Raw genomic sequence first — 118,774 nt, forward strand, 5'->3', positions numbered from 1 at the left:
ATCTAAAATATATATCAACCATAATGCTGAAAATTTCATCAAAATCTGATAAAAATACCTGTTATTTATTGAATTTTAAAGCCATATTTTGTGGAAAACCATTATTTACACGTCATAAATATTTGTTAGGTGGGCTGATGATGTCACAACCCAACTTTCCCATTTCTAATGTTTTATGAAATCATACTCAGTTAATGTTTTCTTTACATGACTTGTGTATGATATGTCTAGTATACAAAATGAGTTACAGCAATTATTATCTTATGCTAGTGCCATTCTTTTTTTTTTAGATCTTGGAGGACCAAATTTCAGAAAACCACAATTTTAAAGGCTCACTCATGCTTTTTTTTGCAATAAAAAATTCATATGGGAGGCTTTTATTCTCTCACATACACCGAAAGATGTCACCTTGGACAACAGTGTTGTTTAAATTCATGAAAATTTGTTTACTTAATGGTCCAACTATCCTGTTTTGCAGCCAAACCAGGGGTAGTAAACAAAAATTGAGATTCGTATACATAGGTCTTCGACTGTCATTACCAAACTTGATAGGAATTCCTGTCCACTTAACGCTTCGTGTGGGCAGGGGCGTCGATCCATTTTTCAGATTAGGGGGGCAAAATCATTAACGTTCCATAGGCGCTGGATCGTACAAGACACTCACACATACACACGCACACACACACACACACACATATATATGTATAATATATATGTACACACACGCACACCCTCACACACACACACACACACACACATATATATATATATATATATATATATATATATATATATATATATATATATATATATATATATATATATGACTTATGAGACACAGTCACGTACCTCACCAATAAATTAATGCGAGCGCGAAGCGCGAGCTGATTTTTTTTTACTATACTGGCAGGAAAAGTGTGCCTGTTTAGAACTGTTTGTAGTAACTCATGATGAGGATACATCACTACACAGATAGTACGAGTGCCGAGAGTGAGCTAACAAAAAATTATATTCTGACCTGAAAGCTTGATATTCTAAGCATTTTTGGTACCAATGATTAAAATTTGTATCTAAAAGAAGAATAGATGCGAGCGCGCAGCGCGAGCTGAAAATTTTTATTTTTCAATCTGAAAAAAAATGACAGTTTACTGGACGTTTTTTTTTATAAAGAACAAGATATATCCAAGAAAACATGATTGAAAATCGAAGCAGGAGGTCTTTTGAGGCTTTAAAGTGAAAATAGGACATTTGCATTCACCTATTTTATCATGAAAAGTATAGGTTTTTGTTACATAAATGATGCGAGCGCGAAGCGCGAGCTGAAAATTTTTATATTTCAATCAGAAAAGTGGGAATTTTGAGCACGATTTTAAATAAAGAACGAGTTGTTTATCTCATTCTCGCTTGCTGAACATTACAATCTTGGTTTTTTTGCCATATCCGGAATTATTGGGGGGGGCAAAATGATATGTTTGCCCCCCCAATATTTTCATTGGAGGGGCGATCGCCCCCCCTGCCCCCCAGGATCGACGCCTCTGCGTGTGGGTTCGTTCCAAATTTTGAATTCAGAGAAAATCACGTATACCCCCCCCCCCACTGCACTGCTGTAGGACCGAATTTGTTCTGTCCCCTTCTATGAGAATATACAGTGCGTCCCAGAATAAACGAAACCGAGATTTAGCGATGATTTATCATAACTTAATCATTAATAAAATAGACAAGTGACCAACCAATTTAAAGCTTAGAATCTCATCTTTCATCTGATATTACTTACATTATTTTTTATTCACGCATGAGTGAGCAAATACAATTTGAAGAAAGGATATCAAAAACTCATTTGGCGGGGGTATCTGGGTTTCAAAATGAAAACCATATTTTTGAAAAGTTCAATATCTCCTCTTTAATTTGATACATAAATTACAGAAAATGGTCAAGAAATAACAAAGTTCTGGTCATTTGAAATAAGGCTTGAATTTCAATAATTTTATAAAATGGAGAGGTTCTCCAGGCTGGCTTTCAAACTCACTCAACACTCCGTTTTGTTGACGATCAGCCATGCATTAGACCTTTTGTTCACCATGCGAAAGCTTCAGTGGGAAACCTTTGAAAAAAACGTTTATCTCATGAAATTATGGAAATACAAGCCTCATTTCAAATGACCAGAACTTTTTCAATTCTTGACCATTTTCTGTAATTGAGGTATCAAATTAAAGAGAAGATATTGAAATTTTTAGAAATGTGGTTTTCTTTTTGAAACCCAGATACCCCCCCCCGCCAAATGAGTTTTTGGTATCCTTTCCTCAAATTGTTGGTGCTCACTCATGCGTGAATAAGAAATAACCTAAGTTATATCAGATAAAAGAGGAGATTCTAAGCTTTAAATTGGTAGGTCATTTGTCTATTCTATTCATGATTAAGTTATGATAAATGATCGCTAAATCTCGGTTTCGTTTATTCTGGGACGCACTGTATACATATTTCTATCATGTCTATATGTATTTGTTTTTAATTATGTCCCATTAAAAAAAATGAAATTTTATGGAAATGGGGAGCCGTTTTCACGTATAACTTCAAATTGAAAATTGTAAACATTCATAACTCTCTTATTCGATCTTGGAGGGATTTTTATCAAACATTTACCATTATTTTTTTCCCTATTTTTTCTGCAGCTAAAACCCATCGTGAGGTGCACAGCCCTCAAAAGGTGGCGATGAACAAGGTTGATTCATTTCCTCGATCGATATACCACCATAGGGAGCCTTCTGTACAAAAAGCGTAAGAATGACCATAGTATTGTGATTATTGCATGGTCAGCCCCCCCCTTTGAAAACCATTCCACGGCCCCTGTTCTGTCCCTTGTTTTTGTTTCAGCAAGTTTTTATGCTTTAAGCATGCAGGAAAAAGAAAAAAAAGATCACCACCGTTACGATGGGAACGGGTAAAAGGAGTAGCTAGAATATTCAGGAGGGAAAATAAGTGCAATATATATATTCTTTACATTGACAGACTGAACGTGTTGAACAATTACTATATCAGAAGTAAATTCAGATGAGGGGGTATACTTGAGAGGTGAAAAAGGGGTACATTGTCTCCCATATTCCATTCAAATTAAAAATTCGGTTGCCTCGCCCTGGACCTGGGAGTGATTTTTGAAGTGGAGGTGCTGATGTAAATTTGAAAATGAAAAAAAAAATGAAACTGGTCCCGAGAATTTTGAAAAGCAATAAGGCTTAAAAAGAGAGGATTCACTACAAAATGAAGGTCATTTTAGTTACATTTTTCATTTTTCCAGAATACTTAGGGGTGCTGCCTATATGGAGAATAATGCACGCAGTATATCACCAAGGAACTTTTTTTTGGTGCACCCCCGCTTCCCAGGGCCATTTGCTGATGAGTGATGGATGGGATGGATGCGGGGCCGGGTGTGCATCCGGCCTGTAATACCCGTCAATGTCGCACCATATTGTCAGATTTTGTCAGAAAAAGTTTTAAGTGCATCCCCGAAAATCCTGGATAGGTCCCTGATATCCGGCTGGCTGATATATCACACCCATCACCCCCCCCCCCCCCCTCCACGCCGCCCGCCCGCGCCCCACGATCGAATTCGGGCTGATTATTTGTTTTTGCTGGATAAATTTCCGGATACCGTACCGTATCGGTACCGTTGAACTTGCGCTTGTCGGGGATTTTTATTGCAACTCCAGAATTCATTCAATTCAGGAAGAAGTCATCAAAAGACGACCAAAATGTTTTCAAGATTACCGAAAAATCTGGTAAGTAGAATCAAGTTTGAATGGTCGTTTTCTAATCTCCGGAACACATTGCAAGTGTTAAAAAAAATCAGAGTGCGGCCTGCGGTACTGTATACGCCGACGGCCGGGTTGCAACCGCACTCCGCCCAGTTCTCCGGGGTAACCCAACTGCGTCTCTCGCTATCGCTCTCATGGCGCACTGGCACCTAGCCAGGCCAGGCGGCTTCTAGTAAAAAGCATTTACTGACGTAAGGTTACTCTCAATGAAGCCAGGTATCCCTATCCATTCACGTACGTGTAGGCCGGCAAAACCTGAAACTTTCGCCCCCGAGATTTCTACTTTCTAAAAGATCTAGCCCTAAATCATGATGTACATGGGATGCAACTTCATTTTTGACATTTCTGCGCCATCGATTTTATTTTCAAACACGAATTCATACAAAAAATGAGAAAAATATCATGACAAGACGGAAGAGACTTGCCCGATGTTTACGCCGCCATCTTGTTTCATATTGTTCTTCGCAAACGTTACAGACGCGTGCGTCGGGTGACGTTGCGAAGAACAATATGAAACAAGATGGCGGCGTAAAACATCGGGCAAGTCGAAGTCTCTTCCGTCTTGTCATGATATTTTTCTCATTTTTTGTATGAATTCGTGTTTGAAAATAAAAGCGATGGCGCAGAAATGTCAAAAATGAAGTTGCATCCCATGTACATTTTTTTAGGGCTAAGGACAGGTCCTAGATCTTTTGGAAGGAAAGTAGTTAGTAGAAATGTCGGGGGCGAAAGTTTCAGGTTTTGCCGGCCTACACACACATGAATGGATAGGGATACCTGGCTTCATTGAGAGTAACCTTACGTCAGTAAATGAATTTTACTCTCTAGAAGCCGCCTGGCTACTGGCACCGGCGATTATTAGTCTGCAGCTGCAAAAAATAACAATTTGCGGAGTAGGCCTAGATCTAGAGACTAGAGTAACCATCCTTCCTGTTTTGTCTTGTCTTGTCTTGTAAAATACTGCACTTGATCGCCTCAAGTCAAAGTCAAAGAGGCCAGAGCAGAGGTTAAACTAGACAGATATGGCAGCTGTCTGTTTCGATGAGTTTTTAAACATTTTTTATTTTAATTTCTCGTACACAGACGGCTCGCTATCGTGCAGCCACCATTAGGGGACTTGCAGTGCAAAATCCCCCCGTCGGGGCTCTTCAATTTTTGTCTTTAATGAATAAGAAAATTGACAATTATTGTGACCAAAATGCAAATTAATATTCCCTCTTGGCATTAATTGTCAAAAAACTGAGAAAAAACAAGTTAAAAGGAACAAAAATAGTGACTTACCGGGGACTTACCTCGGCTGTCACGCAAATTCACTTCCCCGTTTTGTCCGATCTTAAGTACATAAACATATGGCCATTGAGTCCCCTGTACAGATCGCGCTAGAACTTCGGTCTATGTATTTGGTGAGTGAAGCCATCGGAGTCAAGTTCAGCTGAACAACCAACATAACAGAGACCAAGACTTTTGGTCTAAGGCTAAACATGCATAACGTTCTTAATCAATGCTAACGACTTTTAATTTGTTTTAACGACAACGTACCGTATTTATTACTGACGGTTACGTAAGCCGTTTCTTAAATGCAGCTCTCTGCTCTGCATTTGTGCATGTGTTGAACTTGAACAATTGAGGTTGGTTTGAAATAAGCCCCGTCTTAACACTAACAGTCACTTTTTATTGCCCTTCCGGCCGCCCAGACAAAGGCAGGGACAGGTGAAAAAAAATTGTCCCTTCCTAGTATTAAGAGTAATAAGATGCTCCCACAGAGACCCAGAGTCCCAGTGAAGCAGGACCGACTGTGTCGGGAAAGATTTTTCAAAATTTTTGGCCTGGCCTGCCCAACTTACAGGGTGGAAGTGGGGTAGAAAAACAACAACACCTGGACGCATCTTCTGTTATTGTTAAGACGCTTTCGGAGTGCAGTTTTTCTGAAAAGTTATTCCCTCTCTATTCCTTTCTCCTTTTCTTTCCCTTCTCTCTTGACAACATTTTCTTTCCTTGTGTCTCTATTTCTCCCCTTCATTTTCCATCCTCTCTCTTTATCTAATTTCCGTTAGGCCTACTTTTCCTTTTCATTTTCTTATCTCTCCTTTCTCTTCCTCTCTTTTTTTCATTTCCCCTCTTCCTTCCCTTCATTGTTTTTTTTCTCCTTTCCTTTTCCCATAGACTTAGTCCCTTGTTGTTTCTCTTCTCTTCCATTTTCTCTCCCACATTTTCTTTGTCTTTCTATTTCTCCCCTTTCTTTTCACAACCCTTTTTTTTTCCTTTTCATCTATCCCTCCCTTTTTGTTGGCCCTCCTTCCCCCTTTCTTTCTTTTCTCTCCCCTCTCCTTTTCTCATTTCCACTTTCTTCCCTTCTACTTTTCTCTCCTTTTCATTCATTTCTGTCCCTTCTCCCTGCACCATTCTTTTTTCTTTCCCCTCACTTTCTTTTTCTTCTCTTTCTCTTTTTTCCTTCTTTTCTTTTCCCTCTCCCTCTTCTTTTCCTTCTCCTTTTTTCTCTCTCTTCCCCTCCCATCTTTCTCTCTTTTCCCCACTTTTCTTTTCCCTCTCCCTCTCCTTTTTTCCTCCCTTAAATTCACTCTTTCCCCTCTTTTTCTTTACCCTTCCTTTATTTTCCTTAACCTTACCTATCTCTTTCCTCTTCTCTTCTTTATTTTCTTTCACCTGTTTTCTTTCATTAGCTTCTCCCTCTGTTTGTCTTTTTTTTTTTGGGGGGGGGGTGTAGTGTGCACCCATACTATGGAAACCTTACCAGGGTAAGATTTCATTGAGTGTCAGCAAGGCTCCATATTAACTTTTATTGGTGTTGGCCCGTTCAGGCCACCAAAACCTTTGTATATCTTTTTGGTGGCCCGAAAAATATAAAGAAAAACTTATGATTAAAAGAACCTTCTGAAATATTAATTCTGCAGCCACTACCACTAAGTATCTTTCACTTTGTATATCTTGTATGTAAACCTTGTTTACTTTGCAAATTGATTTGTGGTATAATAAAAATTGTTCCAGCATTGTAAATATGGAATGATTGAAAGAGAATAAATTAATTGTATTTTTCCCAGGTTGTATGGACTTTTTTTAATCTCCATATAGACACACACAATTGTAAAGTAAATAAATTATGCATAACAAACTCAGAGAGATGTAAAAAACAATGATTTTCCTTTCTTTCTCCTTGAATCCTAAAACCTAGATTGTGCAGGCCCCAAATCCAGTTTATCTCTCTTTTGCAGCATATTTTAGCAGGGCAAAGTCACAGAAAATATGAGTACTGCAAAATTAGAACAATGCATAAAAGGGGGTAAACGAAAAATGATTTTCAAAGAGTACATGTATATTACAAGAAGAACACAAAATGATAAAAGAAAGAAGTGAAATAAAACAAAAGAAAAAAGATGAAGAAATAAAAAAACAAAGAACAGGAAAAACAATACAAAAAATGAAAAGAACAAAATTAGAGAAAAAACAACAAAAGAACATGAAAGAAAATGAATAAAAGAAAATTAATATAAAAATGGGGAAAAGGGGAAAAACTTAAGAAGCCATCATGAATATTTTTTAACAGCTGTGGCAACAGTCTATTCTGACTGGCATATAATTAAAAGCCAAGCAAATAATTTTCACTTACCTCATGGGAATGATGCATTTCTATTTTTATATCCTTTAGTTTGTATTATTTTTTTTTCAGTAGAAGCATTCTTTAATCAGGAATTTTCAATGGGAAGGGGTAAAATAATTTCACTGTCAAAAAAATTTAAAGGAAAAAATGATAAGAAAACGACAAAAGTCATATCTGGAAATAAAGTGTGAGAAAATTCCATCCCTATATTTGCCAAATGTTGAAAAATTCACATTTCATGCCTTCCCAAAGTATTTACTTTCTCAAGAGTGGTTTAAGAAGTCATATATAAACAAGAATGAAAGAAACTGCCTGTTTATTTTTGGCTAGAAAAGACATGGCTTCGAAAGAAACCAGGTATCAACACACATGCACACGTGGGACTGTGATGTACCCACCTATGTATTTTTATGTGTATTCATTTATAAATCAGTCTTTTTGAGTCAACATAAGGTCCTAATTCCTCTATTTAATGCTTGCAAACAATCAGGGTATACCAGATTTTAGCAATATGGACTGTAGAAGGGCATATCATTGGTGTAAAATGTGACTTTGACTTACATGTAGCATTTCAAAGTTCTGTGGAAGATTTCTTAGCAGCAACATTTCGTATGGCAGCTCCCTGGGTCTGAATAGGCTGCTAGCGCAGCGCACAGCTAGATGCAATGGCTTCAATTCAAGCAAAGCTCATGATCAGCTTACCAGTTTCTTGTTTGATTTAAGATCCAATAATTGAATTCAAAGAGCTGGTGTACGGTTCCAACGATCGATTGTTGTTTATTTTGCAGCTTGAGCATACAAATGCACCAGCCAATCATGCTCTTGTAATTGAAACTTTGATCAACAAGTGGGTCTCCAAACAAAGTCTAGCACCTTAGCGAGAGGGCCTCCAGTACACAAGGCATTAGTAGTAGACTGCACATTCAGAACCATAACTTGAGTAAAGGGTTTGCACGGCAGACTACTATCGCCCCCTCACCCCCCCCCCCAAAAAAAAAAAAGAAAGTAAAACTAAGAAAATTTAATAAAAGTTCTTGGTTTGACTTTACTTTGACAACCTGAAAGCTTATCAGAAGTGATTTGATAGACATTGCAGTAAGTAGTTCTGCAAACATGCATGTAATTTCAATTATTACAGTTTATTTTTTCTAATAAATCAAATTTGAGTATTCACAGTGATCATTAATATAGAGATAGGTCTTTGAATATTTATAAGGTTGAGGATACCATATTTTGATTGACTTAACTTAGGTCCTTATGTTGATAGGAAGACCCCCTCTACTGCTTGAATGTCAAGCTTATTTTGCAAATCACTGAGAAATTTAACATTTCCCACCAGAATCAGTTCGCACAAATGAATGATTTTGGTTTCGCCTGCATAGCAGAACAAGACTTGTCCAATAGAGAAAGCGGCGACGGCTCACCATCAATATTGAATTTTTTAAAGTTTTTAAAGTTTTTTTTAAAGTTTTTTAAATGCCATCAATTATAGCTCTGAAATGTAAGGACTTATTTTGTAAAACTTGAAAATAAGGGTAATCAAGAATCAGTGTTCTCTTGGCATGACTTTCAGGTTACATGATCCTGGTCAATGGTCATTTGGGGTCAATTTTGGGCCTATTAATATGGCAAGAAATAATAAGGAATTGTGAATCAGAACAACTTTGAAAAGCCAGTAACATCAACACAGATGCATGTTTATAATCCGTTTTCCTGCTCAACAATTTATAATATAATGCTTGAGCTTTGTATTATCGAATACTGAATTTTGTATTTATTGCACTGGCTTTTAATTAATTAGTATTTTCTTTTGAGTGATTTGTGGCAAATAATGATTAATCTATTTACTACTTTCAACAGAAACAATGTATGATTAATTAAACAAACGACTCTCTTCAATTTATTAAACTTTAATCGCCTTTTCTATTTATCTGATCTAGATCGATATTGACCCAACATTGTTATTACATCAACAAATTTTCTTAAGTCTACGAGGTCTATAAATACATGTATTATTTTGAATTTGTATTTTCTTTTATATATATGTGAACCATTTGTATACACATTTTTTTTTCAGCCATTGGCTGCCAAATGTGTCTTGTTTTTGGAATAAATAGACCATGAATAATATCTTTTCCAAGTGTTTTCATGCATGGAAGATTATACACATTTTATTTTTTCTAACTTAACAATGGATCTCTGTAATAATTTCCTGATTTAGATGGAGGGGATGCATTTCAATCCATATTTGCAGATAAGTAATGGTATAAGATATTTCTAGTACAAGAATATTACATACAACCTTTTTTCTGTACTATATACATTTTTCTCTTCTGAAGCTTAAATGTCAGGTGACCTTCACACGTGATCCTGGCTATTGTCATGTGACCTGCTTTTAGCACACATTGGCTCAAAGCCAAGGCTCAGAAACAAAACGTCAACAATGCACTATTCAAGGGCAAAGTTCCCATTTCCCTTAAGAGCTATAAAAGTTTGCATTAGAGTTCTACTTCACATTTGTCATGGGATAAGTGGCCGAGATATCTGCTGGCTCAGTCATTTGGAGTTGGGAATTGATAAGTTAGATTTTGTTTGGTGACCTCTGATCTTAATTATGTTGGTCATTTTTATGGAGTTTCTGGGTGGGTGTACATGTACATGTAGATTTGACTGAATTGAGAGCACGAGAAGTATTAGTTGATACTTTATTCCTTGCTAAAAACTTGCAGTGAATGAACCATATTATTTGAACAGTGAAAGGTAAGGGTATGTCTGTTATGTGTGGAATTTATCTGAGAATTTTTGTACGATTTTCTACATTGCTATTGAGAGGAATATCTTGTCTCTAAGGTGCTGGTATTTGAGAATATATGTGTAGCCGTAGGCCTATACCGTATGATGAACTGGTCATAATATCTAATGCTATGTATACTTCTGGCAGATTTTCTGTTCAGTATAATTATTAAATAATATATTTTGTTATTAATTGTGTCTAAATATATGGTAATACTAATACTTGAATAATCATTTCCCCAAATGAAAAAAAGCACTCAACACAGAGAATTATGAGTGTTTTGCCTTGTTGTTGTAATGTTTATTATTATTATTGCTGCTGTAATTTATTTGTTTATTTATTATTATAATCATTTATTATTATTATCAATAATATTGGTATAATTATTATGATCATTATTATTATTATTATTATCATTAATACTATTATTATTATAAGCAGAAGAAGTAATAGCAGTAGTACATGTATGATTTATAATTAACATTGTTATTTTTACCATTCTCAATAAACCATTATCTCTTTCTCTCTGTCTTCCACTCATCAGCTGCAGCGAGTAATGGGCGTAACCGGTAAAGATGGCGCACATCTACCTGCCCGACTGGGTCCTAGCAATGTCCATGCCGGGAGGATGTTTGCTCACCAGGACTCCCTTGCCAGGCTACCTGTTCCTCCGTTGCAGCAGACACTGTATAAGTACCTGATGGCAGTCAAACCTATCATCAGTCCAGAAGACTATGAAGTCACTAAGAAGGTAACATCCTCTTTTGACTGAAAATCACCACTTGGTCTATTTCCACCTGATCCAATGCATATTTGGCGTCATCATCTATTATCTAATAAGGAAAGGATGTTGGTGGGTAGGCCTATCCAATTCCCTGTTTGTCTGAAGCCCATTTGATTTGATATCGAAAAATTTGATTGAATTTTTTCTGCAAGTTCATCTAATGATCATTTGGACTAATTTTCAGATATCCTTTAGTTTTGCCGTTCAGCTAATTTCTATCATGTCCACTTTAATCCAGGTAGTACTCAATTTTTCCATAAATTTTGTCTCATATAATAAACTGGGGAAAAGGCAGTTCATCATTGGACCAAATGGCAAACAACTGTGATCAAAATATGCCTTTATTTCTGATCATTAGGCAAAATCACATTTAGCCCAAGTGGGTATTGGACACAGTTATGATTTGACCAAATGGCAACAAATCAGCTGAGTTGGCTTTAGGTCGTATAATCTATTACAACAAACATCTAGGCTATTTGACCAAGTGGCCTGTTTATAAAGCACTATAAAATATAGCTTTAAAGTGATTGAGCCATGGTTATGTATGTCTCAGGTTCCCGAATCAATACTAAGTTGATGTGTTAAACATGAATTAGTCGTTACTGATCAGATCCATGTTACCAGATAGTAGACAAATAGCGAATAGGCATAAGTGCGATGGTGTGAGATTTTGCATTTTTCGCTGAAAGAAAGAGAAGCTCTTTTCCCTATAGTTTTTCCCTGCAGTAAGCTATGAAAAGGGACCAAAAATACTGAAAGTGAAAAGCAAAATCCCACAAGTGCACATGATCTATCTTTGGCAGCATTGCACAATTAGCCAGCAGGCTATCGCATATTGCACCTTAATTTTTACTGAGCGGAACAAATTAAATCGTATTGTGATGTCACCTCCAAAAGCTGTGCAATGGTACATTTTGGATGGTATGTCTTGTGTGCAGTGGTAGGAATGTTTGACATTCAGCCTCCCATTTGCTCGCGTACAACAAGCTATGTTCTATTGGTTAGAGCATTGAACTCCTGATCATAAGGTTGTGAGTTCGAATCCCTGCTCTGCCACTGTCTTTAATTTGATAGAAATGCCAGTCACTCAGAGTAATTTCTGTTGTCTATAAAGTCAGCAATTGTGCCTGATTATGTATGTAAAATGTTTCCTATATCATTGCTTATAAACCAGCTTGGCATTTTACTACACCACTTAACCAGCAAAAAGCTGTCCTGCCAAGTTCCTACAGGAGACACCATCCAAAAAAAGAAACAGAAACAGATCCCTAGGAGAGGAAGTACAGCAGTTTGTTAAATGATAGATTACTTACATATTAAACAAGCAAATCATCATACTCTCAGATAAACAATTATTTGTGTTGACTGTTCGACACTTGAAGTAAATCTTGGCAGAGTGTCAGTGATGGCAAGAGTCTGATTATGTATGTATCATCTCTTGCATACTTGAATTGATATCAATCTCAAGTACAGTATCCATTGATTAAAGATCAATCATTGATTAAATATTAAAGAACTAGGGGAGTGTTTCACAAAGATTTTAGTATGACTTATAGTCGCACTTTAATTGCCAACGCATACTACATGATATGCAACGCGCAATCTTATTGATTGATACACAGTAGTGGGGGTCCTCTTAGCATGACCAATGCGGTCATGCCTTTTATAACCTAGATTATGCAAAGTTCTAGGCATTGAAGTGTGACTCCAAGTTATACATAAATCTTTGTGAAACTTCCTCAAGTTTAAGTTGCTTTTTTCATAGCAGTCAATCATGAAAGTCTTTGTGCATCAGCATTTGTTCATTTGTTCACGTAGGACACAATATGTTATGACATGTATAATTAGAGTTATTGAGGTTCATTTTCTTTTACCTGACTTTTGACCAAATGGTTTTATTATTAAACAGTCCAGTATATGTGCCTACTGTTTTTTGTTGATTTAGAGTAAATGAGAAAAAAGGACTAAATATAATATTTTATTTAATGTGCATATTCAATTCCTTCTCTGTTGACCTATTGAAGATGCATAATACTGTACTATGCTTGTAAGTTTCTCAAATAGGGATCTATATTATTGCATGATGTCATATGAACAGCCTGTCTCCCCTGTATTACTATAATTTTTTTCTCAATTTTTTCTTTTATTGATAGATTGTAGACGACTTTGGGAAGCCAGGCGGGTTGGGTCAAGATCTTCAGATGGGTCTGATAAACAGAGCTAAGAAAATGGAGAATTGGGTGAGTACTGGTACAATACATGAATACTGATGTATTGGATGGTGATAAATGATCTTAGGATCAATTCAAATGAAGTGGTGTTTTGTAATAAAGCGTAAAATAATACTAATTACACACCTGTATGTATTGTAAGTAAGGAAATAATTTCAATACATAGAAAAGTCATATACTACCTATTATGCAGGGCTCGACACTAGCGGCGGTCCGACGGTCCCAGACCGGTAAAAATCGCCGTCGGGCCAGTAGATTTTCAAAAATAGGAAGATTTACTGGTCCGACATGACCAGTAAAAAATATCATTGTCGGGCCAGTAATTTTTCAAAAAAACAGCAAGATCTTAAGGGTCCGACATGACCAGTAATAAAAACCATTGCAGGGCTCGAATTAAGAATTTAAAGGGGCAAGGCCATTTTTTAAAAGGGCACTTAAGGGAAAGGGCAGGCAGTTTTCACTTTATGGGACATCCAAGGCCACCAAAAAAAGGGCATCAATAATAAATGCACTTTTCAATGGGGCACATGCACTGGATTACCGCAGGGCACCAAGGCCACAGCAAAAAAGGGCAGTTATTTTGGCCTTAAGTCTACAAATATTTGAAAGGGCATCAAGGCCATTTCTGAGGGCATCTAAGGCCATGGCCTTGGATGGCCTTGGATTAATTCGAGCCCTGCCATTGTTGGGCCAATTAACTTTTCCAGAAATGGTCAAATTCACTGCATGAACATTTCCCCCGATAAATTCTGCCATTCACACACAGAATACACACAGAATGAATCGCATGTACATGTAAGTGTTACTAGAGTAGATCAGTGTACATGTAGCCAGCCACGGCCCATACGTACACAACCCACATGGTAAATTCTCTACTGGCTGCGCGAACGAAGCTTGGCTAAACTCTGGCAGAAATCTCTCACAGAACTGTCAAAATTCACGGTTCATACTCATGAAAGGCTCTTATAATGTCCATATTTCCTAAAAATTGGAGTAACTCTGTCATCTGTAAGCAGTAAAAGGGTAAATTTTCACTTCTGTTTGGTTCAAACAGATCGGGTTTCTGGTGGTATCGTCTGAATACATATTAGCCCCACATATGCATTTATGTGTGTGTTGATACACTTGGTTTCTGACTTTCTTTCGTAGCTATTTTAATTGAGCCAAAAAAGAAACATAAATTATTTATGATAATAGTTTTAGCTATCTTCCTCTGTTTTCTTCCTGTTTTCTTTCCTTCTTTCTTTTCAATCTTTCTTTTAATTTTTTTTTCTCTATTTCTTTCTTTCCTTCCTTCTTTTCTCTCTTCTTTCCTCTCTTCTTTCCTCCCTTTCCTCCTCCCTTTCCTCCCTTCCTTCTTTCCTTCCTTCTTTCCTTCCTTCCTTCTTTCTTTCCTTCCTTCCTTCTTTCCTTCCTTCTTTCCTTCTTTCTTACTTTCTTTCCTTCCTTCCTTCTTTCCTTACTTCTTTCCTTCCTTCTTTCTTTATTTCTTTCTTTCTTTCTTCGTTTCTGTCTTGCTTTCTTTCTTTCTTACTTTCTTCGTTTCTGTCTTGCTTTCTTTCTTTCTTACTTTCTTCGTTTCTGTCTTGCTTTCTTTTTTGTCCTTCATTCCTTCGTTTTACGGGGGGGGGGGGGGTCACAAAAGGCTAGAAAAATAAACTTGCGCCTTTTTTTTAATGTTTTCTTTATTTTTTGGGACCAGTAGATTTTAGGTTCGGACCAGTAAAAATTTGAAAAACTGGGTATCTACTGGTCCGACATGAATAGGTTGGACCAGTAGAAAAAATGGGTTAGTGTGGAGCCCTGTATTATGCAAATGCGTTGTTTTGAAATTATTAAAACAGCATCCATAGAATCAATTGTTATTAATGAAATTTGAAGAAAAAATCATAGTTTTTGTCTCACCTGCGAAGCAAAGTGAGACTATAGGCGCCGCTTTTCCGACGGCGACGGCGGCGGCGGCGGTGGCGGCGGCGGCGGCGTCAACATCAAATCTTAACCTGAGGTTAAGTTTTTGAAATGACGTCATAACTTAGAAAGTATATGGACCTAGTTAATAAAACTTGGCCATAAGGTTAATCAAGTATTACTGAACATCCTATTAGAGTTTCATGTCACATGACCAAGGTCAAAGGTCATTTAGGGTCAATGAACTTAGACCATGTTGGAGGATTCAACATCGAAATCTTAACCTGAGGTTAAGTTTTTGAAATGTCATCATAACTTAGAAAATATATGGACCTAGTTCATGAAACTTGGACATAAGGTTAATCAAGTATCACTGAACATCCTGCATGAGTTTCACGTCACATGACCAAGGTCAAAGGTCATTTAGGGTCAATGAACTTTGGCCGAATTGGGGATATCTGTTGAATTCCCATCATAACTTTGAAAGTTTATGGATCTGATTCATGAAACTTAGACATAATAGTAATCAAGCATCACTGAAAATTTTGTGCAAGTTTCAGGTCTCATGATTAAGGTCAAAGGTCATTTAGGGTCAATGAACTTTGGCCGAATCGGGGGTATCTGTTGAATTACCATCATAACTTTGAAAGTTTATTGGTCTAGTTCGTTAAACTTGGACATTAGAGTAATCAAGTATCACTGAACATCCTGTGCGCGTTTCAGGTCACATGACCAAGGTCAAAGGTCAATGAACTATGGCCGAATTGGGTGTATCTGTTGAATTACCATCATAACTTTAAAAGTTTATGGATCTGATTCATGAAACTTGTACATAAGAGTAATCAAGTATCACTGAACATCCTGTTCGAGTTTCAGGTCACGTGATCAAGGTCAAAGGTCATTTAGGGTCAATGAACTTTGGCCGAATCGGGGGTATCTGTTGAATTACCATCATAACTTTGAAAGTTTATTGGTCTAGTTCGTTAAACTTGGACATTAGAGTAATCAAGTATCACTGAACATCCTGTGCGCATTTCAGGTCACATGACCAAGGTCAAAGGTCAATGAACTTTGGCCGAATTGGGTGTATCTGTTGAATAACCATCATATCTCTGTAAGTTTATTGGTCTAGTTCATAAAAAGTGGACATAAGAGTAACCATGTATCACTGAACATCTTGTGCGAGTTAGAGTAGTATTCAAAGTCAGCACTGCTGCTATATTGAACTGCGTGATGCAGGTGAGACGGCCAGAGGCATTCCCCTTGTTATAAATTATAATTCTTTTATCCATGTGTTTGTATTTTTTCTTTGCTGATGTCATTGTCGAGTTCATAATACATTCAAGATGTAGAAATATAGAATAACTGGAATATTTCTTAATGAATTGATTTGTATTCTGCAGTTCTGTGTAAAGATTTTTTTCAAACAACAAGACATAATGAACGAAGACATTTGGATGCCAAATGACATTATTCAACAAATAAAGTAAGATGAAGATATATTAATGTTATGTATATCACTTCAACATTGCATGTATAAATGATGAGCTATGTGTGATGTTTAAAGTTTCCTTCTTTTCTTGTAAATGTAAAATGAATCTTTAGTTATCAGACTGGTGGTTGAAAGTTGCTTACCTGGATTACAGGTCACCGGTCATCGTCAACGTCTCACCCGGGGTCGTCTTTCCCGAGATGTCGGAGTTCAAAGGTCGTGAGGGGCAACTCAAGCAAGCAGCCACGCTTATAAATAGTGTCATGGATTTCAAGTACTTAATTGACACGTAAGATCAAATTTGTCTTGTATTTGACCACACCCTTGTTGTTTTGTGATTACCACATCATTTCTCTCTCTGTCTCGCATCTTTCCTTCTCCACCACCTTTCTTTCTTTCTTTGATCTTCTCCCACTTCCTTGTCTCTGGCTCTTTTTTTTCTTTCTTTCACTGACCAAGCTCCTGTATACTGAATCAGTAATAATTTGCATAACCCGCTAAACAGTCAGGAGGTTAGCTACCATCATTTCTAGTTAAGATTTTATGCAATTTAGCAATTTTTACAACAAACTGCAATTAATTACAAGAATAAACGATTCTTGTCATTGTTTATGAACATTTGAGAACAGATTTTTGTGCAGATATAAACTCACTCTATATTATTGTCACCAAATCGAAGTGCAGCCTTTAAAATCAGTCCCATTTCATATATTGTGCAAATTTGATACTGAAACAATGACAAGCTTCAGCTTGATAAACCCCTATAAAATCAACATGGCACATGTGGTTACAGTGTGTGCACTATGGCTACAAGCACATACATATGTAGCCCATGCACAGGAAAGGATACTGCCAGGTTTTTGACATAGGAGTTTTAAAATTTGGGGATGATATTGATAGTGTCGGTGGATATTGATAATTTTTCATGTAGCAGGGCGTGTAGTCTGCAGGCACAGACCCTTTGGTTTTCGCGAATCGCATACTGCATAATACAGAGTCTGAAGCAGTGAGACTAGATTCACTATGTACTGTGGCTGGCTCAAGACATGGGCCCGTATTCTGAAGTCAGGTTTAACTTAGACCATGGTCTAACTCTGCTAAAATTATGGGCAGCCAAAAGTGTCAAATTTTTTATTGAATTGTATGTTTCTTATGATTACTCTGCTCTTTCCTGGTTCTGTGATTGTGAAGACAATAATCTATTCATAATTCCGAAGCAATTGAGAATGATTTGAGAGTCAAATGAGCTGAAATATTATATCTCTGCTGTTAGTGATTTATGTCACAATTGGCTTTCCATACTTAAACCACAACTTTAAACCTGAGTTTAAATTAAACCCGAGTTCAGAATACGGGCCAGTGTCTTTGGATCTAGTCTTCACCTTTTATTGTTTGAAGTATCAAATATTAGTTTGTGCTTGTAGACTACAGGGCACCCTTTCTACCTGTTACAAAGTCAAGAATGACAATAATCTTTACCCTATATTTTCGTCTTTTTTTTTTGTCAATATTGTTTTTTTTTATTCATGTCCATCTTTCATTCTATTTTTTAGTCAATCTGTTCCAGTGGATAAGATGGCTGGACAGCCTCTGTGCATGGATCAGTACTATAAAATTCTAGCATCGTGTAGGATACCAGGTCCAAAGAGAGATGAAGTTAAAATCTTCCCACCCACCTTGTCTAATGCTCCAAAGCACATCATCATCGCCTACAATAATCAGGTATGTCATTAAAGCCAAATTCTTGTGAAGTGACAGAGAGCTATAGAAAAGAGGACAAACTGCTATAGAAAAGAGGACAAACCTACTGACAGAATGATCTTTTTTACTTTGCTAATTTTGCTAAGTTTCTTGTTTTTCTAAGAATATTTTAGCACAAGTTTAAGTTATTCACACAAGGTGATTGTTACTCTATTATGTTCAAGCTTGTCATTGCTGATCTTTTAAATGGAGGGGTCTCTCCTATCATTTTTGCATCTTGTGGAATATATATATATATTTTTTTTATGAGAAAACATGAAAAATTTGAAGCCAATAAAAGTAGATGATGGGTAATATTAGGGATGTACCTATTGGCTAAGTTTTCTTATTCATGGCTTCCAATTATTGCAGGCACACAGATGTTCCTTACACCTGACCCTTTTAAGATTTTTTTTTACAATTTTACTCTCAACCAATCAAAAAGCAGAATTTCAGTAGCTTAGAACAGTAGCTTGTCATTGATATTGTTATGAAACATTGCCTAGTATATTATGGTTTGGTTTATCATTTTGGTTTGTATCTGCTATCTGTAGTTCTATAGTGTGGATGTACTGAGGCCTGATGGGAAACCTTACAGTCTAAATGACATCTACGCCCAGTTGAAATACATCGTCATGGCAACCCCAGTGCCTGCTGTACCGGTCGGCATACTCACAGCTGAGCACAGGAATACATGGGGAAAGATCTACAAGAAAATGAAGAAAGGTGATTTTAGAGGGTAGTTGCAAATTAAATGATTGTGCCAATGCAATTTATTTGTTTATTTTTATTAAATGAGATTAAAAAAGACTGTAGTTCTGGTAAAGAACAATGTTGATTATTCCATGTCGAGGAGCTGGCCAGTGACCCCTGTGATCACTGAAATACATGAAAATGAAACTCTAATATAATGGGTTATGTGCTTACTGTTTACCAAACTTATTTCTTTATCTTATTTTGTAATTTGAATCCAGAAATAAAATCAATGTAGGTGATATTATATTCATGATAAAATGACTAAACAGAGGCCGATATAGCAAAGAGTTGCGATTGATCCAATCAACATGCAACTATGGAAAAACCAGCAAAGCCAACATATAAAATGCATGTTCGTTCAAATAAAAAATTCTAGATATGAATGTATATCCATAAATTCATTGATTTCTTGACAATTTGGTGTGTTCTCCTTTGTATAAAAAGGACATTTTACAAATTTCCTGTAGAAAAAATTATGACACTGATGGATTTCCATAGAGTTACAATTAATTGGATCAATTGTAATCCTTTGTAAGACGGGGCCCAGATTATACATGTAATTAAGATATTCCTAGTGATGTATACAGTATGCCTGAGCTCTCCATTTATCAAAACTTTTCTCTAGATCATGTGAACAAGGATTCCTTTGAGAAGATCAAACGTAGTCTCTTTCTCGTTGCTCTGGATCAAGATGAGAGGCCGGGTGAAGATGCGAGCGATATCGTCATGAGAGGACGCCAGTCACTCTATGGTGGTGGCAGTATGATCAGCAGTGGGAACAGGTGGTTTGATAAAACATTACAAGTGAGTTCATGGTCATTTGGGACCTTAGTATCTCTGCCTCTAAAATCAATTTCAAACTGAATGTTTCCAGTACCACTGTATTGTATTGACCCTAAAACTAGGCCCTGTAACACATAAGATACAATCAAATTTACAAGTAACTGTAATTCTGAAAAAGAAAAAACACATGTAAATAGTTACACTTGTAAATATCAGTGTATCTCTTTTAATTCCCGAGAGTCAGGAAATGTTACTTCAGTAGGTTTTGGGAAAGTGATACTTTATTGTGTTTTGGGAAAAGGAAATGGAATTTCGCATGTGACAATCGGCAACCCAATTCTTTTTTTTTTTAATATCTCCTGAATTTCTAATTTGTTCTCATTAAACTGTTTGCCAATGTAATGGTATTTTAAAATTATCATTTGATATGTAATTGGTCTTGGGTTAATCCTGTGACAAAGTGTATTATTGCAACATTTTCAAATTTACACATTAAATATTTGTAATTTCATCAGCTGTCAATTATATACAATTATGTTGCATCTTACTATATTATGTCATTGAGTAGATTTTGTGGATATAGTAAAGAATTTGATAGTTTGCTGTCTAAAAAAATGCTCATCCCAATTTTGATGCCAAGCATTATTGTGTACAGTAGAAAAAAAGAAGTTGATTGCTCTCTATAAAATAATAATAGTCAGTTCTTGTATAGCGCATAAACACATTATGAATGACGTCTCTATGCGCTTCCAAAGGATTTGGATATTATTACCCTGGCTGTAGCTCAAGCAGCTCAAATTATACCTAATGTGAAAGAATGAGCAAGGGATATTTCAGAAATACTTGCAATTATGTTGTTACGATACTGCAACAAATAACAATAAATATTGAGTGTTGAAGTTGAATTTCCTTCTCTTTTATTACAGGAAATTGATTATACATTAACAAACATAAATAAAACATAAATAAATATTGATCTTACGTCTCTTGAGATTGGTTCTGGCATTTATTCCAAATGATAGTATCCAGATAAAGTCCAAGTTGGCTGGCAAAAATTCCTTAAGTTCACAATGATGGCAATGATGAAACTGATGTTGAAGCACGATGAATAACAAGAGTCACTGTAATGAGTTGAAATGTCCGTGAAGACGATGTTGATGATGATTAACAGTCAATTTCAGCAATCCATGGGTTTAAAAGCGTTCATTAAAACAGGTTGATGAGAACTGAGAATTCCTCTCTCAAAATAACTGCAAACAGTTCATTGATGGTGTGCAAGTAATTCCACAGAAGATAAATATTCCAGGTGGAAATAAAGTCTGCTGTGACATAAAGTCTGGCGTGAGTTCTGATCTGATATGATGAAGTGATCTGGTATGATGATGTTGAAGAAACTGCAACCTATACATACAAATTTCAACTATTCTAGAAGTTTCTAGTATTCACCATTCTGGAATTTTCTGGTATTGTCTTTAAAAGAACATTCTCCTTTCAGGAGCAGTCAAATTTAGAAGACTCTTGAATGAACTCAGTGAAATGAACATGTCAACAAAATAGCTAAGCCTATTTTTTATTTCCACTACCAATACAAGTCTATTGTAAAGCAATCTCTATTGTTTAGCAGTCTGTATTGTCTCTCTTGGGACATACCAGAGATAACAAAGATTATTCAAAGATTACTCATGTGTAACAAAGCTGTACTATAGAGCCTTCTGGAACATTCTTAATCATTCCATGCTATAAATATCCTTAAAGGGGAAATAACTAAATAAATGAATGTAATTGCTCTTACAATTTTACTTATATATAACAATGTCAACCTTTTTGTTTTGTTATAGTAACTGCCATGGCAATCTTGATTGTGATTGGCTACCGAGCCCTGTTGCCATGCTAGTTACCATGAAAAGAGCCCCTTCATTTACAAACAACATAGTTATAAATATTTTCATTTTGTTTTTCTTTCTGTTTGATTTGCAGTTCTGGGTAGGTACCTCAGGCTGCATGGGTCTAACCTATGAACACTGTACCGCAGAGGGCCCTCCTATAGTAGCTCTGGCTGATCATAGCCTAAGCAAAATGTAAGTCAGGCAGGAGAATAAATTCATAGAAAATTGATGTTCAACCATCTCCATGCAAGCTTTCAAAATTTGACGTTCATTCAGTTTAATGTAACCAGTTTGATGGTTGCGTTTTCATACCTATGGAGCACAGAAGCTCACAAATGTCTGAAGTGAATGATGTCTACATGGTATTTACTAATCCTGATACAGTAGGTATTATAGAGATATTGCCTACGTAGAATTTGAATATAACTTTTCCTCGCATCTATGGTCACGTGATGTCGTATTGACCTATCACTGATTCAAATCTACATAACCTCCGGAATTTAAAATTATATTTATTTCATTCAATGCAGATTACAAGTTATAAGAATAAGGTTCTCGAGGCTGTTTTATTTTAATGACTAGAATATGTCCCTGGATGCTAAATGAACAAGACCCTGAATGAAATAATTCAATTCACATTATATGTTGAAATGTGATCTGGTAAATTAACTTCTTGTTGCAAACTAGACTTTTAGTGTAAAATTATTTATTATTTAGTATTTGATAAATCTTGCAGGTATTTCAGTCCCAGTTTGTTAAAACATCAGGGCAAAATTGTTGTCTCTCATTTATCAGAAGAACATGTTCCAGATGTGTGCTGGTTTATGGGTAACCTATGAAGAGCTTTAAACAATATTCCTTGGAGTGAAATATTTTCAGTGTATTTCATTGACAGTCAATATGTATGTATGTTCACTCTTTTGTCATTTGTGCTGTAGGAATAATCTCGTAACAGACTTTGGTTCAGACACATCCAATCCACCTAAACCAGAACGTCTTGATTTCAACATCAGCCCTGATATTGTAGAAGCAATAGAAGAAGCTAAACACAGCGTCGATGTGTAAGTACATATAACAGGATATTTCATGAAGAGATATTTTCAGTCATTTTCACTGACTTGTTGTTTTCAGCCAATTAGATGCAAGCATTTTCATTAGCTTTTAACATCTGTCAGTGAAAAAAATCCCTTTTTTTAATTTTCTGCTGAATTACTTTCTAGGTTATGTGATGGAATTTCATTTTGTTAATCATATTTGTGAATAAACTTTTTCTGAGAAGTCCAAACATGATGATGGCAATGATGATGTTGCTGGTGGTTGTGGTGATGAGTGTGATGATGAATGTGATGATGATAATGTTGATGATATTGATTATTATGATTATGATGATAATGCTTATATGATGGTGATGTTTATTACTGTAATCATCCTCATAAACTTATTTTTTTGAATACTTTTTAGTGTACTAAAACCAATTTCATTGGATACACGTTGTGTTTATAAGAACCTGTCAATAGCAACCGCCTGCCCCTAAAGGCTGCATTTGTCTTTCCCTCGGGTGGTCACTATAGACTTATTTTCCCCAAAAGATATTGAAAATCATTACCTCAGCACAAAAACATTAGAAAAATATTCAGTCCCATTTCTTTCTCATCTCTCTTGTTTCCATGTTTTCAGGGCTCATACAGATCTTCAAGTAAGTCTTTTCCAGTTTAAAGAATTTGGTAAGAATTTTCCCAAGTCACAGCGTCTCAGTCCAGATTCCTTCATCCAGAACGCACTGCAGTATACATTCTTCAAGTAAGATCATCTGTAAATTCTATCAAAGTGCTACTTTATGATTACATTATGTCTAGTTTTACAGGGTTTTTTTTTTCATGGGAAGTATCATTATCATACAAGTCTTGATATTCTGAATATTTTTATATGACAGAAGAAAGGGATTAACAATTCATTAATAAAGATATTTTTGGCATCTAAGAGACAATAAGTTATTTGCACTCTATAAGTTTGCTTTCTGCGATCACGCCTCTCCTCCCACTGTCTGTCTTGTCTCAAGTCACTCGGATAAAAAATGATCTAATATTTATATAATATTGACTGGCTCTTCTTTCGGGGAACATCAAATATATTGCCAGCAAAAGAATCATATTGGCCCGAGTCTTTAGACGAGAGCAATATGGGTCTTTTAAGGGCAATATATTTGATGTTCCCCGAAAGAAGAGCCAGTCAATATTTTTATTATCATCCAAATCAGATCTAGAGCAAAAATCGTGATAATGGTGATATTCCTTTTTAAAATAGTTCTATTATGTCTTGTTAATATAAGGGTCTAGGCTCTGCACTTTACCATTATGACGTACTTGCAAGCGCTTGGATCCAGTGATGTCTTTATTATGACATATATTGTTGGTGCGCACATCCTTATGAAGCGTATCTTATACGCATCTTTAAATGCCCGGATGTGAGACCAGGGAAAATACAAGGGTATATTTTGCGTCGTCTCTGCATGCAAAGTAAATATGCGCATTGAGACCGAGGAAAATACAAATGATATACCTATCCCTTCACGATATTTATGAATCTAGGGCAATACGTTTTTGTAAATGACCAGCTCAGATGTCTGATACGGGTGATAATAAAGGTTAACAACTGCTTTTTTAGATGAATACATTATAAAAGAATTTAAATGAAAAGCATCAGGAAAGTAAGAATAATGCATTTTTTCTTTCACTTTATGTCTTCTTTTTTCCTCCACAGATTGTATGGCTACTCTACAGCTACCTATGAGAGTGGTTCGTTACGCAAATACAAGTTTGGTAGGACGGACACGATCAGATCAGCAACCATCGAGTCGGATCAGTTTGTGCGAGGAATGTGTGACCCTAGTAAAACAGTAAGTTTACTCAAGCTTTCTTGTGGACTGTCCTTTTTCAAGTGTATTGATCTTTAATTCTTTATGTACACCTCGTTGTGTTTGGATGGTTTGGCAAATACAATTTTTCTGTTGTCTTAAGTTTTTGTCTCACCTGCATAGCAGAGTGAGACTATAGGCGCCGCTTTTCCGACGGTGGCGGCATCAACACCAAATCTTAACCAAAGGTTAAGTTTTTCAAATGACAGTATAAATAAAAAAGTTTATGGACCTAGTTCATGAAACTTGGCCATAAGGTTAATCAAGTTTTACGGAACATCCTGCACGAGTTTCAAGTCACATGACCAAGGTCAAAGGTCAATGAACTTTGGCCATAATGGGTGTATCTGTTGAATTACCATCATAACTTTGAAAGTATATGGATCTGATACATGAAACTTGGACATCAGAGTAATCAAGTATCACTGTATATCCTGTGCAAGTTTCAGGCCACAGGATCAGGGTCAATGAACTTTGGCCATGTTGGGGGTATTTGTTGAAATACCATCATGAACTTTGGCCATAATGGGGATCATCAAGTATCACTGAACATCTCATGCGAGTTTCAGGTCACATGACCAAATTCATATAGATATAGTGTATAAAATGTGGATATAGGGGTGATCAAGTATCACTGACAAGTTTTAGGTCACATCATCAAGGTCAAATGTCAATGATCGTAGTTTTGTGTCATATGAATGGTGTTTTTTTTTTTTATAATCATTCAATAGTAGTTTTAGGAAGTCAGCACTGCTTCTATATTCAATCGCTCGATGCAGGTGAGACTGCCAGAGGCGCTCCACTTGTTAAGATTTATTGTGATCAATTTGTTTGTGCAAGTTAAGTGCATAGGCTAACATTGATTTGACTTTTAAGAGTCTGTGCTGCGATTATAATGATACATTATTAACAAGACATGATTACTTTTGTCAATGATATGAAATATATATATATTTTTTTCATCCACACAGCCAAGCGAGAAGGTGATGTTACTAAGGAATGCCATTGCAGCACACAAGCAATATACAAACGATGTAAGTTTCCTTGTCAGTTAATATGTTATGAAGGGGGAGGGGCTACGTCCTGAATTTGAGCTTTATGGGCATGAATTCCTTTAAAATTCCACAAAAGTTTAAGTTGATATTGTTTCTTATATTTTCAAGACAAGTCATGCTCAAAATCATATAATGATTAGAGCAATATATATAAATTGAAGGGCGTACAGGAGTGAAATTCATTGCTATTGTCCCTGAGGCATGGAAGCCTGCACAGGAAGCTATTGAAATATTGCACAATCCCATTAGATTATTGAAGGAAAAACTTTTTTTTTAATTATTACAAAATTTAAGAATAGTCAACAATCTGCACATCTCTATGGAGTCTCAAAGTTACTAACTAGTAAATGAATGTGGAGATTTGAATTGCAAAATGTAGCAATTATTCAAAACATGAAAGATCTGAATGGTTGTATAATATTTGTAATAATTTTATTTTTTCAATTTTCTATGTGTCTTTTTACTTAATCATCCTCCAGTTTTGTTTTGAATTGTTTAAACAGGTTATCAATGGTGATGGGATAGATAGACACTTACTAGGCCTGAAGCTGATAGCCATAGAGAATGGTGCCAATGTTCCAGATATCTTCATGGACACAGCCTTCACATCATGCACCCATTTTAGGTTATCTACCAGTCAGGTCAGTTTAGATACCGTCTCACATGAACAACTCTCCCATTTGTACACAGGAAATGTACCCCTAGCATTTCTTTTTGCTCACTCTTACCTAATCCAATTGTCATTTGACAGAGCGCCTTTTCCTTCCAGTTATAAATTCTTGTGCACATACACTACTCCATGTTTGGGCCACAAAAGCCCAGCACACGATATGTGATCCAATGCGATACAATTTTGTGATAGATCACATTTAACATTAATTGTGAAGGTTCCAAGAAGTAAAATTATTGTATTTTAAATTCCATTATGTAAGGAATAATAAAATCATAATTTTGCTTCGCAGCAAGCCCTGTGGTCGGAGTAACGTTCAAATTGGCGGAAAGTTGCAGCAGTTGATTCAATTCAATGTTTTATTCAATTCCAATAAAAATCAATCTATACAATGTACAATAATAAGACAAGAAAATGTAAAGTACATGTGAAACAAGAAAAATAAACGGGTACAAATGTATTTGAGACGTCGTTGCGATTTGAAATCAAATTTGCTTTTATTCCTACAGGGAGGCTTGATATCGGCTGAATTTTGAGTTCAGTTGGTCCTAACACTAGTCTGAACTTTGATCGCTAAGATTTTATCGGCTGGAATGTTCATCTCAAATGTTATTCCAATTTCTTTGAAATTCTGATTGCAATTTATCACATAGTGTGTGCCAGGCTTAAAAACAATAATTCAACACTGTAGAATGATACTACAAAGTCTTTTTCCAAGAGAAACCACTATAACACGCCCTCCCATTAAAAGGAATGCAGATCTACTGATTGACTTGATAAAAGTGAGAATTTCAGTAAAATGTTACAATAGTAAGGGGAAGGTAGTTGACAGCAAATGAGAGCTCAACATTCAAGTGTTCATAACTTTCTTATTGTTTGTCCAAACTTTCATTGGTTTGGTTCTTCAATTTTCCTGTTTTTACAAAAGGGCAATTCCGTAAAATCAACCTTTTTGTACATCCGACCTCCATTTTTCTCAAGTTTTACTTAACTTCATACTCTGACCAAGTCATGATCATTTGACAGCATCACAGACTGTCATCAGGACCAGAAATCAGAGACAGAAAATTTCATGAAGGTTTCACATATGGGGTTGAACGTACATATTTTATGGAATTGCCCAAAAGCTATCTTGTTCCGAGGGTTTCATTTTCCTTTAATGTTTTGAATTGAATGTTTATGCTATTGGTATTCACATATCGATATATTCCTATCCATGTTCCAATTGTTTCTCTCAATGCTATTTCAGGTTCCTGCCAAGCATGACCTTACCATGTTGTTTGGGCCGGTTGTTCCTGATGGGTACGGTATCTGCTACAACCCTCAGGAGCACCACTTCAACTTCTCGGTGACTGCCTTCAACACCAGCCCGGAAACGGACTCGGACAGGTTTGCAGACGTCCTCCAAGAGAGCTTGATTGAAATGTGCCATATTCTTGTCACAGCCCCTCCTGCTGCTAAACTATAGATTTATAATTCAAGAAAAAAAATCTGTATCAACCCCTGGGACCGTTTCACCGAGTTGTTTGTAAGTTATGCATGACTTTGTGCACGACTCGCGATTGCTTCATGTGCCAAATGAGACTCAAATTTTCCAGGTGCCCACTTCCTACACCTGGGTCCAGTGAAGCACAAAGTGGTAAATTTCTTGCCGAAGAAATTAAACGCAATGGCTGGGTTTTGAACCCATGGCATTGTTATTGAAACTGAGGTGACAGTCAGAACCACTAGATCCTTATGCTTCTAAATCAATAAATATTGATTTTGTGACTTGCTGGATAAAAAAGTAAGAAGATTAGCATGGACATTACATGTCTCAAAATGAAAACAGTGGGAAAAGTTTGTGCAAGGAACTATATTCCTGTTTATTGTATATGAACTATATAAAAGTTTGTGTTCAGAACTGAAATAGTCCCTGCTATCCTCTTGAGATCTCTGAAGTTGATTTTATGAATCAAAAGAAGAGAATTAGACAGAACACCAAGGTTTGTATTCTCTTTACATTTGTTGTACTACTTTAACCCTAACTTAATTTAGACCACACTCTCATGGGGTGCTAACATGCACAAAGGAAAGAGAATGTATGGTGGCAAAATTATTTGTTTTCTTTTGTTTAGTTGACAGGGGTAGAATGGTTTGTATGATTCAACATATTCAACAAATTCTGTGATAAATTAATAACGTAATGAATATTGAATGAGAAATTGAAACCCCCATGTGGCATTCCATAGAAGTGTGCACTGAAACTCTTGTTAAAGGCCTGGTCACACCGCCCGAGTGTTGTTGGAGGGGTCGTGGAGCGGTAGGGAAAGAGGGTCGAATTTCGCTCTCAAAATTGGGGGAAAAATTGAAAATAAAAATCGAAAACAAAAAAAAAACAATCGAAATAAAAAATGGTAAACGGTAGCAAGCGGTGATGATTTATTTTCTCTCCGCTCCACGACCGCTCCAACAACGCTCGGGTGGTGTGACCATGCCTTAAGTCTAGACTTCATTCATCTGATATCAACTCCTAGAGAATGCAATCCCGAGTGATTTGAATGTGATAAGAATGGAGAGGAAGCAGGTGACCGGGGCCTTGTTTCATATAACTATTATCAATAACAAATTTGCTCTCGGCCAATCACATGGCACCATTTCAGTTTTTTTTTTTTTCAGCAATTGATTACAGTTTTTATGAAACAGGGCCCATAGCCTATGTTTTTTATGTTTGTCTTGCATGATGTATTGATAAGGGTGTTTGAAGCGATGAAATCCAATATATATGTTTCTATGATAAATAATAATATGCAATATTAATATATTTCATACAAATGTTTTTAAGCACTGCATACTATTACCCCACGGATTTGAGCGGATAATTAATAGGGCATGATTATTGGGGGGGGGGTCATATTTCAGATTGAAAATAGAAATTATTGTGCAATTATTTTTAGTTTAGTTTTATTCAAAGGGTCATGATTAATACAAATAGATGTTTTAGGAGTACCGGGTAAGTATTATGGAGCCTCCTTATTTTTAACTTTTGAATAGGATGCAATCATGCAACACAGAGCATGACACTCAAGTCACGTAGCTCAACCTTTCATAAATCAATTATCAAAGTTGGGCTTTGCAAATTATCAGACCACCTAATGCAAGAAATATCTATCTACATATTCCAAGTCAAACAGGTTTTTCTGGTCTCCAGAGATTCACTGTATGCAATTACCTGTATTCTCATTTTTTTTTATATAATTCAGAGTTATTAAGCCAACTGATATGTGTAATTGTCTTAAGATTACTAGGACAACATTAATAGTAATGCAGAAGGGGTGTTTTTTAATAATAACTGGATTTTGGTAGCCCTTTTTGCTTGATACATAGCTCTTGCCTTTATTACCCCGACTTTAGCTTGAGCTCCATCACCGGTGCTCAGTGCATGCAAGGAATTAATCCTGTCTGGTACCCATTCACCTCATGTGGGTTGATTGCAGCAGAGTGCAGATAAATTGTTTGCAAAAGGTAAACGCGCCATTGCTAGGAATCGAACCTACAACCCTCTGTTTGAAAGGCGAGAGTCATTACCAATAGACCACTAATGCATTAAGTTTATAATTAAAAAAATCTGTGCAATAAACTTTGATTAGTGTTTAGTAATTATCTATAGTTTGATTTATTGATGCATATTCATAGTTGCCACAGTTTGTAGATATGGTATACCCAGTGTGTGAAAAAGGAAAATGAAACATGTTTATTCTGCTAATTTGTACTGTTTAATATTTGAAAATTATTAACCTTTTGTCAAATTCATTATCAAAGTCAGTTTATCAATTTGTTTATAGATATCCTCATTCCCCTTTTGTTCATTTTTTAAAATACATTTTTCAGAGTAATTTGTGACATCAAAATAAAGACTGTTTCTAAAGTTAGATACCATTTCATACTTGATATCTAGACCGAATACAAAAGTTTCACATGTAAGGTCGTAACTAGGACTGGTACAGAATACTGACAAAAAATGCTTGCAGTTATGGTGTTTTAAGAGAGGAAGGAATGAAATTATAGTTTGATGACTTGTTCTTTTAATGGCAAGTAAATTTTAATTAACAAGTATCATGTGTGTTGCATGAAATAATGTTCTATTGATCAGGTTATCCTTTTTTGTAAATAAGAGAAATAAAATTATTTACAAACTGTACATTTACCATTCAATGTTTTATTGTATTTTTCATTTTTTATCAAACTCATACAAATAAAGTTATGTAATACATGAATATAATTTTGTTTAGCATTTTTATTGACTTTAAACTTGTCCTTTTCTTATTATCAATTAAGGGATCATTGTACATGTATATGTAAGCCACATCTTGGTATTTTGATCGCAAAGTTATAAATGCCATTTCTCAAAAATATGAATTACAGTCAAGTAATATATGACATTTTAAATGATTTTATTTCGAGCGACACAGGAACATTTCATGAAATATGTTTTCAGTGATTTTCGCGAACAAATTTGTTCTTAGCCAATCAGATGCAAGCATTTCACTAGCTTATAACAGTTTTCAGTTATTTTTCACTGACTCATTTGTTCTTAGCCAATCAGATGCAAGGATTTCAGTAGCTTATAACAGTTTTCAGTGATTTTCACTGACAAATTTGTTATTAACCAATCAGATGCAAGCATTTCAGTAGCTTATAACAGTTTTCAGTTATTTTCACTGACTCATTTGTTCTCGGCCAATCAGATGCAAGGAATTCAGTAGCTTATAACAGTTTTCAGTTATTTTCATTGACAAATTTGTTCTCGGCCAATCAGATGCAAGCATTTCAGTAGCTTATAACAGTTTTCAGTGATTTTCACTGACAAATTTGTTCTTAGCCAATGATATGCAAGTATTTCAATAGCTTATAACAGTTTTCAGTGAAAATCACATATTGTTTCATGAAATAGTCCCCAGAATACAAACTTTGTTCCAGGCATGTTGGTAAATTATTATATGTTGCCTTTTTCCTGGTCAGTACCATTCCCTAAAGGTTTGTTCAGATATATACTGAACAAACTGTTCAGATGTGGCATAACAAAAGCACGTCACCTATGATAATGAACATTGATAAATACATAATTCTCTCCCCACAATAAAATATCGTTCCCAATGGTATAAGCAAACTTGTGACTTAACATTTTGCAGAAACTTTCTTCAGTATTTGCTTGGTCATCAGTATTTTTATCGGCCAATCAGATGCAAGGAATTCAGTAGCTTATAACAGTTTTCAGTTATTTTCATTGACAAATTTGTTCTCGGCCAATCAGATGCAAGCATTTCAGTAGCTTATAACAGTTTTCAGTGATTTTCACTGACAAATTTGTTCTTAGCCAATGATATGCAAGTATTTCAATAGCTTATAACAGTTTTCAGTGAAAATCACATATTGTTTCATGAAATAGTCCCCAGAATACAAACTTTGTTCCAGGCATGTTGGTAAATTATTATATGTTGCCTTTTTCCTGGTCAGTACCATTCCCTAAAGGTTTGTTCAGATATATACTGAACAAACTGTTCAGATGTGGCATAACAAAAGCACGTCACCTATGATAATGAACATTGATAAATACATAATTCTCTCCCCACAATAAAATATCGTTCCCAATTGTATAAGCAAACTTGTGACTTAACACTTTGCAGAAACTTTCTTCAGTATTTGCTTGGTCATCAGTATTTTTACCTGGACAATAAAAGATGTCCTTGCATCTTCACTTTTTTTTGTGCCTTTCACACAAACATTGTTGAGATTTGCTGCACAATTTTGCAAGATGTCTGAATGATCCTTGATTATTAAAAAAAAACTGTATACTACACCATTTGAGCTTTTTCTAAAAAATGAAAAATAAAAGAAAACTCAAAATAAACTAGAATACATTTTGCTCTTAAGTTTAAAAAAGAAATATATATCATGATTTTCTGCTGAAGGGTAATTCAGACACTTTTGCAAATCAATTTTAAAGGAATTATTAAAATTATAAAGAGATATTAACAAGCTATCTCTAGTAAAATCTGTAGTTTTAACTTTTATTCTCATAATAAGGAAAGCAAATTTTGCCATAACAATCTTCCATCTCCTGATCTTCCATCTCTTTTTGCAAAATAAAACTAGCTCTTACTTTGTAAGTATTCTTTTATTAAAAAGATATGTGGTTAAGTACTTCAGCATCATTAGAGACCATTTTAAACTTTCTTCCCTTTGATATGAAAAAAATGTCATGTTTCATTAGTTTTATCAAAAACTTGTTACAATCTATTTAAATCACCCCATTTGATTAGTTAGTAGTTGATTCTAGGATTTTTCTTGATAAGTCATGAGCAGGTCATAGATCTTTGTCACTTCTGAGAAATAAATGTTAATTTTTAATTCTACAATCTTGTAGAAGTGATCTGGAGGTCTTGTAGATTGTCCACCTTGCCTTTGGTAACTGCAAGGCGGGGCTGCAGGTGATCCACCTCATCCTGCGGATCAGGAGGTGAGGACCGATCAATTCCGAGGTCGGAGCCATCAATGTCGCTAGCCTCCATCCAGAGCATCTGCTGCATTGCTTGGATGTGCTCGTGGACCTTCCTCCTGGTGCTCCTGCGATGTATAACTGGCGAAGGCACTTCAGCAGCAACCACATTGCTTCTTCCATGCACCAATTGTGGTAGCACTTCAGGAGCTTTCACAATGTTGCTTCTTTGGTAAACCACTGGTGGTTGCACTACAGGAACTTCTGCAACGTTGCTCTGGCGCTGCAGCTTCCGCTTCAGGGAAAGCCGTGGAGAAGCCACTGGCTTGTTGGGTAGTCGCTGAATGGATTTTATGATGCTTTGATCACAAGTGCCTGTTGATGGATTATCCTCTATGGATGGAGCCTGGGTGTTGACACGTCCTTGTTGATTGAGGTTGAGTTGTTCCTGTGGATCAGATCTGGAGTTATCACTCCTGGAGGGTTGATAGAGTTGGTGAATCTGGTGCTGAGTCACCTGTGGACCTTCTGTGTCCCAGACTCTCTCATGGTATGTGGACTTCACATGGATTCCTATTGCATAGGCTGATCTTTGGTTTGGTATTGGGTGTATCTTCTCCTCTATGGGTAATCCTGGATGTGTCTTCCGGTCTGCAGACACTTCTCGTTGCTGATGGGCAAGTAAATGATAGTCTTCCGTATCTGTTCCGCCACTTTGAACAGCTTCAATATTCTGGCCGATATTGGTGTCACCTATCTCACTACCAAAGTGCCTTACAGGTTTCTGGTGGGGCATCCTATTCTCCTGGTGTTGTATTGGTACCAATGGGAGACCATCTAGGTCCACACAGTGATTGGCATCTTGGTTAGGGTTGATTGGATTAGGCCTTACCTGATCATAGCTCGGATGAGGAGCACACTGGCGATGGGGAGAACTTTGCCTATTGCATTTCCTCTTGACCGGTACTGGTTTCAGAACGATTTGACCACTTGTCATATCTTGGTGTGATGTCTGCAGCGGTGTTGCTTCATTAACAGAACTACCAAACGGCTGGTCTGTGTGGCCTTTAGCAGATGCTACGATGTGGAAGGTACTGTGCTGCTCACCAATGAATCCATGTTCATTAACATCTCCTAAGTTCTCCTGTAAGACATCTGGCAGAGGATGGTGCTCCATGATGAAGTTTCCTCCTCCTTCTGTGTTGTCCTTCCGTTGGCCTCCAGGACTAGTAAGTCTATAGGTACCTGGATGCTGCCTTCCACGATTGCTTCCTCTCTTTGAAGATCTTCGAAGACTGTACTTCCTGGGGATGGGATAATGCTCCAGGCTCTTGGCTGTAGAAGGGTGTTGCTCAACCGGAACAGTTTCCTTGACCTGTTTCGGTGGGGTAGGCCCAAGACCTAGAGCCGAGGATTGTATGGGAGGAAGGGGTGGTGGAACTGGAGAAGGCGATGAACGAGTCTGGTATCGATGGACCTTGAAGGTGCTGTTATGCTGAAGCTCTTCGACAACATCCTGCAGGAAGATACAGTAAAACTTATCTAATTAAACATAAACGAAACTTTCTAGCAATATCATTTTCTCTTTAAGAATTCAGATATGACTCTATGAAATCTTGTTTTCACTTTTCAACTTTATTTTACTTACTCATGAAGTATCAATATGTTGCATCAGACGAAACATGATCTAAGCTAGTTACATGAACATACTTCATTTATCAGTAATTTTTGTGTTTAATAAGTCATGATCTCAGGGTACTTTTATGGGATGCAATATGAATTGATATAAAATCATTCGAATAGTATGTCGTATGGTGCAATAATTACCTTCTTTAGTTGTGTTTCTCTATTCTTTGGAAATGCCCTGGTTGGAGTCGCAGTCAGTGAATGGATGCTCTGTGAATCGTAGATCCAGGAAGACTCTGGCAATTTGTTTTTGTTCTCTTTGCTTTTCATTTTGCCTTTGTGGCTTTTCACCTTGCCCTCATGTTCCTTGGGTGAAGGTTTATTCTAATTGATGAAAAGAAAGATAAAATGAATATGTGTCATCAATCATCATCTTTAATTCATACAAAATATCTTCATTTTAATATCTTGTATCTAACCCCTTTCCAGCTGATGATTGTTCTGCATCATTTTATTACATTTTATAATCATATTATATGTTATATATTATATGTTGTAGCTTGTTACATTATATTTGTTATGGTAGGCCTATATTGCATGAAATTATCATCATATTTAATCATTATTGCTATTGCTTACATCATAATATTCATCATCATCATCGTTTTGTTGCTTTTATCATTACAAGTTTTAGATTTAGATCTAAACCTGGTGGAATTTAAGTTAGCGCTAAAAGATTCTGGCAAATCCTTTGAGGTTTGAAAATAAATCCTTATAGGACTAAAAGTAAATTATTATTGGACTCATCATTATACATCCACTCTGGAATTATTTCAAATTCTTGAAATTCAGAGTGTATAGATCTGTACCTTGAATGTGTACTTGGTCCTTGTGTACTGGTCCTGGACCTGGTCCCGGTTCCTGGTTTGAGTCTGGATCTGTGTCTGGTAAGACTTCCATTGTTGGTTCCTCACTGGTGCAATCAGTATGCAGTAAACATAAAGAAACCCCACCACGGCTGTGACCATTCCAACCACACTACATATCAGGTAGATCAGATAAACTAGAAAAAAAAAGGTGATAGAATTTAAAGTTTCAGTAGGTGAGATTATAAGAATAAACTTGTACATTCTAAATTTCAAGGATTTATAATGAATTAATATCGGTTATGAACAGAGACCACTGGAATACTGGACTTAAAAAGAAATTAAGGGGGGGGGGTAAATTTTAAATCTCAACTTAAAGAATTGACTCTAAATCGTTAAGCTTTATAAGTAAATCCACAAGGTTTAAATCTAATATTCGGCTGGACACTACAATTAAATCAGTTAAATCAAGAGTTTGAACATTAAAGGAGAATGAACCTATAGAACAAGATAGCTTGTGTGAAAACAGAAAAAAATCAAAGAAACAGATCAACGAATATTTGAGAAAGATTGGACAAATAATAAGTTATGAGCATTTGCATATTGCGATCACTAATGCTATGGAGATCCTCACATTGGCAATGCGACAAATATGTGTGATGTCACTTGTAAGCAACTCTCCCCATTACTTTAGTATATATTTCACTTAAACTGCCATTTTGATCACATCTATCAGTAAATCATATATTCTTTTTACAGGAGGGTTTTTTTAAAGAATACATCATGGATAAAGAGTTTGTATCACCATAAGAAAAAGCAAAAAGAGACATTTGGGGGGTATTTTATAGTCCATCAAAGGGTAAGTTGTTCACATGTGACATCACACATCCTTGTCGCATTGCAATTAGGAGGACCTCCATAGCATTAGTAATTGCAATATTCAAATGTTTATAACTTTCTCATTATTTGTCCGATTTTTCTCAAACTTTCTTTGTTCTTATTCTTTGATTTTTCTGTTTTGAACGAAGCCTACTTGTTCCAAATGTTTCATTTCCCTTTAACAACTGACCCAGAATACATTTTAATTCTAAATCATATTTTTTTCAGTATATGCCACTAATTCATGATTAAGTGTAGGGGGTGCTCTATTTGCATCAATTTATTTTTACAAGCAAAAAGGGAGGGTTTCCATTACCCACGAGGAGCATTTTACCATAATAGACACCCAAGATGGATTTATTTGTAAATACACCCCCCCCCCCGATTCCCTCTAAACTATCAAAACTTACTGACGTAAGGTGAACGCCAGAGTGTCTGTCTTGTAATCGCTCCATTGTCTACTTGTTTTGAAGACAGTTGAAAAATACTACTCTTTTCTGCAAATTCCAGGAGTAACAGACTGGCAGAACATAACAGGAATGACGTCACGGTTATCACCAGAAGTATCAGGCTCTGTTGGAAAAAAATAAGGTTAACTCCATTTTACTTTATACCATACTTAAAGTCATAATCTCAATAAAAGTGTTATTCCCTTCATCCCTTTTTCAAATCATTGAATACGGTTCAATTTGACAATATAATTAAATATTGCGTCAATAATCATGACAATTCACCCCGTATTGTTATTCTCGTGCTTAATCACTTACCGGTATTATCATAATTTATTCTAAAAGCCTATAAACAGTAATTTACAACTTTTTCGTTGGTATATACGAAGTCTACAAGTAGTCTATAAACTCACTTATTAAATCATTAAGCTTAGAATTCTAGTCTACGTCCCACAATAGTGATATATATATTCTGATCTTTAATAACGTCAAATAAAGGATAATATCAAGGGCATTCACATGGCCAGCAGAAAAAAGACGAAAAAGCAATGACCTGAGTAATTTGACCATTTAAACAAAATCAAGGGTTACCAAATACAAAAGTAATAACAGGCATGAGTAATATTGTTCCTTAACCGGTTCCCTATTCAATATGTGGAGTACTCATGAACAGAAGCAATGTACAAGTAAGAAAGAAGGTGAAAGGATGAGGAAGAGAAGGAGAAGAGAAGACACGGAGGAGGAGATACAATTGAAAAAAAGAAACACGACCACTGATTGAATAAAATAAGCCAATGTCTACAAAAGGTTTAGAAATAACCCGGAAAATGATTTACAAGATAATATTGTCATTCTTTCCCAAATCGAAACGTAGTCATCGTAACTAGGCTTCGACTTTTTTTGTTACATATTACCTACCTTCAGATAAGATATCTTGCCGCATATTGCTATACCGATGGTAAGTATTCCACCGATAAATACCTAAGAACAGTAAAAGAAAATATTTATATTCATCACTCAAAATCTGCATAAAAATGCTGTATTATTTATTTCATTTTCATTCAGACAAAATTCACAAATTATCTGCCAGACTATTGAAACAGAAGGTAAATGGATAAAAAGAAATTTCTGACCATGGAGACGGAACAGGAATATGGAAAGTAATTATTCCGAGATAGAGAATGGAAAATTTTTTAGAGAGAAAAGATGGAGTAAGACAGTGAGAACACAAGAGAAAGAAGAGAAGAACAGGGGAAGTTGAGTAGATAGATAGATAGATAGATGGATAGAACAAAGATAGATAGATGGATAGATAGATAGATGATATATAGATAAATAGATGGATATAGATAAATAGATGGATAGAACAAACATAGATAGATGGAAAGATAGATAGATAGATGATATATATTCACTAATCTTCCCTGAAGAAGGTAGAGGTCTACCGAAAATTTGGAGAATGAATAAAAGAACTTAATTGTTGGCATTGCATTACTCGTGACTTTGTTTCGCATTCCTGATGTCTTATTATCGCCAACACGTGGAAAACCAAGATGCTCGTAGTTAAAAGGATAGAGATAGATAGATAGATGGGTATAATGTATAAAGGGAGGAGCTAATGTAAGTGCATGTGAGTGTGGGATAACGGTGAAAGAGGAAGTGAGTGAGAGAGGGGGCAAAATAAAAAGGAGTGACAGATGGTTAGCAGAAAAAGAACTTAGACGGGGTGGTGTCAATAAGAAATCGGTTCACCTTCGACTGATCATGTTACTTCCATTGGAACACTTCACTATTACTGCTTTCATATCTTATATAGATCGAAACATAATTATGAAGTTAAATGAGATGACCTTGTTGTTTCAGTTATACCTCGGTCACATTTGCTCTACGGCGGCCGTACGGCGAGTTGAAAACAGTCGTTTTATTAATAATTTTAATTCAAACCACCTCTATGTAGTTGGTTAAAAAAATGTTGAAACGGCTGTTTTCGATTCGCCGTACGGCCGCCTTAGAGCAAATGTGACCATGGTATTACTTTTAACTGACTTATCATGCACAATCATTTTAACACTGATGTAAAATACTGAAATGGCTAAGATCTGCGAAACAGAGAGGCAAAGGCGACCAGTGAAAATTAAATTTAAAAAAGAGGGAGAAAAGGAAGAAAAGGAGGACAGAACAAAGACAAAAATAAAAATAGTGTCATAGAGAAAGATTTGGGTTGTGTATTTCTATAGTAATTCAAGTGAGATAAAGATGGCGGATCATTTACATCGTCTTGCCTCTTATCAAAATACCCTGCCGCGCCGCCCCTGGCCAGGGATATATGTTAATTTTCACTATGCCTGTATACATTGACTCTAGTTCCACCCCACCCCCGAAAACAACCACCAAAAAGAACCTCACACACAACACACACACGCAGTCATGACACGCACCCCTTATAACACTGCCACTATAACTTCTGTGTCAGTACCCTTCTGACTCCTGACTTGTTTACCATAGAGCAGCTACATGCATACATGTAGGTCCTATTTTGTTGTATAACCTTTGTGATATACATGTATCAATCATATAGGCCTAGCACCATTATATATACATCTCCGTAATAAAAATATCGTAAAATGAATATTCAATATATCATACACCTTTATCTAATATCTTGAAAAAAGAAGAAGACATCTTTCAGTTTTGACTTACGGCTCCACCAACCCAGAGGGGTGTCTTGATACCAAGAACGATCCCTTCCTCCATGATGGCATAGACTCCAACAGTGACTAGACCAATAGCTGATATGACAGAGAGGATGCCAAAAATACTAACACCAAAGACGGCTGATAACTTGATATCAGGCTTATCCATTCTGAAAAAAACCCAGACTCGACATTGAGTTCAAAATATTTATAGATTTAGACTTATTTATGTCCGTTCAAAATTTTCAAAATATAATCAAAGTAACAATTCATATTCAATATGATACAGACAGATCAATTACATTTCGTAACAAAAAAAAATTAAACAAAGTTACAGTGTATTGCAATAATTTTTATCTATGAAAGGAATGGAGAAATGAGCGGAGGGACTTGCAAAGAAAAGCAAAGCTTGTATAGAAGGCAAGCCCCTAAACTTAGTTTTGATACTAATTATAAACAAACTATATATACAACTTTATACAAAAATCGAGATGGACACAGATACCAATGCATGGGTGTCGATCGGTATTCTTGGTTGGGGGGGATGATTGACACAAATGTTCTTGTGGATGGGGATATTTCAACATTACCCCCTCTAAAATCACAAGTTAGGACATTTGGGAGTGGTTGATATGCATGGTGTTTTTGGAAATTCCTTCATTGTTGTAGTGTACTATACTTGTATAATTTTTTTTTAAATTCAATTTGTGATACAAGTAAGCCTATTCTAAACTCATAGCGAAAAAAAAATGACAAAAATTGACTGGACCATGTACATAGTGATCTGTTTATTGAGCATGATGTATACACAGGGGCGTCGATCCATTTTTCAGACGGGGGGGGGGGGCAAATTATGAATCAATGTTCCAAAGGCGCTCGATCACAATATATATATATAGTTGAAGATATATAACTCATGAGAACGAGACACATATCTCACCTTCACCAACAATGCGAGCGCGAAGCGCGAGCTAAATTTTTTTAGTATGTCGTGAAAACAGGAAAAATGTACCTGTTTAGGTTTGTTTGTAGTAACTCATGAGGAGGGTCGATACATGTATCTCACAAGAGAGCGAGCTGAAATATTTTTATATTCTGACCTGAAAGCTTGATATTCTAAGCATTTTTGGTACCACTGATTAAGATGGGTATCTAGAAGAACAATAGATGCGAGCGCCAGCTGAAAATTTTGATATTTTGATCTGGAAAAAAGGACACTTTCATGGAAGATATATTATTACATCCAACAAAAGATTATTGCAAAATCAAAGTTATATTCACCTATATAATCATGAAAAGTATGGGATTTGGTACATGATGCGAGCGCGAAGCGCGAGCTGAAATTTTTATATTCCAATCTGAAAAGCAGACATTTTGAGCACGATTTTAAATCAAAATCGAGTTGGTATCTCAATCTCGCTTGCTGATTTCAATGTAGCATTACAATCTTATTTTATTCTTTAGTTGCACATGCGGAATTATTGGGGGGGGGGTAAAACGATATGTTTACCCCCCCAATATTTTCATTGGTGGGGCGATCGCCCCCTGCCCCCCCCCCACCCAGGATCGACGCCTCTGTGTATACAACTTCTCTCTTAAATCTAACCTGACTGGCAATATCTTTATTCTTCTTAATGCATGATGATAAAATGCAGATTCGGACCAATTAAGACTAGCACAAATTACAACCTGTGTGGCTTCTCGTGCGCCATCGGGCTTACCGTCATTCCTTTATTTATCTTGCCACCCTTTTACTCCCGTTTATTTTTCCACCCTTTTCAGTTAATGATTTATTTAAATTAATTTATTCACCACTGGTGGGATGGAACACCCTATCAATAAAAGTTGATTTTCGTTGGGGTCCTTTTATGTCATGTGTTAAAAAATATCAGATACATAAGCATTTAATTTTTTCATCTTGAACCTCCACCAATCTGTTTAATAGTCCTGAAAAAGAATGTTTTCATTTAATAACAATATACACAAATTGCGAGGGAAACAAACTGATTGATGGAATACTATAATCATCATGATCAAACTTTTCATTTTTTCATCATCATTATTATAATTTTTCTACCCTAAATTATTGGGGGGGATGATAATACAGGCCATCCCCCCACTTGAAATATTGGGGGGATATATCCCCCCCCATCCCCCCCGTGATCGACACCCATGTACCAATGCTATAATTCTAATGAACTTGGAGAAAAATAATTGGCTAACCATTTTAAACAACATCATGTCATAGTCCCTATTAGAAAACGAATACTAGACACATGCACACTCACCCACACATCCTCTCTCACACACACACTGTGAAAGCTGAAAAACAATATTTGAAAAAAAATACAAGTAAAATACCCCCAATCAAGCAAAAAGTGAAAAAAAAGTTATAAGTTGAAGATATTGATCCTAAAAATTGTTTCATGATTTTGAGCGATGTTCCTGTCATTTTGTTATTATATTGTTAGAGGGAAATCGGAGGTCCACAAAATGATTTATGAAAAAATCGTATTGTTAAAACATTGAATATCTTAAACATACATTCCTCAATCGCATGATCTTCTCGATGCACCGTCGAATGTCAATATCTTTCAGATTCTCCTTGATATTTCCTATTTTACTCGCCTCTTTAAATTTTCTTTATGAAATTAAACAGATCAATTAGAAATAACATTTCCTTCTTCATTTCTTTTTCGCTTGAAATTTTGTTTTTGGTTTTACTGTTACATCGAGCCAAAATTTGTTTCGTTGATTATTTAGTGTATGTATGCCCTGTACCAAAAATAAAACCAAATAGAGGTCTCAATCGTAAAAAAATAATAAATGGACGATATGTTATCATGATCGATTGATTCTTCTTTCATAAAACCAAGTAATACTTAAGAATTATTCTTTTCTACCTCCGATATAATTCTTAAAAAAGAAACACACACGCTAGAAATGCATTTCATTAAAATATACAAGGAAAAGCACTATAGAATTTCTTGTCAGCAGAGAAAGAGGGAAATACTTTGAGGTAAAATAATTAAGGCATTTTAAAAGATATTTGTTGTAGCAAATATGTCATTTTTCCTTCGTAAACATTACAATGATTTTACACTAAAAATGTTACCAATTACAAATTATCATATTTATTACAACTGTCGCTGGATTAATTAATAACCTTTCCCCGATTTGTCCAAATCTTGGCCAGTCTGTTTTCCTTGATAACTTAGTCATCTTTTAATTCAAATCAATTTATAATGTGAGTTTGATTTAATGACGGAATACACATACGCTGATTATCTATCTTCAATTTCGAGAAAGTTCCCCTTTTTCTTCCTTTTTAACTGAAAATCAAAATTACTTGTGATCATCGTGAGATCGTTGGAAAATGTATCGTCAAATTACAGATCATAAATTAACGAAGATAAATAGAATACATTATAAGAAAACAGAAAATTTCCGAATATTGAATCCATCCAGAATTTTTTTTTTTCGAAAATAACAATCAGAGAAGTGTTTCATTGGCAAGATCTAGTTTCATTAAACATCTTTTCAATGATTTTCACTGACTAATTTGCTCTTAGCCATTCAGGTCCAGGATTTTAGTAGCTTGTAACAGTTGTCAGTGAGGGTCACCATTAAGGCTACTATTGTTTCATGAATTGCTCCCAAGATATGCGTGAAATTATAGGCTACGAACTTAAGATTGATCATCATAACTAGGCTATAATATCTATCAAACTGATGTCATGTATACCTATTAAATTTCTTGAGAAATGTACCAAACTTCTCGAAACTAACCCATGTGTGAGTGTGCGCAACAGACAACTGACTGACTAATCTCCAGTGATTTTACATTATCTACAATTTATTTTGAACGAACTCATAGACTACACACTAAATTAAAACGACATTACGTACTTACGTGAAGTGGAAAGCTGGCTTGTCCAATTTAACCCATGATATTGAAGGCAGAAAATCTAGATGTATACTTCATCTACAAAGAATTAAAACAGATAGTAACTTTTATCCATGCACTCGTTATTGAAAGCAGAAAAGTCCAACCCAAATGACACAGATTTGCAGTATGCCCGCCGGAGCGTGCATGTGCACCCATTTACCAACTTGGCAGCCATGCAGGATTTGTAATATGTTTATTGTTATGCAAATAGGAACTAAACGGATGCCTGACATTGCAAATGAAATTACGTAACCCTAGCTGTTTATTTACGGAAGTCAGTCAATGAAATCCATCTCTGTAGATGTGGATAACAATATAACATTTGTTATGTTATCCACTGCGCACGATTGGATCATTGCTGACCATTAAAGTTTTTCTTTCTTTCTTTCTTTCTCTCTCTCTTTCTTTTCTTTCTCTCTTTCTTTCTCCCATTATTCATCTTCCTTCTCTACATCATCTCTCTTTCTCAATTTTTCTCTTCCTCCTCAATTTTCTTCTTATTCTTTTTTTTCCTTTTCTTCTGCTCCACCTCCTCCTCAAAATATCCAGGCGTCTCACTTGATTTAAGTTTCCTCTCCTCAAAATATCCTTATTCCTCTTCTTCTAAATAAGAGTTCTGCGTCGTGACATCGTACCTGAATGTCGTTTTCTCTAATATCCTAGCGTCTCCCCGATTTTAAAGTTCTTCTTGTTTTCTTCTCCCCCTTTCTTTCCCTCATTATCCATCTCCCTTTCTCACATTGATATTTCTTAATTTCTCATGTATGTTCCCCTTCAACCCAAATATTTCCCGAAACTCTCCAGCCCCCCCCCCCTCTCTCTGACAAAAAAAATCTACAGAGATGAATAGGCCAATGAAATATGAAAATACAAATGGAAACACATAATCACACAATATTAAATGCGACGTAAAATCAATTTTTGATTTATTTCAATATGCCAGCATTACCATAATATTTTTTCGTTGATTGCTTTTAATGTACAAGACTTCTGTCAACAAAATGGCAATAATAAAACCAGCGATACAATTGAAAAATGAAGTATTATTTTACGATATGAAAAGATATCAGTATGGAATGGAGATGAAGATTGATAATTAAAAAATACTTGATAAAGTGGTGACATGACAAATGCTCCTGCTACATTTGCTCCGGTCTTGATATCTCAGAGGGCATAGGTTTAGACATAGGATTGTAAAAGGGTTTTTTTGTTCAGAATAATGTAAAGATGATGATTAGGGTTTATTTAGTCATGGAGGTTGGATTTTATGCCTGATTTTATGTTTGGCTTAACGTGCAGATTTTCCATCAGAGCAATTGTCGCTGGAGTAAATGTCATGGAACCAATAAAAGTGATAGCAGCTTATAAAATTCAAATCAAGTCATTGAATAATTATAAATGTGAGAGTATTGTCCTTTGACCTCCAAATACACAGATCTACTTCAGATGTCTTTTGGTCAAAGTATGCTTCTTGAATAAAAACCTTGTACATTTCCACAGTCCCGAATGAAATTTCTTTAACATGTCATTTCATGTGCTTTCAAATGTACCAGAGAGTAAATCATTTACCTAAAATGTAATAATGAAAGCATGTGTACAAACCCCAAAAGAGGGATTATTGAAGTAATAAAAGAAATTGATTTAAAGGGGAAGTTCACCCTGACAAAAAGTTTATTGTAAAAATAGCAGAAAAAATAATGAAAAATATTGCCGAAGGTTTGAGAAAAATTCATCAAATAATTAAAAAGTTATTAGAATTTCAATTTATTTGATTTGTGACGTCATAAGCGAGCAGCATTCCTACATAGCGAATGGTAAAAAATCAATGAAATGTCATTTTCTCAGAAAATTGAAAATGGTTTTTACTGTACCTTTTGTATATCAATAGACAAATCATTTCACACCCGATCATGAATAGAAAACAAAATCAAGTCATCAGGAACCATATAAAATTTGAAATTCATGCGTTTTATATTACATAACACATGGGGCAGCTGCTCGTTTATGACGTCACAAATCCAAAAGTTTGAACTCTAATAACTTTCTTACTCTTTAACGGATTTTCCTCAAACCTTCACCAATATTTTTTACTATTTTTTCAACAATGTCTTCTTCAGGGTGAACTTCCCCTTTAAGAACTAAAATGGCATTGAGATTAATACTTCAGGCAAATCATGAAATAGCTAAGTAATAGTGCAAGTTGCAACTGAATGAAAAACAATAAAACTCCATTGATAATAATAATTAAATGTGTTGCTCAAACATTGCATTGATCCAAGCAAAAATGTTGACAGAGAACGTATGCATGTCACAATGCCATATCAACTGCAAACTGCTAGAAACTACACTTTCTTAACTATTTCACCAAATTTGATCAAATACGTTAATCTTGTCTCATCGGTTGATTATCCATAAAGGTCTATAAAGTGGACCACTGATATTAGAAATTCATAGGCCTGTATTCTGAAGTCGGGTTACCATGGTCTCTGTGCTAAAATTATGGGAGGCCAATAACGTCAAAATTTTTATTAAGTTGTATGTTTCCTATGTTTATTGTGCTCTTTCCTGATTCATTGATGGTGAAGACAATCGCTTATTTATACTTCTTAGACAATTATGTATGATTTAAGAGCCAAATGAGCTGAAATATGATATCTCTACTATTAGTGATTTACATAACACTTGGCTTTCCATACTTAAACCTCAAGTTCAAACCTGAGTTTAAGTTAAACCTGACTTCAGAATACGGGCCATACAATTTAAGATGGTAGTGATGGTGATTTTCTTTTTACCTCATTGTTAAGAAAGCATGAATGCTTGTAAACACACAACCAGGGGACCTAAGGCTTACGGTCCTCTCCAAGGGACATGGTAATAAGGATTTAAATGCCTTACCTAAGGGCTCTCGGGCACCAAGTGGGAATCTAACCCGGGTCACCGGATTGTGAAACCACTGCTCTACTGACTGATTTACCATGCCTCCTTACTACATACCATCTTCAGTGGAAGCTAATAGAAGCTCAAATGACTGGCAAAATGTTGCTCCAATCGACAAGATTCTGAGCTACTTGATTTAACTATCATTTATTATTTCACTTTACATCACTCAACAGTGATGCTTTGATGGACTACTGAAACATAGTGTTTAAGGCAAAGAGCAAAAAAACTTGGCAACATTTTGTCATTCGGCAAGTAAAAGGGATATGAGATATGAAAAACAATATTGTTTTTCACATTTTCTGATAGTGTATCAAAAACCCTTTCTGGTCGTGTGTTCAGAATTACCCAAATCATTGTATTTTTGTAGGAATTTAATAATAAAGAAAGGACATATTTCCTTTATATGCCAATTTTGGCTAAAAGATTGAGCTTGCTCTTACATCCAGAAAGCTGCTCATATGTATCATATGTATACCAGCTTGGCGTTTACCAGCAAAAAATGCTGTCCTGCCGAGTTCCTACGGGAGTTACCACAAACAGAAACTTTTTAGCACCACTGTATACATACATATATGATTATACATTATTTATTATAAGATGGCTCAAGATTTCATAATAGTGTTTTTTTTTGATCGGGTGAAATTCAGGTTGTTATGGATAGTGCCATTACGGTTGCCTCGCGTTGCTTCACTCCATTGACTTCGTACATCACAAACACAACCAAGGCTATTACGGCGTCCACTAGCGGGAGTCCAAATTGAAAACTCCTATTAAAATAATTGTGATGCCACTGTTTGTAACTTTGGACAAAAACATACATGTATGGTGCATTTATTAACAAGAGAGGAACAATTTGTCTGACCATGTCAGATTATTATAAAAATATGATGCCGAGTTTTGTTGAACCACATGTAAATGAGGCTTTGGGTCGTATGAATATTTATGTCACACACACAGTATCAATGGAACATACTTCATCAAACCAAACAAAATGGCAGTCCATGGATTATAAAGCCAATAGAAGAAAGAGTTACGGTAAACAATAAAACATTTGGCAGTGGTCTATACATGCTTTAACTTTTACCTGTTGTTTATATTGCAGCAAACAAAGCAAAATTTGCACATTTGAAAGCAAATTCCTTGCAAATCTGTCTGTTGATAACATGGACATATATATTTTACTGGTATACACATGAATTCTTACCCCAGGGGGCCACTTACATTGGCGAGTGGATACCATGCGCGACCAAAAAAACACGTAAAAAGGATGTCTTTTTCACGATAGGGCACGTTACGTACGTAACGTGATACAGGTGTCAAAAACACAATAATAATGAAAAAAGGGTATCTATTTCACTAGAAAAATTACGTGTTTAGGGTCTAATTTGAGGAGATGATAAAACAAAATTTAATATGTTTTATAAAGGATGTCCTTTTTGCCCCAGCACTACGTGTTTAGAGTCCGATTTGTGCGAGGTAAAAGGTGTGGTCGTACTAAACCAAATAAGTTAAAGCTGACGACCGAAGAACCCGTAACAATAAAACATTCCTGTACTTGTTTAGGGGTTCATTTCAGGGAAGTTTGCCAAGAGTATCATTTTGTTTCCAATACTTGTTAAGGGTAGGGTTTCACATGCCAATACTTGTTAAGGGTAGGGTTTCACATGCCAATACTTGTTAAGGGGTGCATTTTCAGAATATGGAAATTACGTGTTTAGGGTGCTTTTCGAGACCTCATGGTCGCGCATGGTATCCACTTGTGAATGGAAGTGGCCCCCCCGGGATTCTTACCAATACATATGAAGCATTCCAAGAATAGTTAAATCTGATTTTCATTGACTAATTTGCTCCAAGCCAATAATATGTAATGATTTCCAGTGGTTTAACATCTGTCGGTGAAAATCACGGAAAAATCTTTAATGAAACAGTCCAATGGTCCCTTTTAAATCATCAATAATGATGATGTCATATGTTTCAAAAGATTAGTACATTCTTATGTTGAGTGATCTCAACATTATTGTATTTTTTCTGCAATCTGTTTGATCTAATAGTTTTTACTTTTTTGCAAATAAAGCTTAAGCTCATACAGATGTTAATTTACAATTTCAATATAATAGAGTTAAAAACCACATTCTAAAATTATCAAAATTACACATAATCCAAAAGATTATTTTTGCTAGCTAAACATCAACTTTGCACAAATCAGCGAAGCCCATATTTCAGCAATAAAAAGTACATAAAATTGAAGGCCAGTAAAAGTGCACTTGCAATTCATAACATTATGGTATTTTCAAGTAAAATTTAAAAAATAAATCAATCATGGTAAAATAAAACAAATAATTTTGGATCATAATCAGTATCCATCTATAATGACCATAATATGGTACTTGATCCAGCATCTTTCTGTACAGGCATCAAGCTGGTTCCCGTCTCATATAACATTGCGATCAATCACAAATCTCCTCTAACTAATCTTGAGGATGTTTCATAGAGCTGTTTGTAACTTTACAATAATAATAACAATAATGGTACATTTACCCAGGGTAGCCACTTCAGTTCCGAAAGCTGTTCTGCCAGCGGGCACTGCTATTATTATTACCCCGGCTAAGCTAGGCTGCTTATTCAGGTGCACGCAGCTTTTTGAGGAATTACTTCCTGCTGACACCCATTTACCTCACCTGGGTCGAATGCAGCACACTGTGGATGAATTCCTTGTTGAAGGAAACTACGCCATGGCTGGGATTTGAACCCACGACCCTCTGTTTCAAAGCCTGGAGACTAATCCACCGGGCCACGACGCTCCATAAGCAACTTTACATGTGACTGTTGACCCTTTCTTCAAGTAAATTATATACACAATAATTTTTCATTGGAATTGACTTAGATCATAAGAGTCACCATTTGTTAATGAAATCGCTCGTAAGTTACAAACAGTTCCATGAGTCATCCACCTGTTTTTCCACTCACTAAGGGTAGCTAAACATAGCATTTGCAGTTTTCATTCATAACAAGATTTATGAGAACGGGTACTATGAAAACAGCATTTAACTGCTCTGAATCATCGTCTATCATCCTTCCATAGCCACTTGACTTAAATGGCATTTCATACCCATCCATGCCAATTTCCAGTATCTAAGCACCCCATATTATTAACCAACTCATAGGATTCCATCAGTCTCACCAGCAATTATACGATGCACGTTCATTCTCCTCTCCCTGGGGAGCATTTCAACTGGTTGGTTATCCATCTTACAGCGGCGCATTTCACAAAGCAGCCATAAATTTCTTGTTAATCACATAGAAACATAACAAATTTAATGAAACAGTGCCCCTAACCTTCTCCAAGGTCTTGCTTTTTGTTCTGTTTTAAAATCAGTTTACAAACCCTGATACACAATCCAGATTACCTGAAGCAATCAATCGCAGATGGCTTTCCATACCAATTTCTGATACATATGTACGTTGAAACCAACCCATAACTCTAGAGCTTCATTTCTTTTTCATACAAGATATAGTTTTCCACGTTCATCTTCCTTCATCAACACAATAAATCAATGGTCAATCCTCTTCGCATGACCATGAATAAAGCAAATAATCATTCCCCAAAAGTATTGCCTCAAGCTTCTCCTACATAGCACCAGTTATTGTATGCACTGTTACAATAGAGTAATCTCACTCTAGTCTAGAGCTTGTAAAAATACTGAGAGAACATGTGCATTCCAAGAACCACTTTCAAAGTTTTGCTCAAGGCATTCTGACATAGCAGCAGCCATAAGCTGACCTGCAGCAATTCACTTATTACTTGTTTATTGGTAAATGAAGATTGACCAGCAGCAACAGCTGAAAGGTCAATTTGCAATGCGTATAGTGATGTGTAGTGATATGTAGCCCACTCCAATCTATGAATGAAAAGCCTTGATTGCAATTGGCTGCTGAGCCCTGCCACGATGGTAGATGCCATAATGGCAAAGTTAGACCCCGTTCTCATTACCGTCCTAAAACTAGTTTAACATGTGATGAGAACGGTCAAAGCGATCTTGGATGCCATTTTCCAAATCCGGTTCGGAAGACCACCTCGCAATGTAATTATCAAGATCACTTTGCCTTATTAAAATTTATAGCCTATTAGAGAAGTGAGGACACAACTGTTCCTTGGGAAGCGATCTTTGCACATGTCTACCCTGCGCTTTCCAAATTTTGCACGAAACTGAGAGCGTACCCATAGCAACAAGATCTCTTTCCGCGAAGCGACCGTGAAGTGGTTTTGAAAATCACTTTGGAGTGATCAAATGGGAATGCTAGCAAACTGGTCTAAACTGGTTTCCTGAATCGGTTTCCAGTAAACTAGTTTATAGGATTGTAATAAGTACAGTGTCCTACATGTACCATTTTTGTAACTCTTTACAACACAAGCCTCAGCAGTGTACGATATCTTTATTGAAATCAACCTCATAGCAATTGATGCATTTCTGCAACACTGCCCACTTGCAAGTAACGGTACAATACTTTTCATAAATCAATCAATCAATTTGTTCTTTCAACACACTATTCATACTTAAGCATGAAAAGAATCTTATTTTAAGTACAATCTCATCACACAATTTCAATTAAAAATTGAAAGCTATTCATTTCATGTGCTGAACAATTGTGTGCGCTGCCCAGTATAATCTTGGATTTGGTTGATTCGTAAAACCCAAACTGCATCACTTTCAAGAATATAATTCTTTCTCCATTTCTTTTAAACTTTTGCTTCTCATTTGCTTCTGTTTGCAACTGACCCCTGTACTAGGAGAATTAGTTGAAAACCGGCACTTCATAAGAGTGTGGTTTAACAAGTAAACCTTAAGTCAGCTATTACTAGCCCATGTGCACAGCATAATTATCTCAATTTTGCTTCTCACATATATTGGTTTCAAACTAATAAATCAGAACGAATTTGAAGCCAAAGCCCTGATCCACGCAAAACCCTTGTTTCATATCAAGTTTTTTCAAATACATGATACATGTATTTGAAATTGTGACCTTCTTTAAAAGCCATAAAATAAAATAAATTGCTGAAAACCCAGTTAAGGGGGGGGGGGCGATGCTCATAAAGCACTTTGTTAAGCATGGCTTCACAAACCTCAAATTTGATGTATGGCAAGCACTGTACTGTACGAACAGCCTTTCAAAGAATTGATCATCATGGAAAAAAAATCCAATGATTTTTTTAAATTCATTTTTCAATGATCAACTTTCAATAATTTACTTTTTTATTCTACAAAATATTTTTATGTCATACCATGGGCATTCAGAAGGCTTGCCTGAAGTCTACAAGCTATAGCAACAAGTAATGTAAATGAACTTTATTATGTTGGGTTAATAATAACTTCTTTGCTAGGTTTCACCAGGAAAGAAATATGATACCTTAAAGGGGAATCCAGCCTTGGTTATAACTGTTGTATTGGAAAGAAAAAAAAAATAAAAGTTTGAAAGAAATCGGACAAGCAATAAGAAAGTTATGGCTGCTTTAAATTTGAGATCCCTCAGACCATAAAGATTTCAAATTGGCTACTGGTTGAGTAAATTATGACAAGGGCCAAGGACAACTTTCCCATAGGCCATCTACTCAATTATCTTAGATTTATGGTTTTCTCATAAGTACCCATTCCCCTGGGGCAGTAATCTAAATATAACCCAGGTAGTTTGTTTTATGTCCTGATAAAAGAAAAATAGAATTTGAACATTCTTTTTTGGCCACTTTATGTATTGGAGTACGTGGAAGAGTAGTCCTTGCCTTACATCACTATGACATCACACATGTGGCAAATATGAGGTCTCAATGGGTATAGCGATTACCAATTTTCATAACTTCAAAAAACTCATAACTTTAATATTGTTTATGCGATATTGTTCAAACTTCCACTTATCAACTTGTCTGAATTTTCATTTTCCTTTCTATTTATGTTGGATTCCCCCTTAAACTGAATCACTACAGGCACCTCGTCAAAAGTCACAGAGCTACGTCTTTCTGGCAGGAATCTAATGAGCAGCTTCTCATTACCAATCCTCATTCTTCATCATTAACACAACACTGGGTGATTTCAAGTTCAGTGTTGACCTTCTGGTGTTAGGTAAATTTTCACACGATTATAACACCAAATATAAAATGAAGATGGTCCCGAAAAGTCACTCACTTAGTTTCTGTCTTTCTGAGATGTCAATAATGTGATCTGGATCAGTTTTGCAAACTCTGAATAAGATTTGGAGCTAGGGAAAGCAATCCAAATTTCAACACCAACTCCAAGGCCAACACCAGACTTGAAATCACCCAATGGGGGAATACGGGAAAGCTGCTATAAAAGCACATCACCTTTACCGGTATACTACTGAAGGATGCAGGACAGACCATTGACAAGTTGCCTTTAGTTTACACGTCTATTCTTCATTGCTTGCGTGATAATAATCAATCAAGAGAATGCATAATATTATATGATATCTTCTCTTACATAAAAAATACTTCTCATATATATTTAAAATACATTGATGAAGTGCCAACTCTCTCGTCAATGAGATTAAAAGTGTTGAATATCGCCAATGCGTGCTTAATAGGACTGTTTGCTGAATGTACACAGTCACTGTCAGGTCGATCAGAGGGAGCAGCGGGTTTTAAAATCAAATGCTCCGTCATGACATCTTGTTCCCAAGCTTCCTCTGCCTCGTCCTGAAGAAAACAAGAATCATCAAATTGGCAACATTTTTAGGATTAAAATGAGCAATTTATCCCATCATCATATATATGCCTAAATTGGCAAAATTGGTATGGTTTATTTTGTCTAATGCCAATTCATCCAATCACCAACGTGTCTACCATCAATTGGTTTACCATCGGTTCGTCCAATATCCACATGGTCTAATTGCCATTTTGTCCACTCACCATTTAGTCTAATAACCAGTTGGTCCAATAGCCATTTAGTCCATATACCATTGGTCTAGTTGGATTAAGTGTTAGTTGAGCGAAATGAATGAAAATAAAACAAGCATTCGACCAACTGGTTTTGAGATGAAATGGTCAGAGACGAAGTGGACGAAGACGAAGTAATGATTGGACCAAATGGTTGTTAGACCATGGTTTCTCATATCCATCTCTGGGAGGTGGTTATTGCTGTGTTAATCCGTTTCACTTTTCTATATAAACACACGGCAAAAAAGCGTATCGTGTCTGGCGGGAGTGCGAGAACCCGGAAGTGCAATTTCGCAGTAGATGACATACCACAAGTATTGCGAGGTCATAGGTTGAATTTCCTGATTTTTCCAATTGACGTAGTATTTGCGGAATGTGAGTTAATTAGATTCGCTCCGTAGAAACAGGTTGTTTTAAGGGCAATATGGTTTTTTGATTTCGGAAAAGATAAACCGTTTTCAACGATTCTCTGTAGCAACACACCGTATGTTAGCAGTAGCATTTTGGCTGATTATGAACTACACTCAAATTAGCAACTATTTTTCCTCCTTTTCTTTTATACGATCTACATAAACATGATGAAATTTAACAAAAACCATTGGAAAAATCTGGATTCATCTCTATAACAGCATGCTGAGCCAGAAACAAGTGAAATAACATCCTCCTCTTCGGTTATTTCCATTTTTCATTTATATTTATTTATATTGTTTTTAGACAGGAAGCTTGGGTACATTGAGCATGCAACTATATTTGCAGTCACCTTATTGTGTCACAGCTATGGTTCTTAAAACTCATTTGAAATCATTGAATTGAATTGGCAAATCCATTGGTAAACAAAAGGTCTGTTTTGAAAAATAAGTTTAGGAGTATTCTAAATCCATCTTATGCACGTTCATAGTCATAAGTCAAACCTGTCTTAGCGGCAATCTCTCTTTTAATAGTGAAAACCTGTCTTCAATGACCAGCAGCATTGTCTCCCATTCAAAAGGAATGTTTTAAAGGACTTGTATCCAGTGGGCACTTAATCCATTTCCCGTGACTGAATTGCACTACATGAATTATGCCAGAATCAATATTGTTCTATTTGCTTGCAACATCAAGATTTGTCTTTATTGACATTAAACATGAATTCAAATTGGTAACCTGGGGTCCGTTGCAGAAATAGTTGTGTTTAAATGCAAGTCAAAAGATCAATCGCAAGTCCCAAATGCGTGCTGTTGATTGGTTGAAAATCAAGTTGCGCATGATTTTTAGAGTTGCATTGATTGCAACTCTTTCTGCAACGGGCCCCTGGTGAGCTAATAATGCTTGGTTAAAGACAATGGAATGATAAGTGTGAGATATGCTACCTGGCTTCTGTCCTTGCAGTGGTATATTCAAACCAGAGCACGTTGGGAATGAGGGTTGAGTCACGGATCAGGAAAAACTCACAAATAGGCCAGGACACCAGGTAAGGAAACAGCGGTGTTAGCACCACCTGCAATCAATGGGAAATGAAATTGAAAGTCGGAGGGGGTATTCACACAAGAAAATATTCAGGGATTAAAGTTAAGACTTGTACAAAGCAACATCAAATGAATGAGCAGATATAAAGAGCATTTCAAGAAACAAATATACAGTAATAGTGATTTCAATTGACTATTGTTATAAGCTACCAGAAAGTAGTGTGTGAAAATCAGAACTAAACTCTTCATGAAATGCTCCCAGAGTAGGAGACTTATTTAGCTTCCAGCCATCCGTGAGATGTTTTTACAATTTTATGATAAATCTGTGATGTGTTTCATGATTTTTTTTTTAGCCGATAACATCTTTTAAGACCAAATTTGTAATGCCCCTCCCACCCCAGCTATGCGAGTTAAAATAGCACGGGCTAATTAAAGGTCAAGTCCACCTCAGAAAAATGTTGATTTGAATCAATAGAGAAAAATCAGACAAGCACAATGCTGAAAAGTTCATCAAAATCGGATGTAAAATAAGAAAGTTATGACATTTCAAAGTATCGCTTATTTTTAAAAAATAGTTATATGAACGAGCCAGTTATATCCAAATGAGAGAGTCGATGATGTCATTCACTCACTTTTCCTTTTGTTTTTTGTTTGAATTATACAATATTTCAATTTTTACGAATTTGACGATTAGGACCTTCTTGTCTGTAGCACAAAATGTTATAATAATGGAATTGCACGTGTTCAGGGAGGAATGAAACTTCATTTCACATGACAATGACAAGAAAATAAAAATATTTCATACAATAAAATACAAAAGAAATAGTGAGTGAGTGATGTCATCAGTTCCCTCATTTGCCTACTGACCGAGATGTGCATATAACTGTTTTGTGAAAATGAAGCAAAACTCAAAATGTCATAACTTTTTTATTTTACATCCGATTTTGATGCATATTTCAGTGTTATGCTTGTTGAATTTTTCTCTTTTTATTCAAATCAAGTTTTTGTTGGGGTGGACTTGTCTTTTAAGAGATTCATGCAACCAACCTACCTGTGTGATAGTAAACCAAGGCACAGCCAATAGGATTCCCAGTAGTCCTCCACATACAACCTGTCGCAATGTGTGATACTTCAGATAAACTCTGTATAGGATGAATCAGAAACAAAGTGGAGCGTTGTGGCCCAGTGGATTAGTCTCCAGACTTTGAAAAAGAGGGTTGTGGGTTCGAATCCCAGCCATGGCGTAATTTCCTTCAGCAAGAAATTTATCCACATTGTGCTGCACTCAACCCAGGTGAGGTGAATGGGTACCTGGCAGGAATTTATTCCTTGAAATGTGTGTGCGCTGTAATCATAGTAATTACAGCAGCCAAGCTACAGCTGGGGTAATAATATCCAAGTCCTTTGGAAGCGCATAGAGACATTATTCATAATTGTGATATGCGCTATACAAGAACTGTTTATTATTATTATTATTATTATTAAAGTAGAAAAAGAAAAAAAAGAAAAAAGATCATTAATGGTGATTCCAATGCACTGTCTCATTTTTTACGCATAGGTGCAATTCTAATTTTGAAGTTCACTTTATTCTGTCTTAGACAGAGCTTGGATGTTAATTTTTTTCCTTCAACGGTTTGATATTTAACAAATGAGACAGGCATTGAGTGAAATGAATCCACACTCTTTACTACAAGATATGTAAATTCATGTAGCCTATGAAACATGAATATTAAACATTGTGGCGGCGTTTGTGGTGAGGTGACCTTATTCTGTGGTAACTAAGTAGGTGTTACATTTATACATTGGGGTTATTTCAATTTAACAATGAAATTCAACGGACAGAGTGGGATATCAGATAGTACATGTATATTGTAAAGACAATATTCCATAATTTTCAAACCAACCTGTTTTCATTGGCACTTTACAAATCTATGCGACAAATCTGTGGAGGTTTATTGACAAAGTATACGATTACACTTGAAACGTAAAGACATTAATCAAACATCAAAAAATCTTTTGTGAATTACAAATACAGAGAAGACTCCAGCTGTGGTGCTATAAAATGAAACAGAACACTATAAACCCAACCTGACCCATGCTTACACAATTCACACCTAAATCAAACAAGGTTTGTTTACAGTATATGATGCGTATCTGGAAAAGTGAAAGCAAATACCCAGCAGACATGAGCATTACCTAAAACCACGCTATTATAACCCTTTATCATTACGTTCAAAGCACTCACAAACACACACAAAGGGTGGAAAGTCTCATTTGTAATTAGTGATACAAAGTTTGTTTCAAAATAGGAAACTTGTATATATACGAGTATACAATTTTTTCATTTATTTATTCTCCTTTTTCTCTCATGAATATGATGACTGTTCCATACTCATCATATACAAGGGTAATATTTCAAAATAAACACATATTATGGAACTCATAAACGTATGTGGACTTATTTGATATGCGAACGTACATCAACATGTATGTCTACGAATCTTCACTGGAAAACACATTATTGTAAAAAGTGGAAAGGAAGTATGTGTTTTGCTTGAAATGAGACAGATCTATGTTAAAAGACAGGAAGTGGGTGATATTTTTACCAATCATAGCAGGAAGAAAGTGACACAATGATCTGAGAATGATCTAGATAGATGGTAATAAAAATAACTGATAATAGCACAGTTTGAAGCTCATAGAATCAGAATTTGTCATCGTGATCTGGAAGAGTGTATTTCGATAAAGTAACATTGCTATCCTTCAAAAAAAAAAGCCTTTTCCCTAGCTCACTGTTTTGTTCATACATCAAGTCAAACATGTTTTTTAGACTCTTGTGTTGGAATCACAACTGTAGAAACATTATCAGATTACAAAGGAAATCTATGTTTGCTTGTTTTTTACTGTTTGTTTTTGAAATGCTGTTTTCAAAAATATGATGCATATGATAGTTTTCATCTATTGAGGTTTTGTTTAGGTTAATTTCAGATAGACAAAGTGTGGAATTTGGGATACATAGTGCATATATTATGTATGTTTTTGTTATTCAGATCTTTAAAAAAATAAGAAATGATTTAAATGAGCATCCGGTAGATATACATAAATGCAAGAAAATCAATAATACTCTTTAATAATGCGGACTAATTAAATGCAACTAGGGAGACATCTTCCATGATCATTACTCACCTGCTACCAGACACTAGTAATGCACAAAGTATAACCCCAGTGGCTGCCATATGCCTCCACACCTGCTCAATAAATAGATTACTGTTCGGTTGATGTAGTCTGCAAATAAAACAAAAATGCAACATAAGTGTAGAGTTAAAATCAAAATTTTATTTGTGTCATAAAATATACTGAATAAATTTGAGGCAATTGATATCAGATCAAGGAGTGCAATAAAGAAAAAGTAGGAAGAGATGGCAAAGAGAAAGGAAGAGAGATCAAGAAGAAATAAGAAAAAAAGAAAGTGGTATTCAATATGAGAAAGGAGATCAAAATGAATAAGAATTGAGAAGAGAAAGATGTACATGTAAATGAACACAAAGTGAAAGGAGATTAAAAAAGGGAGGATGAGAAAGATATGAAAAATAAGGATTAGAATGAGAAGGAGGAAGAGAAGAAGACAAAGAATTAGGAAAATTTTAAAGGAAAGATAATGGGAAGATTTAAAGAAAGGGGATTGAAAGTATGAAAGCAGAAAAAAATTAAGACCATACAAATCAAACATTCAGATGAAAATTAAGTTTCCAGGACCCTAAATCAAAGTAAATTTCCTTTCATACATTATATCATTTATAACATTGGTGTTAAGAGAATCCATTAAAAATGTATTTCTTCTATACATGGCCATTGTCAACCTTGGTGATATTACAATGCATCAAGCCAAGAAAACTACACAGTAAAGTAACTTCATATTATTAAATAAAAAAAAGGTAAATGACTTGCCGGTTGGTACATTTTCAGTACCAGGTGGAAGGCAAACCAACAACAAAAACATGTTTAGAACCCTATCTTGATTGAGAAAAGGAAAGAGGCCTATATATTTTTTTCTTCTTTCTAACAACTCAGACCAACTCAGTTAATTAAAAACAAACAAAAAACATGTAGCGAATGTTTAGATTATCTTTAAATGTTTTATGATATCAAGCAAAAATACACTAGGCTTCCTTACCTTATATAAATAAATAGCACTGTGTAAGTAGCAAAAAACCACATGAATTGTGAATGACTTGATGGCATTCCATACTCTGTCCGTAGACCAGCATGTAATGTATCAGCACCTGAAATAAAAAAGGATAGAGAGGCTACAGCTGCATGCACCTCTTACTTCTTTCGCCAGGACATGAATGTTGAACTAGGGCATGCATATTAGAGAGAGGAAAATTGGGTTCAATTTTTTACAATATTAGTGAGTTTTCGATTTGCACGTCGACTAGTGGACTGCGACGGAAGTTCGTCATAATAGTCTGCTTTGTGTTGACAGTATACAGAACCGCTGGAGTAAATCACCACTTGGCTTCAATCAATGGGCAAGGATTAGATTGCTCGTTTACTACATATCAAATGAGTGTGATCTGAGCGAAATCCACGGTCGTCATAATGAATTTGAAGTGTCAGGAATGGCTTGCACATGCTCAGTGTTTTCCAATCATGTGCTCGACTGACTTTGTATACCATCAACACAAAGCAGACTATTATGATGTACTTTCGTCGCAGTCCACTAGTCGACGTGCAAATCGAAAACTCCCTATTTATTGATCCTGAATTACACTGGGTTTTGGTCATTTGGAAGGAATGCCTGGAAGGAATTTATTCCCTGAAAAAATAATGCTGAGGAGCTGGGGCCCATTTCATAACAGACTTGCAACTGTTGTAACTTTGCCATAATGGCAACTATCATGGTAACAGGGCTCAGCAGCCAATCATAATCAAGATTACCATCATGGTATTCGCCATAATGGCAAAGTGACAACAGTTGCAAGTCCTTTATGAAACTAGCGCCTGTTGTGCTAAAATCAAGGTACATTTGTAGACCACTTCTGATATCAAACTTGCGTTAAGTACTATATGATCCAGTATATTTTACAATAGCAATATTATAACAATGCAAACCTAAAGTAACAATAGATGATTAGTATTTTATTTACCAGACAAAGTGTGAGAATTTACAGCCGTGACAACTTCAAATAAATAATTAAGACATTAAATTTTGAACGTGTATTAAAGTCATTCAAGAAAGCATTTAATCTATGGTACTGTTATTTCATAAGCTCTGTGTTCCAGGCAGGTTTTCTATTTTGAAACCTCTCTCTTACCGCATTGAGACTCTCTTCTGCGAGTGAATTACAAGTAAAGTTTATATTACTATACTTACCTCTACATGGTCTAGGTTCCTGGATGGTGTGTTTTGCTACCCAATTAACCCCTTCACTCAAAACTATACCACCAAAGAATGTTATCTAGGGTACAAATGAAACAACAAAATAGTGAATGAATAAATGATTAGCAATATAAGAAATGAATAAATTAACAAGATAAATGAAATAAAGAAATAAAGAGATGAGTAAATAACACTGACAAATTATTCTTCACTGATGATGCATGCAATGCCCTCTTGAAAACAAATGGAGCAAGCTAATCACAATACTATTGAACACATATAATGGCACCATAAGTCCAGCATAATGAGTAGAATAGTATAAGGAAAATTTGTTGCAGTTGGCATTCCATAACCAAACCAATCAAATATTTGTGAATCATACTGATATCAGTACTTTGGAGAAATTTCATATTCTAAAAAAAAAATTCCTAAATTATTCAAATAAACTTAACTCATTTCGTATTAAGTATGTATTGTTATCTTACTGTGTGAAGCTCTCTTCTGAAAAGAAGTAAAGTCACAAATCCAACCAGAATGATAAGAGGAACAAGGCTCATGTAGGCAAGAAGTTTTCCAATCACATCATCTGTAAAAAAGTACATGTAATCATAAAAAAGATTCAGTCAGTACTGCAAGAAATGTTGTTGTGCGTTTTGCTGAAAGATTAAAACCTAAAAGCAACAATAAATGAATAAAGTTTTTAGAATCATCACTGATTCACTAACATTTCCAAAAGTAGGCATTTAAAACTACATGTATTTGTCATCCTTGATGTTTCCCAAAACAATATATTGTGTATTTTGATTTTAATATTCAAATGCATAAAGAGATTTAAAAAATATACATGTATACATACAAGTACATGCTCAACACAAAATTAGAATCTGTTTCCACAAGGATCAAATTTTGAAATCAAAAGTTTCACAACATAGATTAAAATTAAAGGGTTCTTCTGTACACAAAACAATTATCTTCCATACATTTATAATTACAAAATCATACTTTGTTTTAGACTGTAACTGATCACAGGGCACTGTTCCCATAATTCAAAGACACCAATATGGTGATGGGAGTGGTTAAAATACATGTAGGTGTAAATAAATGTTTGGATGATTTTGAGGTAATCCTTTAGATGGGTACACCGATTCAGGTGCACGCTTGTTCACATGAAGATTCTTCAACATTTGTCATTAATAACACTTATTGTTGTTTAATATTTTTGTTTTCTTTTGGAAGGTGAACATTTGAAATCAACCGGAAATGGTATTGGAAAAAAAGAACACTATGCTACATGTACATTTCAATAAAAGACACAGTACATGTGTATATCCATGATTGTTAGCAATTAGCATGTAGAATTATGCAGTTGAAAAATTTAATTTAATCAATCATACGCACTGTGAACAGAAGTATAATTCAATGAACATTTTATCAGTTTTAAGACTATTCATGCACATAATTCCCCCACAACTCAACAGTATGTACATGTAGACAAACTAAACCCATACAGTATCGTGACTGTACACCATCGTCTGCTGCCAACGACCTGCTATGAAAAACACGTACTGCAGTGGCGTCCATGCACATTATGTACATGGATAATGCAGCCCGGAGACAATGTAATTAGCTCTGCTTCAAAGAGTTCCAGGGGAGCCTGCATCAACCATAATGATTATTTCTAAATTGAAGATGCTTTCATCTCGCTCTTATAACATGTCACACTCGAGTTGGCCTTATCGACACAGCCAAACTGATAAAGAGATACATGTGTGTATGTATGATGAGGTGTGAAAAAAGTGAAGGACTAAAAGTTCGAGAGAGAGAGAGAGAGAGCAAGAAGAGAAAACTGGCTAGAGAGGAAAAAAAAGGAAGAGACAGGACAAGCCAGACCAAGATATAGCCAGAGAAAGAGAGCAAAATTTACATGTAAATGTATTAGAATAAAAGCATGAGAGAGTGGGGCTAAGGGTGGAATGGGGGGGGGGGTACATGTAGGAAAGAATTTATCAACATCCTTTTTTTTCTATTTGAAAAGGACGTTGGATTAAAGAGTTTAAATTTGAGTATATTGGACCGTCCTTTTTTCACTCTAATTGTAGTTTACCAAGTATGCTGTTATCTCTTTAAATCATCTAGTTTTTGTGAAAAGTTGAATATGACCCCAAAATCAGATTTATTTTCTCATGGTAATTGAAAACTATTATACGAAGACCACATCATGATTTCTTGTCATCCCAACAATCCTTGAACAGAGGTGTTCATGATGAAATAAGGGACCCCAACAGACAATCTTATAATACCTGTACAGTTTGTACACTGCATCCAGATGATTCTCCTCACTGTCTTTATGATGTGATATCTTGTTCTTTAGGTGGTCTATCTGTGACAGATCACCTATTGATTTCGTCAGAATTTTCTTTATTTCTTTATTTCTTTCTTTCTTTATTCTTGGCACCTATGTTTGTCGCCAACTTTTCTCGGAATTGGCTGAATCAATTTTGCTGATTTTTTCGTCATACATAGAATCTATCATAGAGACGGCATACTAAGCTTTTCAAGGTCATATGGTTATGATGAAGTCATCTACGCGCCATTTTGTAAAATTCTTCATTTGATCATATCTTCATTATCAATTATCAAAAATTAACAATATTTACATGACATTAACTTCATGTCAAGGGTCAACTGTCAATGTCATCAAAGGTCATGTAGAGGTCATGACGCGCGCGTCAAAGGTAAAAAAATCGTCCAAATGACCTATAAAATTTTTTGGGTACGTTTCAGGTCATTTTAAGCATTTCAAAAATTTGCGCGCGCGTTTCCGCGCGTTACACCTTAACGCAACGCAGAAAAACCGTTTCTTTTAATATCATTGCATTGCTAATAAAATTCTGAGCAATTTGATACCTTGATCAACCTTCTACAACCATTAATATAGAAATTAACACCCATTAAAGTTTGCAGCACGTGTGCGCGCGAGCTCTCACTAAAGGCCATATATGGGCAAAAACATGCCTATTGAAAATTTACTGTAGCTCTGTAAATAGTCCATTGACTAATGTTGTAACCCGCACCCGTTGCGGTACGGGTTAACCTGCCGGTATGCCTCCGATCGCGGGTTGCGGGCCGGGCCGAGTTCATTCTCAAACCCGCAGACCGTCATGCGAAAAAAAGGGAGAATAAACGACGCATGATAAAAACATTCACAGTGAAAATTGAGTTAAGATCATGTGCTTCTTACGTGGCAGATTCTTTTAGAGACGTAGATATTTCCTTTTAAAAATGCCGGCGTATTTTTGTCTTGTGAATAGTGCACAGGACTGAGTCTGAGACAGTTCAACAGGTTAAATACATCGAGTTGCTCTCTTTCAAAGGCCAGCGCCAGTGCGTGCATGGATGCAGCGCAGTCAAAAGCAACCGCATGGGCCAATGAAACTCGATGTTGAGTTTCCCGTCCCATTTTTTCCAGCTCATAATGAGGAACCGATTTCATTATTTTTCAGAAGATGAAAGTTTAACCTTTTGTAACCTTTTAACGCACTTTATTCTGTGGAACTTGAAGCCAGGGACAAATTAATCATTTTTTTTTTGGGGGGGGGGCTCTATTTTCATTTTTTTTGCAATATTTCAGGGGCTCTTTTCAAATGCTACGTTTTTGTATTATGAGGAATACCTGTTCACTTATTAAATTAATTATTACTTGTTGTTTAGTATTGTATGATTTTTAAAGTTTTTTTCATGCCTAGAATCTTGGATGTGGGTGTGTTTGTGTGGGTGAGACTGTGAGTTGAACTTGATATAAATGAATTTAATATCTAATTTTTACTCCATCTAATTCCAGTACTTGGCCATGTAATAAAGGCCCACATACCCTTACTTTTCCTGAAGTTCTTTGAAAACGCAGATCTCCACGAAAATTGTATTTCTCTATGGGGGAGTCTAAATTTGGTGAGAATGAACTCATTAATTACTTAAATATACATGACAATGAAGAAATCATCAAACTTCATTGGCAGTTTTGAAAAATATACCCGAAATATAAACTCTATCTGAAGCAGAAAATCACCATCATTGAGGCCTTTACAGAGCGAATTGTCCCCCAGAGCTCTGGCAGAGAGACAGAGCTCAGACTAGCTAGCACAAGCGCCAATGCGTACGTGGGTGAGTCTCCCGTCGGCCTTGCAACAGATTGAGCTTTGATGATTTTTTTGTCTGATATTTAACTCATCCCCTTGGAAAAATAAAACAAATGATTTTTAAGTTATAATTAGCAAATAAGATAAGTTATTTTGGATGAGTACTAGGCCGTATGATAACTCACCAACGCGAGGTTACTAGACTTTGGGATTTATTGAGGTACATGTAGCTCAACCATACCTCGAGCGATGTTCGTGCAGGCTCCACCACTTCTACGGTCGTTGAGTGGAGCCTGCACGAACATCCCTCGAGGTATGGTTGAGCATGCAGCGTCATTCCATTCACAAAAAAAAGAAAGAAAAGATTTGCAGGTATTTACAAGATATACAAGTAATTGTCTTACTGAAAAGCTTATATTAATGTTTTAAATCAGTTTTGAATCTAGATATCCAAATAGTTTATTTTCAGAATTTGATTTTCAAACGCGGGCGACGGGAAACTGAACATCGAGTTTTAGCGGCCATATTATCGAATGAAATACAAAAACAGAAGGAAATAATATAGAGATAAACGAGAAGAAAAAAATGACTGTATCATTATCCAGGTATTTATTGCAATTTTGATTACTTTATAGACGAGGTCCCATAGAATTGAATATTGTAATTATGATTGTTGTGAGTTGCAGTGTCGACCGACCTGGACTGAAAAACAACATTGCCGTCTGCCGATCCTTGCTGGGCAGCCTGGGCTAGCTAGCGCGCTGAGCTGCGGCTCGCTAGCTAGCTCCGATCCGAGGCGTTAATTGCGTAATGCTTTCAATTTCGAGATCAGAGCGGACCCATTTCGTGGTACAAAGTCACCAAAAAAAACATTTTCTCTCCGGAATAAAAGGCGAATTTGCAAATTGTAAGTAAATTCACTCTAGGCTAGGTAGTAGTAGACATATATTTTCCTGATTTGAGCCTGTATAGTGTGGGGATTGCAGAAATAATGTTTTTCATTTTTCAAAGATAAATTGACTTGCGGGTTAAAACCCGACGGGTCAGCGGGTCCCGCTTGCAAATTATTGGATTATACGGGACGGTACGGTTCGGGTTTTCACTTGCGGGTTACAACATTACCATTGACCCCCATTTTTTTTTTCATATATCGATAGAGTATGAGTTGTAGATTTGATTTCATGTCATCAATATCCCTAAATTATATTATGACGTCATCAAAATGGCGCCTAAACTAAAAATTTCATTTTTTCAAAAATGACGTCATCAAATTTATGCAAATTTGGTTGTAACTTCTCGAATATAGATTGTTTTTCGCCCAGATTTGGATATGTTTTAGTTTAGAATGTACTCTTTCTCCTCATATTCGTTTTGAGAAACGCATCATTGCGTAAAACAGCGATGAAAAGAGGCATGTCATTTTTCCTCATTTTGCGTGTAATCTCTATGGGACATGACTTTTTCTCAAAACTAGATTCGACATTCCTCTATTTCGTGAGCCATATCTCCACTTTTTCTTGTCAAGTTTCCCTGAGCTTTTAGTATGTTGTAGCTGAGATCCTTAGCTTTCGGAAGTGTGCCCTTCATTTTTTGATCAGATGCCGGGATCATGCCCGTATTTCGCTTGCAAAATTGGAATTGTACTTCTCAAATTTGCTTACGTGTAAAGTCTATGGGAAATATGCTAGCTCAATCGGTTAGGAGTAAGACTTGCATCTCATTCAATCATGCGGGCAGGGGTTCGAGTCCGCCGGTGGACATGATTTTTTTTTTTTTTTTTTACTATCTTGCGCACGATCAATTATAACAATTGTAATAATTAATAGCTAAAATATTGCAAAATAAAACAGATTATAATTACTTTTTTTGTATTATATCTAATCATATCCGTCCATCCGCTATCTGTTATAAATCTATCTATCCATATACATGTATATGTCTATCTGTCTATCTACCTACTCTGTATATGTATCTGTCTATCTATCTCTCTCTCTGTCTAATATAACATATTTATCTGTTTAGATATGTATATCTATCTATCGTTCTATATATCCATCAATCTATCTGCCTGTCTCTATCTATCTTTCTATATGTATGTCTGTCTGGCTATCTATCTATATCAATCTATTTGTCTCTATCTATCTATCTATCTATCTATTTATCTATATGTCTGTCTGTCTGTCTATCTATGTTTTATTAATATAACCACCTATCATTTATCTCTCAATAGATCACTTTATCCAACCATCGCTCCATCCACCACTCCATCCATCTATATATATAATCATCTATCTTGTATGTATCTGTTTGAAGATGTATGTCTGACGATTGTCATCACCACATCAATAATCACATTTAGCAATGGTCAAAACTTATTCTTAGGATGTCTACGATCAAGATTATCAATGATATCTAAATGATTTATTTCATACATCAGCCGACACTGAATGACAAATCATGACAGACCACCTAATTCGTCCGCATGACGAATTAAATTCTAGTTTAACATTATATTCAAACTTTACAGTTCACTTTTAAGCATTTTAAGTAAAGACACATTTCCCAGATGAAGCTGAAGGGGAATCGTTTACAGAGATTTTGTGAGTGTGAAAAACATGAAGTGTTACCAGAGGAAAATAGAGATGGAGATGAAAAGAGAAAAAGACAGAGAGGGGGAGAGAGATATTGATATTGTATGTTAACAATGAGTTGTGGGGTAATTAACGATAGATATTACATGTACATTGCATGTATCGCATGACCCAATACAAATTACATGTACACGACAATTTTCGAGAAAAACCTTATCATTTGTTGAAAAACAGTTCCTGCTTTATAGCTCGCTTTCTCACACCCACTCGTTCATTGCATCCTGGCCAGGAGCTAATTGCACCCATAAAGCACACACAGTGGATGGATAGATGCATTTACACACAGTAATTAGCATTCTGAAATTGTGTCCGCATAATGTATAGACATGGTGATTTGACATTTGCTCCAGAAGAGGTTATATTGGCAATGGTTGAGAATGAGTTGTAATTGCGCTGCTCGATACAAAATTACTGTAAATACTGACTGCTCGATGGTGTTGTTGACAAAACTGTTCCACTTTGGATACACTGAAATCTGCTTTCTAGTGCAGAGACAGGGATTAGTGATGGCAAAATAAATTTAGTGAAATTGTCAATTAACATTAATTAACATGTTTTATCTAGTCTCATATAGTCCGATTTTTCTTCTTAATAGGAATTCACAGCAAATTGGAGTGACTCTTACAAGGACGGCGATGATGATGATGATGACTGATGATAGTGGTGTAGAGGATGATAGATCAATGATTAATAATGTAGATGATAATGTAAAGATAATGATTAATTACAAGTATGACAAAACTGATGATAGCGTTGTTGATCGACTACAAAAGGCCATGAAAATGTTGCTGCAGTACAGTGTACATGTAGCTAGCTATAGGTCTAGTAAGTTTACCACATTAGGTGGTTTCAGACTGCCTTGAGTTCGTCAGTTCAATGTATTTTCTGATCAGGAAATTTACCTGATCAGAAAATACCAGGTAATATTGGCAATGTGAAAGCAAATTAGGTGTAATATCCCCCAAAGATAATACCCACTAAATAGTACGTACATGTACTTTTACGAGAACTTTCGCAGGGATTTTCCAAGGTCGCAGGTATTTTGGCAATGTGAAAGCAATTTACAGGAACTTTAAGCCCAGCGTGTAGACGCGGGCGCCGTGGGTGAATGCTGAGCTAGTGGTTTTGAATCTCGCGCCTTGTCTGCTTAATCAGACCATACTGCGCATGATCCTAACTTCGGTAATTTATCTTGAAAAGTATATTTCGGGTCGGTGTGGATGCAGGAATAATTACTGTAATGGGTATTTTTAAGCCTTAAAAAGTTCTTGTAATTTAACTGGGATTCTTCTGATCGAGGCGGTTTGAAACCACCTATAATGTACATGTGCATTTCTACACTATCTCAATCAGCAGATGCTGGCAGAAGTAGATTTTAAATTCCATCTTTTTTAGGGTCAGAGGTTATATTTCAATGACTAATTAAATCATTTTACAATACCATGCAAGCAATCATGGCTTAGTTTCAAGCCACAAGGCTGTCAAGATCATAATGTTCTTTGCAGCTGTTCCACTGCTGAATGCAGCTAGTAATAACACTCCAAAGTCAAGTAAATGATACCCTTTTCATAAATCCTCCAATTAGCCGCCTAACAATTCAATAAAAATTGCGTTCACAAACTCCGAAAATAATCTGCACTATTTTTACGAGCGCCCGTCCTGAAAAAGGCGGATAATCGTCATATTAACTGCACACCCCCCTCCGATGCGGTTGTGTTGGAAAAGGATGACCTTGTGACCGCACCATGGCAATTATCCGCATTATTTGGAAATGCGTTCATAAAGTCAAAATCTGGTCCCGATGCCGCTATTATGCGGATAATTGTATCAAAATAATGCGGATAACTCTGGTCCTCCTTCGATTTTACGACCAAATTATGCTGCTATTAGCCACATAATTGGGTTTATGAAAGGGGTATGAGATATTGAAGAAAAAAAAGATGTTTAGGCTAGCTATACAATGAATCAGATCCAAGCTTGCCCCCCCCTTTCTTTCAAAACGATTATCTTAAATTCCCCACGTCTGGAAAGTGGTGTATATTTCTTCCACAGAATAGTGTAAAAAGTATTGTTTGATAACATAATGATTCATGTCACAGAACTTTAAAATGTATGAAAATAGAGATGAATAAATTTAATTGAAATGGTGAACAACATTTAGACCAGTGTTGTGTTGTATTTTCAGATAAATGTTAACTTCTCTGGTCACACTATAAAGAGGGAATGAGACAGAATGCCATTAGAATGAAAAGTATCTGTCGATGTTGCTAACGTTCCTGATAATACATAGAACTCTACGTTTTCAAGCACTGCATAAATGTACCATCACCATAGCTTTATCCTACTCTACAAATATTACATTTAAAGGAATAAATTCCAGACAGGTGTCCCTTTACATGCACCTCACCTGGGTAGAGTGTGTCAAATTATGAATGTCTTGCCAAATATTGAAAAGTGTGTGCTCATGCAGAAATCAAATCACAAACCTTTTTGATATACATGTACATTTTACGTACAATGTATGGTGCAGGGAATTGACCACTTCATCACAATGCTGCATAGTGCATTGTGTACATGTAGATACCCCCGACTACATTCAAATATTTGGCCCAGTTGTTACAAGTATTATGACGTTGAAGGACATTTTTTCAAAAATTACAAGTAATTTAAATATAAACTATTTCTAAGCATTCCAACAACACACAACATGTTTGTCTATCACAATAGAAAGTTGATTTGAGTAGATAGAGAATAACAATCAAACATTCATACTAGCAAATGAATTTTCATAAGAATTAAATAATAATAATATATGCAACATGTATATAGCGTTTCATACAAATGTTTCTAATTATTATCCAGCTACATGTATAGCATGGCTAACTGGCTACCCTTATCAGGCGCTCAAGCATTCCCCCAATACCCATTTACACCACCTGGGTGATAAGTGGCAAATGTACATAGTACATAAATGCCAAAGAATGCATGTGGTGCGGTGGGAATTGAAACCCGGACCTTGTGGTTCAAGGTCCAGAGACTTATCCACTGAGCCACAGTAGTAATGAAATTAAAGTTATATTTCAAAATTTAGCTACATTTCTCAAAGCAGTCATAGGCACAATAAGAGTGGTACAATGCCAGTCAATGATGCCACAAGTATGCTTATTGTAATCTTATTTTATGACATATTTTATATTTCAATTTTGTAAATTTCATGAAAAGTATGTTTCGGGTTAAATCTCCATACTTTACTAACATACAATAATTTATTCATTCATTTTAAAAAATAAAAAATACAGGACAAAATCAATCTGCATTGAGACTTTATTACACTGCTGTGCTTTGACACAATACAATGAACAAGAATGGCAATTAATAGGTAAGATTGTGTGCAAAAAAGAAGTGTATAATGGCCATTTCACATTTTCTTTGTAAAGGTATCTTTTACAACATTAAAATTTTCATATAAAATACAAAGGAATAGAGAGAGCCTGATACCTGATTTTTTTTCATAAATGATAATAGGGACTTTATTTTCACAAACCATCCTGAAATTGAGAACTCAAAGATGGAAAGGGTAATAAAAAAAAACATATTATAACTAAAAATTTCATCAAAATCAAATGCGTAATAATGAATGACAAAGGTTTTTTTTTTAAGTTTTGCATAACATGAATTTCGGTGAAATGGTTCCATGCATGTCCTTATGAATACATGTACATGTATGCAATGAAAAGTATCCCCACTTTACTCTATAAATTTATAGTTTATTTTATTTATGAAACGATATTATTTCAAATTTTATACAAACTTATGGATTAACTAAGTATAAGATACATGTTGTAATGCTGCAACTTATGTTGTCACAAGGGAGTTATATGATGCACACTTTTATGAAAATATGATATTATGATTTTACACATACATGTAAAAACGTAACGAAAAGGAAAGTTTGACCATGACATCATCAGCCTACCTATTGCACATATTCACGATAGCATGATCACCTGATATTGCTAAACTTTAAAATTAAATGACTTCTTTGTATATTTGTAAAGTAATTTGATGAAAGTTATGGTGTTTTATTGCTTGGTGAATTATACCCTATTTACAACTATTCGGTCCAGATTAACCTTGAACCTGAAGGTTAAATGGGTACTTGACACCAGAATTGAAAATGAAATCACCAATTGGGTGATTGCAAGTCTGGTGTTGGTGTTGATTTTCTTGACAGCATGAAAAAGGCTGCTGAACGAACTGAACTTGTATTGAAATTAATGAATCATTATCATACTTGAATGTGGATTTATACAACAATATTTGTATGATCATGATTGCACAGTGAAAGTGCAACGCTCTCAACGCTCAAAACATTTTCATGGTTTTCTAGAGCCGAATTTGTGCATTTTTTTTAGGAAAAGTAAGTTTGGTGATTGAAACTCCAGGTAAATGCCCATTGACTTTAATACAGCACTTGAAGAAACGAACATGTCAGTGAACAGATATCCATCAAACTCAAAGGGAAATGAAACCTTCGGAACAAGTAGGCTTGTGTCGAAACAGAAAAAAATCAAAGAATACCAGCAAAGAAAATTTGAGAAAAATCAGACGAATAATGAGAAAGTTATGAGCATTTGAATATTGCAATCACTAATGCTACATGGAGATCCTCCCGTGGCCATTGGCAATGCGACAAGGATGTGTGATGTCACATGTGAACAACTTTCTCTTTGAAGCACTAGAAAATACCAAAAAAATGTCTCTTTTTGCTTTTTCTTATGGTGGTACAAACTCTTCATTCTTTAAAAATCTGTATTACATGCCCTCCTATAGAAAGAATATGCTCTACTGATAGATGTGAAAAAGGGGTCTAGTTTAAGTGAAATATATACCAAACTAATGGGGAGAGTTGTTCACAAGTGACATCACACATCTTCGTCGCATTGCCAATGTGAGGATCTTCATAGCATTAGTGATCATAATATTCAAATGCTCATAACTTTCTCATTATTTGTCTGAATTTTCTCAAACTTTCTTTGATCTGTTTCTTTGATTGTTCTGATTTCACAAAAGCTATCTTGTTCCAAAGGATAAAGAATTTTGATGACAATCATAATGGAGACCATGATATATTTTATCTCCAGCTAGTAAATTTAGCGAAGTTTTGGTTATGGGGGGGGGGATGGAGTGAAAAAGCTAAATATTGCAAAATGGGCATTTGACTTTGATTATTACAGGATCTAGAGAAACAGAGGCAGGGGGGGGGGGGGTGAGAGTGGGGACCAAGAGAGACCAAATAAAAAAAATACATAAAAACAAGTAAATGTATGTCACCAAGGAGTATACAGACTGGATAAATTCACAAAATTAAAACATTTTTATGATGTAGTTTATGGTGTACATGTATAGTTCATGATCATGGTATACATGTATTTCATGATGTAATTCATGGTCTCCCTTCTAAGCTGTATTTAAATTCACCATAATTTTTTTTTTTGTCCAAGCAGCTGATGGGGTGTTGGGACTGATGAATATTCAATTCATATACCGGGGTATTACATTTTCAGTTTTATTTATAAATCAAAAATTATTTCAAAAGTTGCATTGAGTCACTTAACTTGCTCTCGCACTTTGAGATCACCTTCCTCACTTCATTTTCTTTATTTTCTCTTTTCATACTGCCTTCTCTTCTCACAGTGTGAGAGGGTAAACATTTTATTTGTCTATTTTCATGTACAGTACCGGTAATTCATTATTTTGTCTTTTGCAGTATTATGAAATCTCGCCACCAAGCCACTAATAAAAATCTGAATGGTCCTGAATTAATACATGTATATATAGGCCTATTCAATTCAATTCAATTCAAAAATGGTCTTTATTGATAATCAAACATGTTAACAATTATACATGAAAAAACAGCAAAAGCTGGAAAGATCATGCTTACAAGTTGGTTTTGGCACATTATTAAATACATAGTAAAATGCATTAAAAACGGTTATACATTTAAAAGTAAATACATTTTAAATAAGGCATAAAAGACAATGAACATGATGAACGAGTGAATGTAATATGATAATGGCAGACTTGAAGGAGAGGAGACTGACACTTATCTAAATGACAAAAATAATTTCATAATGGGGTGAGGATGACCATTTGCATTGCCTTTCTTAGTCAACACACTCATCTTTTGTTGAGTATGTCTACCAAAAAAGGCAATGGACTGTTTTTAAATCTTGTTGTTCTTATTGGAAACTGTTGATAGTTGTTTGTACGACGAAGAGATATGTTTGTATGTTTTTTTTAGGTAGCCATGTCTTACACAATGGATGAGTTGAAAGAGATTTTTCTCCTCAAGTGTTGGTAAATTACATACCTGACATGCATTTGAGTATGTAATGTAATTATGTCCTAAGATAATTTTACATACTCTCCGTTGTATTCTTTCAATAGTATTATTTTGTTTTGCTGTAAGACTGCTGTGGAAAACTGGAGCACAATATTCTAAAATTGGTCGTATATAACCCATATATATTGTCACTAAATCCTTCAAAGGTAAATTGAACTTTTTCAGTTTCCTTAACATATATAATTTTCTATTGCACCTCTTAACCAAGTCATCGACATGTAAATTCCATTTCAAATCAGATTGTATAATAACTAAGCCTGAGTCATATCAATTATTTTGAAAACCGGTGTTCGACAGCTCTAATTCGATCGAACATCGATGCATCGAATATTGAAGGCGGGGAAAATTTAGTCTGTTTTTGCGTCGATGCGATGCGCTTTATTTGCATATGCACTACGCACTGACGGTATGCGCTGGCGTTGGCCGGGTGAGCGTTGCACAAGCAGATGACAGAGCAAAGTTCGTTTGTATTTTCCATGATCACAAAACACACAAAAAAGGCCGGGACCAAAGCAGAATTCTTCCCAAAATATCTTCAACAATGATATTTGCAGATGACAACATATAAGTTTAAAATGAAACAATAATAAAGACATGAATCACGCAGAGTCGATCCGAATGATTTTCGGTCGACTAGCATTCGCAGTCCATTCACCAGCCCCGTCCGCAGCTCCGTACAATCACTCTCCCGAAACGACAGGCGTGCTTGACGTCAGCGCCAGCAAACAAGTGCAATCAACGGAGAGCGCTGTAACTTGCCTGAGATTGTGTAGTTGGATCCAAAATGAGCTCCAAATAAATTTATGGGAATAAATAAATACGCAATTTTCTCTGGATAGTCATTTGAATTGCTATTCAATGCTGATATAACGATTGTGAGGAAAGATTGTGGAATATGAGTTATGACGATGTTCGAGAATTAATCCTGATAATGACAATCCAGTTTTTTAGACGCAATTGAGCATGCGATCAAAATAAATACGAATGTTTCGAATCGAGCCCTAAATTCATCTAAATTATTACGATTTAACAAGATTTTATGGTCATACTAAGAATATTGACGATGTCAGCAAAGTATGTTATGTTCATATGGAAGAAATAATACTGGGATTATTTCTATTGTTATTCCATCTCTGGACGTCTCCTCCATAAGCTCCGAGAAAATAAGCACAATGCGCATGCGTATTTGATGACGTATGACATATTTTCCCATTCATGAAATCAGAGCCCAAAGTTGGACACAAACTAGCTTCAAATTGATGGGAAAAATATCAAACGCAATTTTCTCTGTTTTGTCATGTAAAATGTTATTATATGGGGATATTACGAACTTGAACAGAGTTTTTGCATGTAGACAATGTTCGAGAATCAATCCTGACGTGATGATTATTTTTTTTAGACAAGTGCACTAGCTCGACTCAAGAAGTCAAGTCGATCGTCATGAGATGTCCGCCATTGAAAATTGAAACGAAATACAAACGTTTCACATCAAGCTCTAAATTCATATTAATGATTATCAATTTATCATATGCAAATTATTGTTAAATATTACGATTTAATAATGTTCTATGGTCATGATTTTAATATTGTTCATGAAAGCAAGATTTATTTTACGTTGATCGCGTCAATTTCCGGCCATTTTCTGGGTTGATTAAAGAACAGTACTGCGCATGCACGATCGATGGCCGTGACTTCCATTCATGAATTCATCGTGCATAAATTATCTCGGCACGAGCAGACGAGTAAGACTCGAACTATGATCGAAATAAACTTCAAATTAATGGTGAATAGCATCATAATTACTCATTCGGTTTCATTTTGGGGGCAATAGAAATCAAGTAAGTAGTAGTAAAGTTGGACATTACTGATATTTTGATGATTGATTGTGTAAACCAAACGAATCGGCCGGCCGACGTATTTTTTTTTTTTTTTTGATGCACCGATTTTGCAAAATCTGCACCGGTGTTCGATGACATCGATCGAACACCGATTTTAAAATCGATTCGACTCAGTCTTAGCTCCAAAAATTTTGATACTTTCTACATTACATAAGGCAGAGTTATTAATGGCAAGAACCTCAGGAGTGATGGGGTTTTTCATAAAAGTAATATGTAAAGTAAAACACTTTGAGGGATTGAGTGACATATTATTTGATTGTGACCAGGATTGCACTGAATTGAGTACTGACTGTAATTGCGAATTGTCGGTTGAGAGAATAAGAAAACGCAGGTTATCTGAATGAAATCATGAGAAAATTATTTATAAAAACCTTATAAAACATTATTTTCACAATCGATTGATATATAAAATATTTAACTAGGATATAGTAATCAAATCTACTGCAAAGTTTGTTTTTATTGATCATCATTAGCTTATTTTTCTTCTGACTGGGCTTATTCTCCCAAAAAACACTCGCCCAAAAAACAGAGATGCCAAGTTAAAAAAAATGTAATGCGTGAGATTTTCATGACTCGACGTCTCTGTGCGCGCGCGGCCAGTACTTACACTCGTACGTTGCGAAAAGGTGCGCGCGCACATGAGATATGGGCTTCAAAACCATGCGATGCATGCACAATATTCATCGTATCAAATAGCGCTGTGCGCTGACTGCACTTTTGATTCGTCTGGCGTGCCGGGCTAGACGCGAAGGCAGTCGGCCAGTCGTATAATCTGGCGAATAATGCTACTTTTTCTCTTTTTTTTCTGTCGGGTCCCGATGCGTGAGAAAAATGGGTGCCATGCGTGAAATGGACCCTGAATGCGTGAGTCTCACGCACAATGCGTGAGACTTGGTAGCTCTGAAAAAAGTGGTGGGGGTGTGCCGCGGGCGAGACAAAAAACGGGGGCCTTGGAGCGGGCTTATTGTAAAAAGGAGGGTAATCGGAACGGGCTACGGAACGACAAATGTTTGTGAAAACGGGGGTCCTTGGAACGGATCGCCAGCGTGTGAGCGCGTATGCATCCCTACGGAACACTTGTTCACTGCTACCACCCTGCCTGTGGTGAATCTACAGGTAGGACTATGGTATGCCAATGTTGTACAGAGCACACACTTCAAAAAATCATTAAAATATCACTTTTGTGACCAAAATTACTAATTTTCATACAGTTGCAATTCATTTTTCATTAGTAACTTGGGAATAATTTTTGTATTCACCAGAGCACTCAAAAACTTGAATTTTTGGCATATTTTTGTGTACGCCCTCTATTGGTGGAAAGTAATATGGCAAGAAAATTTTCATTTTTTGATCTCTATTTTTAATTAAGAAAAAAATGATTTAAAGCATCAAATTGAAATAAGAGCAAAGTAGTATGAAAAATAGGTGTAATGAAAACTGTCAGTGTAAAAAAATCAAGCATTTGCCCCAAAGAAAGAGCAAATAAGCCAAACATTGCCACCCTTATTTGGCCACACATGGAGATATAACTGAGAACAAGGTTATATTATAACCTTGTTCATTGAATGAGTGCTACGGAACGGTCATGCGTGCATGATGCAGCTAGCGCGGCCTCCGCCGGGGAGCTCTGCGGCCGCTTTTCACCAAAATTGCAGCTCATTCAAAACGATCAGAGCGGCGTAACGAAAAACATGCGAAGCTTTGGAGCGGATTTCTCTCTTCTTTTTTCTCGATAAGAAGAAAATGCTATGGCTTGGAGCGGCTTTCTTTGTTCTTTTTCTCAACAAGGCAAAAATGCTATGCCTTGAAACGGATATTTGAGTGTAAAAATGGGGGTCCCCTCCGCGGCACATACCCCCGACTCCCGATGTCTACGCACCCCAAGATTTAACGTTAATTTCTTTTTAGTTCACAATAACTTTCAGTTGATGTTTCTAATATTCTTATGAGAAAGTATACGTGCCAAAAATCTCGTTAAAAAATGAAAGAAATAATAATTGAAATGTGTTTTTCTTGGAAAAACCTTAAGTTGGGCTTGGCTTAATTGGCCTTGCCTTGGCAAGGTCCTTGGCAAGGTCCTTGGCCAGGCATTTTCTGAATTGAAAAAAAAAAATAGTGCCTCATGTCTTCGCATCCACTCACTTTACACACGATTCAGGGATTTTGATGAGAATGGCTGCATTTTATGACAATTTTTTTTGTGAATAGTTCAATTCAGCTCAGACATGCAGTCACTGCCTCGCCCTCGGGCTTCACACTTGGCCTGGCTAGAGTGGGTAGCGAGCTACATGTACCGGGCCGGGGGCGCCGGGCGACTCTGGGCAGGCACTGGTCTGAAGCGGCACTGCATTGCTACTGCAAGATTGTTCACACACTGCATGCAGCCACACGTACACACCCACTCATCCCTGTTGTCGCCATACGTACCGTCGGGATATTCGACGAAAGTCAGGGAGATTGCCTTCCATTTAACAGCATCAAATTCATCATCCGTGGCTTGGCAATGATCTGCCATATTGGCAAAAATGACTGGAAACAAGAAGATCCTTCTAGAGCTTTCAGGCGAGATTAATACGACATTAATTTAAAAGTCCGAACAGCAAATCACAGTCGTCGACTTCGGCCAACTCGCGTCTATCGATTATCACCATATACCGATCGCGATATTGCGATGTAAAAAAAAAAAAAAAAATGAAATGGGGCCCAAGCAGTCCTTGCCAGTTTAGACAAAATTCATCCACTGATCTGTCTAACAATAAAATCTAAAAAAAATGTTCAGACTGCAAATGCAAAGACCAGTTTTTCTTTGTTTTACCTGCCCCGAATTGTTTAATTATATACATTTATTTATTAATTGATTAAATTATCAATATGTTTTTCTTTAATCTTTTTTTGTGTGTCTCATCCCATATATGGTCTCATTAATCATTTAAAATCAGTGTTCTTTAATACTCTTCTTCTTTGGGAAACATTAGAGGCCATCGTCTGGTGTATTGTCGTACTGGTGAAGTGCAGTGTGCAAGTGTATGTACATCATCTGATAAAAGATTGTTTACAGCATCCAAAACAAAACAAAAAACTGTATAAGTTAAACCAAGTTTTTCTAATAATAAATGGAAAAATGAAAAATCTTGTTAAAAAGAAAAAAAAAACTCACTATTTGGTCAATTGCCTTTGCAATTGTCTCATTTCCATTTAGTCCCCATTTGTCTAATATCCATTTGGTCGTACATTTCTATGTGGTAGGATGAATTTTCAAGGAACCAGATTTGACAAAGGTATGAATACGAAGTAGGCGAATCGGAAATTAGACTGAGCATTGGACCTAGTCGCAGTAGTCATAATAATCATAATAGCATATTTACCTAGGGTAGCCACTTCAGTTCTCCCGACGGACCCTGCATTATTCCCCCAGCTTTAGCCAGGCTGCCTGGGCGCTCAAGCATCCAAGGAATTTCTTCACATCAGATACCCATTCACCTCACCTGGGTTGAGTGCAGCACAATGTGGGTAAAACACACCCAGGCTATGAATCAAACCCACGTCCCTCAGATTGTAAGACGAGTCATAACCACTCGACCAAGATGCACCCAATCAGTAATTAGACCACATCGATAGAAGACCAAGTGGGTTTAGTCCATGCAAGATTAGACTCTCCTGGCAGAGCTAGTGAATATAAAGCAAAATTCAGCCTCTTACATGTCCGACACTTTAAGGCTCCATTTCTTATGTCCCGGGGCAATTTCACAAAGCTGTTTGGAAGTTACAAATGATTTTATGCACGACTTTATGCATGAAACTGCATTATTGAGTTTTTACTTAGCTGCCCCCCCCCCCACCGAGTATAACAGTATTTTTAATTCTGATGGGGCAGCTACCCTGTTGATAATAGATGACAGACATGAATAGAGGAAATATAGAAACTACAAACATTCCAGTTATTCACAAAGTTGTGCATGACTTTACAAACTGCCTTGCTACCCTGGAGAGTTAGATTACTACATGTATATGTGGAGCATTGTGCCCCAGTGGATTAGTCTTCTGACTTTGAAACAGGAGGGTCGCGGGTTCGAATCCCAGCCATGGCATAATAATTTCCTTCAGCAAGAAATTCATCCACATTGTGCTGTACTCAACCCAGGTGAGATGAATGGTACCTGGCAGGAATTTATTCCTTGAAATGCCACCGTGCTGTAAAAGGCTGCGGGGCTAAAGCCAGGGTAATAATATCCATGTCCTTTGGAAGCGCATAGGGACGTTATGACATAATGCGATATGCACTATACAAGAACTGCATTATTATTATTGTTTTTATGGCCAGCTGTTGTTAGTTGATTGCAGTTGGGGAATTGTATTGATGACCTATGCTTGCTCTCGCAAAATTAAAGAAGTGATGCTATTTTACCAAATATACTTCTACAGTTCACTATAAATTCAAAACTTAATTTTTAGCAGAAATTCCTTTTCTTCAGCATTTTGAGACATTGTTTGTTATGAGCGTGATAAAAAATATTGGAAATTAAAATCATCAATTATTACTGAACTGCAAACAGTAGTTATCAAACAATTTGAGTATTGTCATATCGTGCATGCCCAACAGGAAGGGACAAAAACCATAGATATTTGTCTTCTGATATTGAAAAAAATAATCAGGGCAAAAGAAATCATCCTATGATATATAATAAAAATCTTAAACAGCAAAATAAAAGAAAACATGACATAAATGCACAAGTAAAAATAACTCTGGTTTATTAATGTTGATCATCTGTACACATAACAGTAAATGAAATGGTTCCTTTTCCAAACCATGGTCTAAAAAAAAATCTCAAAAGAAAACAATAGACACATAAAAAAATGTACCATTTAAACACTGACTGAAGTCCCCCTCAAAAAAAAATCTCTTTTTCCCTTTGGATCATGAATGGAAATTATTTGGCAAAAATAAACATCACTATATATACAGATGAAAAAATGTACATACACCATGGTGAGAACATAACCCATACAAAACATTTTTTTCAGCTGGTATTAATGGCTTATTTATGAAATAAGAAAATCAATCCAAAAGGAAAAGAAAATGTCTTATGAAATGTTGGTAATTTTGCATACATAACACATACAAAAAGGTCAAACACATACAGAAAAGGTATACATCATTTATAATACCATTATACATGCATAATTGCATTCTGATCAAACCATCAAAACAAACACTACCGACCCCCCCCCCCTTCTTCATATGATCACAAATATGATCATTTCTTTCAAAATAATAATGCATAGTGTTTTGTTTATGGAACAGATCATATTTGGAAGGTATTGTTTGCAGACACTCTCCCAAACAACCAAAGAAGAAAAATGCAAACATCTGTTTCTAGTAAATGAATACTGTCATTGTAGATGATAAATTGAAAGAAGGAAACTCTAATAAATAATGCATGCATTTGAATTTCAAGGTGAAACCATAGCAACAGGATAATATAGACTTGGTACCATTAGTTGAATAAGATTAAAACTACATATAGCTGATAAATTTCTTTAACTTGCTGTTTAAAACAAAGGCCCGTATTCTGATAGCAGGTTTAACTTAAACTCAGGTTTAAGTTGTGGTTTAAGCATGGGAAGCCAAAAGTATTTAAAAAAAAATTAAGTTGCATATTTCCTATGTTTACTGTGCTCTTTCCTGATTAATCGCTGGTGAAGGCAATCATCTATTTATACTTCCTACACTATTATGAATGATTTGAGACCCGAATGAGCTGAAGTATGATATCTCTACTGTTAGTGATTATGTAACAATTGGCTGTCCATACTTAAACCACAACTTTAAACCCAAGTTTAAGTTAAACCTGACTTCAGAATACAGGCCAAAGAGATAAGACAGACATTCACACATTGAAAAGCTCCATTTCCATTACCATCCCATTTGGTCCGTCCAATCCAAATCAACATCAAAGTAGCATATAAAAAAAGACTGATTTTTTAATAGCAAACTAACAAAGGAAACAGCTTTGACAGAAATGCAATGAGGAGTAGAAATATGCAAACAGATAAATGTAAGAACTACACAGATCTGTTTTTTTAGGGGATGATTGTGTGATTCATGTTACAATTTGTATCTGCTTTGATATAGTTCATACGTAAATGTCATGTGATATAATCTTCTTCAGCTGCATTTTCCCACTCTTTTCAACATTCTTTTTTCCAGTATACAAATTTTCCAATCAATGTGGACCACTTAAATATACTGTGACTGCGTTCAAGTTCAATAAAACATACTGATATATTAAACAAAATACCATGATGATTATATAGTTCATGACGTGAAGTAAATAATAAGGAAAACAAAATTGTGCGAATGTCCTTTCATTGCCCAAACGCTTATAAATTCTCACAGATTGAATACCCACATGAGGTTGAATCAAACAAAAGATGCAAGAAGTACAATGAAAGATACCAAAATTAAACTACAACTTTACAGTGTACAGCATGATAGGATAAGATAATTTCTAAATGACCTGTCTTGTACCACAGTGAATTAGGGTTATTTCACATTCTGTTCAGGTCAGGGTTACTAACCCTCTTGTGACCTTTGAACTTGAAATGAGAAAAAGTGAATTGAATACTCAGAAAGACAGATAATGTCCAAATCTGAACTAAAATTCAAATTGGTGGGTAACTCTGATCATTCGAAAATGAAAACCATGCAGTTAACCAGGTTTATAGCACTGGTTGGAAGGACAGTCAAGAGGTAAACCCATTAGAGATTGAGGATATGACAAGATATGTAGTCTGGGGAATATTATAAGGAAAATGTATTTATAGCATATTTTTAGAGCATTTAAGCATCAACATGCACAAGATATATAGCAAGTTATCTCATTGATGAATACGAAGGGGTGATTGTCCCTGGTACAACAGAAAACATTTTGATCTCTTAAAGGGGAATCCAACCCAAATAAAAAGTTGTTTTTATAAGGAAAAGAAAAATCAGACGAGTTGATTGGTGAAAGTTTGAACAATATTGGACAAACAGCAAGAAAGTTATGAATTTTTAAAAGTTGTAAATATTGGTAATCACTATACCCATGGAGACTTCAAATTGGCTGCATATGGGATGTGATAGTGATGTAAGGCAAGGACTACTCTTTCATGTACTCCAATACATATTATGGCTAAAATGTCATTTTTCCCAAAAGTTTTATTTCAAATTATATTTTTCTTTCATGAGGACATAAAACAATTTACTCCCTGTGTTATATTTAGATTACTGCCCCAGGGGAATGGGTACTTAGGAGGAAACCACAAATCCCTGATAATAAAGTACATGGCCTATGGGAAAGTTGTCCTTGCCCCTTGTCATAATTTACTTACTCAATTGCCAATTTGAAATCTACATAGTATTAGTGATCTCAATTTTAAAGCAACTATAACTTCCTTATTACTTGTCCGATTTCTTTCAAACTTTCACCATTCTGTTTAATTTATTTTTCTCCTTCCCAACACAACTTTTATGGCCAAGGCTGGATTCCCCTTTAAGGGAACAATAAAATGATGTTTTGCAATGAGTACAAGTTGACAAATTTCCTGAATTCCATGTACCTTCTGAATACAACATATTGTTCAATATCATTATGAATAAAATATTTTAGTACTTTTTTTTAACTTTTGGGTAAATCATCACTCACTAAATATTACAATCACAAAAAATGAAAGAACCTATTTTTCCTTCTTCTTTTGTTTTTGCTAGAACGCAACAAATTATTTTTTGGTACGCTTTCCAAAACACACTGTAAAGACATGAATTAGTGATAATAAATCTGGTTTTCTCAAATGATATCTTGAATTAAAAAACTTATTTGAATCACTTTTAGGCACATATGAATAGAAACATAATTAAATAACTGAGAACATAATGAATAACATAATTAAATAAAAGAGAAAATAGTTCAATGTTTGGTTCATTGCAACAGAATTCCCCAGCAGCCGTTCCATGGGTGAATGCAGCAAGTTAGTCATTGAGTGACCATGCTTGACCTCTTCCTAATCCAAAGAAAGGCGTTGCATTGGGATCAAACAGTGGTCCTGAAGCAGGCATCACGTCAAAGTTGGGCGGAAGAGGAAGACCTGGCATAGGGTTAGGTAAGGGTTGTAATGGTGGGGGAGCCATGGCTATTCCCCTCATGAGGGGAGGAGGTGGGAGTTGGTTCATTCCCATACCACCTGTCCTGCTTGGCATTGGTGGTGGTGGCATACCAGGTGGTATATTCGGCGGCAGGAGTGGGATAGGTTTAAAGATATCCATTTCTGGTACAGTCTGCCCCAAAGGAGGCATAGCATTTGAAGGTACTGGAACTTGGCGATTTGCAAATGGATCCATGAACATACCCTGAGGCTTTTGTTGCTGCGTCTGACCCTTACGGTTAGGCACAGGAGCTGGGTGACTTGTAAACGGATCCATGAATAAACCCTGAGATTTGGGCTGCTGAATCTGACTCTTACTTAAAGGTACAGGAGCTTGGCGATTTCCAAATGGATCCATGAACAAACTTTGAGGATTTGGCTGTTGGACCTGACCCTTGACATTGTCATCTCCTGAGCCATCCCGCTTTGGGCTTGGGACAAACGCTGGAGTGTTTGGATTTAGGCTTTTCATTGCCTGGGAATATGGAATCTGAGGTGGTGGCCCTCGACCATTCTTCAGTTGCTGTCCTCTTCCGATTCCTGTATTCATTTTTGGCATGTTCGCTCCACGACCTATCCCTCTCTGCGGCTTTGGCATGGTCCCAGTGGAGCTTCTCTGAAGAGGCGAGATTGCAGCTGTTTGCTTCTGACTCGCCGTAGCCCGATCAGAATAGTGCCTCTGTTGTCCAAGATCTCCTACCGTCTGTGAATGGGTGTCCTTGGTACTCTGATCCGGGGAGAAGACACTGCTGGGATGTCTGGAGGAAGGTGGACTGAAGACATCATCAGGAGTTCTGGGGGACATGGAGGATCCAATGGAAGTCTGAGCCAGCTGCGCAGAGATATCACCTGGTAAATGAACAATTATTAGAAATCCAGCTCAAATTTTGATCAATGGTTTTCACATTTATTTTAATTGCAAATACCAGTAATCAAGAGAACCTATCTGAAATATCTCACTGCTGACAGGTGTATATTCTTCCTGTAACTTCTTCTCGTATTGATTCGTTATCAACTCTCAATCTAACATGCACCTAACACTATCATCTCTAACTGTAATCTACACCTAAGGTAATCTTTAAAAAAAAAAACATGACCACACCTTCTCCACATCAGGGTCCCGTAACACAAAGGTAAGCGAATTCGTACATTTGATTTTCACGATTGATTGAACATTGTAGTCAATGGAATCAATCATAGAACAATGTTCTATGATCATTGCTAAGCTTTGTGTTACGGCCCCCAGGACTTCACAGTGGCTTTTGCGATTCCTTGGTCTATGCAGATATTATGAAGATTCCCGCTAAAGAAAAGGCTGAAAGGCACAAAGTTATTCAAGAACCTCCGAGGCCATATCACTTTTTCAAAAATGGATTCCGTTCGAAACAACATCCTGGTGAGTGTTTCACCAACATTTTTGTCTGACGAGTTGTCAGATCTGACAACTTTCCGGATTTTGATTGGCTGAGAAGCACTATTCCTATGATAAATGTCGGATATAACAGGTCTTGTCAAATAAAACGTCTGGCAAGTCTTTTCATGAAACACCCTCATGAAATCACTTGATTTCCATCAACAGTTAGGCATATTACCTTGAGGAACTAAGCTTATAATTAGATAAGATTAGATTACATTTAAATCAGATTGAAATAACTGGGAAAAAATATTCTTTACCCAAGGACAGAGAGGCACTTCCTGGATCAACGTCAATGGACTTGGTCTTTTCTAGTTTTCTTTCAATGTCCTTCATCAATCCCTCGATGTAGGTGATTTCATCGACGTCAACAGAACCAGTGTTGCTCATGAGATCCTTGAGAATTCTCTCTCTGATACATAGATGGAGTATAAAAACAACAGATGAAGTAAAAAGACCACTCAGACGAGAAAACAAAAATAATCTAGTGCTCCTATCACTTCTTTCACTAGCATAAAGAGTACCGGTATAAAACAAAGAACTATATAGTGAACTTGTGTACACAGACACCCCAAGGGAGAGAAACAAAAGCCATGAAACTTTTTTTAAATTCTATCTCTAATACAATAAACATCAAAAGTACATACATGTTAATATTCAAAGTTAAAATCAATTAAATATATGTAGTTCTTTCTTCAAACAATGTGTTTCTCTCCTCCACTTAGCAGGGAATTCTATGATATAGATTGCTAAAGGGTTGAAAGAAATTGTAATGTGTAGTTGGTCTTTGAGGAAAGAATTCCATAAAATTAACAATTATGTATCCATCTGTAGGATCTGTCTATATTATTTTTCAAGGAGTCATCGAACGCTTTACAATGAGCCTGACCTTTTAGTTCTGAGTACATCATGCATCTTTTTGAGGTCTGATTCTTCCTGGTCTGTATCGAAACCACCTGACGTTTCGCTGCTCACGCTCTCACGACTCAGATCGTCATCCTAGGGAAGAATATGATATAAAGTGTTAAATTCTATAATTCATTGCCTTGTCAAGCACCAAATCATGCAGGTACCATTGCCTTGAGTGACTACCGGTATTCAGGATTTAACATTTGATTGGTGAATATTTTCCTCAGGAATTCCTGAGAAATTAAAAAGTAAAAAAGTTGGAATAGCAATCTATTGGAGTGCAACACATTCAATTCAAAATCAAGCATGACTCTAAAAATAAAGCAATGGACCTTTAAAATCCAAATTTTGTGATTGATTTGCATTCACCTGCAATTCAACTTTCTTGTAACTACCCATCACACTTGACTTTGAGCCTTTTGCTTGATTTGCAATTGAGCCCAAGTTTCTGACAACACACCATTAGTCTTAATATATTTATTCTTCAGCAATATATCAATTCTGATTTTTTGTCAAAGAAGTTCTATCAATGGTACCCCTAATCAGTATTGTTTAAGAATATTCAAATATAAGTCCCGATTAATAATTGATAAATGATAATAGATCTATTGGACAAACAAGAAGTTGGACAGAAATAAGTCAACATAAAGATGTAATGAACGTTGCGTTAAAATTGCTACGTCCCAAAAGATGGAAGAGTCAAGATCAGATATCTTTAATGGACTTGGTGAAAGATACCATAATTCGAAAATTCTATATCGAGATATAGGATGCCCGGTGTTTGCTTGAGGGTATATTAGAAGAATAAGTCTTACCTCTAGAGGGGGCATGTCACTAGCCAAGGCTTGGATCTGACCAATCAATGCAGTGCTGACCTGACCAGAAACCATCAACAATGGGGCAACACTGAAAGACATAATGATATGAAATCATTATCAGAAATCTTTTAGAATAATGAGCTAATTTTTGACATTTATCTGGAGATATACATTATGAATTTGACCCTGAATCCTAATCAGATCAGGAATTTGGGGCTTTTCCCTGGCCATGGGACTTGAATTGATTGATTGGAATATTTTACCCGATTGCTAAGAAAGCATGAATGCTCATAAGCAAGCAACCAGAGGACCGACGGCTTAAGGTCCTCTCCAAAGGACCTGGTAATGAGGATAAATGCCTTACCAAAGGGCACTAGCGCACCAAGTGGGAATCGAACCCGGGTCACCGGAATACGAATCCCCCGCTCTACCAACTGAGCTATCGCGCTTAAGATCTCTGCCGCCAATTGTCGATCAAAACGCACTTTGCGGGCAGAATGGTCTTGGAAAATGTTAAAGAGAGGTTGTTTCACCCCCCCCCCGCCAAGTTAGGGTTAATGGAACACAATCCTGATACTGAACTATATAATAATCTTGAGGATTAGGAACATTCACTTCTTCAATTAATTTTGAAACTTTTGGGTTAATATCAGTGACATAATTGGGAATTAACTATTGCCACAAGTTACTGCATGTGAACAATCATGGATTGTTATGAAAGTAATGTAAATATAGCAAATGGTTTGAACAAAAGCTATATGATACAAGAAGACTCAAACCAATTCAAATCGAAGTGCCTCAAAAGGGTCAACAAACTTATCTCTAGTCACCCCAAAAGTCAATTAAAAGCCTGTGAGATATCACTCCAAATAAGCATATATTTCAAGCTACTGAACTGAATTACTATTAATAGATAATCCTAGAGTAATAAGTATATTTCTATATTGATCTTAGCCAGAACATGGGTAAACATTTCTTCAAAACAATTCAGTTTTAAGAAATCAAATTCTGTCCCAAGGAAAATAATTATCATACGTACCTAGTCAGAAGGAAGAGCTGCAATTTTGATGGGCTAATCTTTGAGAGTGGCACACCTTCCCTGATAAAATAAAACCATAATAGAGCACGGTTGTAATAATACACAAAGAGAGACTGCTCTGAAGACAACATTTAAATTCATAACTCATGGGAATTTTCTTTAAGCTGAATGAAGTACCATCTTGAAAATAAATATATAACCATTTTACAATTTTCATACGTTTCATCAGTTGGGCGATTCCATACGTGTCGTACAGGACATTTTGACAACAATTTCTAGGTTCATAGCCGAATGCTTGAGCAATCAAATATTCTTTTTTATCAATGATAAAGCTAGTGGGTAACCGTGTGAAAAACTAATAACCAACACAAAAATATTGATTATGGGTAAATTAAAGGTGAAAATGTTGTGTGTCGTACGACACGCAACATTTTAAGCTAAACTTCACTGATGGACGACATATTTTTGTTGGTTGTCAGTTTTTTGGTTGTCTACTAGGACCCAGTAGTACTTTAATAATAATACCACAAAGCAAACTGAAGTTTTTTGTTTGTTTGGAAAGCAGGTTGAAAAATGTTGTGAAAATAGATGATTTTTCTAGCATGGAATTGCCCAGTTACTTTAAGAGAATGGCAAAGCAGATAAAACATTTCTAAATTTAAAACAGGTCGACTCTATCACATACACAGATGCTAGAAGCAATATCTGAGACTGCACTCTTGTTGATATATTTAAACAATAACCTGAGGATGAATCTATCCTAAAGATGCATCTATTCAATCCTTCCTATTCTTAATAGTTGAGTCTTGCATTTTACTGCTAGCTGTAAATAAGCTTGAACATTCTAGAGAATGGATTTGGTGTATCATGAATCACATATTTCATCAACACTTTGTGAGGAACACAATGGCTCATATGCTGAAATAAATTGCATGTATGCCATGGTCTAACCCAGCTAAAATCATGAGAAGCTAAAATATCAAATCTGTTCCATATTTGGCAATCAGAAGTTCAAACACAGCTTCTGATCAAATTTCAAGTTAAACCCAATTTCATAATACAGCCAAATATGTCCTCCCAGCTCTAAATGCATCATTACGTTAAAGGTACTAAAATACTCAAAATTATAAAACTATCAAACATTGCATATGCACAATTTACGATAAATTCTGGGAAATGACATGTTTTGTTTTCTATTGTATGGACTAGGCAAAACCCTTAGCTCCTTGTTTAGAAATAAACCAATACCTGGCAAAGCTATCTGCTAGTTCAGAACTTTCCAATTCTTCTACAATGACCTGACCAAGCTGTGCTGCTTTCAGTTCAATCTAATATGAAAGACAAATGTATCAGAAAAAATATATTTTATTGAAATAAAAACAAATCCCTCCAATATTTTTCATCTATTAGTATCTTTCTATGGGTGGCGTTAATTATTCTGAAGTTTCGTTATTATAAATGTATGAATAATACAAAGGTTTGTTACTCTGACATACACATCCTAGACCAGTCCATGTTATTGACAAGCCGCATTGTTCATCTCATTGGCATGGGATATTTTCCTGTGCCCTTATTTAATTCATCCCATTTTGTGCTGCAAATATAGAAATGTGCCATGTAGGAAAGAGGCCTTTACAAATATTTAATTTAAAGGCCTTTGGTATTAATGATTTGTTTATAAGCATGATTTAACCTGAATTTTGGATGGTTTTACAGTTACTGAACTGAAGAATTAAACTATTTTGGTAACACAATGAAAGATAAAATGAATGAAAATAATTTAAAACTAAAGATAATTTAAAACACATCAATAGAGATATCCATACTCCTAAATCAATATGATTAAAAAGTTAATACAATACAATATGATATAATTCAAAATACATAATCTATTATGAATGAAAATATATAAAAAAAATCACATGTTACCATATCAAAGAGAGAATTGTCATCCTGATTGGTTGGCCAGATGAGAGCCGATACCTCAACACTGGTAACAAACTGACCACCTTGGTCTTTGAATGATATCAGATGAAGGGTTTGTCCAGTCACCAGCTCAACCCTGCAATTAGTAAAGCAATAATTGCTTGTCTCTTTACTTAAGATTGTCGATTTTCAATTTAAGATTGGTGGTGATTTTTTACCTGACTGCTAAGAAAGCATGAATGCTTGTAAGCAAGCAACCAGAGGACCGACGGCTTAAGGTCCTCTCCGAAGGACCTGGTACTGAGGGTTAATGCCTTACCAAAGGGCACTAGCGCACCAAGTAGGAATTGAACCAGGGTTACCGGAATACGAATCCCCCGCTCTACCGACTGAGCTATCACGCCTCCTCAAATGATTTCTAAATGACATGTACATGAGCAATATCAGGATCCTGCTTCATTGAGACTTGTTATCATAACAAATGCACCGTTTCAATAACAAGTTTACCATCAGCCAATCGAATTGAATGATTTCAGTAGCTTAAAACTGTTATTACCCATTTGTTATCATAAGAAAAGTTTTATGAAATGGGTCCCGGGGCTTTGCAAATTATGACAGATTCAGGAAAGGCATTGCATTATTTTTTTTAAATTTGAATGTTGGGGATGGGTCTATGTACAATTCACAGTTCAGAAATACAACAAAATTCATCGGGGATCATGAGTAAAATCTTAATTCAAATTAAAATGTTACGGATGGGTCTATGTACAGTTCACAGTTCAGAAATACAACACAATTCATCGGGGATCATGAGTAAAATGACAGAAGGTCTCATTTTCATATTGATGGAAAATAAACTGGGTTGGATTCACTTGGTCGACTATCAGATGGTCAAACCCACGTGGTCTAATATCAATTTATTTCAATTGCCAATTGGCTGTCATGTCCTCGACTATCAAGATGGTCTTATTTGTGCTGAAAATTGGTTTCATAAGCAGTTCACCTAACAGATCAGATGGTGTTATACAAAGTGTATTAGTCTTACAACTGAAATTGCGAGTGGGGAAGGTGGCAATTACACCAAATGGTTAGTAGACAAACTGATTGTAGATCAACTGTCATTAGGGGTAAGACCATACAGTAAGTAGACAAAGTGAGTGTAAACCAATTAGCAATTTACCAAAATTCTAATCCTAATATCCATTATGCATCCTTTTTGGTGCCACCATTGAATGTATAATCAACGAAAAAGCTTGAAACTTGACATGATTGTTTTGTGAAAGAGGGCCCATAACTTCACAAGAACTGTTCCTTACCTTGCAATAGACCATGGTTTCTGCATATCGTCTTCACCTTCTTCATCAATCTCACTCAGTTCTCGGGCCATCTTCTCAATCGTATCGTCCTCTTTCAGAGATGGTGGCCCACTATCAGCTTTAAATAAATATTATAATATAATAACTATAATAACTAGATGGATCTCGACTGCAGCAGTAAAATCTATGACGTTTAACCTCTATGACACTAAAATCTATTCATACCATCATTCCTTAAATATGCATAAACCAAGTTTGAAGTTAATTCCTCCAATGGTTCTTCAATGACCTTGAAAGATATTTCAATGTAAATAATGATCTATGCGACCTTTGGCCTTTAGACCCCTTCCAAAAAAAATAATCATATCATCACTCCTATATGCATACTTGGACAAAGTTTGAAAAGTAAGAAAAAAAAATTAATGTATCTTACAGCTATCATTGTCCACTCCAATGATCTCAAGACCATCTCCTGCATTTGTGATGTCACCGTTGACCATGACCTGACCGTCCCCTGATGACCTTTCCTGTGGTCTTGCAATGGTTTGGGCATCCCCTGACCCTAGGATCCTTTGGACTTCAGCAGACTCCTCCGGCCACTGAAAGGCCAGGGCGGAGTCATCGTCCGGAACAGGCAGACCCATGCCAGTCAGCATCTGAAGGCTCACTTCAGCTGGCTGCAACGAGAAAAAATATTATGAATAAATTAATCAAAAAGAGAGAATGATATACTACTAGCTCATAAAACGTCATTTTAATTTCTTTTGTCCTTCATTATAAAAAGAATAAAATATTCAATTTTTATAGAATTGACAAGCAAGCTCTTCGGTATATCATAATGATATAATGATGCTTTTCAAGGTATCAAAGTGGTAATGAACATAGAAATCTTTATTTTGATTGCCTTTTGAACTATGTCCCAATAGAAGTTGCCATAATTCATTCAATTCATTTTTCTCAGTATAAAAACAATATAAATAGTACAAACATGAAATAAATCAGACATAGACATAAATAAAGTATTATACGGAAAGGGTAGCAGCCAAAAAGAAGTTAACCTAAAGGCCGACCCAATAATGGTAAAGTTACTGTAATTGTAAGTCCTTAATACAAGGCAAACGCCAAGCGTTGTCTCGCCTGCATATTGCAGTCATGTAAGAGAATGTATGTCAAAACTATGCTATATGACTTCCGAGGCTGTCAGCAGTTTAGGGGGTGAATTGTGGTTCTGACAGTTTACATATGCAATAATGCTACAGGCCTACTTTATCCCTAGGAAATGAGATAACACTAAGAATGCTGTTAATACTATGAAGCTATAATGATTTCCATGGAAGTAAGGAAATGAATGTTAGTGAAAAAGAATGTAATTCATAATAATGTGAGTGAAATAGTAAAATTGAATGAATTATTAAGGTGTTATGGCAAACTTATTGTCATGGAAAGTTCATTGACCTTTGACCTTAATCGAATTCAACTCACATTCGAACTTGACCTGCACCTTCAAAAGATGGACCTCTTGTATGAATTTGGCAATCCTACCTCGAAGCTGTAGAAAGTTATTGGGTGTACAACACAGCACAGTGCCAGTCATGGAAAGTTCATTGACCTTTGACCTTTAACCTTATTCAAATTCGACTCATATTTAAACTTGACCTGTGCCTTCAGAAGATGGACCTCTGGTATGAATTTGGCGATCCCATCTCGAAGCTATAGAAAGTTATTGGGTGTACAACACAGCACAGTGCCAGTCATGGAAAGTTCATTGACCTTTGACCTTTAACCTTATTCAAATTCGACTCATATTCTAACTTGACCTGTGCCTTCAGGAGATGGACCTCTGGTATGAATTTGGTGATCCCACCTCGAAGCTGTAGAAAGTTATTGGGTGTACAACACAGCACAGTGCCAGTCATGGAAAGTTCATTGACCTTTAACCTTATTCAAATTCGACTCATATTCGAACTTGACCTGTGCCTTCAGGAGATGGACCTCTGGTATGAATTTGGTGATCCCACCTCGAAGCTGTAGAAAGTTATTGGGTGTACAACACAGCACAGTGCCAGTCATGGAAAGTTCATTGACCTTTAACCTTATTCAAATTCGACTCATATTCGAACTTGACCTGTGCCTTCAGGAGATGGACCTCTGGTATGAATTTGGCGATCCCATCTCGAAGCTATAGAAAGTTATTGGGTGTACAACACAGCACAGTGCCAGTCATGGAAAGTTCATTGACCTTTGACCTTATTCAAATTCGACTCATATTCGAACTTGACCTGTGCCTTCAGGAGATGGACCTCTGGTATGAATTTGGTGATCCCACCTCGAAGCTATAGAAAGTTATTGGGTGTACAACACAGCACAGTGCCAGTCATGGAAAGTTCATTGACCTTTGACCTTTAACCTTATTCAAATTTGACTCATATTCAAACTTGACCAATGCCTTCAGGAGATGGACCTCTGGTATGAATTTGGTGATCCCACCTCGAAGCTGTAGAAAGTTATTGGATGTACAGCACAGCACAGTGCCAGTCATGGAAAGTGCATTGACCTTTAACCTTATTCAAATTCGACTCATATTCGAACTTGACCTGTGCCTTCAGGAGATGGACCTCTGGTATGAATTTGGTGATCCCACCTCGAAGCTATAGAAAGTTATTGGGTGTACAACACAGCACAGTGCCAGTCATGGAAAGTTCATTGACCTTTGACCTTTAACCTTATTCAAATTTGACTCATATTCAAACTTGACCAATGCCTTCAGGAGATGGACCTCTGGTATGAATTTGGTGATCCCACCTCGAAGCTGTAGAAAGTTATTGGATGTACAGCACAGCACAGTGCCAGTCATGGAAAGTGCATTGACCTTATTCAATTCGACTCATATTCGAACTTGACCTGTGCCTTCAGGAGATGGACCTCTGGTATGAATTTGGTGATCCCACCTCGAAGCTGTAGAAAGTTATTGAGTGTACAACATAGCACAGTGCCAGTCATGGAAAGTTCATTGACCTTAGACCTTATTCAAATTCAACTCATATTCGAACTTGACCTGTGCTTTCAGGAGATGGACCTCTGGTATGAATTTGGTGATCCCACCTCGAAGCTGTAGAAAGTTATTGGATGTACAGCACAGCACAGTGCCAGTCATGGAAAGTGCATTGACCTTTAACCTTATTCAAATTCGACTCATATTCGAACTTGACCTGTGCCTTCAGGAGATGGACCTCTGGTATGAATTTGGTGATCCCACCTCGAAGCTGTAGAAAGTTATTGGGTGTACAACATAGCATAGTGCCAGTCATGGAAAGTTCATTGACCTTTGACCTTATTCAAATTCAACTCATATTCGAACTTGACCTGTGCTTTCAGGAGATGGACCTCTGGTATGAATTTGGTGATCCCACCTCGAAGCTGTAGAAAGTTATTGGGTGTACAACACAATTGTTGACGACGCCGACACCGGAAATAGTGATACCTATGCCTCGCTCCGCTACGCAGGCGAGACAAAAATGGGTCCCCTGATTGTGGACTACAGTACAGTCTGTTGCCATTTATACATGGTTTATTAAATTACCCTACACAAAAACTTACAGGTGGGATCACTGGCGATTCGGCACTAGGTTCAGCCGGTACTTTCTGCTCTGCAAAGCGAGCCAAACCTTCTGAAACTAACAGGTCATTGATGTGAATATCTTCGTTGGTTGATGTATCACAAAGGATGAGGCTCAGAACCGAACTCTAAATGGAGAGAGAGAGAGAGATGTAGATGTTATTGTCGCTAGTTTCTTTTTTAATACCGCCTATAAGTATCTATTTTAGGTGCATCAAATTTATAACCATTATACTTAATATAAATGTTCAATGGATAAACAGATTTTGTATATTTTTAAAATGTATATCATGTAGCATATTATCATTTATTGAATTTTTTTATTAGACTAGGTGTCTTTCACTTGTTATTACTCTGTTTTTTTCTAATTTTTGTTTATATTTTCAGAGTTACAATCCAAGCAATGCAAATGTCTGGAATAATGCCTGTTGCATACATATAGATGATCAAACGTAAAGTTCAATTTACCATTAAGAGCCGACTGTGCATAAGTGGAATAATAATTAAAATCCCAGTTAATACATGTACAAGGACCCAAAGATGCATGCGATAACAAATCTGTGTCATTATGCCAGTACATCATGTGCATCCTTTGTACACATTTGATACATCATTCCTTTTTTTTTTAATTTCTCAAAGTTAATTAAATCCAATACCAGAGTGCAAATCTCTTACTGAATAAAAATACTAAGATGAACACTGTCAATCATACAAAAATCACTTAATATCAGAGTAAAATTTTCAATAAAGTTATATTCATCACTCTTCTACTGCAAATGCAATACACACTAAATGCTTTTTTTTTCTATTAACCCTAAATCTCCCGGGGTATTTTTATTCTTGTCATTCCCGGGGAGGGGGCCATTATGGCCCCCCTTAAGATCTCGGCCGCCGATCGCGCGAGCGACGCAAAAATTTGCACGCTGGTAGTGTGATGTAATCTACAAGGCTGTATGGTAAAATTTTCCAAAATAATGAGATTTTATTTTATATGAATTAATTATGCTAATTTATGCATAAATCATACTTTTTGCTCTAATTCACTAAATAAAGCTCCTAGAATGCTAATTTTTGGTAAAAATTTTCTTTGTAGCATTCTTAACAATCGTAATTCAAAAAAACTTTGGTTTGGAAATAAATTTCTTATATATTCAATTGTTTTATGAATTTCTTATGTATTTCTTTGTTTTTTACTTTTTGTTTTTTATTGTTTTTTCAATGGAAATTGTTCCAGACATAATTCTGATCATAAACAAGGCAAAATTAATTAAGTTTAATCAGTAAAAGTAGAAATAATGATACATTTATGAATTTTGGCTAAATATGCAATTTGCATTGGATTTGTACATGAAATCACGTTTATGAGCAATTTTGGGTCTGACATGAACTTGCATAATGTTGGGTAATGTCGTAACCGCGTACCCGGGCGTCACAACTTTGGTCTCAAAATTTGCGTGAGACTTGAATGTAAAAAGTCAGTGAGCTGCGAGGTGAAAAAATTTCGCACAGCAGATATATCGCGAAAATTGTTGAGGGGGGCCATTATGGCCCCCCCCCCGGGAGAATTAGGGTTAAAAGGGTTATGTAGGCATGTGTTGTGAAAAAAAAAAATCATGTGCAAAATCTACTGATAATCAATGAACACCACACACAACCAAGCTAAAGGCAGAAATTTGTTTATTAGCCATCACTTCCCAGAAAAATGACAAGAAAATAGAAATACACATAAAAATGACAATGACAGCGAAAGAGAATTCTGTATTTAAACATAAATCTATCAATCCAGTCACTAATGAGAGATGTTGCCATGAAAAACTGCTAGCAGCAAACAAGAAAACCCCTCAATCAGAGCTGCCAACCTGAACAAGAATATTTCAGTATATTTAAAGCTGAAAATCAGTATTTTGGTAAGAAAATCAGTATTTTCAAAGAAACACCATAGGACAACACATAAAGCTGGCACTTTAGAAATCAGTATTTTGCATGAAATCATCAGTATTCTTTTAATCATCAGTACTAAATAAAGAAAATAAGTAGTATTAGGCAGCTTTGCTCAGTGTACATGGAAACATGGAGATGACCCGACACCAAATAAAACTTCCACAGATATAGAAATAAACAATGATACATCCTTTTCCCCCTAAATGATATAGGAATGCCACAAGCAAATCAGTTCGCACTCTTCTGCTTCTCTGCCGATTTCAGATCATCGTTCAGATGTTATTATACTTGTGCTTGTGTAGTGTGTAGATTAAATAGTGCACTATAATGAGTCACTACAAATTTGATGATGCTATGAGCAGCTAAAAGTGCAAGAGGTTTCATAGCGGAGCACTTCCTTCTTTGAGATCTCTATGGACATGCAGACTCGGAATACCAATCCACTTCAAGTCTAGCTAGCTCAGATTTAACAGACGAGCATAAGACTTTGTTGAGGATGCAATGACAGAGACACAGGGAAAGTGATGATGCGTATAGAATGAGTATATCTTGCTGGCATGAAAGCAAATATCATGAATTTCTCAAGAAATGAAATGGTGAATACCAGAAGGAAGAAAGACAAATACACCACACAAATAGCAATCATGCTAGGTCATTCTGGTTTAAAATAAATGGACAAACCTCTGAGAACGGATCAGTATCAAACACCCCTGCTGTGGTCTAAAAGAAGAAAACATGCACAAAAGTACCGGTAGCATGCATTTTAAAATTTCAGTGAGAAAACGAGAATTCCCTCAGGCTTTGAAATGTACGTAAATAAGTTATTCTTTTCTATAGAACAAGCTCTGTAAAATAAAAGATACAATTAATATTTCATGACTGCTTGTAGTTTTTTGTTCATTATTTGCCATGGAATTATTTGCGCTAAGCTTTTACCAACAATCACTTCTTTTGCTACAAGGCAAAATGTATACTTCTTTGAATTAGCTGAAGACATTTTTCACTTTCCACCCAAGTGTAGTAAATGGGTACAGTTTTCGGAACTAAAGGGGTGACTCTGAGTAAATATGAAAATAATGCTATTATCTGATTTAAAGGTGACTGTAACTCTTTTGGCTTGCCATAGTCAACTTACCTTCTCTTCCATGGCGTACGCCTGTAGTGGTTTATTGAAAGAGAGCTCGAGTAATCTGTCTCTACTTTCTTCACTCCATTTATCCTGATACACACAAATAACAAACAAAACAAGAGAAAACTTCAATGGTCTATATTTACAATGGTGTATTGAATTTTGCCACGGTTTTAATGTTTGATTTATTTAAACTATGGATAAGCAAATGTGAACATTTTAAACGGTCCATGCTTGATTTATCTACATTTTGCTACTCACATATTAAACATTGGGAATGGTTAGTATTCCCGGATTTTCCAGATGTTGAAAAATGTGAGTAGCCAAAAACTTCCACAATGGGGGCTCAGGACGAATTTACCCCTGAAATGCCCTTAAGCACTGGAAAACTAAAAAAAAAAAAAAAAAAAGCCAGATGCCAGTTCAGATTTCCATTAAATATTATATAACACATCCCATTATGGTTTCTTAATCGACATTGGAAGATAGACTTACCCCAAAAGGCTCAATTCCACCGAGTTTGGCATCAATAGCTTGCTTTGGCAGCTTCATGAAGCAAGATCTACACAAGCAAATGAATGGAATAAACTCACCATATAATTTTTAGATACTAAACCTCTTATGAGAACTATAAAAAAAGTTTTTAAAAACTCACCTGTATTCAGCGTAGATGTATTGTCTTTTAGTATTGATAATTTGAAGGTATTATTATTTCTACAGCGTAAGTGCTATGGTATAGTTTTTAGGCCTGGGACTTTCGGGTAATTTTGTCTTTGGGTAATTTTTGGGCGGGTACCGTAAATCATGTCGTATGAAATATGACTGCCGCAAGCCAATTTATGAATTATAGTAGTAATGTAAGCATGCGCAGTGCAAGCCTCCTAGTGTCTCACGCAATATACCATCAAAACAAGTCTGCAATACTGTCACCTCGTACCAAAATCGATCTAGAATTCCACTTTCCTATATTTTATATGAATTGTGAAGGGTATTCTCGGAGAATCTGTTTTCTCACCGATAACACACAGGTAAGCAAATTTTGATTACTTCTTGCTTTCCTGTCAAATCTTACAAAGTAGCGTCGATATTGCATCGTGTTTGTGAGTTTGCAGAATCTGTTTGATTTCTGAGTTTTGGAGCGTCGAATGCGTCAGCCAATCATGATTGTGTTACCATTTGCAGTTTATGATGAATTGAAAATGGTAACGCGAACGTGATTGGCTGGCGCATCGTATGCTCAAGCTGCAAAAGAAACATGGCGATGATTGATCGATCTCAGTCACATCACATCATCACTTGAAAAACTTGTAGATTTATGGATAATTCGAGGGTAATTGGTGAGATTCAAATCGAGACTTGTGAACTTTTGTGATGAGTTACAATCATGCCTTATACTATGCAATACAAATCAAATTCATGTACGTTATACTGGTAAGCAATTTCGGGTATCGATTTTTGTACCCGGGTACCCAAGGCTTCCAGGTGGGACCCGGGTTTTATTCCCAACCCTAATAATTTTCTATGTATAGCATCTCTTTAAAATACATTGTATTATATTTTCTAGAAACTATTATTTTTGTATGTACTAAAGGTTATATCAACAGTTAAAGACTATTTTGTCAAAACAAAAAGAGTAGAGTATACATCACTCCTTCCATACTAAAAAAAAAAGGTAAGATAGGTAAGTAAGATTAAACAGCCAGAGAACATGAATTTGATCTCTGACATAGCACTAAAATCCTTCACCAAGGTATATCTACATTATCTTCTCCATGCCCAAGAGGGAAATATGGAATGGACTGACAAAGAGTAATTTGACATTAAAGGTAAATGCCAGTTTTGGTAACGATATCAAAATGAGTTTGTACAGAATCCAATGAAATGACCACCAAACTGTCTGTTTGTATTGTAAATAAAGAATATATGCCAAAGGATTCTGGAAGAAATTGTGTAATTGCTGAGAAATTAGCAAATAAGCACAGGATTCGGGTCAAGCGTCGGGCACGACATTCACAGCACACTGTCCCACGTGCGCTTATCTGTGTTGGTGATCTTCAGAGTGAATATTTTTCAGCGTAGATTTGAAGATTTCACCAAGTTCAGTTTATGTGACTGTGACCAGATCTAGATCCTCGATGATATACTGACAATCAAGCCTGGTTTTACAGACTTTCTCATGAAATCAGCTTTTACTGCAACTACTGGCATTTCTCTTTAACAAGTTTGTCTGACTAGTGTTCTTAAAGGCAGTTGGCAACTCTCTCCAAGATTCCACAAAAGCTTCTACTTCAATCATGATTGCAAATTTTTAGGTCTTGACATTGAAAGCTAACTAGTTTTTCCTTCCACAATGTAATGGTTTCAGAATTCAAACTTACTTCAAGAGACGAAGTGAATTCTTTGGAATTCTAAGACTGGTGCCATAATCCACATAGTAAACCTGTAGAAAAAACACAAACAATGAGCATTAAAATATGAAAATATTAAAATTGACACAAATTGTCAAGTAGTATTTAGAAAGACAATGTAAAACGTGAGACATGGCACACAAGATTTCCTCTAAGTTTTCTCTTATGGTAATGTACTGTGGCTGCCATAAACTGTCTCATAGACACGTATTTGTTTTTTTTTTCCACATAATAAAATTAATAAAATACAATTATCTCAAGTGTCAGCATGGGTCAGAGTAAAGAATTTTATCTAACATCATCTAAGAGGCCAATGCATGTTACTTTCTTGGAACAGAAGATCAAAATGACAGGTGTTCTCACAAGACAAAATATGAAAGAAAATGCAAGATAATAATTTCAAAAGCTAATCAATTTTCATTACGGTAGCTTATTAAAGAAAGCAGGTTTGACTGGACTAACCTCAACAAGATCTAAGTTTGGAACACCTGTTATGATTCCCCTATGCCAGTTGTTATCTTCATGGTATAAGGAACAGCAGATCTGATTTACTGCTATCATGGCATCGGGCATGAGATACTTCTCTCCTTCTGCAAAGTGGTACACAGATCTGGGTAAAGAAATTAAATAATGAATATACTCCGTGTGTGTCTAAATAAGTTTTGACAGATGAGTAACAATCAGGTATGATTATTTACGTCTGCAACCAACATTTAAAGGTCAAGTTCACCCCTGAATAATGTTAATTTGAATCAATAGAGAAATATGAAATGAGCACAACACTGAAAATTGCATCAAAAACGGATGTAAAATTATAAATTTATGACATTTTAAATTTTCGCCTATTTTTCACAAGACATTTATATGCACAACTCGGTGATATGTATATGAGAAAGTCGATGTCTGATGTCCCTCACTCACGATTTCTTTTGTTTTTTATTGTTTGAATTTAACGATATTCAAATTTTTACAGCTTTGACAATAATGACCAATTGACTGAACCACAAAATATTAAATCAATGTTAATTCCACATGTTCAGGGAGGAATAAAACTCTGTTTCAAAGGGCAATGAAAAATTAAAATATTTCATGCAATGACATACAAAAGTGAGGTGATGATGTCATCAGTTCCCTCATTTGCATACCGACCAGGATATGTATATAAATATTTTTGTAAAATAAAAATCTAAAATGTATTAACTTTCTTATATTTTACATCCGATTTGGTTGAAATTCCCGGTGCTATTCTGGTTGGATTGTTCTCTTTTTATTTAAATCAACTTTTTGTTGGGGTGGACTTGTCCTTTAACTTCACCATCCGAAAGATGTAACCAAGGCTCTAACCTTGAACTCCCATGTAGCTTGCATTATAAATACAAGTCTAAATGCCAAGTTACTAATATGTATGGACTCTATGTTGAAACAAAAAAATTTCAATGGTAAGGCAAAATCAACAAAACATATCTCTATGTTATTTCACACTTGTGTGCCAAGTTATATGGGAAAATACAAAGAAAAAAAAACATTATGTAGGAATAGCATACAATTTCAATGGTAAGAAAAACATTACAAATTATATGTGAGTTGCCCCCAACTTACTCTAGTCCATCCATGAGGCTTTCCAATGCAAGATTACTCTCCTTGTCCTTGACTTGTATACTGATTTTATGAGGAGTGTAGACCGTTGAGACATAGACTGGGAAGTACTCATTGAGTTTAGGTTTCTTCAAGGTAGGGTAGGAATACCCGTATCCAATAGCATCCTGAGGTATAGACTTGGCAATAGTCTGAAATTTAAAAGAGAAAGTGGATATTTAATCTCAATGATAGAATTAGGGTTGAGTTGAAACATTTGACTGACATTTAAACTTTGAAAATACCCTTCACAACTCCTCATAATGTGCATCCAAGTTTAAATTTAACTTAGAAATAGGCTGCAGTCTTTGAAGATTATTGAAGAAGAAATGACTGACAAAACATGACCGTTTCGCCACTTTGTATTTCTATTATGATACAGTGGGAGAAGCTGAAAGGCGCATGCACACTGAATAAAGTTTGGGTAACCGTGCCCAATCCTCCCCCCCAAAAAAAAAAAACATACAAAAACACTCATAGAATGATGGCATTATTAACTGCTCGGGTATTTTTTTTGTTTACCAGATATGTTGAGCTCTACCAATTTCTTTCAAAAAAGTATAAAAGGAAATTTTCCTTCAATCCCATTTTAAATTCAATTTCTTTCATTTTCATAATCTCAATAAATAAATCAATTAAAATAAAAATTTACAAAACATCGAATTCATTCGAAAATTTACTAAACAAATAAACTACACAATAGAATGAACATACCTATAACAATTGAGAGTATGAGGGGACTAGCAAAGGCCAAGGGCCTGTGACTGTGCTACCGGGAGGGGGGGAGAACTATCCGCCATGTACATGCAAGTATGATAATTATTTGTTTCTTACACTATATAGTGATCCACTGGTGAGGGGTAACCTCTGATCTTGTGCATGGAGATATACTTGATCTGAAAATACAAAATGTAGGAAACAATGAATTCAGTATAAAGATACGAATTCTTGAAATGGCTAATAGCCATTAAAGGAGAATGAAACCATTGGAACAAGATAGCTTGTGTGAAAACAGAAATATCAAAGAAACAGATCAACAGAAGTTTGAGAAAAATCGGACAAATAATGAGAAAGTTATGAGCATTTGAATATTGTGATCACTAATGCTATGGAGATAGAAAATTGGCAATGCGACAAAGATGTGTGATGTCACTTGTGAACAACTCTCCCCATTACTTTAGTATATAATTCACTTGAATTGCTTCTTTTATCACATCTATCCATAGATCATGTGTTCATTCTACATGAGGGCATGTACATGTAATACATATCTTTTTAGAATACATCATGGATAGAGAGTTTGTATCGTCATAAGAAAAAGCAAAAAGAGACATTTTGAGGTTATTTTATAGTCCACCAAAGGGAAAGTTGTTCATCAGTGACATCACACATCCTTCTCGCATTGCCAATGGGAGGATCTCCATAGCATTAGTGATTGCAATATTCAAATGCTCATAACTTTCTCATTATTTGTCCGATTTTTCTCAAACTTTCTTTATTCTTATTCTTTGATTTTTCTGTTTCTACACAAGCCTATTTGTTCCAAAGGTTTCATTCCCCTTTAAGATGTATTCACTCTAGACTTTTGGATCTATTAAGTTGAGCGAATTCATCTTTTGTACAAACATTTCAGTTTCAATGCTACATATTCACAGGCAATTGTTGGAACAATTGGTGATATGGACTAACTCCAGTTGGTATGCTTGATTATTGAATATAGATCTATTTCATTGTGGAAGAATTGTAACTAAAAATACAAAAAAAAAAACATTGAACATGCAAAAAGTAAGGAAGTTGTAATTCAATATAGAAACAAACCTCAATTCATTAAGATTCAAATTTCAGACAGTCTTGAAATCACACTGGATAATCTCATTTTGTACACAAAACAAATAGCAAATGACTTGTCTAAAACAATATGCAAAGAACATATTAACAAAAATTCAAGCTTTTGGCAAAATCTGGAATCACAGCAGAATCTATATGTATAACTTGTTAATCAATCAAAGAATAAAGGAAGAGAATATTTGTTCTTACTTTGTCCTTTATAGACGACCTTGATTGTATCTGGGATGGCAAGAACTAAAGAGTTGACATCACTCACTCCAAAATCTCCAACCGGAAGACTTGTCCTGTGAAATTTCTGAAATGGAATGAGCAGGAAATGAACAGTATAAGAATACTTGGTATTTAAAGTATCATCATCAGCCATGTGCAAGGCAAAGGCCTCTTAGAGTTGATGCTGAAGGTGCTTGTCTTGTGCTGAACACATACATGCACTATGCATTGCATATATTTATTAAACCTGTTGACTGAATTTGGTTATAAATTCTATGCTCTTTACAGGGACCTTCCTGTACACCACAGGTTAAAGTGACACACTTATGAATAAATGTATATAAATAAATATTCAGAGGTCAATTTGAATACCAGCATGGTATGCCTCAATGCCGGCTTCGGCCTCAATTATGTTGTGCATGACTAATACCTTGGTCACATTTGCTCTACTGCGGCCGTATGGCGAGTCAATAACGGCCGTTTTATTCATTTTTATTCAAACCACCTATTATGTATGTAGATGGTACAAAAATGTTAAAACGGCCGTTTTCGACTCGCCGTACGGCCGCTGTAGAGCAAATGTGACCATGGTATTACAAACATCTTTACGAAACTGCCAGTATCTGGTATGTCTGAGCCCAGCCTGCTGATGATTAGCCTGAAAGCACAAGCCCTCGGTTGGTTAATACATGTATACAAACTACCTGTGGGCTGTGCCTCCAGAATTACCTCATATGCGGATGATAGCTCCTGGAGTAATACTCCTGTAGGATGAGACAAGAGGACTTCTCTAATGTTTGCCTTGGCAACCTGGACCGTTTCATTGTTTGGTTCCTTGGGTGGCGAGTCTTTCGGCTTCTTCTTTATCTCTGGTTCTATGCAGGATGGAAAGATGGAGAAAAGTGTTTTTCATTTTTGTTATAATGGGCGGTTGCTCTCTATGGACAGATGCCCTTAAAAAGATGAATACAGAACAATTGAAAGTTTCTTGTATTATTGGAATGTATGGAATTTATATTATGTAACATAGAGGGCAGCTGGGGAGCATGTCATCACCATTTTTTTGCCAGACAAGTTGTCACATCTGACAACTTTCATTGACTTTGACTGGCTGAGAAGCACAGTTCCTATGGTAACTGCCAGATAAAACAAGACTTTGAAAAAATGTCTTTTTAAAAAGTCCCTTTTACATGAATAGCTCCCCCCACACCTCTTCAATGATGATTCTTTCATTTCTTTCTGCTTTTATCCCAACCAACCCATTATGAACTTCCCAATTAACCTACCATCAAATTAAGTACTTACCAGGTGGCTTGGAAGGTACAAATGTCCTAGCATCAAAGAGTATCCAGTCACTGTTCTTCTTCTGTCTCTCGATGGCAACAACGTCAGGGATGGCAGACACCAGCTCCACTACACTGTAGAAACCAATGGAGATCAGGGGTAGCTCTTTCTTGGTTAAAGCCTGGGGGTCAAACACATGAAGCAGAGATGAGATTAAAACAATTAATAAAACTTGCTTATATTCAACATAGAATATGCAAGAAGCAAATTATGGATGAAAACTTCCATGTATTGAAAGGGTAATGATTTCAAGTAAGTTATGCTGAAATGTATTGAAAATTTTAACTTTCTTGAAAAATGCATTACAGAATGCACAGGAAGCAAGGGCAATATACAGATGGAAAAAGATGTAAAACAGCATATACAATGAAGAGCAGTCAGAGAGAAAGATAGAGACAGACAACATTTTGTTTTTGATTGATGGGTTTTTACCTTGTATTCAGTTGGTAGACTAGCAGCAAAGAGTCCGTTGGGGTAATCTTCTAAGATCTAGGGAACAAGACAAACCATGAATTCCATTTCTAAACTTTATATTTTTAAAAAGGCAAAAATGTATACAAATATAGTTCACATTACCAAGTATGGAGCATTAAACAAATTTATGTAATTCTTACACAGAAATCAAGACTAAGTTGTTTTCATTTTTTATGCATTATAGGCAGTTTTTTTCCTTTCAATATTTAGCTTTTGCTGATGTGGCAATAGAAATTGCTTCAAATTGATACAAATTTTGTTTTGTTTTAATGGTAATCTTTAAACAGTCAACACTCTGCAGATGCCAAAATTACATTTTCCATTCATTGTTATTTAGAACAACCATACATGGAGAACTTTAGATCTCTATGTGACACATAATCTGCCAACAGCCTACCTGTCGGATTTCACTGCAGAGTTGTTTATCAATGAGATCATTGCCTGGCGGTGATGGCTGTCTGGGGCTTGTGACCGATGATGACCCCGATGATCCAACCCTTGTACTTGATTCATCCGATCGGTTGGATGATATTCTACGTGCTCTACCAATGCCTCTCTGTGGGGCCTGGAACGGCATCGACTTCCGAGCTGATGGAGTTTCAAAGTAGAAGCAAGAATTGATGAACTCAAAAGGAACAAAGCATTGACTGCAACTGGACAATTCAAGCATAGGCCTACAGCAATAATTTAATGTAGGGGAGATCGAGTTAGTTAGAACGCGGGGGTTCAACTATTGTAATTTTCTTTAACACAATAATACTGCCCTCAATTTATTGCTATTAATACAACGCTATGTTTCAACTTACCCCGCGTTCCAACGAACCAGTGACTCACTTTATTCATCATCCCAGTATAGCTTCTTTATGAGCTGCCATAGGGATTACTACATCAAGTATCAAGTAACCCCGATCTCCCCTATTTATGGGAAACATTTCCAATTGTCTAGTTTTAGTTTTAGGGAAGTAGGGAAATATTAGTAGCTTCAAACAGGATTGAAATAGCCATGTATTTGGTTACGGAAGTTGGAACAACTAAAGTGAATCAGAAATCTAGTCATTTCAAACAGGATTGAAATACTCTTTTCTAAAATTAGTATCCAGTATACAGTGGATTTCAAGTAGTATTGTGAATAAAGAAATACAATGTAATATCAGGGTAAAGTATACGACTTTGCAATAGATCTACATATAAAAAGAATGGCAAGTTCTCCCAAGCCTGCGCACACGCATATCCGCACGATTCTAGTAAAAGATATGCAATGAACACAAACTTTACACATGTAATGTAGACAGATATTCATTAAAAAATCCGACTCAAAAAGGTGGAAAAATAATGAATTTTGGTTTTGGGCATTTCATGTGATAGCCTCAAAATGCAGCCTTGCTCAGAAATATCCCAGAACATACATGTGCAAAGAGAATGGGCGTGCAGACATGGGGTATCTTTTTTTTTTTCAATTTAAAAATGACTGCCAGAGGTCTTTTCCAAGAAAATCCTATATTACTTTCAAATTTTTATGAGATGTTTGGTACAAGTAGTACTCACAATAATATAAGGAACATAACTGAAAGATTTTTTGAAATAAAAGAATTTTATGTTGAATATGAACTCAAGTTGTTGGGTGTGCAGACTTGGGTACCACCATCAAACCATTTTTCAGTTAGAAAATGAAGAAATAACACAACTACATACGGTACATCACTTTGTTGTTACTCAGAAGAAACCATTTTTTAAAGTTAAAATATAAAGAAAAATAAGTATGAATTTCAGGATGATTTTTGTCAGTCGGCTTGATGTGAATCAAATGTATTTAAAAATGTTTTATCTGTGATGTATTTTGCCTTCTGCTTCATTTTACTTTTCAACTTGAGATTATGCCATATCGATTAGTTACAAAAAATTTGTTGTGCATTAAAATCAAATTACCATCCGGTATCGGTGGGCTTATTAGCAATGGTGGTGGCTGTTTCGGAGTGATCAAAGGTTTTATATTCCCATGATCCTCGGACATCAGTGGTTTGATTTTGGCCTTTGATGCATACGATTCATTGCTCGTTCTGCTTGCTCCTTTGGGCAAATTCTCTGTTCCTTTGGGGAAATTCTCTCTGCTATAAATTCTGAACTTCTCCTCACTGATTCGTTCAAGACTAATCAAGTCAGATAAAGATTTCACAAGGTCCTCTAAATCTGTAAACCCAAGCTGAGAATAGTCAATGGTAAAACCGCATTTGCGACTGAAGATGGCATCGAAGTGAGTGTTGAGAATGCCATTCGGATGGGAATTGAGGAGTGATTTCATCTGCATACGGAGATAAGCTGGACTTGATTTGGGGCCATTCAGAGGTGACGGCTTGGGCCGGCCTCCTGATGATCCTGGGTATGAGTTTGTCCTCCTCCCTTGACCAAAACCTTGAGGAGCTCTGGAATATGGTGCTTGAGATCTAACGTTAGATCTACCACCAGACGATGTACTGAATGAACGCCCGCGTCCTGACGAATAGCCTCCTCTCCCTGAACGGACAACTTGTCTTTCCAAAGCATTTCTTCGCTTTAAACATTTGCTCACATCAACTTTTTGCCTGGAAACCAAACTTTGAATGTGTTTGGTTGTTTTGTCTGCGATTCCATGAAACACTGCATGTCCCCTTTCCCAGTGGCAGGTTGCAATATCTGGCAAATCCTCCACAAGGTCGGATGTGCTGTTATACCCCAGCTCGCGGTAAGGCACGCCGTAACCCTGGGCCTCGCGAAAGTCTCGCTCGATCTCGACTGCGGTCAATCCCAGCGGCGCCGAAAGAAGCAAAGCCCTTAAAACTATCTTCATCTCCTTCTTGATTTTGGCCTTGTCCGTCATGTTGCTTTTCTAGAAGTAACAGTGAATAGCTGTAATTTGATAAAACATCAAGCCCCCCTTGTCATTCGTCTTTGTTAACTTTGAAATCTAAATTCATTCACACTGACTGTCCGCGTAGACGAGTTCGAGTCGAGTCAGCTGGAAAGTTAGACAGCATGGTCTCCAATTGCGCGCGCATGTTTTTGTGTACAAATTTCAATTCATTGATTGATGATGATTACAAGTACAAGCTTAAGTTGGGCAAAACGGTTCCGTTTACCCGCCGGTCCCGGTACTGAAGTCGTGAAGAGGGACCAAAAGAAATATCCTTCTTTCTCATCTGTAGAACTGGCTGTAGTTGTTGTTTTGAATAGGCAAACTAGTCAGTTTTGACTATTGTTGCCTTAAATCATATTTTGAAGAAAAAGAAAAGCATGTTTATAAACATGCTTTTTTTTCTCCAAAATATGATAATTGGCTTTGCATCTATTTAGACAGACATGAATAAGTCTCCTATGGCCCCCGCCCCCATTGCATGCCCTACCTCCCTATAGCTGCAACCTTACCCCCTTCCAGTTCTTATATCCTCTTTGGTGGATTCTCTTTTATAAATGCTCCCCTATAATTAAGATCCACGGCGGTCATAGAGTCACGCTCACCCAGTCTCTCCCCTCATCCACTCTCCGAGCTCCCTGTCCACTGTATACTTCTTTCTGTCTTTCCTTCCTTCTTTACCCCCCCCCCCCCCCCCCTCCTCCATTCTGTAGAAAGAGAGGTGGTATACAAATACTCCTTAAGTGCCAAATCCACTCTGTATAATTATTTACCCTCCCTTTCTATATGCTCTTTCTTAATTACCCCCCCCCCCCCTTACAGGAGAGCATGCCTCTTCTGCCTGCACCTCTCCTCTTCTTTCTTACCTTCCTTCTCTCTTCCCCTCCATATTCTCATTTCTCCTTTTCCTCTCATATCACCCTCCCTCTCATATAAGTTAATACTACTTTCATTGGTTCCCTGTTCTCTTCTTGCTCAGCCCCAGCCCTATTCTGCAGGCACAGACCCTGATTGATACCTTGATCAACAAGTGTGTCTCAACGCAAAGACTAGCACATACAAAACTTTCAATTCAGGGCCTCCAGTACACAAGGCATGAGTAGGCTGCAATTCAGACCCTTAACTCGAGTGAAGGGTTTGCACAGCAGACTACTCACCCCCCCCCCCCTTCTCTCTTTCTTTTTTGTCTGTTTAGTACGTCTCTGATACACTCTCTCCAATCTCTTGACAACCAAATAAAATGCAGACATGTTTTTCTTCATAATTTTGATATTTGATAATTTATCAAATCAATGTCTCAAATCCACATGTATAAATAGCCTTCCAATCTTGGGGACATTTCCTTCATATTTCACAGATATTTTACGATGATTGAATACCCCCAAATTTTCTGAAATTACGGGAAACACTCATGGAATGATTTCAAAATTAATGATGCACACCTCCATGTCCACATTGCATATTATCTATATGTGCATAATGTATATACAAAAGACAAACTTCCCTTTTCCTTGAAAATTTACACACAAAATATTGGCACAGTATGAAGTAAGTCTTCAGAGTTGAGAAGTCCTGAAATCTTTATAAATTAAACAAAACATTTTTTTTTATTAAATAGGTTCTTTAAACAAGTGACTGGAAATGATTGAAATAATTCAGCAAACATTTCTGAAAGTAAATAATGGCGTTATAGAGCCTCTTGACTTATCAGCACTCTTTTTTTTACATTTATCAATGGATATAGTCAGGCAGCATATGTAATTTACTTCGACAAATTGGCTAAGTCTGATATTTCACTTTTATGTGATTGGTGACATCACAAGGAACATCTTTCAACTTGGTGACAAATTTCTAATGGTCATCTTGACCATGTTAGGGGTCAAAATAAGGTCAATAGGGGTCAATTTTATAAATTGCCCCAAGTCTGTTGAGTGACACACCAAATTGTTTGTCTTGTTATACTGAACAAAAAAGTGTACACAACCATACACTCTTGACCTTCCGTTAAAAAGTTATGACCGGAAATGTCAAAGGTCAACGAACTTTTGTTTAATGGCAAATTGCACTGAAGGTGTTAAGGAAGCTAATTTTCCCGTGTTTTTATGCATGTGTGTACTTCTTTTTTTCGATTTTCGATAAGTCCATCGTCAGAAGTCCATATTCACAAGATATAAAGGGTCAAGACAAGCTCAGGGAGAGGTCAAAACGTCAACAATCTTTCATTGGAAGCCAAAATACACGTCTTAAAGCGGTTACAATCACTTACAAGTCTTATTTTTCGTGGGTTCTTCATTTTAAAAAGTCTATATCTGAGAAGACATTACATATAAAGGGGTCCAATGTGCTTATTTAGGAACAAAATAGATAAACAGAGATAGACGTCGAATACATTCGGTGTGGTACGGTATTGCAGGAATGCCTTGAAACGACTTGACAAACCCTAATGCCCTTAAAAGTCGTATCATCTTCATGATGTTATAAGTGCAACCAGCTCTTTCCGAGTTTCTTGATTTAGAAATGCAATTCATTTTCAATTTACAAGTCTTTGATTTGGAAAGATACATTTCATCCATTTGCTTTGTACATAATATTTTAATCAACAGAAAGTATTGTAATGTATTGGGGTATATGTGCACTATGTTAACAGACACATCGATTGATCAGTGCTCCCAGCTCCTAAGAACCTAACATCTTATTTGGATTAACTTATGAATAAGATAATGAGGTAATTAGGAGTGAGGATGATATGATAAGTTGGACTCCAATTGCCCCTTAACTAATTCTAATGTGTGATGGTAATATCATTTTTATCATTTCTGACAAAGAGGTAACATCGTGCAAGCATGTTGTTTGTAGTCAGTCATTGTGTGTCCATCATGCTGATGTGATATATTCTGACCATTGGCATTACTCGATCTCTGGACTACACATGTCTGATTATGTGCTGACATTAAAACGGCTTGTACTATTTTGCCAAGTGTGTTTTTTTATCAGAGAATGCCTACAACGTGAAACTAAACTTAGTACCAGTTCTCACAATAGTGATGTGCATAGATGCTAGATGCCGATTTTGTTTTTGTTCTTTTGTCATTCTTGTTTTTTCCTACTTGCTGAATTGCCTAGATGTTACTAGAAAGAATGTCATTGAAGTAAATCCAATTATTAAGTATACCACGGCCATACCGTAGCGGGAAGGGGGGGGGGCAGCTGCCCCCAGAAATTGTGAAAACTTGCATTTTTACTGAAAAATAAATAAAATTGACCAAAAGTATGCTCGAAATCCTTAAATATCACTTTACAAAATGCAAAAGGGCTCCAATGTTCAGCTAAAAGCAGCACATGCACCGAGCACATGCACCAGAAATGTGTAGTCCTTCTTGGCTCCAGAGCATCTTATTCGCAAGATAATCCAAATGAAATGTTAAGGAACTTTCTTAGGAGTTGGAAGCACTGATGAATCGATATGTTTATTCTGTTAACATAGTATGCCTATTATACTTATAACCCAATACATAACAATAGGTTCTATTAATTAGAATATTCTGTACAAAGCCAATGAAGAAAATACTTCTTTACATATCAAAGACTAGTAAATTGAAAATGAAATGAACTTGAATTGAATTCCTAAATTAAAAAAAAACTCCTTGGATGCACTTAATTATTACATCATGAAAATGATAAGATTTTAAGGGCATTAGGATTTGTCAAGTCGTTTCAAGGTATTTCTGCAATACCATGATACCCACATTTAATGTATTCGACGCCTATCTCTGTTTTGTTCCTAAATGAGCACATTGGACCCCTTAATATATAATGTCTTCTTAGATATAGACTTTTTAAAATGAAGAACCCACAAAAAATAAGACTTCTAACCGCTTTTAGACGTGTATTTTGGCTTCCAATGAAAGTTTGTTGACCTTTTGACCTTTCCCTGACCTTGTCTTGACCCTATATATCTTCTGGATAAGGACCTCTGATGATGGACTTATCAAAAATCGAGAAAAAAAGACGTACACACATCATAAAAACACGGGAAAATGAGCTTCCTTAACACCTTCAGAGTAATTTGCCATTTAATGAAAGTTCGTTGACCTTTGACATTTCCGGTCATAACTTTTTAACGGAAGGTCAAGAGTATATAGTTGTGTACACTTTTTTGTTCAGTATAACAAGACAAACAATTTGGTGTGTCACTCAACAGACTTGGGGCAATTTATAAAACTGACCCCTATTGACCTTATTTTGACCCCTAACATGGTCAAGATAATAATAATAATAATCCGCTTTTATATAGCGCTTAATCCATCGGAACGACGTTTCTAAGCGCTTTACAGATATATTATTACCCCGGTCATCGGATTCATTCAGTCATTCCCGCACACAATGTGTGCACATCCTCCACTCCCTGGGGAGTATTCCAGTCAGTCGCCTGAGAGGCGCACACAATACTGGACAAGCTACAATGACCTTCACATCCTACCGGGTACCCATTTAGCACCTGGGTCGAGAGTGGCAAAGTGTGGATTAACGCCTTGCCAAAGGACGCCAGACCGCGGTGGGATTCGAACACACGACCCTCTGTTTACAAGGCGAGAGTCAGAACCACTACACCACAGCTCCTCCACGATAACCATTAGAAATTTGTCACCAAGTTGAAAGTTGTTCCTTGTGATGTCACCAATCACATAAAAGTGAACAAGTGGAATGCCTCTGGCCGTCTCACCTGCATCACGCGGTTCAATATAGCAGCAGTGCTCACTTTGAATACTACTCTAACTCGCACAAGATGTTCAGTGATACATGGTTACTCTTATTTCCCTTTTTTATGAACTAGACCAATAAACTTAGAGATATGATGGTTATTCAACGAAAAACCCCAACATGGCCAAAGTTCATTGACCTTACATGACCTTTGACCTTGATCATGTGACCTGAAACTCGAACAGGATGTTCAGTGATACTTGATTACTCTTATGTACAAGTTTCATGAATCAGATCCATAAACTTTAAAAGTTATGATGGTAATTCAACAGATACACCCAATTCGGCCAAAGTTCATTGACCTTTGACCTTGGTCATGTGACCTGAAATGCGCACAGGATGTTCAGTGATACTTGATTACTCTTATGTACAAGTTTCATGAATCAGATCCATAAACTTTAAAAGTTATGATGGTAATTCAACAGATACCCCCGATTCGGCCAAAGTTCATTGACCCAAAATGACCTTTGACCTTAATCATGAGACCTGAAACTTGCACAAAATATTCAGTGATGCTTGATTACTATTATGTCCAAGTTTCATGAATCAGATCCATAAACTTTCAAAGTTATGATGGGAATTCAACAGATATCCCCAATTCGGCCAAAGTTCATTGACCCTAAATGACCTTTGACCTTGGTCATGTGACGTGAAACTCATGCAGGATGTTCAGTGATACTTGATTAACCTTATGTCCAAGTTTCATGAACTAGGTCCATATATTTTCTAAGTTATGATGACATTTCAAAAACTTAACCTCAGGTGAAGATTTCGATGTCGATTCCTCCAACATGGTCTAAGTTCATTGACCCTAAATGACCTTTGACCTTGGTCATGTGACATGAAACTCTAATAGGATGTTCAGTAATACTTGATTAACCTTATGGCCAAGTTTTATTAACTAGGTCCATATACTTTCTAAGTTATGACATCATTTCAAAAACTTAACCTCAGGTTAAGATTTGATGTTGACGCCGCCGCCGCCGCCGTCGCCGTCGGAAAAGCGGCGCCTATAGTCTCACTTTGCTTCGCAGGTGAGACAAAAATCAGACTTAGCCAATTTGTCGAAGTAGCCGGTAAATCATGACATATGCTGCCTGACTAATAGTTACATGAATGCCTCTCAAAGGCTGATTAATAATTCAAACGAATCATACAACTTCTCTTGCACTTCATCAATGTGTTAACCCAATCCCAATTAAGAGTAAACCATAATATAATGAAAGGAAAACTTAAAACAAAATAATTTAGAATCATATAAGCATATCAGAAAATTTACCTTAAATTTCTGAAAAATTCAATTATCTAGTCAAGTTTACCAGTAACTTATCAGGCAGTGTGAACATCAATGTTGATTGTGCAGGTTTGGCAAGACATACAAGTTATACTGTAATGGTAAAAGATTGTAATATATAATTACAAATTATGTAAAGTTGCTATCAAATGCCTATACAATAAGAAAGCAAAAAATACAAACTTTATGTCAATCCAAATGCATGGTATAAATCTTATGTTTAATACTACATGTACATGTATACCTTGTAAAGAAATGCAGCATATTTTGTCATTTTGGACCGTTTCAAATATATTTTTTATCTGTGAAGGAAAGACAATTCCTCTGACAATTGAAGGATATTGTTAAATGTTTGCCAGGCTTAGAAACTCCTTATGATACAGGTTAGAATATTAAACTTACTTTCACATTGCCAATTTATCAAGTGCTCAAAGAAACCCAACATAATCATGATAATACTGTTACTGCTAATTTACACCGTGAGCGCAATCAACCAAAACCTTTTATAAACACACTCATTTTCGAATGAATTAAAATTTGCAACAAATTTCATAAACGTCATGGGGAGATAATATTAATCATTAACTGAATGGAAGTATAAAAGATATTGAAATGAAGTCTTATCTAGTTGGGTCATAACAAAGTGGATAAGGATATTAAAATGATAAATTCCATAATTTATAATTCATAAAGTAGGGTTCCCCCAAGAAAAATTCAACTAAAAATAGCAGTAAAAATAATTAAAAAAATATTGGTTTGGAGGTTTGAAGAAATTCCATCAAAGTTATTGGAATGTTTTTATTTGTGATGTCATATACAAGCAGCTTCTTGTTCGGTATTAAAACAATTGAATTGTCACTTTCTCTAAACTTGAAAATACTCTCTAATTCAACTTCGGTAGTATATTAACAGAACAAATTACACCAGCTCCTGAAAGAACCATGAACCATTAAAATGTGAAATTCAAACATTTTATATTGGCAGCTGCTGCTTGTGTATGACGTCACGAATCCAAGTTTAAAGGACAAGTCCACCCCAACAAAAACTTGATTTTGATAAAAAGAGAAAAAATCAACAAGCACAACACTGAAAATTTCATCAAGATCGGATGTAAAATAAGAAAGTTATGGCATTTTAAAGTTTCGCTTATTTTCAACAAAATAGTTATATGAACGAGCCAGTTTCATCCAAATGAGAGAGTTGATGACATCACTCACTTACTATTTCTCTTTTTTATTTCATTATATGAAATATCAAATATTTTGATTTTCTTATCATTGTCATGTAAAAGAAGTTTCATTCTTCTTCTTCTCTACAGTGCGTATCAAAAAAGAGTTTACACTTTGAAAAAGCTCTGGGAATTCAAAAATATAAAACATGTGGGTAATGTTTTCACGTATAATCTTGGGTTTGGGTCTCATCTATCCAATGAAAGTAAAAGTTTTGACAGAATGTTACACTTGAGTGAGCACTGTCCATTTCTGTAAAGCTTGCAGAAATCTGTTTGCGCAGAAATAATCGTTTTCACAGTGTCAAGGGGAAAGGGCGAAATCAAACTTACCCTGCGATACATTTTTCCTACATTTCCCTTGCACTTTTAGTCAATTAAGATAAAACAGATATATTCAAAGCATTTTTAAACAAATTTGCCACCCAAATTGAAATTTCAACACTCAGAAAGCACAACTTTTACCCTTTTTGTGCCAGCTGGATCTGAGGACATAACTGAATCTGAACAAAAGTTTACATCAGATATCTCCAGCACATTTTTACTAAGTTTGTATTATTTCAAGTGGGTTGACATTTAATTTTTCATTTAATACTTGTTTCTCCACAGTTTTCCCAAGCTTGACAATGATTAAAAAATGAAAATCAAGCCTAATTCATAATAATAAATCAAAGCTCAGTGTAAATCAAATATCGTCTTGATGGCCTTGGTGTGTGGGGCGGGGCGCAATGCACTCTTCGAAGTGTATTGGGCAAGGAAACAAGTTAAAAGAGGTAAAAGATATCTTCAAATCAAATTTACTTGCTAAATTCTACGTGTTCTTCATGATAAAGATTTACTTTTATTCGCATAGCTATTTCAAAGTTCTGCGCAAATCCTTTTTCACTAACTTTTCAAAAGTAAGTGTTGCTCACTCAAGCGGAAATATTTTTCGATAGTTATATCATTATTTGCTTAAATGGATCTGTATCAATGTTAAAATGTGGAAAAATCTTCAGGATATTACAAATGTATAATTTTACAGGATTTTTCCAAAGTGTAAACTTTTTTTTGATACGCACTGTATAAGTACAGGCCACCGTCTGGCGTATTGTCGTACTGTACATTCCTCCCTAAACACATGGAATTCCATTATATTAACTTTTTTTGCTTAAGGCAAGGATTTCCTAATTGTCAAATTCATAAAAATTGAAATAATGTATAATTCAAACAAAAAAAAGGAAATAGTGAGTGACGTCATTGACTCTCTCATATTAATGTAACTGGCTCGTTCATATAACTATTTTGTTAAAAATAAGCGAAACTTTGAAATGTCATAACTTTCTTATTTTACATCCGATTTTGATGAAATTTTCAGCATTGTACTTGTCTGATTTTCCTCTATTGATTCAAATCAACATTTTTCTGAGGTGGACTTGACCTTTAAGATTTGAATAGCTTTGTTAATCTTTGATGAATTTTCCTCAAACCTTCACCAATGTTTTTGTTTATTCAGGTATTTTTACTACATATTTTTCTTCAGGGTAAACTTCTCCAATAAAATTAATCCATGACCATCAAAGTCATGACCATGAGTGCCAGGTTGACTGGCCTTCATGCTACTATTGGCCTTAGAAATGTGGGGTGCCCACATGTAATTTTTTTTACAATTGTTAAAGGGATGGTCTGGGCTGAAAATATTTATATCTAAATAAATAGAGTAAAATTCACAGAGCAAAATGCTGAAAATTTCATCAAAATCTGACAACAAATAACAAAGTTATTGAATTTCAAAGTTTTTCCATATTTTGTGAAAACAGTTATATGCACATCATCATGAATATTCATTAGGTGGGCTGATGATGTCACATCCCCACTTTTCCTTTTTCTTATGTTTTTACATGAAATCCTAAATGTTTAATTTTTTTCATACATGTGTAAATGATGTTTTTCCATTATGATGAAATAAGTTGCGGCAATAAAAAACTAATGCACTTAATCAGTTGGCAATCCAATTTTTTTAGTTCTTGGTAGAAAAAATTTGAGCAAACCTAATTTCATATAATAAAATACAAAAGAACAAGTGGGGATATGAAAGCATCAGCCCATCTTATGAATATTCATTCATATTCATGCCTAGAACTGTTTTACTGAAATAATGCAAATCTTTAAATTCAATAACTTTGTTATTTGTTTTTTGATTTTGATCAAATCTTCAGCATTTTGCTTTGTGAATTTTACTCTATTTATTGAGATATATATATCTCCAGCCTGGACCATCCCTTTATATGAATTGGCCTAGTCCTAAAAATATAGAAATGTAAGGCCTTGTACAGTGACCACATTATTCTGTTAGCACTGGAATATTCTTATTTGACCTGAAAATTTTTGGAATGTGGTAATGTCCAAACACCCTTGATATACTCCATGTAAGTAGTGAATAATCTCATTGAGAACATAACTAATCAAACAAACAATAAATATCTAATGAAAACAGATTCTTCTTGGACCTCTTCTATCATCAACGAAATATTTCAAATGTTTGCTTTGACCAATTCCATGACGGCTAAATAATACTCGAGGACTATGCGGCTGTTTTCATAACCATCAATTTCAGCATTCAAAGTTTACACAAAACTTACGTTGTGAACTTAAATGAAAGCATTCTGATGGGAAACACATGGAAAATAATAATTCATATATTTTTCTCCTAAAAGTGTTGTTTCTCTATTCAAAATGGCACTGATCACTGGGGACATAAATCTACATGTATTTGATACAATATAATATAACTCTCAAAACATTTTCCTGTATTTCCATCTATTCAAACAGTATGTACAGAAATAATAGAGCTTGTATAAATGTTCATCATTATCATAAATAAATCTAACATCAGATTTCCATAAATTTCATACAAATAGATAAATGTTTGCATGACAGGTAATGAAAAAAAAAACAGGAAGATAGTGAACATGCTTCAGAACAGTGCCATCAACAACAAACAATATTTTAGTCATATTTCCAGACATGATAAAACTGCTTCCTAATTTGGAAGTGTAACTTCAGAAATTCAAATTCAGGATATATCACATTGACAGTTGGCATCCTTCATGATCATAAACCTAGAAAGCAATGACCATTGTCAATTAAAATGAAATCCATTTCCTTTGAATATAAAAACATTTGTATGAAATATGAAAACCTAAAACAGAAAGCAGATAAGTTGAAAGAAAT

The 118,774-nt window shown here is 35.9% G+C and overlaps 4 protein-coding genes across 9 annotated transcripts; 1 reads left to right on the plus strand and 3 right to left on the minus strand.

The window, feature by feature from the left end:
- The first annotated feature begins 2,757 nt into the window (after nt 1-2,757).
- On the plus strand, nt 2,758-28,776 carry LOC121428569 (carnitine O-acetyltransferase-like). Of its 3 annotated transcripts, none has more exons than XM_041625281.1 (14): nt 2,758-2,775; nt 10,764-10,970; nt 13,157-13,243; nt 16,748-16,923; nt 18,188-18,356; nt 18,929-19,100; nt 19,756-19,934; nt 21,891-21,991; nt 22,738-22,860; nt 23,477-23,599; nt 24,560-24,695; nt 25,685-25,747; nt 26,272-26,409; nt 27,688-28,776. In XM_041625281.1, the coding sequence occupies exons 2-14, from the start codon at nt 10,776-10,778 to the stop codon at nt 27,904-27,906; spliced, it is 1,881 nt and encodes a 626-aa protein (XP_041481215.1). In that variant the 5' UTR covers nt 2,758-2,775; nt 10,764-10,775; the 3' UTR covers nt 27,907-28,776. The 3 variants fall into 3 exon arrangements, with proteins under 3 accessions (XP_041481215.1, XP_041481212.1, XP_041481214.1); XM_041625278.1 differs by lacking the exon at nt 2,758-2,775 and adding an exon at nt 3,645-3,773; XM_041625280.1 differs by lacking the exon at nt 2,758-2,775 and adding an exon at nt 9,930-10,185.
- Nucleotides 28,777-30,933: 2,157 nt separating this feature from the next.
- On the minus strand, nt 30,934-43,565 carry LOC121429187. 2 transcript variants are annotated; one of them, XM_041626130.1, is made up of 7 exons: nt 43,343-43,565; nt 39,437-39,599; nt 37,655-37,717; nt 36,698-36,860; nt 35,412-35,605; nt 34,744-34,926; nt 30,934-34,432 (listed from the first exon to the last, which is right to left on the minus strand). In XM_041626130.1, the coding sequence occupies exons 2-7, from the start codon at nt 39,596-39,598 to the stop codon at nt 32,831-32,833; spliced, it is 2,367 nt and encodes a 788-aa protein (XP_041482064.1). In that variant the 5' UTR covers nt 39,599; nt 43,343-43,565; the 3' UTR covers nt 30,934-32,830. The 2 variants fall into 2 exon arrangements, with proteins under 2 accessions (XP_041482064.1, XP_041482066.1); XM_041626132.1 differs by having other exon boundaries at nt 43,339-43,565.
- A 5,720-nt stretch (nt 43,566-49,285) lies between these two features.
- Nucleotides 49,286-77,843, minus strand: LOC121428514 (dolichyldiphosphatase 1-like). Of its 2 annotated transcripts, XR_005971805.1 has the most exons (9): nt 77,608-77,843; nt 60,575-60,675; nt 60,084-60,168; nt 58,881-58,989; nt 57,893-57,991; nt 55,758-55,848; nt 54,611-54,738; nt 52,703-53,021; nt 49,286-52,670 (listed from the first exon to the last, which is right to left on the minus strand). XR_005971805.1 is itself a non-coding variant. In XM_041625190.1 (8 exons), exons 1-8 carry the CDS (start codon nt 77,693-77,695, stop codon nt 52,985-52,987), a joined length of 738 nt encoding a protein of 245 aa, XP_041481124.1. In that variant the 5' UTR covers nt 77,696-77,843; the 3' UTR covers nt 49,286-52,984. The 2 variants fall into 2 exon arrangements, 1 of the variants encoding a protein (XP_041481124.1); XM_041625190.1 differs by having other exon boundaries at nt 49,286-53,021.
- A 4,872-nt stretch (nt 77,844-82,715) lies between these two features.
- LOC121428465 lies at nt 82,716-108,397 on the minus strand. Of its 2 annotated transcripts, XM_041625091.1 has the most exons (23): nt 107,318-108,397; nt 105,789-105,979; nt 105,350-105,406; nt 104,879-105,038; nt 104,303-104,448; nt 103,553-103,658; nt 102,350-102,411; nt 101,480-101,667; nt 100,343-100,490; nt 99,851-99,912; nt 97,968-98,034; nt 97,479-97,562; nt 97,025-97,063; nt 94,384-94,530; nt 91,220-91,463; nt 90,787-90,904; nt 89,474-89,606; nt 88,793-88,872; nt 87,545-87,604; nt 86,503-86,593; nt 85,668-85,777; nt 85,039-85,190; nt 82,716-84,213 (listed from the first exon to the last, which is right to left on the minus strand). In XM_041625091.1, exons 1-23 carry the CDS (start codon nt 108,243-108,245, stop codon nt 83,192-83,194), a joined length of 4,395 nt encoding a protein of 1,464 aa, XP_041481025.1. In that variant the 5' UTR covers nt 108,246-108,397; the 3' UTR covers nt 82,716-83,191. The 2 variants fall into 2 exon arrangements, with proteins under 2 accessions (XP_041481025.1, XP_041481026.1); XM_041625092.1 differs by lacking the exon at nt 97,025-97,063.
- Between the last annotated feature and the right edge of the window lie 10,377 nt (nt 108,398-118,774).

Source organism: Lytechinus variegatus, chromosome 15 (genome assembly GCF_018143015.1).
Source record: "Lytechinus variegatus isolate NC3 chromosome 15, Lvar_3.0, whole genome shotgun sequence".
NCBI lineage: Eukaryota > Metazoa > Echinodermata > Echinoidea > Temnopleuroida > Toxopneustidae > Lytechinus > Lytechinus variegatus.

Bases quoted from the DNA above. Each gene is read 5' to 3' on its own strand.
- LOC121428569 (XM_041625278.1), top strand. From the start codon at position 3,747: ATGTTTTCAAGATTACCGAAAAATCTG. The intron at 13,244-16,747 runs GTGAGTACTGGT...ATGAATCTTTAG, and splicing joins CTAAGAAAATGGAGAATTGG to TTATCAGACTGGTGGTTGAA. The intron at 19,935-21,890 runs GTGAGTTCATGG...TTTGATTTGCAG, and splicing joins GGTTTGATAAAACATTACAA to TTCTGGGTAGGTACCTCAGG.
- LOC121429187 (XM_041626130.1), bottom strand. From the start codon at position 39,598: ATGGATAAGCCTGATATCAAGTTATCAGCCGTCTTTGGTGTTAGTATT. The intron at 35,606-36,697 runs GTAAGTTTTGAT...TTTTTTTTCTAG, and splicing joins CTGGCGTTCACCTTACGTCA to TTTATCTGATCTACCTGATA. The intron at 34,433-34,743 runs GTAATTATTGCA...ATCTTCCTGCAG, and splicing joins GAGAAACACAACTAAAGAAG to GATGTTGTCGAAGAGCTTCA.
- LOC121428514 (XM_041625190.1), bottom strand. From the start codon at position 77,695: ATGGCAGATCATTGCCAAGCCACGGATGATGAATTTGATGCTGTTAAA. The intron at 60,676-77,607 runs GTACGTATGGCG...ACTTTTTTACAG, and splicing joins TTTCGTCGAATATCCCGACG to ATGATGTGATTGGAAAACTT. The intron at 57,992-58,880 runs GTAAGGAAGCCT...TTTTATTTGCAG, and splicing joins GTGCTATTTATTTATATAAG to ACTACATCAACCGAACAGTA.
- LOC121428465 (XM_041625091.1), bottom strand. From the start codon at position 108,245: ATGACGGACAAGGCCAAAATCAAGAAGGAGATGAAGATAGTTTTAAGG. The intron at 103,659-104,302 runs GTAATTCTGGAG...ATTCCATTTCAG, and splicing joins AGCTATCATCCGCATATGAG to AAATTTCACAGGACAAGTCT. The intron at 97,064-97,478 runs GTAAGTTGACTA...TTCTTCTTTTAG, and splicing joins CGTACGCCATGGAAGAGAAG to ACCACAGCAGGGGTGTTTGA.